The following is a 144179-nucleotide window of genomic DNA, read 5'->3' on the forward strand; positions in this document are numbered from 1 at the left end:
TGTATATGAGTGCGTCCAGCCAGACTCTGTGTCTGGAAAGAGTCCTCCAGTAATTTTCTTGTTTTGCATTTCACTTGAAATGTACTCCACTATTCCGTACAGCTATACTTCATGGAAAGCTGTTGTCGGAAATCAAACAGTGTAGGGATGAGGATATCATTTTCGTCCACGAAGGAACGAATTCTACTCAGTATAAAAGGTTCAGTGATTAGAGAAAGTAACGGACTAATTGACCTTGCTTATAGACGAATTGACCTATAAGAGTTTGGCGAAGTTTGCGGTTTCTTTGGTTTTAGTATCGGTGTAACCATTGCAGGTTTCCAGAAGTTTGGAGAATATCTACGCTCATGATTACGTTTTCATTATCTTGGTTAACATGAAAATTGACTCGAGGGGAAGTTTCTGGAGCATCTTATTACTGATTCTCTCTATCCGGGGTTTTTTCTTGATCAGAAAATTCATAATAATAGCCAAATACCTCTGACAGTCTAGAGTACTGTGACTGGGAATGCAGGATATTGTGAGGTGAAAGTAAAACCTGCATGTTCTCTTCTAGTGCCATAAATATCGTTTGTGCAAAACTGAGATTCCATATGCTGTGCCAAAAGATTGCTTTCTTAGTTTCCGTATAGCGGATCCTTTGGAGGCCTGTAAGATGCTGACTGGAGTTCTTGAATTCATTTATTGTGAGACGCTTTCCATAAAGTATTGCTATTAACTGAAAGAGAAGCAGCATAATTAGACCTGTCGAGTTATGGGTTTTTTTTTTTTTTTTTTTTTTTTGTATTTTGATTTTTAGGTCGTATTATGTAGTCGATTCATTACGGCTTTATCCTTTTATTTTTTTAGCTCATTGATATTCTCTTCAAGATGCACTACACTTTTTGATGATATGCATGAGCTCAGGGGTGTGTCTGGTTTTCTTCTTGCTGCATTTTTCGTCGACAGAGATACTATCATCCGAGAAATTTTTAGCTAAGTTTTCAATATCATCTTCCAGTTGTATCGTTGAAAGGGTGTACGGAGTGTTTTTGGAGCTTTGAAGTATTGCAGCAAGTAAGTGATAAAGGCTCTTTTGTCTGGTGTGATATAGCAGTTGATAAATTTTTTATATCTTGTTGGTATATTTGTTTACAAAATTTTAAGCTACCTGAAACGTTTCTAAACTCTGACAATGCGTTGTAAGCATCGCACATTTTACATTCATTGAATAAAATAATAAATAATATTCATAACAACAAGGCTAACACTGAAGACGTTCCACTCAATAAGCTTTTGAAGCATTCTAGCATAATTTATGCTGACGTTTCATTTCAATAAAACGTTTCATTTCAGCATATCAAATATGACATGGTGGATCACCAGTCACACTTCGCTCCTGTATCATATTTCATGCGGTGAGCCCACGGTAAGAAACTGCAGTGTATCATAATACGCTGGGAGCGAAGAGGTTAATTTTAATTTTAATAAATCAAATAAATTAATTTTGATCTTAAAAATATTTTTAGCAGAATCTTTCAAAATTTTTGGCAACATTCCGTAACGCCAACCTACATTTATCATCAATTCATTTTGGCAATCAGAGTCATTGCTAAAAACATTACATTGTCTTGTTCCTGTGATTGTAAACTCTTGAGGAACAGGCGATCAATGGTGTTTGGTTTAATTTTATCTGAAATTTTCCTATCTAATATAGGATGTGAAGCATAAATTGCGTTTGAATACAATGTTAAATTTATAATAAATATTGTACTCATTGCAATTTGAAATTCTGTGGTTAAATGCACACAGAGTATGCTATAAATATTTTTTTTTCAACTCTCCCCCTTTTTTCATTTATATGTATTTTTACTCGCGTTACAAACAGCGAGCAAATCTCAGTATCATTTCGAAATAGTAACACTAGTTAAAGAAGACCTCTTATAGATACGAATGAGACACATTTGTGATTATTTTTCAGATTAGCAATATAACTGAAATACAATTCAACCAACAAATGCTGTTATTGTTGCTTCCTCCTTGATTCCTTTTTTATTTTTTCCTCCATTTAAATTACGTATTTCCCGCAAAATGAAGCAAAATGATTCTGTCCTTTTTCATTTTCCTAGACGTATTTTCGCTTTCCTAGACACACCTTTGTAATATCTCTGAGATAAATGAACATTAGTTTAAAATTGAATTTAAAATGCGGCATCATGTGGTCTCTTTTTGTTTCACTTTACTGAGGATAGATGGCGGTACAGGCACTTCATTGATTCGTCATTATCGGAGAATTCTCAATTTAGATTTCTGGAGAATTACTTAAACTACATATTGTTTCAATAATTTTTGTTTCCACACTTATAATTTTATTAATATAGCTTAACTTTATAAATTTTATTAACTATCGTAATTTACTAATATCTAAATTTTACTAATTAACATAATTTATATCTTATCGTATTATAAAGTTTGTTCAAAATTTTCATTATGTATACGATAAAAGTGTTCATTAATTTTATTTTATTTCATAATTTATTAGTCCAAAGGGATTTGAATCCCGAAGGACTATTAGTTTCGTTTTGGCATTTTGCGTCGGACGGATAAATGTCGGTTCACTTTTCAAACTGTTGCCACAAAATGTTAGAGTCCTGCATTATATTTGAAGAAATTAAATAATGAAAAATCTGCATAAATGTATGTATATTTTTCGTATTGTGATAAAACAACGGTACATAGAGTCATCGAATTTTGAATAACGTAATCCTCCAACGAATATGAGCATGTGGAAGACCAAATTTGAAATTTGAAATTTGTTTTATGATCGATTTCCTATTTTTTAAAACTTTGACGAATTTTTGATTAACAAACTCAAGGATTTCAAAGCGAGCAATGGCAACGTTGTGCAGAAAAAACATTTTTATCTCCAGCGCGTGAGTCTCTGTATCGGAAATTCTAAAGATATGCTCGTTTTAAAACTATTTTGCGATATTGCTGTTGCACTGGATCTTATGGTTTAAGTGCGAGGAACATGATATTTAATAAAGAAAGGTAACACACAAAATGTTAAAAAAACGCCCCTTTGGACGTAATTTAAAATCTGAAACATTTCAGATTTTTTTTTTTTTTTTTTTTTAAATTTATTATTCTAATTTTTTATTTAAATGTGTGAAGTTATTTTACTGTGTAAATGAAAATCGCTGTATGCGCTCTATTTTAAACTGGTAGTTTGAGTTTACAAACATCAGAAGCCTATTAATGCTTTCATTTAGTGATATTCATTCACTACGAATAAAGATTAGAAACTGTTGCCAGTCAATGAAACGTAATTTTTTCGTTTATCGAGCCGCTTCATAAGGTGCTTCCCCACCCTGGACAATTCGGCCCCTATAAAAGACAAAAACTTTCATAAAGGTGCCCAGCATAACGATGTGCTCCCACTTGTATGAGTTTAAATTTCGGATTCAGCTATCGTAATTTAATAATAAAGCAAGAGAGGATATGAATCTGCGTCACCTTTTTGAAAAATGGAGACTTTGCGAAAGACCGCCGTCATCTCAACGAAAAACATTGGGGTGGCATAAAAGTTTTATTTCCAACGTACGAGACCGTCGGAAATTCTAAAGATGTGCTGTTTTTAAATATTTTTAGCCCAAATGCTTTCGAAACGTGCGTGTGTGTGTGTAAATATAAAAAACGCTCCTTTCGTGTAATAAAAAATCTGAAAGCTTTCAGATTTATTTATTTATTTATTTTTAAATTACTGTAATGTTACTGCATACATTTTTCTGTAGACTTTTCTTATTCTTAAAAATGAAATAATTTATTTGTTTATTTGTTTTGTTTTTCTTACAACTGCTATTAAAATCCCTCCTCTCCCGGGAAAGTGTATTACGTCTTTTTTAACTGTTGAAAAATTGTTTTGGGTCCAAACGTTTTCCTTGAATGGCCCTGTTTTCTAAAAGCACAGATATCAAACACTGAATGGACTTCTCAAAATATGGATAAGACCGAGCAGTACGCTGTAAAAAAATTTTTATTGGGGAATAAGGAGGTATTTGAATATTTTCTTTCGTTTTGCAATTATCTGTATTTATACAAAATAGGAATGTGTTTATTATTATTAATTGCTTGAATTATTTTCTGATAGTTAATCATACTTATTTACTGTGAATCCGCTATAACATTATTTTTTATTTTCTCACTCATAGATGCTAAAAATATCTATGAGCCAGAGGTTAGAACAGATGCTAAAAAGATCGGAATACACAAGATCAGAGAAAATATTAAATGGGGAAGTGAAACATTCCATTATTTTATTATTTTTTTTAATCGATATGTAAACTAATAGCGAAAGAAAATCAGATAGAATATTTAGACTACTAAATTTAACACATAAAATACTGAATATTTGACAGAATATTCAATATTTAATTTAAGAAATTTTATTAAGTTTACGATCTATATTCATACTCCATCTGAAAAAGAAAGATGTAGAGTCTGTTAGGTTTGTCGAAGCAATAGAAGTGAAAAGGTGCGATGCCTTAGCTGCGACTCGCATTCCAAAACTACCAGTTTCTAGACGGATGTGCGTTCCAGTTATACCAAGAAGGCAAATACCATAGAATAATTATTATTAAAGAACTATATAGCCCATTAACTCCTCACGTGTAATTGAAATGCTTGAATTCCTTAATCTGATTCACTACATTCAAAATAAAAACGTCGGCACCCTTATACTAGTGTAGCGTTTTCCATAAAGTGCGGGCACTCTTATGCAAAAGTCAATTTTATAACGCCGATGAATATTTATTTTACCTCTTTCATAATTAATTAATCAGTAGCGCTAGCAAAATCCAATATCTTGTATTTGCTGTGGGGGAGAGGGGAAAAGAAGGAGATAAAAGAAAATCTGAAGGGATTTAGATTTGAACGTCTCACCAGAGGGTTAGTTAAGTGTTTTTGTGCTCTGGCTGAGCTTGCAGTTTATCTGTCTGCTCTTGGAGCCCATTAACGGCCGAGCGGTAAACAATGGCAGTTCCTGCCTGAGTTCAGCTCCAGGCGAACGGACTGGCTGCATGGTATTCATAGTTTTCCCCATGTGAACCATGTGTACTAGCCAGTTTCCCTTCGAAAGTCCTCCACGAAACATCTCTCCCTTTTGGCAAATAGCCATAGCGTGTTCTGCCATAATCGACTAAACCGAAACTATCGGCTGTTGGACTTACTGCTACTAAGACATTTTTTTAAAAATTTTATTACTCAACATCACTTTTTTTCACTTGCCTTACATAAAATTCAACAACAAAATTACAAAAGTTTTAAAAGCAACATAAGTTTGAGCTCCCTGTGAAGTTTCAAGTGTTGTCATTAAATTCCTTTTTTCAGTCTTTTCTCATTTCATCATATCAATATTCAGTGTCCTTAGTAAGATGAATTACTCAATTTCCTTTGTTTTTTAATTAATGACTTTTTGGTGTGTTTGGTGCTTTATTTAATTATGGCAAAGCACACTAGGGCTATCTGCCTAAGAGGAGGGACGCCTTCGTGGAGGACTTTCTAAGGGAAACTGGCTCGTATACACGTTACACATGGGGAAAACCACGAAAACGCCCATGCAGCCAGCCCGTTTGCGGGATTCGAACCTCGGACCGAACTACCAGTGTTCAGCGACTTTACCCCTCGGCCGCTGGTGGGCTTAATAACTTTTTGTCTTTTCACTTCTGCATATTATGCATCATTTTTTTCATACTTACGCGACATAAAATTCCGTAGTAAAATCACAACTAAGAATTCCTGATAGAAAGTTTAAGCGTTACTATACTTTTTTTTTTTTTTTTTTTTTATTCTGCAAAAGTAGTACATAGCAATAACATTTGGTAGAACACACTTTTAGATGAAAAATGATAAGGAAAAGTAAGGATTGAAATTAATAACACCTTTGGTGCTAGAACAAAGAAGAGCTTAACGAATTCTTGTCGATTTTATTAGGAACTGTAATTAATTAATAGGGATAGAGATAAGACCAAATTAATGCAATTAAATTATTTGTATGCAGTAATCAAGTGCATAAACCTAAAATGGGAAATTGAAAAATTTATTTGCCTTCAAACGTAGAAAAACCATTTTTATGGGCCCTGTGCGATTTTCTTAAAATTTAATTTTGAAATTATTTAAAAACTTTTATCTTGTTCATTATAAATCATAGTGTAATAAATCTAATTTTAATTGAAAAAGAAAGTTTAGGAAGCAGGACACTGAAATTACACCAACTGGGCTTATTAATGCATTATTTTTATAATGACTATTTTTGGCGAATACTTACTAAAAAAACAAAATAAAGCGCCTGGATTTAGCTTTGATCTTGAGCATCTTTTTGTTACCATGGAAACGCAGAAGACAGCGCCCTCTGCAATAAATGTCAAAGCAACGCCGGTTGCATGGGGGGGGGGGGGGAATCGTCAAAGGAATGTTGAAACTGCAGCGAGGTCTTATATATATGTATATATATGTGCTATTTATTTCTGTTGGCGTCCTTAATTGGTTTGAAGTATTCTTCAATTCGATCTTTTATTTTGCTGAGGAATTTTTATCGGTGCGAAAGATTTTTATGGAAAGATGGATTAGAGATTTCATGTTTTCTTGGAGGAAAAGTGTCGCAATCCCACTTTTGATTTTTATTATTTGAACGTAAAAATGGTGGAACGTTGCAGGACTGCAGAATTTCCTTACCTTAATAATAATGTTGCAGTTATTTATTTCAAAGCGTCTTTATTATATGGCATATATTTCGCTGGTTATCTTTTAAACAAATGAAAGAATAGGAAATTTTAGTAGCGAAATTAAAAAGTATTTTAGCCAGTCTCGGAACAGGATTTTTTTTTTTTTTTTTTTTAATGTGTTGTTTAACTTTTCATTCGAGTCTCTTGCCATTCGGAAAAACGTAGTATATTATTGTCTCATATTTAACTATCTATTATTAATTAACAAACTAAGCTATTTAAAAGAAATAGCTGAGGTAGATTAGAATATTATTTTAGTTACTTTTGAACCTGATTTAAATAAAAATGTATCTAACTCATGATACACCTAATTAAAATTTTAAATACTTTTTATAGAATGACATTAAATAATTTTTCACTTTGTAAATGCAGATGATTTATAAGGTTCTCATGTTAGTCTAAATGCATATTCATCTAATATCCTGTAAATGTTTCGCTATTTCACCTGGTTCATTCTTATCGATAATCTCTTCTGATAAACCGCATTAAACTTTAAAAGAGCCCTTCCGGGTGATTGTTAAAATCTGAATCCTTTGAAATTTTATAATTAGCTCAAAGAAGCGTTAACTCAGAAGGGCTATTAGTCTCGAAACGGAATTTTCCTTTGAATCACTGTAAAAGGCTTAATCACTTTTCAAATTGATGCCCCCAAATATTATCGCTCTGTACTATTTTAAAAGAAGTTAAATAAAGGAGAATGTGCATGAATGTAGGTATGTTTCTTGTATCGTGAAAACACGATGGTGCCTACATCAATCAAATTTTGAATAACGTAATCCTCCGCCCGAATCTATTTTCCATTTTGAAAACCTTAAACGAATTTTTGATTAACAAACCCAATTATTTCGAACTTCCGTAGAGTGGCAACACTCTACGGAATTACACATTTTTATCTCCAGTTTTTATCTCCAAGATTCTAAAGATACGTTGGAAACTCTAAAGATATGTTGCTTTTAAGTATTTTTGGATTTTGCTGTTGAATTGAATTTTGTGTGGTTTAAGTGCGATTGTTTGTTTAAAAAATATTTTCATTATTTATTTACTCTTTTTTCAATTTTTAAAAATTTTATCATTAATTCCAAAGGTGCTGTTAGTATCAAACCTCACTTTTTTGTCAGTATCAAGTTCAAAATTTTATCGCCATGTGTTATTTTTAAATATATGATACAGGGAGAATAAAAAAAAGTTATGGCAGCCTTTAAATACTTTATCTAGAATTCAAAAAGTGTCCTACATAAAATATTTTGAACTTTCACGCTCTAGTTTGGTGCCATTTTGTAAAGCGTAGGATAGTTAATTTTCCTTTTAAATTTAACCCACCTGTTGTTAAATAACAAAATAAGCGATTTAAAAGTAATAAATCCAGTTCTTAATCTCTTTTATTAATTATCAGTTGGACCCGTGAAATGACGCGGATTTATTAAAAATATTATATATACAGGTTATTTCAGTAAATCGGTTACAGACTTTCAGGAGTGATAGAGTACACCTAAACGATGGAAAAACACACAGCAATGCACGGTCGGAAACGCTTTCTTGGCGGCGCGGTAGTGACGACATAAAACACAAGAAAAGAAGGACGCGAACAAGGTGAAAATATACGTTTATTTTGCTCAGTAAACAACGAAACCAAGAAAAAATAACAAAAACAGACGATCTTCATCAAAGAAGGTGTTCGAAATTACGTTCGAAACGTATCCTCGATATGGGATCGGCGGCGGGTGGTCCGGTGCATTGCCCAGTAGGATCGCCAGACCTAACTTGCATTGACTACTTCCTCTAGGAGGTGCTTCAGGACATCAGGGTACGAAACCCTCGTTTTAGAAGTCTTGATGAACTTGCTGCGCGCATCGTGGTTGCTGCTGGGGAAGTCTGGGACATGTCCGGTATTTTCCAGAATACTGTTGGGCGCCAAAAAATCATAAGAAATTTTATGTTGAAATATATTTTAATCGCCAAAGAGAGCGTAAATCTTTCATGATGTATACTTCTTGTGCTTGGATCTGGCAGCGCCAGTTGAATAAACTTGGAAGTTTCAAACCTGATTCGAATGTTCATTTACCTTGGTGAAATTTTGTGCGATTTGAATTAAATAATGTTTCTTGAACCAGGATAACATGAAATATTTTCGGTTCTATTATATTATTTTACAGTCAGATCTTCTTCCCTATACCGGAGATGTGAGGCCTGCATCTGGGTTCGCGGTCATCATTTCGAACACTTTCTTTAATGAAGCTCGTTGTCTATTTTTGTTCCTCATTTTTTATTTTTGTTCTAAGAAGGATAATAATCCTGTTTCCTGATAATGTTCATGTTCTTCTTTTCTTATGTTTTGTGTTGTCACGACCGCACCAAGAAAGCCTTTTCGATCATACATTGCTATGTGATTTTCCATCGTCTAGGTGTACTCTGTCTCTTCTGAAAGTTTGTAACCGATCTGCTGAAACACCCTGCATATATATATGTATCTATAAGTAACTATTCTAAGCGGTTGGCCTCATCAGCAATTAGTATTATGAAATGAAGAACGAACGACAAAATTGATTCATCGCAAAAGTGAGATTCGAGAATTATAGCTCCTCTGGGCTGGAAAAATGAATGGCAACAATTGACATTGTATCGGTATTGCAATTCTAAAGGTATGCTGATTTTAAACTTTTATGATTTTGCTGTGGTGTAAGTGCGAAGAAAATGATGGTTAGTAATAAAGTTAAAAAGACAAAAAAAAAGTTGTGTCATCATTAGTAAGTCTATAGATGATGAACTTGCTAAATGATGAACTGTGAGTTCAACGAGAGCATAAAATTTCTTAACAGTCCCCCTGGTGCGACGTGAAACTGTAAATACTCTCAGACGTTCTTAGTTTTTCGTTCACCAAGCCAGATTTTACTTTTAGAATAGTTAGATTTCGGATGTAATAAATAAAAATAAAGCCCAGGATCCTGAAATTTACCTTTGGATCTGGCAATACTTATACCCTAGTGTAGTCAAAAACTTCAAAAAATCTGACGTTGCTGCTCAGTACTCGTATTCGCGATTGCAGAACTTTGAGAATGATTTTATCTGCTGCGATTGTTAACGAATGCAGACAACACCCACATAATTAAGCTGGGCTATGAAATCCCTCCCCGCCCCCACATTCAAGCTATTTTTCGGTCCGATGCAAATGACATGCGAATGACGATGCGATCACGTGAGGCTTTTGTTTGCACACACATTCGTCGTCATGGAGAGTCGAGACCCTCACGTTGACCGACGACTTGAAAATTCCATGGAATTCTATTGATTTAGCAGATACTGGAAAGCCTGAGACATATGTTTGTTTTTGCCTCGACGCTTTAAGCTCATTTAATCAATCGCTTGGAACAAATGATGCGTCTTGTAGGCCCATTGCTTTGCTTTAACGAATGTACTTTGAGTAATGTTGCTATTCTCAAAAATAGAAAGTAGTGGGCAGTTGATAACTGACAACGTTTTTAATTAAAATAACTATTTGCATGGCCAGCTGCCTAAAAGAGTTATTAGAAAAAGAAAACTATATAAAATGATTATAATGAGTTCAGTTAGTGTCATTTTACATGTCCAGCTAGTTATTAATAATAACAGAGATGAAAACTGCGATTATTACTTTTAAATAGCTTAGCTTATTAATCAATAACAGACAGATAAAACTTGAAAAAAAATAAAATTATTTACTCTTGTGCTTTACGTTTGTGCAAGATAAACTTTGTCAAACAGTAGCTAAGAACTGGCGAAAGAAAGATAAAAATATTTTATTTCGGGCAACAGCAACATATTTATTTTAAATCTCTGACTTTGTTGACCAGTTTTGAAAGACAAATATCTCATGGGGGCATGAAGCTAGGAGAAGCTTTTCCGAGAAGAAACTTCCCCTTCTCCAACATTGGAAGGTTTCTAACCGAAACATGTTTCACTGAAACCAATCTCCCGGTTAGCTACGCCAGATATTTTGCAATCAAGACGAAGATATTTCATTGAAAACTGTTTCCATCGTAACTTTTTTTTTTTTTCAAATAATCGGTTTTCAAATAAGTCAATCAATCAGATATCCCCAAAAATGAAAATTCGCGCATATGTTTCTTTCGACTCGCTGGTTGAGAGTAGGTAGCAGATGTGTTAACGGTTTTATGCTTTACCCGAAGGGCAACATTTTGCTTTAAAATCTTTGAATTTGTTAATCAAAACTTCATTAATTAATTCAGTAATTTAAATTAGTTAAGAACTGCAGAGTTCCTTAACTGATTAATTAATAATTAATGTTTTAAATAATTATCTCCCGTTTGAAATATTAAACTATGAATGATCGCTATGCAGTTTTCATAAATGTTTAAAAACATTTTCTTTATTTTAATCATCTTAATTACTATACACACACATTTATATACATATATATACACTAACATATTCTTCATTATTTAATATTACAAATTTGTCGCCAGTTTATGTTTCCACAAAATCTGATTCTTAGAATTCGGAATCCTTCCATCTTCTGGTTATGCATGCGCATATATTTCTCTTTAAGGGAACAAACATATAGTGCGCTTTAAGGACACAAACGGTCATATAGAAATTTTTTTCCATATTTTGAAATTTATGGTAAAGCTTTTGGTTGTATCGTAGTTTAAAAAGTAATTATTGATATAATTTAAAACTAAATTATTATTAAGCTACTTCTTTAAAACTTTAAATTATTTTTTTTAATTTGTTGCTACATTTTTTTAATACTGATATTATTTGATCCCATTCCTGATGGAAAACGAGAAAATTTATCTAATTCCTACTAGTTACTTTTAATACTTTTTAAAGTATAAATGTTAAGTCTAGGCATAGTTTTATGAATATTATACTAATAAACATGTGCTAGAGTATGAAATCTCTGTCTCAATTATAAAACAAAATATTATTTTTTGTAAAACACTGATAAAACTTTTAAACTACTGAAGATATAGCCTTGAAATTTTTCCTATATATATAAAATAATTGGAGTTAATATTTAAATCAATGCTAAATCGATAGTTTGGTCTGTTTTTGGTACCGTGGCCCATTAAAGAAAACTTACGTATACAGTGTGTCCATAAAGTCCCTGAACAAATTTAATAGTTTTTTGTTTGGGAATGGAACAACTTATATCTTTGGTACTGGTCAAATATTCATAAGCAAGATTCAAAGTTTTTGTGACAAGTGACACAAATTATATAACCTCGATATGTGCAGCACTGGTTTTTCTAGCTGACGTTACTCTAACTATTGGCAATTACACTTAATCAATGCATCGAGGTAATCTCCTGCTGTTATTGTTTGTTCGTGGAAGAAAAATAATCCAAAATCTTGTCATGAAGCTTCCCATCCCAAACATTTACTTTCGAGCTTTCTCGCTTCAACTCCCATGAGACTTGCATTCCAAAATCCTCACATTATGCGTATATGAAACCAAAAGAAACCCTTAAAAGAAAAAAATCAATATACGTGCAATAACACCACAAAACTTTACAGCACACTATCTCTTGCAGTGTGTCCACAATAGTAGAGAAATGTTGGTCAGGGGCTCTGTGGACACCCCGTAGAATTCTTTTTTATTTTGCGTATCATACAAACAAATGTATAAATATTTCCGCTTATGAGATTCGTAAGAATATTTTTCACTACATAATCTGATTTTGATTTTATTATGAAAAAAACCGTCGATTACAAATTTTTTATCGACTTTTCTACATTTAAATGTTTTGGACCCGTTTATGACAATTTTCACTTTTTTTCCGTTATGTGTACAAGAAATCAGGCGGTACTTCTCAGTCTTTATCTTAATTTTAAATTGAAGAACTTTATTTAAAATCACCTTCGTAGGAAAACATATTTATACGAACAGGCTTTTTTACTGCTTAGGAATGAAATCACAATCTGCATTGTAGTATAAAAGAGGTAAAGTTATAGTTCACAATAAAATAAGCAAAAGAAAAAGAATAACACCTGTTTGGCCAGTCACATGCTCTGTCATTTTAGTTTCACTAATCAGAAACGTTTCGAGAGTACGATGTTCCGTCTTAATTTACTAAGATATTCCTCGCGATGTGCATTTAAGACTCCTTGCATGCTCACATATATCAAATTCCTTATTTCACATATTTTGACAAAATTTCAATATTGCAATATTTTATTGCTTTCTTAGAATTTTTACATCATTCATAATAATTTATACACATAAAGATTTCCTCTTTATTATAAACATATATACAAGTCTGTGTCGTATTTTTCATTCCGCCATTTTAGCGTACGTTATGAAAAGCTTCCTGCATGGTTAAAAGACAATGAAATCTCCAGGTATTTGTAAATGTGGATTAAACCGCTGAATATTAGTAGTTCAGTCTAATGTCGAAACATGGTAAGTTGCCTGACTGCTTGGACGTTTTCAATATGAATACGAATTATTTTTGCATAAAAGGCATCCCTAGCCTTGTCACAAGAATCTAAAGACCACATCTAATTCGTTTAGCCCACAGTTTCATTGGACGTGAAGTTCGATGCTTTTCTCTTAATTCTAAAAAAATAGCAATCATATGCTTGAGTTGGAGAAGGTTTACTGTGGCCACAAAAATTTCGGTTTAAAAAATATCGACCCTGTTAATGAGCGTTTTTGATTGGAAAATGATAATTTACAAGGAATTTATCACAAGGGATATCAGCGAACTCCCTATTTTCTAAAGACGTTTAAACATACTTCTGAAGAGCTCATTAGCCCTAAATATTGCTCGACCGAATAACTTATTTCTGTTGTATGACGCACGACGATGCATTATTATACAATTCCATTATAGGCAAGTAAAAGAAAATGCCACAATTCTCAGCTTTCGCGCCTTTAGCACATTTGGCACCTGCAGACTATTACATTGTCTTTCAAGTAGGTATCATCTCAGAAAATCATTATTTTAAAAGTACAGTAGGATATGGGATCACAAAATATTGTGTTCACTAAAGCCTTTCTGAAGAATAGAACTTCGCATGACAAAGTCTCGAATTACGAACTCTCAAGTCGACAATAAATGGTTTTCAAAGCGTGAAGTAATTTGCGACACACAAGCAACACTCAGAGACTCCTTGAAACATCATTTTAATATTTTTGTTGCTTAACTCTTATTAACAAAGCCTGACAGCGAGTGACCTATGGGACCATGAATTCGACCTGTAACAAATCATGCCAAATTTTACTGTATATCCATATTGAGAAATTTAAAACAGACGGACTTTAGTTTGTTATATATAATATTGTGCTTTTAAGAAAACCTAAGGGCATAGAAACTACCAATGAGTACATAAAGCAGTTACCATAAAAATGAACTCAGTCAGAAGAAAATTGTAACAACTTCAAAGGCAGCATCAACCAAAAGGCGATTGTTAGAGAAAATGTTGTCAGAGAAAGAGGAAGGAAGAAAAGATAAATTAAGTCTTTGATCCGCAATAGTTATGTAAAATAGCTTAAGATGCAGATTTTAACCATCCTCATAATGCATTAGCAAGCAACAGCGTAAGCAGTTTCAGTAACAATACCATAGCGACTGTTACCTGATGTTTCACAGAAAGGGCTAACAATAACAATAACTTCTCTTAGTCATCACATTTAAAACATTTGCTCTCCTTCGTACCACTACAGTCAAATAAAATCAAATTTTCATTTGTTTTATCTGTTTACTATTGCATTTACGTTTTTAGACTTAGATTTAATTACTTTTATTAATGCTCTATTGTGAATTTATGCATAAAGTAATGTTATAAATTTTAAATAAACATTCCATATGTATTCCAGAAACAGATTTACCTATTTTACATTAATTCCTAAGAAGAAAAAGATTCGTTTTACGAGTATTTTGCATGACGAACAACCTTCAAGAACGAATTAAATTCAAGAACCTGGTTTCACTATATTGAACACACATGTTTCCAAAGATAAGTTCTAAGAAGGAATCAAGCAGCTATATGAAACTGGCAAGCATTCTATAGACTTAAAAGGAATGCATAGTGAAGGCTAGGAAGAGAAAAAATGGCTTTTTGACACTTTCGCTTTTGTACATAAAACTTTGTAAAACCGCTGCGTATTCTTAAACAAAAGAAACGAAAGCCGACATCTAAGTAAGTCTGTTGATTGCTGTTCCAGATATTTGAATCTGAGTAACTATATTTTCCTGATATATTAAGTCCCAATTTTATAATTGCTTATATCCAGAAATTCAGATAATTTAAATTCTGGATGTTTGAATTCTGGCTAATTTAAATTCGGTATATCTCAATCCAAAATAAAGCGTTTCTGATATCTGCAATCCAAATAACTGGATTTCTAGATATCTGGATAATTTAAATTCATGATTTCATATGGTGGGTGTGCAACTTGGATAAAATGTTCCTGACATTTTGGATTTAGGATAAATGGAGTTTTTGAATATTTAATCCGTTGGACATCTGTAAAGAAGTTCTGAATACTTGGAGTTTATATAATGGAGCTGTAGATATCTGTAGTTGGAAATCCTATTTTGGTACAGAATTCCTGATGTCTCTAACGGTAATTATTGAATTTTTAGTTCCTGACAATTCTATCATTCATTAAAATTTTCAGAAATGTGGCATATTGACGCAACGAGGAATATATATATATATATATATATATATATATATAATGTTGTATGAACTTAAATCCATTTAGTGCTAATACAAGTTATTATTACTTGCGCAATTGCTGCAAAGTTAGTTAATAATAATTTATTTCCTAAACAGTATTGATTAATTGATTATATTATCTCCTAAGTTTAATTAAAGTAGAATTATTTTAAAAGTGTGCATCCATACTGGTAAGTTATATTTTGAAAGATGTTTTGAAGTAATTTGAAAGCAAAATGTTAATAATGTTTTAACGGGGACTGGAGTTAAATCATCACGAAGAATAATATTACAATTGTAAAAGTAAAAATTAAAACATGTAATTATTGTCATTGATCGGAAATTAGTTGACTTTCCAAGGGGAACAAACCAACTCCCGTTCAATGATCAATAATTGATAAAAATACGTAAATATGAAAGTGTTTCGTCTTTACTCGAGTTATAAGTTAAAGCCAAACCGGCAATTCTAGTCAGGCCAAATATTTCCGCGAATAGTTGTTACTCAAAGAACTTATTCTCATGAAGCATTTTAGTCAATTCAATTTGGAGTAAAAATCAATTACTGTAGAGAAATCCTGTAAAACTCGAGTAACCGTCCCCGACACTATCATCTTTATGTATTTGAGTACTATATTATTTGTAGAAATTAAACATTGGAAATTGTCATTATGAAATCGAAATCAAAGTAAAGTTGAAATAAACATAGAAGATTATAAAAAAGATAAATAATGCAAACTTTGTAAAAACAAATCAAAGAGAACATAAAAATAATATAAAAATAATATAAAAATAAAATAGAAAATAATATAAATAAGATCAGTGAATGTACATGAAGATATAAAGGCCAGAAAGGTATTAAGTAACTTACATTCTTTCTAGTGGGGGAGTTGGCAATGTGTTCTCTTCGTGTCTGACTCAGAAGTGTAGGGTGTCCGAAAATTCTTAGCGGCAGTAGGGGCTTTGAATTATATCAGTCGGTAAGACTTGGGTGAAGAAATTTATGGTAGTGGGTGGGACTTGGAATTCTTGAGGGATGTATTTTGTGGAGTTCTTATCTGAGAGAGACCGTCTATTAAGATTTTTTTAAAAATACTAGTGAATGGAAATTAATTAATTTCTGGCTAATTGTCGTGTCGCAATGATTATATATACAAATACAAACGCGGCAATTTTCATATGCTTGCACGAGAAATAAATCTGTAATTCACGTCACATTAAACAATAGCTAGAAACTAAAAACCTCGTCCTTCATTAGTAAACTGAACCATAAAGCTTCGTTAAACTCAAGCAAGGTTAAAATCTGAAGCACGTAGGAAAGCTTTGTTTTCATGGCACTTATCAAAGGTTATTTCCCAAGTTGTGGAACTCATGAAAAACCTAAACGTTATGGTTCAAAAGCATTTAAATATGAACCGGAAGCAAAGAGTGATTAAAAACGTGGTATGCTATATACCTGCAAACATTCAAACTAATACTCTCTTTTGCACTGCTATAAATGTTTCTCGGTGTTCTGCAAGGATATTTCCCCCATTTTTAAATAAAATGTTTTGTTGGTTTCACATTCATTCTCGGACCACCGTGGAAGACACCGGGTGTTAAAGATGGATTATACTGGGAATGTGTCAGAGCAAGTCTATACATGTTTATACATGACAAACATTTAACAAACATTGTTCTCCGTAAAACTTTTCTATCTGAAATTCTTCGCCAAACTCTTAAAGATAGTCCTTTGTTTTACCAATCGAGGTACTTCCTGCATATGTATAACACCCTTTCTAGTAGCTCACTAAAACGTACTTCCTGCTTGCTTATTATTCTGATTAAGAATCAGCCACGACTGACAATATCGAACTTCCATTGCAATGCAAGTAATACGAGAGACGGCCAAAATAATATCATTATCTTTGCATGAGAGATCACTGAGTAAATTATCCTATTATCCTAGCCATCTTTAAATGTCCTGATTTATGAGTTAGGTAAAGATAGTTTCTGTTATGATAAACTTAGAATAGTGTTGCATACCTTCTTTCTATATGGTTCTGTTTCCTAAAATTTTCTAGATGAGATTGAAATACAGCTTGGCAAAAGTCATACTATTGTTCCCTGGTCACAAGTAACTGGTCACTTGCTGGTATCATGATCAGCAAGAAATGACTCACGCATGACCCATGACCGTCCATGGCTCTTCCATTACAAGAACTGAAGTTAAAAACGTTCTCTAGTGAATGTAATACCTTACAGTTTTGCGCGCTCTTTCCTCTGTATATCGTGTCTTTATAACTGGTAAATTTTTATTAATATTTCGGTGTAGTTTTCAAAACGAGATCATTGATATTCTTATTGAGGCTCTTATTGGATTCTGGTGAACCTTCAGATTTCATCTCTTCCAACAGTTCAATTTCATCCTTAATAATATCATCTTCTACCTTCTGTGGTTCTTCCAAATTCGTCGAATCCACTCTCACTTCGGTTATACTATCATCTTTCTCCTCTGCGTGTACACTGGGCGTCCTCTGTTGTTCTTCAGCCTCCTTGATGGGATCCATTCGCGTTGGTAGTGATGTCATCTCGATGGAAGATGTTTTCGTGGCTTCTTGGGCCCTGGCGGGGACAACGTTGTGGCTCTTGTCGTTGTTGTTACTGTAGTAATTATTCATTCCGTAGTCTATTTTGGTCTGCGTGGAGTTGTTGAAGGACTTAATGGATACTTGGCCGTTAGCGACAGCTTTGAGGGCATTGGTCTCTTTGACCTGCAAGGGATGGATTTTCTTTTTGGACTTTTTGAAGCACTTGGTACAGGGGCAACGTATGACCAAGAATCGTAACCCATCTGCGATGCACTCGCAGCACGTCCTACTGATGCAGAATGTGCAGAAAAAAAGCCTTAGAACACAGAAGAGCATTCCGATTCCCACTAAGGAGGGCCCGATCCCGGCCATCGTGGCCTGAATAGCGGGATGCTTGAACTGGCAGTAGAAACTTATAAGTGTCAGTATGGCTCCAAAACAGGCTAAGACTAGGCCAATGATGACCAGGACGTCGGGTCCAAAGTATTCTTGGTGTTCTCGGAAACTCATATTTGCCTCTGGAGCATTCGGATCCCCTGAAAATGAAAGAAGCAGAAATTAGAAAATAATACAATTGTAAGTTTCTTAAACTATAATTAAAGATTTGTTCTTCTTTGTGAAAGTCAGAGAGTTTCTGAGAAACTTTCTGTAAGCACCAACTGCCTTAAAGAGGAAAAGTAATAACAGAGTTCACACTAAAAATAAGCATTTAGCTTCTTTGACTTACTTTGATCAAATTCAGTGCTTTTTCTGATCAAACGTAATGAAACTAGTTAGCAAATTAAGTATGAGTAAGATGATAATTTTACTCATTTAAGTACAAAATACAATGAAATATGTTAAAATGTCTAATGTATTTTACTCGTTATTGTGAAGCAAATGGAAGATATACATATAGTATCCACACCGCTGTAGGTAGAAGTTTGTATGGGAATATTAGCTAGACAAAATTCAGGCTGCCAAAGAAATTTATGACAGTTTATCATTTCTAATAAATATTACTCTTTTCGAATTTCAAAGCAGAATTAGTAGACTTAATATTATACTACAATGAAGAGTATTTAATTCATATACAATCTATTATTCATACACGATAGTGGATAAAAAATAATGGCAACTTGATAGCTCCAGAACGACTTTATTGCTGTGATTACAAACACTTAAGATCCATTACTATAATCGCCTGCCGTGTAAACTACCAGCTGAAAATTTCTATAACTCTATAACCATCACCACATCCACTTCTGAGGTGTTCCCCAACGGCCAACCTAAAGCGCGGAAAACCTCTTTATTATTGCAGTGGATCTCTTGCAATGGTTCTGTCCTTTTGGCGAAAAGATCATAGGTACGTCAACTTATATTCCACCACTATAGAGAATGTTTCCGTACCAACCATCGCCATCGTCTCAGGTGCTCTCCTATTATGACACAGTGCATTGTTATGTATGGGTTATGATCAGATTCGTGACTAAAAGATTGGCTTCACTTTCCCCTGAGTATTGACGCTGGTGATGTGTTAGGCGACGAATCTAATCATCCTTCATAACAATGCCAAGTGTCATAAAACGAGAGCTGTTATAGATCTCTCGCGTCGGCGGCGATGGGAGGTACTGAAATTCAGGATGTTCTTACTCGATATAATTCCGTACGGCTATGAAGAAATTGCTAGGGATCCGTTATAGTAGAGAAGAAGTTATCTATAATTTGAGGCCATCACTGTGCATCATCTACAGAGGTGGATTTCCTGATGCTATATTGACCTTCCCGTAATTTGGCAAAAGGAGTCGAAACGGTAGAAATGCAAATTAATGTTTCCATTATTTTTTCCAATCCTTCTAATTGTTCATTACAATCTACAACCACAAATTATAAGATAATTTTTTAATTACTGCATATGCTTTGCCGTAATATATTAATCCAGTGTCCAATCTAAATCAGACTATTTAGTTTTGAAAAGGTAATCAGTTTCTGAAGACAAAGGTGATAGACAAATTGTGCTTCTAAATGGAAAGGTGAATAGTGAATCTGAAAAACGAAATTGTGGTTTAATGAAATAGAACTTTTTACGACGTGAGCAAAGTATTTTTTTAAGAAAAATAAGCATTATTATAATTCTTCGTTTGATTTATAAGGTCATCCCATATATAATATCGGTTATTCAATTAGATTTTGAAGAAATAACCAGATGGCTAAGAATTTAATCAACTGTATCTTTACATATGGATAAATAACATCCTTCCAACACTATAATAGGTTTCTAATGATATTTTAAACGCATCAGTCGGGTTTTTTTAAAAGGTCTTGAAATTGCGTTTCAATTATCTCATATAAATTGTATTCTCTTACACCTATGGAATTTTTCAAGCTTAAAACCACTAGTCAAAATATAAGTAATTTTCTTCTTGCTCATTGCATCACTTCTTCCTCATCGTGAGTAATTGATATCACCCCCGTCTATAAATAGGAAGATCCAGATTTCGAGAGAATTATGTTGCTTTTTCATGTTTCCCTAATGCATCGATAAATGTCTAATGTCTTTACACCCGCAATTTTAGAAAATATTTTTTCACATGCATGAAGTTCGGATCTTCACACTTTCGCTTAGATTACTGTTAGTAATTTTATGTGTAAACCATTTGCTAAGCTTACACACAATTCCAAGTGCTTTCAAATAATGTTGTACCGTTGGTAAATGAATCTATTCTGCCAACTCTTCAACAATTGCATAGGGATGTCTATCAATTACTACAATCAATCTATCAATTACACATCATTGAGAAAACGGACAATATTCCCAAACCGGCTTGCATCCTTCGAACTGTGGTCAAATTTACAGATCCATCGTGCGGCCCTAGTGATTATATTTTATTTTAATTTTATTAACAGTTTTAATTTTGAGAACTTCTTTCCTATCAAATTTTTAACTTCAACTTACGACTTCCGGCCAGAACATAGTTTTAGAATCACGTATGAATACTTAATGAGGAAGAGCGGTATTTAGCCGCGAAGTTCTACTTGATGAGTGAGAGAGAATCAGAGTTTCTGATTTGCGCGCGTCTGCCTTTTTGGCTGCTCTCTCTAAGCTGTTATTACGCTCGGCCGTGTTCAGGCCCTCGATAGCTTTGTAGACAACTAGAGTTAAGGGGTCAACTCGGTTAGAATCTTGATAGCTCCGGCTATATCTCTTTAGATTAGTTTTAGTTCTTTATATCTTAAGTTCAAAGCCCGAGTGTTCGGCTTTATTGTAAAGCTCCAAGACGGAGTTTTGTTAATTTTTATCTGAATAATAAAGGGTTATTTTACCCTTTGTGCTTGTTGTTTCATCTACACGAACTCAAGCGATTATTCGCTTATCAGTTCTAAAGATTTGTCACTTTATACAGTAACTGAGAAATACACTAGTGAGAATCTTACAACAGGAAAACCAGATTATAACGACTTGGAAAAGAAGGCTCAAACAACACAACACAATTTTTAAGCTGAGTTTGTTGCCCTAAAAGCTGCACTTGCCTATGCATTGGTTAATGAGTATTTCAATATATATATATGTAAAATATAAAATATGAAAGGCAATCATTAACAAAATTACTGACTAAATTCTCATAGGACATTAAATTTCTACTTTCAAATACAACCTCTTTGCCATCTGTATTGACGCCTGCCGTATTTCGCATTGCTAAAGATCTTTCAAAATAATTACACAGGATTAAAACAGTGGAACCAAATTTATAAACACCATTGCAACTAACTAGGCACTCTCTCTTGCCGCCTACAGTTGCTTGCTAAAGGACGTTTTCTTCGATTAGCCGCATTCTTCCATTGTTCTAAAATTTAACTGCGTATATAAAATAGAAGTGCACGTTTAGCACCCCTGTTGTTGTACCATTTAAGAAAAATTGTGTCTCTAAAGAATTTTCCTGTTCAAACATAAAAACGTGATGTTTTAATAATTAAGTTAGTTGTGTTTCGTAAAAATTCCAGTTATCTACGCAGCAGTTTTTCTTGGCTCAGGTCAAAAAGTGAATTGGTGTCTTCTCTGCTAAATTTTTTAATCGTACCCATCTAAGTCATCACATCTTTTAGTCGGCACGACGTCAAGATTGTGCAAGCCTTTCCACATGTGCCACCAGAAAATATTTCCATTTGCAAAAGTTGAAAGATAAAGTCAATCTTTCCTGTGTTCCCAGAAAGTTACTAACGCAAATTGCGGCTAAACTTGGGGCGTTGAAAGATAGTTAATTTCTTCCTATGCTTCCATGACGTCAGCGAATAAGTTGAGTACGTTAACAAGGAAACTAGGCCAAGGTCAGGCCTTAAAACTCTGTTGCCCGAGGTAGCGAAGTGGGTGAAACTCTTCGTTCCAAAATGTGGCGTGAAAATGCTTTTCCAGTTACAGTGGAAGGAGATGTGCGCTTTGCTTTATAAGTTAACATTACCAAATGTTTGTGATTTAAGTGTGTGTCTGCAAGACTTTCATTCCTTCAAAGTGCCGGTATGTTTGCCATTATATTCTTGTAAGTTGAATATCATGCAATGTGATTGTAATCGAATATAAAAAGTGCAAAAGTGATAATCTCTTTACAAAAATCATGTAATGCAAAGTCTAATGTAAAAGTGTGCGGCATCGAAAAGGAAAGAAGTTAAAGCTAACGTCAAGAATTTTGTTCAAAATTATTTTGATTCTGCCGTTTTGAAAAAAATATAAAAATTATCGTTCAAAACATTTTTTTCATGATTTATTGATAATAATATCTTGTTTCTAACAATTTTAAGATAAAGACAGTAATATTAGTATTTCGTGATTTATTTAGTATAATGTTTTAATCTTATTTTTATAACTGAATTTTTATAAAATTATATATGCAAACCCGTTCTCAAAATAGAATGGTCCAACCGAAATCTGAAATTGATGCTGTATCTAAAGATGAGTTTACATCCCCATCATTTGACGCCGCAAAAGACGCGACAAATATTTGACATTTTCTGAAAAACTACATTGTTTAAACCTTACTGAAAAAATCGAATTGGCTTTATTTTCCGATTTCCTTAAAAGTGATCATTTTATATTCTATATTCACAAATCTGTCGAGATATATAGTTCTAAATTTTTAAAAGAGAAATTTCTAACGTATTTTCTACTTCAGAACATATTAAATTTGATGAAATTTGATTATTGTTGTCTCCGTCACTTGCCATTCATTCAAAAACATTGATATGTATTTTAGCCTAAAACGTAAAATCAGGCTCTGAATTGAGTTTAAGTATCAGATTCTTATTGATTTCCTCCCCCAGGGTTTGCCACAGCAAAAACGTATGTTGTTATCAGTTCAAAACATAATTTCATTTCAAAATTGGAATTCCCTAACAAGAAAACTTTTCCCAACTTCAAGCTCATCCGAAGAACTAGAAAGCACCAGTAATGTACTTAGTCTTCTGCTCCTAGGCAAAATGTTCGTCCATATTTTTACTATCCAATATATCCTATTCCCCGACCATTCTACCCTAGTTCTAATTTGTCTCAAAATTCGATCTGGAGAAATGTTCAGCCACCAGCATTTAAATTTCCCAATTCTCAGTATCCCGCCTTAAATTATTATCAGTCTCCATCATATTAAAATCAAACTTCACATAAAAAATGAGAACATTTCAGGTTAAATATGAAGTTAAAGGATAGTATTTTTCTTGCTTTTATTGATGCAGGTAGTCAAGTTAAATGTAATTTCTGAAAATACTTTTAAGTTGTGTTGATAATTCTGAAAGGACTGAAAATGAAACATCATACTTATTGTCATTATATGGAGGTCCTTCTGTCGCTAAATTAATTGCGTTGTCATGAAAAATTGGAAGAAAAGTAGAAATATGTTATTTTACTTGGTATATTCTCGTTTGAATTATATGTTACTCTCTTCATCATGTGTTTCGTTGTTTAAATTGCAGCTGAACTTTACTGATGTGCGTCCGTTTAAAAGAAATATAAGTAAAAATGTATGTCTAAATAGTCTTTTGATAATAATCTCTTATATTTATATGAAAATACTGAAACTGGAAACGATTATGCTATTCATGTTGAAAATAATAAGCTTGAATTGGAAGACAAGTTAATTGTCAGGAGGGCCATCTGGCCTATATGCTAACCGCCCCAGCGAATCGGCTACCCTGCCGTCGGTGGAAAGAAATGAAAAAAAGTCATGAATTACTTTTAAGTTTCACGTTTTAGGCTAGACTCTACATTTGCTTCATTTTGAATGTTTGTCTGTTGACCCATTAAGCTAGCGGAAATTTTGCTCAAGTTAAATTTTCAGTTTGTATAACCATCAGGTCGATGTGTTAACAAATAGTTTCATTTTAAACGTTTACATTAGTTGTGATAAAGCAAGGTCGTTTGATAGACCACTAAAGTTAGTCTAGGTAATTTAAATATTACGGCATACACGAATAAATCTAAGACAGCAAAACCCTTACAGATCTTCGAGAATGGCTAGTTTTGATATAAGTGGGAACTTATGTAAATTTTGTGAGGACACGTTTTACACAAATTAGAACAAATTCTTTGTAAGTGTTAAATCATTACTGCTAATTAAATTTCAACGCTGTACCTAGCACTTGGCAAAATAGATATAAAAAGTCACTTTTAAATTCAGCCTTATCTCATGTACTATTCATACTCACCCACGTGGCAGTCAGAGTTGCTACTGATTGAGTGGTTATAAGGGTACCTTCTTCTGCCGGGAGGGATAAGGTGTCTGCTGCTGGACGTGTAGTGGTTGCCCAAACCCGTCGGCAAGATGGACACCTCCGAAGACGTGTTGAGGCGGGACAACATGATCACAGCCCACATAAGACCGGCAGATGATAGTCGTTGTCAAGTCCTTTTGTCTAACAATACCTCCAAATGGAGATTTTAGGTTTTCGTTGTATGTTTTGAGGAAAATCTGGTCATCCTCCGAAGGAGATGATCGTTTTGATGTACCTGTGGCATGCTTTTGCTATCGTTTGATATGACAGGAAAACTTATCATTAGTCTGAAGTGCTGGTTGTATTTTGAAGTATTAGGCATAATTACCGTCATTTCTTTCTAAGTGCCAGTCATATTTATTACCATTTCGGAGCGGAAGTCAGATTTATTATCATTATTTTGAAGATCATATTATATTCATTATTATCATTCTTAAGTATCCAACATAATGATTATTATCATCATCTCGATGTACCAGTAGTAATTATAATACTATTTCGAAGTTCCAATCAGGTCATAGTTATACTTATTATCGTTTCGAAAGGTCAGATATATTTATTATTGCTGTTTAAATTCTGGTTATATTTATTTTATGAGTTACGCTTATAATTATCTTTTAGAATTGCCAGTCATGTCTGCTTTTGTTTCGAATTACTAAACATTGTTAGTATCATTTTGAAGTACCACTCACATTTATTATTACACTTTCAAAGCACAGATTGCACCTCCTGCTGTTATTCCAAAATGTTCGTGCCTGGTGTATCATTTCAAAGTGCCAGTGGTATGTATTGTTAAACCTTTTCAAGTTTCTTCAGGTTTTAACAGTATTGATTATTATCAGCTTGGTTTGCCAGTCAGTATTTGTGGATATTTGGTTGATCAAACTCTTCTGAGTATAATAGATTATTTGAAAGTGTTGTTTACTCTTTATACGTTCTTTCTGCTCAGTATCTATGTGTATTACATGAATTCTGTTCAGTGGAGTTGACAAAGATTTCATTTCAGAAGCAGACGCACACATTCCGTTAGAGAATAATCAGCAATCAATAATCTTTGCGGAATTTTGCTTATGTATTCTGTGCAGTATCTGGATCCTTCTCGAATTCTACTTCTTTAATTTCTCCTATGCCAATTCCTGGTGATATTTATTATTAAGTTATTAAGGCCTTCTAATCTCACTAATACTCAAATCTTATTGAAATTCTATCTTTCTGATATGAGTTCTTGCAATCTTTCAAGTTTCCTTCTAATCTTTACTGTTATCGAATGCTTTCTTTCTAATTCTAAAGATTATAGAATTCTGTCCCTCTAATCACTTCTGCATTTACCATCTTGCTGAAATTCTGACCATTTAATCTTTTACTTTTTTTCTTTTGGTGGAATTTTATTCTTCTAATCCCTTCGATATTTTTTATCACGATACATTCTGCTGCCAACAGAAATCTTGGCCTTCTAATTGATCCTATTATTGGATGCTATCTATTATAACTGATAACTGGTTTTCATTCGTCTTTGCTAATCTCTTCGCTATTAAATCTTGTTGGAATTCTAAATTTTGAACTCATGATTTATTGGTCTCGTGATATTGAAGACTTTAATCTGTTTGCCTTATATTCTTTTCCCGACATCTGTCCCTGGTAGAAAAATTTTATCCTTCTTTTAACCCCGATATCTAGCGTTACTGGAATTCACACTTTCTGTTTTGTCAGGTTTGTGGTTCTGGTAGTACTTTATCCTTGCTGTATGCCTGATATTCGGTCTTTTATAAAATTTTACTTCTTTTAGTATGCTTATTTTCAACTCTGGTACAATGTTAACCTTCTGTTAAGTTCTAGATTTGTTCTTTGTGGAATTTTAATTTTCTTGTTTTGCGATTTCTGAATTTGATATGCGTTTCTCTTTTTATTTATCCAGTATCTAGTCTATGGCCTCAAGCTCTCTCATATCTGGTCTTGGAAGAATTATATTTCTCTATTATATACGAAACCCGCAGGAAATTCTGTGCTCGTAGTTTATCAGATATCTGAATTTAATGCACTTCTAGCTTTCTAATCTAACAGAAACTTGGCCTACAGTATTATGTTGCGCTCTCAAATAATCTTGTTATTTCGTACAGTGTTATAGCAGACCTGTTTGACAGACTTCAATCTTGAAAAATGTTTCAATGAATGCTGTACGTTTTAAAATCACCGCTTACTATATCGTTTCTTTGCTTGGTAATGATCATCGCTTAATAGAATATCACATGTTCAGGACGATTCATGCGTCGAAATTAGTACCTTCAGTTATGGATCCTGCCAAACGTGGAATCACCAGAATGTATATTATCACTAAGAAGTGCTATCTACCTTTCAAAAACATCCAAAAGAAGTCTTTGAAATCCTCAAGAAGTCATATTTTGCTAAAAGTTTTAATATTCCAACTTGACAAAAGGAAGAAATTCTTTGACGAGGAGGTGGGAGCACAGAACCTGTAATTAAAATGAAATTTAAAATCAGCATTTATATACTCAATGCATTAATCAAATTAAGCATTGCATTATGAATTTTTGTAAGGTTAGAAACGTTCTCATGAGATTTCTTCGTCATTACGTTATGTAACATTGTGTCATGTTGTGCAGTGATTAGAGATTTTTGAAGATGGCAATGTGAACAACGAACTACGCCGTTACCAGGATTCGAATGGATATATGGATCTTCCGATTGCTATCCTGACGTGCTATCAATTAGACTATCAGAGCATACAAAAGAGGACACGATAATTCCTTACAGTGTTGTGGCTTTTATCGTTTAAGTTTTACGAACAATTAGTTTTATATTAATTTCTTTATGCCTTGGCTGGTCACGTTACTCGCGCAAACTAGAAATTCATGAAAACTTAAGGCAAGCAGAGTAGATTAAAAGCTCGGTAGAAATCGTGCGTTGCATTACCACTTACTGTAGAAAAATCCGCTAACAGAGCGTGAGGTTAGACGGCTGAATGTTAGCTGAGTTGGATATTAAAAATTTTAAGAAAAATAACATGCTGAAGAACAAATGTCAAAAGTATTATAGCAACAAGAATCAAAGCAAGTTGTTCAAATTTTCAGGACGATAGTTTCGATTATTAGATAAAACGTTTTTCTTTAGTTGCAAGAATGAAAATGCGGAGGGAGAAGCATCTGCATGCTCGTTAACAATAAATAAATATTCGAGAAAATTCCAGCCAAAGTATAGGGAACAAAACCATGGGAACCATCACTTGACAGAAAGCGAAAGTAACTACGAAATAACTCCTTTAAAAGCTGAAGGTAAAAATGTATTAGAAGTGGAATCATTACTAGAACTGAATGACTTTTATGAATACGAAATGCTTTTAGGAAGTTTGATTGGCCAAAAGATTTTTTTAAATAATTTTGGCTCCAGAAATATGAAAACTTTTGACCGGCAATATTGCAAAATGGGAGATTTAAATTTCCTTTTTTAATATATATGCTTTTTAAATATATATGCATACATATTTCATGCTCCTTTGTGCTACGCGAAATTTCAAGCCTCAATTTAATTTTAATTAATGCATATTAGATCCCGTTATAATGTCGTAACTTGTGTAATAATTAACTAATTTAAATGTTCTTCAGGCACTATAGACTGCCAAAAGAGTCATCGCTCCGTCTAACGTAAATAAAAAGAGGCTTATGGAGATTACACTGTCACAATTTAAAATTTTTATTAATGTTTTAACTGAAAAGGAGGCACAACTTGTGCGTACAATTCAAATCCGCCATCTTTTAAATAACATAAAAACGAAAATACTATCTAAAATGTACTCGTAGCTCTGAACTGCACAACTCATGCTTAACTAAGCTTTGGTTCGAAGCTTGTAATGGCACGATTTAGCTTTGGTTAGCAAAATGGCTAATACCGAAATATTAGCGTTGGACGAATGTAATTACAAACTGCGACTATCGCTGCCAAACATTCGATTCAAACATTCAAAACATTTGCCTTAAGTAATCCTAATTCGTTCCCGTTCTGTTGAGGACAAACGAAAAGAAGAAGTTATGTTAAAATCCAAGTCATATAAAGGTATTCATTTACATAAAATATCTTAAATAACATAAGCATATTCCTCCTAAGGGTTTTTACTTCTGCAGATAAAGAAGTAGATAATATTTTTAACCTTTGAAACCACAGTTCGGTAAATTTACGTTGACTTTTCTTGCTGAAAGCTTGATTCTTTAACAGAAATTAGAAAGCTGTTTTTGCGTCCCACACAAACGGCGTTGTAAATCTGAATCGGCATTTGTTATATAATCACATCGTAACTGTAACGTAGCAGTCAACAGCTGTAACTGATGGTCGACGAGAAGTTGCTTTATTTATTTTTGTCACAACTTTAAATTGTACTACCGAAAGTTGTGGGTAATAAAATTTGAGCTAGATTTTACCTTGAGTTTTATCTTGTGTATTCACAAGTAAGCATCAGCTGAGGAGATAACTTGTCAAGCATTATTAGAGTTAACTGATAATCGTTAGGTTCGATAAAAAGCAGTTCTTAGTTTAACTCCTTAGAAGTTGTAACGTTACCATGCATTTAGAATGCACGATCTCTTACACAACGATGAGCAAGTATTTGACCCCTTGGACCATAATTTCGTTGATCACCTGCGAGCAACTGAGCTGGTGGGCAATGATGGTCTTCAGTTTAATTTATATTTTAATAATTTATCCAGATGTTTTCATTTGCCTCACAAAGCGACCATGAGCCGCTAGGTCTCAATGCCGAAGTGTCTTGCATTAGTCACCGATGAATTGAGGTTAAATAATTTATCTAAATTTATTGACTTGCCTTACACTGTGACCGTGAACCAGTAAATTACTGGGGATCAAACGGCCTTGATTAGTCGCCGGTGGGAGAATTATAGTTTATTTTAACAGTCTATTTAAATGTTCTGTATCACAGCACGCTCTTTGCGTCAATTTGTGGGCCATAAGTTACCATATCCGTTAACGTTTATATATTCATTAATTTTTATTTAAATAATCTATCTTGTTAGAAAGTACCGTATTTCCCCCTGCGTGGTGTCATAGTGTAAATGGTTAGCATATCCATATTGCAATTGAAGCTTCCGTGGTTCTAATCCCTGCGAGAACACAACTGATTATTATATCTCCTAAATAGAAATACTTGATGGCTGACGGTAGTATTTATCTGACGCCCAGGTACAGTGGTTAGCGACGTAAACCGCTGATTTGGCTCCCGATTCAGGCATATTTATTATATTTGTGCGGGATTGCCAACTCATCAGATGTCAACCATTATCTACCAAGCCACAGCCTTGAGGCTAGTTCAACAAATCAGGTGGTATTTATTAAATCAAGTAAACACAACTTAAACCATATACATATATTAAAGCCTAAACAAGACGTAAATGACACCATGAAATGTACGAATACTAAATATAAATACAAAAGGATGTGCAGAACAATACGCAGAATATACTTAGGTTACCATGTAATGCAAATACTAAATAGGCATATATAATATCCAGAATATATAAATACACAAACACTGTTGCTACTAATTACAAATACAAATACAGAAAAAAGAATTCAACTTTATTTTCGTACACTAGGCATAATGCAAAGGCTACCTTATAATACAAATGCTACATAAGCATACATAATATTCAAGGTAAATAAATACATACGCATTGTTATTACTAATTACAAATAAAAATGCTAAATTCAAATACAGAAAAAGAAATTCATCTCCATGTTTTTTCGTATCTAGCCATATTTTTCAGCAAATTCATCTATTAGAGTTTTCAACTTCTGCCGAGCAACCCTTTTATGTTTCAGTTTCTGAAACCATTGTGTCCATAAGCTTGTGCTTGGTTGAAAAGGAACCTCATGTTAGAAAGCTAAACCCTCAAGAGAACGCATAGTGGTCTGGATTACCCCCCTTCTCACACTCGCAGTTTCTGTCTTCTCTGAAGCCAAAGCGTTTGAGATAATCAGGAAAAAGCCCATGTCCGGGATAAATTGTGACAGAAAATTGTTCATTGAATGCGGTTCCAGTGACAGTTTGGAAAGAAACTTATAGACCCGACGCCCTGACTTGGTCTGGCCCCATTGCCTTTACCATTTAAAGACTAATTTTTGAAAAGTCTCCCTCTTCAGAAATGTGATAGGATTTAATGTTGAAACTTCTGTTAGTGAGCTGGAGTTCGCCGTTTCTCTGGCAGCGGTGTTCACTTACCCATTGCCTGTAATCACTGGGTGAGTAAGAATCGATCTAAGAATGGGTCTTCGTGAGCTTGGCATTCATAACAGAATGCCTCGAATGCTCTATACTATTGGATTCCTTGAACTTGTTGGATTCCTGCGATTATTGCTGCTACGTTCAAGACAGAATCGGTGTAAATGTGCTTGGACACGTTAGTATGTTTTCTCATGCATAATAGTGCAACTCTAATGGCAGTTAAATCACTTGAGAAATGAAGTTTTCAAACCTAATTTTCTTCTCTATGCATGTGTCACGTCACCATCTACGTGAGAGCAAAATGCGCTTCCAATTCCTTCTGGTCTTTTAGAGCCACCAGTGCTGACACCTTCTAATCCACTTATTTGCAGTGCAGAGGTGAATAGTCTCGGCAAGCTTGTTTTAGCTGGATAGCTAAGGATATGAGGTTTATGCTGCTCATAAACTGTATGAACATAGACTTTCCCCTAAAGACTCTTCGTTCGTCGCAAGCGGGAAACATTTACTATAGCCACTTTTTTTTCAACTAATCAATCTAGTGGAGGCAAGCCTTCCATAATTTGCAAGGCTTCTTTTCGAAGTAGTAGGATATGCCCTGCATATAGATCATAAGAAGCTGTTGTCTCTGTAATGCGTGTAATTCCTTTAGTCATGTGGGCTGTGAGAGTATTACCCCGGATTTTTTCTGCATATAAAACTATTAGCTCCGCTACTACCTTGCACCATAGGCTCAGTGGGTTTCTCGGAATTCTTCATCTCACTGAATTTTTGAATCACATGCTACTGATAAGGGTATTAATCCTCAGCTTCAGTGAGGAGATATGAGGCTGCCAAGAAAGTTTGTTATCCAGAACTACTCCTATGCACTTGAGTTTCTTGACTCATTTAACTAAATAGTCCAGGAGGAGACATGGATTCCTGCGCAGCGGAGGTTCACGACCTATATGTGTCTGTGTCTTGGGGACCGAACGCTGTAGCTTTTATGCACTTGTCCATTTAGCAAATACTCAAAGGCACTCTTGCCTTCGTCTTTTCAGGTTGCTACGCCTGCCACAGTGAGTATAAAATCACCTGTGTAGGTAATGAACGTAATTCCCTCTTTGTTATTGAACAGGCCAAAGAGAGTGTTGGTCACGATGTTCCAGAGGATCGATCCGAGACAGGATCCCTAAAGACACCTTGTGTTGAGTTTCTTCAGAAATTTTCCTCTTCCCAGGGTAATTTTCACTTGTCTTCTCTCTAAATAGTTACGCAATAGATGGCGAATGAACGTCAGGCATTTGAGAGAATACAGATATTTAGTGATGCCAGCCCATCACAGCGAGTCAAAGGTTCTCTTAAAGTTAAGGGCAATGACTGCTGTGTGCCTTATTTCTGATCTGGAGATGTGAATTATATCGAAACGTTTTTAAAGTGCATGCTCAGTTAAATGACCATCTTTGAGCCCAAACTATTGCTGGTGCATTCCACTGGCATTGTTAAAACAATACAGGAATCTGCTAAGTACCACATCCTACAATTGCTTTCTCAGTGCCGACGGAAGACACACTAGCCTATAAGAGATCAGATTGAGGTCTTTATCTTTTTTCAAGAACAGTGCCAGCCCCACTGCCTTGGTACTTGTGTGGAAATGCCGAAGACGTCAGCATGGGATGAGGTAAGCCATGATAAGCTGTGGAACCTTCTGTTGGATGACTTAGATCAGAACGTTGTCAACTCCATCCAGACCTGGGTGGAGCCTTTTGAAGACAAAAGCATTGACTATTCTGTTTATTTTGACTTTACAAGGAAGTGGTTCTGTGTTCTAATGATGTCGTAAATGATTAGCATCAAAATATTATCATACGCCATGCTGAATCTCCAAATCATTTTCTGGATCATCCTCAGGAAAGCTTCAGAAAGTTGAATAATATCGCCGCTACACCCTTTAAAAATCGAAGAGTTTGTTAATAAAATTTTTATTTAAATTCTTAAAAAATATAAAAGAACTAAAAAACCAAATTCGAAATTCAAATTCGGGGTTAGAAGTGCACTTGTTCGGATGGATGATTACGGTGACTTAAAAATTTAGTGTTTCTAAGTGCCATAATATTTCCACAATGCGCGGGACATACATGCATGTAGTCAGACAGAGTCTTCATTATTTAGTAACACAGGTGAATAATCTGTATGTATTTATGTATATATGTATGTATGTTCCTCGCATTGTGGAACCTAGAGCCACAAATTTTGATTCGAAAACTGAATTTTGTACTTCGAATTTCTTTTTATTTTTTATTTTATGTTTTTCCATGAATTAAGTGAAGTTTCGATTAGCAAATTGGGCGATTTAAAAGCAGTGTATTGCCATTTCGCAAAGCGTAAGTCATTTGTCTTTCAAATTTAACCATGAACTCAGCGATTTAAAAGAAATGTGTTACTGTCTGAAATAAAATAATTTTACCTTCCATGAGCCAGCGGGCTGCCATACGGATAAGCACAAGCTATTTAATTTTTTTTAATTAAATAAAAACAGGAATATATGTGTATTGTTGCTTTTTAAAAGATAAGATTTTAGCGTTAATTTCTTAAAGCTAAAATGTATACATTAATTTTGAGATAAAAAAGAGAGTACATGTAGCATAAAAGTTTAACATGAATGTCTTTGACTCAACAGCTGGATTTTTAGTTAAAAGTTTCGCACACCACATTACAGTTTGTTAGAGTCAATTCACTTGCTGATTGGAAAATAGCACATGGATTGAATACACAACGCATTAGAAGAAACGGAGTATAGAAGATTAACGCATCCAGCTAGCAATTAGGAGATTAAAACACAATAACACGCCGAACAAATACTAATTCAGAAGACAAACAACAAAAATCAGCGTTATATTTTAAAATATATTTTTGAATATATTTTTGAAATATATTTTTCATATAAATATATTTCAAATATATTTTTGAAAATATAACGCTGATTTTTGTTGTTTGACTTCTGAATGAATTAGGAGATTATTTGTTCAAATACCGGAGAGAGTACAGGAGATTTCTCACGCTTCTTGCTACACAGAAAATGAATAAATATAATAACTATAATAATAATAATATATTTATAAACATAATACCTATAATAATAATAATAATAATATATTTATAAACATAATAATTATAATAATAAATATCTCTATAATAATGACTAGACGAAAGTGTGTTGGAATGCAACACATCCATGTCTGGATTTAGTCGACTAGGTCTCATGCCTCTCCTCACTCACACATCCCGCCACGCATGCTGACGTGGTGCAAGCAGTTAGCACATCCAGCAAGAATGTGGAAGGTCCGGTGTTTGAATCCCAGTGAAGGTACAGTTAATTTTTTATGTTTCCTGCTCCGAAAGGCTTAAATAAGTTCTACAACATTATGTTTAATTTTATTTTAATAATCTATCTAACTAACGTAAATTTAATGATATATAATTAATAATATGACACTATTCCGTTAAAGAGTTAGTTAGTTAAAAATACGCCACTTTGGGGGGGGGCACCGATTGTTGCCAAGTATAAAATTATGAATTAATAATAGAGTTCAAAAGGCTAAACAAATTACTTCTATAAAAAGTAATTTTTTTAATTTCAGTCAACTGCAGCACTTTCACACATATTAAGCTGTTTGTTACACCATTTCACGGTTGTAAACTCCTCTGCCCAAGAACGCATAAATCTAACAGCAATGAACGACATTCTGGAACCGCTGAATTAATATCCACCACAAAGGCCCTTCTTTTCTTAAAGAAAGTATTCTTAAAGAAAGTAAATTCTTCTTTTTAATTTTTTAATCTAGAGTATTCTACACATAAATAAGAAATAACAAAACAAACGAAATTTAATCTAAACAAGTGGCATAAAGAATATTCTACACATATAAATAAAAAATAATAAAACAAAAGGAACAAAATAAAACAAAAGGAAATATAAACAGGTGGCATAAAATTACAAGTATCATTCAATATTATGGAAAAAATTTCTGTTTTTGAATATAACCGACACTACATAAATTCTTTCGAAACAGAAAAACAAAAACGACAATTTTTTTATAGTTATATTTCGATAGATATTGATATTTCGATGATCCTGTATTTCGGTACTTCTTTATTATAGCGGCTCCCGAGATTGAATCGCCAATCAACCGAGATTAGCCAAAATCTGGCTGCGTGTTCTTATACTTAGCCACGTTATCGCATATTAGCACCGGCTGCGTGTTCTTACACCTGGCCACGTAATCGTATATAGCACCGTGTTGTATGTTTTCACTGCAGCGTTGTTCTTATATTATTCATTTTTGATGAAGTTTTCGAATTTGCATTGTTTATTCAGAAATATATTCATTGCATTTTTTGTGAATATACATTAACAATCTTTAATTCACCAAGTATTGAGGTGGATGCTAGATCATTTTTTCAAGAAAGACTTCTTTTACCTGACAAGCGAGTATGCGAAAATGGCCCCAACATGAAACTTTCGGAAACCAATTGGATGTGTAACGTTAAAAATTGCAAAAAAGAAGGGCCTTTGTGGTGGATATTAATTCAGCGGTTCCAGAATGTCGTTCATTGCTGTTAGATTTATGCGTTCTTGGGCAGAGGAGTTTACAACCGTGAAATGGTGTAACAAACAGCTTAATATGTGTGAAAGTGCTGCAGTTGACTGAAACAATTACATGCGATAGAATAATAATAATAAGTATAAGGAAAAAGACTCTTAAAAATATTTTTAGGAAACGACATGTGAGTATTTTTTTTTTTATTATTATATATTGTGATGTTCATTTTTACATTCGCGCTTCGCCGCCCAGGCGGTACAGGGGTTAGAAGAGTCTACTGCAATACCGAAGAGCGGAGTTCGAATCCCTGAGAGCCCACCAGCGGCCGAGCGGTGGTAAAGTCGCTGAACACTGGTAGTTCGGTCCGAGGTTCGAATCCCGCGAACGGGCTGGCTGCATGGGTGTTTTCGTGGTTTTCCCCATGTGTAACGTGTATACGAGCCAGTTTCCCTTAGAACGTCCTCCACGAAGGCATCCCTCCCCTTAGGCAGATAGCCCTAGAGTGCTTTGCCATAATTAAATACACACAAATACACACGAATCCCTGAGAAGCCATGGTTGTAACTGTCCGTTCTTTCATAGGAAGCAATGGTGGTCCACCTCTTACCTGCTTGCATAATAAAGTAACTACCGCTGTTGTAAAGAAAGAAATAGAGGGCGCTGCTTGGCAGTAGCGCAATGCATGTAAGTAGAAACGAAATGTCGTTTGATTAGGCAACATGATTTCTGTGAAGGTAGTCCACCTAACAATAGGACAGTTGTAAATATGTAACTATAACGAATAATAAATAGCATTAGAAAACTGAACCACCGGATGTTTTGTGATTGTTCTACGGGCCGCCATGGATAAATGCAGGTTCGTCACAGTGGTGCATCTTACGGAAATGTTTGGATTTGTTAAAGTGAACTTCACGAGGAAGGATGTGTCCAGACCATGCCCTAGGTAAGAGCATGATTATTATTAAATTTTGAACGTGTTTGATTTGAATTTTGATAATTTGCAGTCTTGGGTACATTTGTGTATTAACGCGAAATAATGGCAGAACTAGATAGATTAAAACGAAAGAGAACCGCATTGAGAACGGTAGTATCTAAACTACTAAAGAAAGTCGAGGATAGCTTAGCAAAGAAAGATACAAATGAATTATGCGAAGTGCATGAATTATTAATAGAAAAGAAAAGTAATTTGAAAGAATTAGACGAGGCAATTCATTCCGTAATTGAGATAGATTCTCTAGAAGCGGATGTAGTTAGTTCTGAGGAATATCAGGAAAAATGTTCTCGAGCTATTAAACGAATTAATCGAATGTTGGAAGAGGATAAAATAAGTATTAAAGATCCTGAACAAAACTTGGTTAGACTGCAAAATGTGCAAAGTATGGTAAAACTTCCAAAACTAATTTTAGAGAAATATTCAGGTGATCCTGAAAAATTTACGGAGTTTTGGAACAGTTACGAAAGCACTATAGACAAAAACGAAAGTCTTAGTAAGATAGAAAAATTCGCATACTTGAAAACATTACTTACAGGTGCCGCGAGTAATGTAGTATCTTCATTAGAATTAAATGCAAAAAATTACGATGAGAGTATAAAATCTTTAAAGGATAGATTCGGAAAAAAAAGAAATAATAATTAGTCAATTCACGAACAAACTGTTAAATTTAGAACCAGTAAGGAATTCAAATAATATTAAAGCTTTACGTAGGTTATATGATGAAATCGAAATTGCAGTTCGGAATTTGGAAGCGCAAGGAGTTACGAAAGGTTCATTTGGTCAGTTATTAATACCTGTGTTGTTAAAAGCTATTCCAGAAGAGTTCGTTCTGGAATTTAATCGAAGGAAAAACCCAAATGAAGAAATTAATGTATCTGACTTGTTGGACTTCATAAAGCGAGAAATTGAATGTCGTGAAGCGTCGAGTTTATTGACGCGAGATAAAAGAAATACCTTGCCTCCACGTTTCGAACATGCTAAGTCTGATTATAAAAAAAATCATAGAAATGTACCTACGGCTGCCAGTTTCAATGCTGTTGATAATCGTGCATGCATCTTCTGCGAAAAGTCCCATAATTCATTTTCTTGTGATAAAAGCATTAAAGAAAAATTGTGTAAGTTACGTACTGAAAATAGATGCTTTATTTGTTTTCGAAAATATCACATTTGGAAATCGTGCAGAAATAAAACTAACTGCTTAAAATTCGGGTTTAAGTCGCATCATGAGTCACTATGTACGAGTAGTTCAAATCGTAACAAAGCGCGAACGGCTTCAAATCAAAACATAAAAGAATTGTGCGAAAGCTCGCGAGACAATTCAGTAGATGAAACACAAAACTCTCCGAAAGAACACACGCTTTCTGTTGTTCCTTGTGATAAATCATTGAATAAAAATGCTTTATTGCAAACCTGTTCAGTGTTAGCTCATTATGACGGAAAGTCAGAGTTAACTAATTTAATTTTCGATTGTGGTGCTACACGAAGTTTTGTTCATATTAGTGTAGTTAAGAAATTAAACTTAAAATTTGTTGGAGAAGAAACATTGTCTATTTATTCTTTCGGAATGAAATACGCAGTACCTAAAACATATAAGGTTGTCGAATTCTGTGTTTCGGATGCGAAGCAAAAGAACAAAATAAAAATCAGCTGTCTCGTCACTGACGCCATTACGGCTGCGCATATGACCACGCCGTCAAAACAAACACTAAAAATGATGTATGAGTGCGGATTGCGAATTGATTGTTTATGTAAAAGAAGCGTTGGAATTCTAATAGGTGTGGATTATTACTGGAAGATGGTAAGGGGGGAAAAGATTCAATTAGGAAAGGAAATTTATGCGATTTCTACTATGTTTGGATGGGTCCCAGTTGGCCTTCAAGATAAAGAGAGCGAAATAGTATCTCAAAACACGGCAATAGTAAACCTTTCTTCTTGCGTAACTGATTCATTGAGATCGTTATGGACTTTAGATTTGATGGGCCTTACCGATGACTCAGCGATTTCTAACGAGGTGAGAGAAATGATTCAAAGCTTTGAAAAGGAAATACGGGTAGAAGGTAATAGGTACTATGTCAGTGTATTTTGGAAATCGGAAGCAGGGCAATTAGAAAATAATTTCGGAGTAGCATTAAGACGATTTGAAAGTCTTAAAAATAGACTTATTAGAAATCCTGAGATTTATCAGCAGAATAAATCCGTAATTGAAGAGCAAATGAAGGAGGGTATAGTTGAGAAGTGTTCACAGGAAATAACGGAGGCATCGTATTTTATGCCGCACAGGGAAATAATAAAACCTAAGGAAACCACAAGTTGTAGGATTGTTTACGACGCGAGCTCTTCTAGAACTAAAGGTGTAAAGTCCTTAAATGATTTTTTAGACATTGGACCTAGTTTGATCCCCGTGGTTTTGGACATAATTTTAAAATTTCGGAAATATGAAATTGCTTTCAGCGGAGATTTAGCTAAGGCCTTTTTAATGATAGGAATCTTAGAAAAGGATAGGGAATATTTAAAATTTCTTTGGTTCGGGAATAGTGAGGAAAAATATAAAGTTTTAAGGTTTAAACGTCTTCCATTCGGACTTTGCTGTAGTCCAGCAATTTTAGCGATGACGATAAAATTCCACATTAAAAAATATAAAAGCACAAATCCAGAAAGTTATGAAATGTTAGATTCCTCGTTATATGTAGACGATTTATACTACGGTGCAGACACTATTGAAGATGCATGTCGATTATCCTCAGACGCGGTTAAGATTTTTAAAGACGCTGAGATGAATTTGAGAAAATTAAGGTCAAATTCCGAGGAACTTAATTCCTGGTGGAATGGAAAAGGTTATAACATAGAACAAGCTAAAGAGTCAAAATTTTTGGGCATGATCTGGAACTCTGAAGCAGATAAGATCAAGTTGAATTGCGAATTTTTAGGAAATTTATCCCATGACAGTGCTGAGGTGACAAAAAGGACTATTCTCCAAAGGGTGGCCAGAGTTTACGATCCAATTGGTGTGTTTCAACCCTTTGTGATGAAAATGAAAATTCTGTTACAAAAAATTTGGACATTAGGTGTGGACTGGGATGATACCCTTCCATTAGAAATAGTTAAGGACTGGAGTCGCTGGCAAGCTGAATTAAAGGTGTTGGAGGAGTTTTCTCTTCCGAGAAAATATTTTGGTAGTAGTGAAAAATCTAATGTTAGCCTTCATGTATTTGCTGACGCTAGCCCTAAAGCGTACGGCGCAGCAGCATACTTTAGATACCTTGATTCAGAAAACATTATTTGCACCAGTTTCATTACCGCAAAGGGTCGCGTAGCTCCACTCAAGACTATGACTTTACCTCGTTTGGAGTTGATGGCTGCTTTAGTAGCCGCCAAATTGTCTATGTATTTGACAAAGCTGTTTCCTGAACTGTGTCATCAAAAGTTTCTTTGGAGTGATAGCCAAATAACTATCTACTGGATAAAGGGATGTGCAAGAAACTGGAAACCCTTTGTATCAAACCGAGTTTCTGATATTCAGTCACTCACGGATCCTGAATGCTGGTTTCACTGCAGTGGGAGTGAAAACCCTGCTGACCTTTTATCTCGAGGAGAAAATGCCTTTAATCTTGTGAGAAGTTCCCTTTGGTTACAGGGACCTAACTGGCTGTCTCAACCTGAAAGTGTTTGGCCAGTAAATCAACAGACCAACATCGACGAGGAGAGCGTTCAGAACGAAGCAAGGGTGCAAACATCTCTTCATGTTTCTGTTCAAGACGTAGAATCTTCGGCATTACTACAGTTAACGCGATTCAGCAGGCTGCTGAAGGTGTATCGAATTACGGCTTATGTTATGCGGTTTACCAACAATATAAAACGAAATTCAGTGAAAGTCAAAGGTCCATTAAGCTCTGTTGAGATTTCACGAGCTGAGCTCTATTGGGTAAAAGTTACACAGTGAAAATACTTTGCGAAAGAGATTCTAGATCTATCAAGTGGAAAATGCTTAGAAAAGACATCGTCGATTTATTCACTTAACCCAGAATTGGATACCCATGGTCTTCTGCGTTTAAAGGGCAGACTTCAATTCTCAGACTTTTCTTTCGAAGAAAAACACCCATGGCTGTTACCTTATAAAGATAGATACAGTGAACTAGTAATTTTTGAGTCTCATAACAAATTGTTTCATGCTGGAGTCGAAGCTACCTTAGCCGATATTAGAGAAAAGTTTTGGATCATAAAAGGACGCCAATTCGTCAAGTTCACGTTAAGTAAGTGCTTTTTGTGTAAACGATACAAGGTGCGTGCCGGTACACAGGAAACCGCTCCTTTACCACCTGATCGTGTTCTTCAATCATCTCCATTTTCTGTAACAGGGCTGGATTATGCTGATCCCTTTTTTACAAAGGACAGCAAGAATAAACATTATCTGCTTTTGTTTACATGTGCTACAACTCGAGCTTTACATCTAGAACTTGTCCCTTCTATGAGCGTGGAGAATTTCATGCTTGCGTTTCGCAGGTTTATTTCTCGTCGTGGATTGTGCTCAACGATATATTCTGACAATGCCAAGACATTCAAATGTGCTGATCTCGAGTTGCGAAAAATTTGGAAGTGTATTCAACATCCATCTGTACAAAATTTGTTTTCTTCCCACGGTATAACATGGAAGTTTATTGTGGAAAAAGGAGCATGGTGGGGAGGGTTCTGGGAAAGGCATTTTAGAACGATCAAAACTTGTTTAAGGAAAATAGTTGGACGTTCTAGTCTCTCTTTGAATGAGCTAGAAACAGTCTTCGTAGAAATCGGGGCCATAATTAATTCAAGACCCATAACGTATGTCTACAATGACCCTTCAGAACCCTCACCGCTAACTCCTGCTCATTTCTTAATTGGTAAACGTTTACTTTCTCTTCCAGTTACAAGAGTGTGCAGAGAAGACTTGATTGGGTCTAGACATTCCTTGATCAGAAGGTATAAACATCAACAAACCTTGTTAAACCACTTTTGGAATAGGTGGAGGAAGGATTACTTGCTTTCTTTAAGATCTGTGAATTTATGTCCACCTACTAAAGTGTCTGGTCAGTTTAATGTTAATGATGTAGTCCTTGTACATGACGACCGTTCACCTAGGAATTTGTGGACACTAGGTAAGATAATAGAAACTTATCCTGTCAGAGATGGTCAGGTTCGCTCGTGTCTCATTAAAACTCAAACAGGTAATCTAAAGAGACCAGTACAATTGCTGTACAACCTTGAAGTGCATAATTAGTAGTAAAGAGTTACAGTGTAATAATCTAATTTGTTGTTTGCACATATGTCATCTTCTGAATATCTTTATTGATTGTTGTTAAATGTAGTTTAGTTTATATAATTCTTGCGAATTTTGATTTAGTATAATGTTTCTTATTTAGTAATTACTTTATAAGTTGATTTAACGTGTTTAAACATTACTTAATTGTTATTTGTAATTTGATGTAGTTTATAGAGTATTCAAATGTTGTGTTTAATTTAGAAATTATGGTTTATTTTGTATTCGGTTTGTGTGAACTTAAAGAGTTCACAGGTGGGGAGTGTTGTAAAGAAAGAAGTAGAGGACGCTGCTTGGCAGTAGCGCAATGCATGTAAGTAGAAACGAAATGTCGTTTGATTAGGCAACATGATTTCTGTGAAGGTAGTCCACCTAACAATAGGACAGTTGTAAATATGTAAATATAACGAATAATAAATAGCATTAGAAAACTGAACCACCGGATGTTTTGTGATTGCTCTACGGGCCGCCATGGATAAATAATGCAGGTTCGTCACAACCGCTTCTGGCCTTAGTAGTTGCCAACGCCTATGATGACTTGTGCCCGCCATTGGGAATAAAAATAAATAAACATTCGCGCTTCACGAGCTTGCCGAATTATAGCTGAGTTCTTAGCACAAATTTAAAATTGCCAAATATGGTTGGAGGCTTCTATGACAAAGAAGTACCTATATTTCGATGGAAGCGTAAGATTAATTTATATACACTCAATTAATTTATTATTGCGATTTTAACAATTTATTCTTAATATATTGTTGTTATTGTCGTCCAAAAGGAAGGTCAGATAAGGCCGAAAGTATCTAAAATAGCCCTAGCGACGTCGACGGTCCTCGAAGAATATAGGATTTGGCACTCCCGGGGGGAGGAACAAAATTAATTCTGAAGAACCTGGGCAGTATAAGCAGGACAGTCAAAGATGCGTACTGGAGAAAGTTGTGTACCAGGACAGTCAGGGCAGTAATAATAACTTCGCTGACCAACAGGGGATATTTTCATTCTTTTAAAGTGTTTTGTTCTCAGTCTGGCTATGGTTAGATGAAATAGTTCGGTTGCAATTTAGCTCGGAAATAGAAGGTTTCATAACTTGTTGGGAGATGAGCCTTCGGCTGTCTATTGCATCGGCAAGGGTTAAACTGTTGGAATGCTGAGTGTCATTTGGGGTTTCTTTGGCGAGGTAGTCAGCCTGCTCATTCCCAGAAATATCGACGGGCGCTGAAATCCACTGTAGGGTGCAGATTTTTGGGACAGTTATTAATTATGGTTATGAGCACGACAATGTCCTAGGCAACTTGAGAGTTTCCCCTCTAGATCGTCTGAAGTGCAGATTTAGAATCTCTTAATAAATTGTTTACCAGTATTCGCTCATTCCAGATTATAGACAGTTAGGTTGCTGTAAATAGAAACATTTTTTACTCCACCAGTTTAAGACCGCTGAAGTCTGACCCAGGTTCGATTCCAGGCGAAAGATCTGGTTTCATTGCTAGTTTTCGTGGTTTCTCCATATTTTTCATGTGAATACTAGGTAATTTCCCTTAGAAAACTGGCCCACCAGCGGTCGAGCGGTAAAGTCGCTGAACACTGGTAGTTCGGTCCGAGGTCCGAATCCCGCGAACGGGCTAGCTGCATGGGTGGTTTCGTGGTTTTCGGCATGTGTAACGTGTATACGAGCCAGTTTCCCTTAGAAAGTCCTCCACGAAGGCATCCATCCCCCTTAGGCAGATAGCCCTAGTGTGCTTTGCCATAATTAAATACACCACACCCTTAGAAAACTTTCCATGAAGACATCCCCTCCCTTAGGCAGATAACCTCGTATACTTTACTCTGTTCAAATAACATAATCTAAAAATAATACCATGACATCTGCTTTCATTGCTGTTGTGTTATGTATTTTTTCTCGTTTTGCATTTTCCGTAGGAGTTTTGCTTTGTTTGTTTGTTTGTGGTAGTCATTTTTCCATATTTTCGCAATAAACAAAATTTAGTTAAAACATATTTCTATATGGCCATTTTTTATGTAATTCGACTTAAAAACATTTTCATTTTGAAGAAATAAAAACTGGCCACATTTTAACGACAATCAGTACTAAATCTAAATCAATGTAGGTCTGATTTTAAACATCAGATTCGCGTGCTTTACTTTCATGCTTTTTCTTTTATGTTATCACTAACAAAGCTGAGAGGCCACAACCTCCGTTTACTGCGCAGCTTGTAGCCACGGCGACGTCCTGCTTTTAAACTGGGCACACTGCGACACAAGTCTCATGTATTTAACTCATTCATATTCATAAAGGTCTCGGTAAAGTTTAAAATCGCTTTTGAAGTTCTCGATTTCATTTTTTAATGCCGTGGGCGTCTACGGAAGCAGTGAAAATTCTTAGTCTCCTTCCGTTTTACAAAGAACCTCCCACAACAATAATTCCGTGGTAGAGAAATTAGCTATATCGGAGTTTCAATTCACAGGATAGGGAGTGGAAGTGGTTATTAGCATTACAAACATCAGAACTTTTTTACTATAGGAAGACTAGTCTCAAATAATGTTCTCTAGAAATTATATATATTGGTATTTCGCGTATTTTCAGTAAAAAGCATAATTTTCATCGTCATTTCATTTCGATTAATTTTTTCTAAACATAAAAACCATCTCCTTAGGTTAATTATTTCTTTAAATGAAAGACGAAATAAAATGATACACGTTAAAAATTTCCTATTGTAAATTTATGTCAATATTAAATTCATTTGATTGCACTGTTATTTTTCTGTATTGTTGCAGTATTGTGCGTTATTTTACTTTGTTATTCGTATATTTTTTGCTTTTATGTTAATAATTTTAGGTTTTAGTTTAGCGTAATTTAATTTATGGCTACATATTTTCTATAAAGTTCTTATTTCTTGTATAGAACTGTAGATTTTGTGATTATGAATTCAGCAAATTTTTAAAACATGAAAATATCTCAATTAGAACACGATATAGAGGCATTAAAACGCTCCTCACAGACGTTAACGACTATTTTTCTCGCTGAGTTGGCAACATTTGATCATTTGTCGCTAAATACACCACTTTTTGAAAATCCATTTATATAGCTCTAGCAGGGATTTTTCTCGAATTTTCTGTAAGCCCATGTAGCATCACACAAACACGGCTTAAAGAAGCAAAAAAAGTCAGTTGCTAGTAATTTCTTGAGTGCTTCGAAGAAAGCGCTAATCAAATCTTTTGTTAAATTGGGTACTGGAGTTCACTCTGTGATTTTTATGAGAAACGTACGGCATTTCTTGTTTGTTAAGGAGAATTTGTCTTATATAAATGTTTCTCATTGAGTTATTTACCGCTAATTATTTTACTGCGTGTGATGATGACTTACGTGAAAACCTCGAATCGCGAATTTAATTCATTCCCAGAGGCCTTTCTTCAACCGATATATTCGCAAAATGAAACAGTTTTTTGTCATTTGAGTTAACGTAAAAATGAATTAATCCACTCCTGGACCACAGACGATAGCTTATTTAAAATTTTTAAGAGTAACTAACGCATAAGTTCACAATACAAAACCAGAAAAAATCCTTAAAGAAGAGTTTGGAAGAAGTACATTTTCTTTGACTCTTAGCGCCGTTTGACCTTATATGAGATTGATTGGGCTTCCGTTTCACCCAAAATTCGTCTAAGGCGGTTTATCGCTGTCTTTGTTTTAAAATGTTTCTGAAATGAAATATGGAATTGCTATTTAAAATGCTTGATATAGCTTGCTATTTCTTCATCAGGTTGATATAGCTTGCTATTTCTTGCTCCTGTAAAGCAGTGGTATTTAAACTACAGATCGCTACCCCATCTTACGTAGTGAAATTTATAGTGGAAACGCAAGGTGGATAAAAATCCTAAAAATTCTGATTTCATAATATATAACTAAGGTTCGATGCTGTGGTTTGAGTCGCAAAATATACTACGAATACGTGAGGTTAGGAGAGACAAATTACTTGAAAAAGGACCAGGTACATCTTCTCTTTCTCCGAAAATATTTCTTCCTACATTCGTCGTTTGTTTGTTGTTGCTCCTGAAACTTTTCCAGTTCTTTTTTAATGAGCTGACTTTTATGGTCCTCTAATAACTCCTTCACGTTTCTATTAACTTCTAATTTCATGTTTTGCTTAAAAACTAACACCATAATTAAAAAATCTGATGTGCACACTACATGACTTCCTTGAACGGAATATTAAATTGTACTCATTTTTTCCTGCATTTCATTCAAGCTTACTTCCTCGAATTTCATTATAGATATATTTCTCATTCAATTAATTCAGTTCTCCCTTCGCGAAAAGACGAAAATACATAAAACCTCAAAATATCTTTATTAAAAATTGGAAAAAAATAAAACACCAAATACAGTTAAAACAATGTTTACAATGAAAATTAGAGTATGTACGCAAAAATAAGCAGTTCTTCCAGCTGGCAATAAATTTGATTTTTCGGCGCAGAAACTGATTTAGTTCACTATTCTGCTATGTTTCAAATGTAAAGAAATATAGTTCCTGTGGGGAAAAATTAGGCTTAGCCTCACTTAAACAACTTTTAAATTGTTGATAATTTTACAACTATTGCATGCAGATTGATTAAAAAGGCATTAAAACCTTAACCAGTAGATAAGAACAACATTATTCAATCACTTCTAAAACAAAAAAATGCATAATTTACGAACATATAAAAATAAAAAAACTGAGCTGACGGAACCGAGTAACAGAGTGCGCATATATATATATATTTGGTGCCGCCGATTGCATCCAAGAAGGGAGGTGCACAACTACATGTTATATCAATTTTATACACAAAACTTCAACCTTCTGAGGCTACTCATACTTGCGTAATGCGAAATACATACATACGTACGTACGCACCAAAAGAAATCTCTCCTGAATCCATTTTAAATCCTTTTTTTGCAACCCGTTTTGGAAGAGAGTCCTTTATTCAATCCTTACGTGCAGATGTCACGCAAAAAACATCGTTAAATTGCATTCTATAATGGATATTTTCGTTGAAATATGGTACCCTAAATTTTTCGCGGTAAAATGCAGGAAACAGTTTATCTTAAAGTAGAATATTCGATCACAAGCTCCTTTCATCACGAACATTTTATATGAACAGAAAACGCCTCGGATAACGAGAGATGTCCCGAGTTATGAACACTCAAGTCTGTAAAAAATGATTTTCAGAGTTATCTTGAGGTAACTTATGATACAGAATTATTACTAAGAGACTTCTAGAAATATCATTTTGTAACTTTCCATTGTTTAGGTCTTATTAAAGCCTAGTAGTAAGTGATTTCTAGTAGTAAGTTATAGGACCAGGAATTAGGGCCCGACTTTGCAGAAAGCAGAGATTTTTGAGGGCTTTGACACTGAAGATTAATTTTTACTTCGTACGGAAGTAAAAACTTAATAATTAATATTAAGTAAAACTTAATTTTATAATTCGTTTGGCGGACGGAAAACAGTCCTTTATTCTGTCCTTACGTACAGATGGCACGCAAGAACATCGTTAAATTGCATGCGATGGTCAAAATGGATATTTTCGTTGAAATATGATATCCGAAATTTTTCGTGATTACAATACTTCCTTTACTTCTTACAAGGAAGTAAAAACAATTATATTGATTTATATTTTTCACAATAATCTGCATGTAAATTCTTGTCAGGCAATCTTTTAACATCAGAAAAATTTTTCTACACGCTACTTTCTTTTTAGATAACATCGAACGCAAATATTTCTCTCCTTAACATGCGCCCTGACTTTGACTCTTGCTTTTAATAATAAATATCTCAGTCAATTTTTGTAGTACGGGAGTCAAATGCTTTATTTCATTTTTACCCGTATAAAATTTTCCTAAAAATAAGGACAGACGGAATACATAAAAATTAGATTTCATAATATTTAAAACTGATTTCTCTAAATTTAAAATGGCAAAACATGATTCTTTCCATTATTTTTAAAACATTTTGCAGCTGGAAGCATATGTCTACGACCAATGGTTGCGAAAGTAAACCCACACATGAGGACTTTGTGGGCACGTGTATAGTAAATATCCAGTCGTGTCTGCCACGATTTCAGGAGTTTTAGAAGTCATGTATATGCTCACGACTTAAAACATTATACTGATATTCACTTACCATTTATATATAACTATTCACAGCTGTTACATTAATATTTTTATAGCATTTACTGCTCGTTGTGCCGGATATTTCTGGTTGCTGAGCTTAATGATTCTTCCAGAGTTAGAAATGTTTACAGAAAAATAATTTATTGCGCAGAAATACTCATTACTTCGACGTTAGATGTCCCAAGGTAACCCAAGATAAAAAAATAACCCCATGTAGTAATTAGTTTCGTGCTTTCTGGCCAGTGCAGTTCAGATAACTCCGAAGAAAATGTGATTCAGGGTTTATTAATCAATATCCATACTAGGTGAGTAAAGGTTACAGATGTCAAGTAGTCGATGAAATATTGTAGCAAAAACAGCTCCAGTGTTTATTACTGACGAAAATTCGTTACGTGTAAAGCATTTTTTAATTCTGTTTTCATTACATTTACATATTAATCAGTATATAACCGTGCCCAAAAATCCTTTATTTTGTTGCAGTTATATGATTGATCGTACACATATACATCTAATTGCAGACATGTTTTAAATGACATTAATATTCGTATTTTAGCATTTTTAACTTAAGAAACACTTTTATAAAAACTACGAAGTCTAATATTTCATCTGGTCTTCTGGTTCCTATGCTTACATTTAGGAAAACTCTTCATTCGTTACAAAATGTTTAACAAAAAACGTTTGACTTCTGTGCCACAAAAGTCAACAGACATATTTAATTTTAAAATTTGCAGTATCTGAAGTCGTTTTCAGTTTGCCTTCTTGGTCGGCTAATAAGCAAATTAGAATAATTCGAGGTTCTTTCTACCCCTTAAATACCATTAAATAATTTATTATGATTTACTTACATGTAATATTCGACCCTCAAGCGGTCGAGGAGTAAAGTCATTGAATACTCGTAGCTCGGTGAAGTCCGAATACTCGCGAACAGGTTGCATGAGCGTTTTCGTGGTTTTTCCCATGTGTAACGTGTATGCGAGCCAGTTCCCTTAGAAAGTCCTCCACGAAGGCATGCCTCCCCTTAGGCAAATAGCCCTAGAAGCTTGGCCATAATCACATAAACCAAACTAAAGTATATAGCATTCTTTAATTTACGATTTTGTTAAGGTTCGTATGCGAAAGAATTTTTAAACAAGTAATTTACAATTTTCCAAATGCTAAAAATGTATTATACGAGATATTTCAACTATAGAATCGTAATCCAATAATCACACTGTAAATTCATTGACCAGGAACATTTTTTATCTTTTAATTCGTGCAAATAATATTACGATTTGGCTGTCTCCTATTACTGAAGCCTGACTGCGTTATCCAGAACATGATTTCTCTAAAATTCTGTGATTTATAGCTTTATTTTTAACATTTGCAACCTTCAATATTTTTCACGACAAAATGCAAAAAAATACTCGTCACTTAAACTTTTAACATGAGAAACCCTTTTTTCTAAACTGATATTTTATTTTTAACTGCGTACAAATTAAAACACGTAGGTCTTCAGTTTGTGTCGTATGAGAATAAAGCCTTTTGTTTATTTTTTTTCTATAACGAGCTTACAGTTTCATTAAATATAAACGTAGAGAAAAAAGAACGTATAAAGCCTGAGACTTCAAAATTTTCATAAATCTTAATGCTTAGATTAAAGAAAGCCAAAGATATTTGAGTCATTTAAAACGTTTTGGTAATGGGAAGCATATCATTATTAAAATCCAATAATTTCGTTTCTGATTCTTTAGAGTTTCTTATCCATGCTTTTTTGCTATGAATTGGAGGAAATATTCTTTCAGATTTTTCAGATCTTCAGATCATCTTTCAGATGTTTCTTCATAGCAAATGAAATTTCATTAGCCATAGGATTAATATTGTATTCTTTTTACCCTTCTGTTAGCTTCATAAAAGAATTTCCTGCTTTCACACGATGTGTCCACAAACTGCCCTCCTTTACTGCTCTTCATATTTTCTTCCACTTTAAATGCATATACATTGTTACCTTGCAAATAAAGATTTAAACTAATTAAGCCACCCAACCCGGATAGAGTTTAGCAACGCGCTTCGGGTTCGTGTTCCTGAGAAGCCATGGATGTTTGTAAATAAGGTATCTGCGGCATGGGGGGGCACTTTAAATATGTGGCGAGCCGAAAGTCCTTTCGAGATATTGGTGGTAGAAGAAGAGGGGGGAGACCGTCAGACCCGTCGCCTTGGGGTGCTCTCCACTAAAATTGGGGGTGGAAATGGGCAAAATCGTACCTGTCGTACTAATGGTGCTCAAGGCTCTTGCCAACAACAGGCGCAGTCTTGCACTCCTTGTCACGATGAATTTCGTGGGCTTGTTCTGATTTTACTGTCAGAGAAGTGAGATAAGTCACAACAACAGCAAATTAATGTTAAAAAAATTTAAAGGTAAGATAATTTCATCAACGAAATTAACATCGCCAAAATTATCTTTAAATTCAAAATTGTAGCCTTAGCCATGGGGATATTGGTTTAAAAATATTAAATCTTCTTTACTCGTTTCCAAAAGTCTCTCCAAAATATTCCCTCCGGATAATACCATCTGGATCTCTCCATACTTAAACAAATAGCATACTTATATAACTCCATACTTATACAAAGTAAAAGAAGATGCTCATATTGACTGGCCACCTTGCATAATGTACTGAACAGCCTAGAATTTAAGGGACGATATTTTACGAAATTTATAAATTTTATACACTCTTGAGTAGCAGTTTTCAAAAGCAATGGCATTTTCTTATGGCCAAAGCTTTTCTGTGGATGCTGCAACGCAACCATAAACTTTCCACGGTCATGACATTTATTTTTGGGAAAAGGCTTGCTGGGAAGCCTGCCATTGTGAGAATATCATCGCATTTTTTTCAATGTTATTTCGACTGATGTAAGTATCAATTAAGTTAATTTTTTTCTTGCTGTTCGTGTATTTAATAGTTTACAAAACAGAATCTTCAGTAGATGAATTCTCAAAATGATATCTCACAAAACACATTAAATGACACTGCACTAAATTGTCATTGCGTGATATATTTGTACTTTAGTCGACTTGAAGAGAAATAATTCCACTGTTTTAAGCGAACTACACCAGTTTCCCCGATATTAACTGCTATTTCCGAAATCCTTCTCTTCGATGTGTTATTGGAGAGAGGCAACATATTTATCTGGCTTTGTTGCTTTTTAATCACATACACGAGATGCCAACTTTTGCATTTCAGGAACTATTAGCTTACTGCAATTTTATTAGTATTCACAAATTTCAGCAATTAATGGGAATATTTCATAAGAAGCGGCTACTAGATTTTCAGATAAAAGCCCCTGAGTAAAAATTTGAATACATAGTTTGTTTACTACCTTTTTTTGACATAGTTTGTTTCCTTTCTTCTTGTTTATAAAGAAAGCTATCGATTTATTATTAAAGTTCGGATGTTTTAATTCCAAATGCCGCTTCAATTTTGAAAGTCATTGGATAAGGCCTATAACAAATAACACTCAGTGGTTTTTTCGTTAGCAGCTTTCATGAAATCAAATTTTACATAATCGTCGGAATTAGTGGCGAGTCCAGAATGTTTTCTTCTTTTCTGTACGTGTAATGGACAACACTCCGTGCGGCTGTTTGTTTGTGCCATTTTCAAAAGTTTCTTGGTTCATATGTACTTCTTATGATAGAAGCAAGAAGTTCATAATAAGCTTGGTTGAACGTCGTTTGATGTTTATTGTTAGTGTGTTAAAATTGTTCCTGCACCGGTCAATAAATGTATGGATATTATCATGTCCTCACATCGGTTATTAAGTGACCGGTAATAGTGATTGTTTACCGGTTAAAACTGATACAGTGTTTTTGCTGTTTTTTTAACTATTTATCCATTCATATTTAGATGTGATATATGGCAATTCCTAGTAAATGAGTACAAAAATTGTACACAGTATCTGAACTAATAACTAACAAATAATCACTGAGAGTGTGAATAAATCTGTTGTTGTCACTCAAAGTTGACACGAATACGATAGTAGACCTTAGCAATGTTTTCCTTGCCAAGTCTAAACTCGATCTGTCTCATACAAAAACACTGCTTGAGGCTGCAGTCGTACTTGAGTTAATTTTAGTGAAATTTTGGGGAGCCGTAGAGAAATTTCCACACCATCTATTGAGAAAGGATAATATAATTTTATATTATAATTTAATATTCGAAGTAGAAATAGAAATCGACGAGATACCAGAATTTCACCATTGGTCCTACAGGTACAGTTCCGCCGCATTAAATGAGCAGTTTTGAGGAAGAAATCCAAGGTCCAAGAGTCTTGCACTCCTCTTCTTTTACCACAGCCTCTCGAGAGGACTTCTGACTGGTCGTGTACTTTGAGTTCCTTGTTGTGCAATATGTAAGGTTAGAAGTCTATCTGCGACGCGGCGTTTTGCTTTCGTGATCCAGTACTGCGTTAAGACCCGGCATTTGGAAAACAGTGGAGTAGAAAACGTATAAGGTACTTTTCCCGCTTTTCCTAGCCTGCCTTCGTGGTGTAGTGGCTCTGCATGCTGGGCCGGTATTCCCGAGGTCCGCGGTTCGATTCCCGGCGAAGGCGTTGCTAATTTTCAATCTCTCTTGCTCCCAAAAATTCCTAATGTATCTGCAAACGAAACACTTATTAGCACAGATAAACAACGAGCGTATAACGAACGGGGGAGAACTTAGACAGCTACGACTGTATTAAAGCGCCTGCAGGAGAATGAACAGCTGAACATAAAAAATTATCGGAATAGTTGAAATTTTGTCAGAGAATATAATAGAAACTGAACCCAATATTGAATGTAGCCTTAGAGTTTGCAGGATTAAATCTTTCTATAGGAAACTGACTCGTATTCATGTTATACATGAGGAAAACTGTGAACACCAACCATGCAACTATCATGTAGAATACAAACCTTACTCTCAGCATTTAGTGGCCTTAAACCCTTGGACACTATAATTGCTGTCATTCGCGAACGATAAACAATGCAGTTCGCTGCTATAAACAAATGCATGTGAAGAAACTTCAAAGAAGGGAAGTGTACAGATATAAGTATTGTAACTTTTAGAGAATAAAAAATGAATTGTCAAGAATATGCATTTTTTAAAATTATAATATTTCTAATAAAGATACTTAAAGTTATTTATCTTGTTTTATTTATTGAAGAAAAGGGAGGGAAAAATTATTTTATGTATCAGTTGTCATTTTGGTATATATTTAGTTCATCTATTAGTTAGTTTGGAACAGACCAGAATACTGATGGAATATGCGAGGTATTATTTCCTGCATATTATAACCCTGACTATGTTGTAAGCATATTTTGTCTTGCCTATACTGAGTATATAAAAAAGTACAAACACAACAAAATAACTCTTCAATATAAAAAGCTCATTGTGGTAGTTGTCTCTACTTACAATAGTGTAACTATGCTCTATAGTAACGAAAGCAACCACAGCACCCATGCATGAAACGAGATGTTACGTATATCAGTAACTCGAACTAAGATTCTGAAATGCAGATCACTCGATATCTAATCTCGATATCTGGCATAAATACAACGCTAATAATATCGTAAAACGTAAAATTAGGGCAAGGAGCATGAAAAATCATTAATCTCCTCGCTGGGATTCGAATTCCGGATCTGTCGATTGATAGCGGGATGTATACTCGATTACACGATGAACGCAAGCGGTAACGATGAAGTAAATTCCTTAAAAGTGAATGTAGTGAGGCACAAAACCATGACTCTCACATTTTTTGGATAACGGGGTATGCATATTTCACTTCGGAAAAAGCGTAAATGTAGCCTTCGAACCACTACTTTGTTAAACTCGCCATTTTGAATAAAAACAAAACTTTCAAGCTACAGACGATAATTTTGACTTTTAAAAACATAGTACAATTGCAATTACTTCTTTTGCAGCAAATTTTTTATTACCGCTTACCAAAATCGTCTAAAAAATGTGCGAACAGCCTCTGTAAAGACACTGGCATTAAAATTATTAAATATTTATGTGAAATCATACTAGCTATACACAGACGCATTAAAAAACGACGTTTAAGTTAGACGTCTAGTCGGTAAGCTAGACGTCTAGTCAGACTCCAGCTGGTTATTTTGTTCGATAACAGCATTCTCCGTACAGGAGAGGCAACATGTTTGTCTAATCGTTCTCATTCTATTTCGGTTACTGTCATCATGCTGTTTGTCATCTTAAAGAAACAGGGAACATTATAAGTTGTCCCCGTCCGAATAGGTTTATATTTGCCGATGGGCACATACAGACAACAGACATCCTGACCCATGCGCTAGATCATCAACACTGCAGTGTGAGTGATATCAATTCATACGTACAGTGCAATACTAAGACAAATGTTTCTGCTACAATGGCTGTTCACACATTTTAGACGATGTATATTTTATTCACAAAACTAAATTACATAAAATTCTTGTGTTTTAAATGTTCTATTTAACATCCCTTATTCTAAACTATCTTTTGACACCGCAATGTCCGCGATAATAATGCCTTTTGAAGTGGCAGAAGAGATATTCTATCCCATTCCTCCCGAACAGCTTTCCGGAGTCCTGTTAGGTTTGGGGACAACGTTTGGATAATGCAGGTTTTAAAAGTCCGAAAGCACAAAATTCCGTAGGTGACACATCGGGAGATCTAGTAGGGATATCAATGAAGTGTATGGCCTTGATACGAGTTTTTTGTTCCATTTCTTTTAGGAAATTTACCGTGGATTTGGGTGTGTGACTGCTAACTTTATCCTGATGGAGTCTCACAGATTGAGGCACTGTGGGTAAAGCGATGGTATTTCATTCAGACAAATTGGCGATAAAATATGTTCCTGATAGTATTTGGAGTTAATCTTGACATTTTGTTGCCCTCTCTTTATTTTTAACTTGCCATTATAAGAAAAACCAGCAACAATCATGAATCCCTTAGAAAAACTTTCTTTCGATTCTTTGAACCATATACTTAAATGTTTTTCTCCCCTTTTATGATAATAAATAGCTCTTCTTTTTTGTTACAATCATTTAAATACACCCATCTTCATCTATTGTGACAATTGTTTTCCATTTTTCTTTGGATAAGTGTTTCTCATATAGAATTCTGCAGCGTGTCCTGCGTTGAGTGATATGCTTTGGAAGAAGACGATGCACATTGCGTTTTTTCGATTTCTTAAGATTTAAATCAACGTTTATCATTTTGTTTACAGTGGACACCGAGCATTTTAATGATTTTGTAACTGTCCTTTGACTAGGGGGATTTTCTTTTAACATTAAACAACGTACCTTTGCAATAGTAGAAGATGTCCGTTTTTTCCTTGGATACTTGTTTGGAATTTTTGTCCCACTTGAGGCTCCAATTTGACGTTTTTTTCTTTTCTTGTTGATGATATTACCTATCGACGCTTTAGATATCACAAAACCATGACTCTCACATTTTTTGGATAACGGGGTATGCATATTTCACTTCGGAAAGAGCGTAAATGTAGCCTTCGAACCACTGCTTTGTTAAACTCGCCATTTTGAATAAAAACAAAACTTTCAAGCTAAAGACGATAATTTTGACTTTTAAAAACATAGTACAATTGCAATTACTTCTTTTGCAGCAATTTTTTTATTACCGCTTACCAAAATCGTCTAAAAAATGTGCGAACACCCTCTGTAAAGACACTGGCATTAAAATCATTAAATATTTATGTGAAATCATACTAGCTATACACAGACGCATTAAAAAAAGACGTTTAAGTTAAAAATGCGTGTGCAGGATGCAGTAAAATCATTGTGCATTTTTTCTCTTTTTTTTGTGATCGCTATTTTAGGCAACTGGCGACAAAGCGGTTAGTCATATGCAAAACTTAAATAATTTTTTGTCACTTTAAAATATTCACCCCTGAAGAGCAATGTTTACCCTTGTACAGCCCTATTTAAGTTGCCAAGTATAAAGTAAGCATTTTTATTCTGAGATTTAATAAGAGGATTTTATGTGGAGAACTTAGAAAGAAATCTGACAGAAGTCAAAAAACAGAATTATCAGACTATTACATTTTTCGATACGAAAGTTAGGAAAAATAAACTTCGCTCTTCTCGGGATTCTCGATTTTCCGGTTGCCAGCTGAAGGTGCTAACAATTTACTCCACGAACGTGAGAATGTCATAATTCCTTACATTCTTTCCCACTTAAAGGGAAACTGATATATACGATACCCATTTGATTAAACCCAAGTGGTGAGAAACAGACATCTACTTCCAGCGAATTTTCACGTTTTAATTCAGGCATACTACAGAGACTATCAACTTTTTCAGAGCAGGATGCGCATAAAAGTATGGTGCTTTATTTTAATAAATAAAAGTCATTCTTAATACCCCGTATTACGTAATTTAAATAATTTTTTCTTAACCTTTAAAATGTTTGTCATTTTTTTGTTTCTTTTTAAGATTTAATTTTTGAATGATAAATTCATTTCGACAGTTTTAAGGTATATTCTGAAATTTTCAGATGAGAAAATTAAGATGAAAACATTTTTAAGGGAGCGCTAGTACCTTTGTACCAAAAAAATTTAAAAACCAAGACTTCTTTGTAGTTTTTTGAATGGCCTCGTTAATTTTAAAATAAGAAAAGGTATTTTTCTGAGTGGCAAAATTAGCTGAAAATTTAGTCTATAAAGTCTTTTAATGACTGTCAGCATAACTTGCAAGGGAAAAAATATACATATAATTCTTAATAACAGCGTTAAATGTGAAAAAAAATGTTTTTCAAACATTCTCTAAACGAGAATCTTAGAAATATCGAAACAGTTTACCACAATTTTTGTAAGCAGTAACATTTGTGAAATTTCTCAGTATGATTTACAGAATAAATAAAAAATCTTCGCTAGGTGTCTCGATGCTTCGAAAATTTTAGCACACGAAATCAGAATTCAAGCCCACTTTTTTAATGACTTCCCGTAACGTTAAAAATGGGAACGCCATTGTCCCCATTTCGGATGAGGACAAACTCCAAAAAAAAAAAAAAGAAAGAAAAAAATTGCTGAAGACCACACCCAAGGTGCTCTCCTCAAGTTAATCGTTAATTTCCAATCTGACATTTAGAGTTCTTGAAAGAGTAAACCAGGCATTTAATTCTTTGTCCTTTCTGTTGTTGCCATTTAGCCAGAAAGAAATATCGTTTCTTTATTTTTAATGAGTCATTTTGAAACAATTTACCCATCCTGCTTGGTTCTTTGAGAAGACGATACAGATCTTCTACAAGGGCACACCCAAATGTTTTCATCGTTTAATGTTTCATAAAAGTTGCCAGCTAAACCAGAATTTTCATATACGAACTTTAATCAATTAACTTAAAGTGAATTTTATTAAATAATGATAAATGATAATAGTATTTTTTCAATGATTAATTTATTTCTAAGTAATAGAGCTGTATTAATACAAAAAATCGTTCTCACTTTATGGAAATGATTTTCTTTTTAAATTTCGGCATTTGTATTTTGACACAAAGATTTGGTTTTTCAATATAATCTTCTGCTACTTTTTTTGTTTTGACTGGAATGTAGAATACGAAATTTATTCTGAAAAATGGCTTCTGAAATTGACAGATGGCTCGGAAGGTTACGTAAATTTACTTTCCGAAGAAAAATATTTCTATCAACAAATTTTAAATCGGTGTAAAAATCGAAATTATTGCATTTCAAAGAAAGTATTTTTAATATAATAAATCTGAAAGGGAGAAACATCTAACTGACAATAAAAATGAAAACATTAGCCGCAAACCAGCATTCTAAGACTATTTGAACGCAGGAAATTATCAAAAGAGTGAAGTCTGCTATCCTGACAGTAAATCTATCGATTCAAAGATTCATTACATCGGAATTAAAAACGTCTTCTGGCACTCATGCAGATGGAATCATTCATACAGATTTAAATTTTTTTTAAAGTACGTAAACTTTAAAACCTAATCTTCTTTTGCCAAAGCATATTACAAAAAGAATAGCAAATTGCAGAAAAGTATATAAAAAACACCTAGTTACCGATAAATGGAAATGTATGGTAATACTCGATGAAACTTGGATATATTTAAGTAACTGCTATAAAAAAGTTTAATTTTCTATTGCTGAACTGACAAAAATGATCGTACAAAATGGCTTCCCCAACGTACATAAAAGTTCTCAGTGGGATTCATGATAGTTGCAGAATATTGTTACAAATTCAAAAAAGTCTTAAATAAGGCTGAAAGTAATTCACTGTGCTATCATCAGAGATAGAACCTGTTTTTGAAGAAGAAATTCCAGCCTTATTTTGATCAGACATTAACAAAGTTGACGTTTATAGACACAGCCTCCAGTCCTACGTGCCGCTTATTTAGCGGAAATAATGGAAAACAGGAATCAAATGCATTCCATTTACAAATCGCCTTAAGAAACACGTTTTTAATGAATAAAAATTAACTATCAAAATCATTTCCGTAAAGGGTGAATGGCCTTCTGTATTAACTAATATACAGTTATGTTTATTAGTTTAATACGCAGAAACCTTGTGTTTTTCAGAGAAATCAACAGAGGCCTTGTTCGTGATTCCAACCACAGATCTTCCAATGATATCTGGACGTGTTAACTTCTGCATATGAAACCTGGTAAGGGGAATTGGGATAATTTATTATATTTTTCGCCTCTAAATGGAACGTTCACACAAGCTTTTTGCAAGGTACAAGAATCATAAGCTAATCTTCGTTGCTAGTCAACCACAACTTGCTACGTCGCCGAAACTGGTGTAAGGATTTTGTGCAATAAATGTTCTAACTTTTGTACTTTATGCTTTATAAGAACCGAAAAATCGTAGCAAAGTACACAAAATGACATTCGGTGAGTATTTGCCTGAGTCGCTACACATTCACGCATATGCAACTTTACCTTCCTGTCTAGCTACGGCTTAAACCCTGTTCAACAGGTGTGAATGGCGTTAAAGCTTTTTACGCTTAAGGACTCGAATAATGGCGAATATCGTGCGAATGCTCTCTTAACAGCGACAAAGAAGATGTACGAGATCCAGTCGATCTAATACAAGTGGCGAAGAAATATCGTCCACGACATTTTACTTCGGGTTTCAATGCAGAGACCATTAAGATTTTCGAATCCAGGAAGCATGAAAAATCAACTGTGCCATCGCTGGGATTCGAACTCCGGACCATCTGACTGCTAGCCGGACGTTCTGACAGTCACACTACTAGAACACGCATGGGAAAAGGCAAAATAGTTCTTTGATAGTTACTTATACATATTTTGATATCTATTTTACTATGTGTGATATTGAAAACTGTTCTCTTGGTCATAGAAAATTAAAGGAATTAAAAGTTAAATTTAACTGGGAAGCATGTATCTTAAGTTAATTGTATGGAGTATGTTAATGTATTATCTTATGCTGTGTTATGTATGGAGTATCTTATATGTTATGTATGGAATATCTTACGTTAATTAACCAGTTATTATTATTTCGATCTCTACTATAACTTTTCCCTCCATTCCTCATCAGAATGCAAATTAGTTAGTTAGTTGAGTATTTAAGCTGACGGCAAGTGCTTCTGGCTTTTAGCACTACATTGTTAGTTTCTGACGACGCTATTAGTTGTAATTATTAAGCTTTACCATCTCTCGCCTCCGACACTTTAAACTGACACACCGGCAAATTATTGAGCCAGGTTCTAACTTCGTATTTAATTGTGTAGTCTCAGACTACCGTTCAGCATTTAAATTATTGGCTGATCTCATTTTAATCTGTATTTCCACAATCTCTAGTTATTGTAATACAAAGTCGTGCTGTGATATTCCAAGTTCGGTTTAAATAAAATGTCGCTTCATAAGATTGTTTATCTCAGGCATAGAAATAATTCGCTTCATATCTGTTAGGGTTACAGGACTAAAGTAGAATTAACAGATCAAGTGTAACTCTATACATGTGGATTAACATGTGAATTACACATACACCTATACATGTCCATACATGTCTATACATACATGTCTATACATGTCTGTAAGTATCTATCTATACATGTGAATTAACAGATCAAGTGTAACTCTATACATGTGTAGTGTAACTCTGTACAAGTGTTCTCTATACAAGTGTAACTCTATACTCTACACATTTGTACTCTATACATTTGTCGAATAATTCGAGCCATCTCAAATTCGTAGCTATCGTAGTTTTTGTGATATTGATATATGATTAGATAATATGAACAATAATTTATGACTGCTAAGTGAAAGCTTTATTCTTTTAAATAAATGCATGTAAAATTTTTAAAAAAAGTTAAGATAAAATTCTGTCTTTTATTTGTAGTAGCCCATTAGGTCTTCTAAATAATGTGGTTACTTTTCCTTACTATCGTCAAAATAGTAACATACTGAGACTAAATATCACGAAGCTGCGTCATTACAAAATTAATTCCTATCACGTGATTCTTACATAAAGCTCATAAGGCAGACTCTTACTTAAGGCTTCAGCCTACAATAATGTTAAAATTTGCGAACTAAACCTTTTAGCAACCAAAATCAAAGCGAAATCTAACTGGAAGTGACTTATTGTTAACAATTAAGTCTCTACCTATTAATTAAAGTCTCCATCTTGGGAATTTCGCTTTTCTTCTCTGCTTTCTGATCTGGAAGCTTGATATCCTTCCCCGCTCTCCTTCTCTTTAAATTTGTGCCAAACTTGTAATATGTAGTAATGTAACTAACTATTCGAGAACATGCGCATGTCTTGTGCTAGTTTAGCTGCGTCTGTATTGAAAAATATCGACACATTACCAGGAATAAAAAAAAAATTTTACTTGGCCAAGATTGCAGCTTTCATTTTATAACCGGCTCTCATCGTTAGCATCTACATTATCATCAAAAATTAATTCATTGTATAAAAACTAGTTGAATTATTCGGCATTGACAAGGCTTGAAAAGACTTCATTTAGGGGGAGGAGCGTAGTTTTTTCGGAATCGTGGGTAGACTGTAATTTTCGTCTTTTTTTGGTTATATGCAAAATTTTACTAAGCTCGAATGAAACTGTAGATTTTATTTAAATAGAAAACAAACAATACTTTTATCACAATGCTTGAGGGTACTCAGTATTTTTCATTTCTCTGTCCGAAGCGTAAACAAACAAACTATCCGACTCTTGAGCAAGCCACCTGCATAGCCAGGTCGTGGCAGAAAGTGATTGTCCCTCTGCCTTGTTGATATTCATAGGAAATGCAATCCAGATGGGAAACTGCAATGGCTTAAAATCGGAAAATCGGAGGAGAATGAATACATCGTCAGCTGCGACATTCCGCGTGATGATCGTGGCCACTATGCGCGGCTGTTGCATAGTTTCGGGTGGGTCGATGTTACGTTATAGTATGATAGAGGATTCTTTAAGTGAGCTTGTATGGAGGTGTTCTTGGGGGTTTAACAGCATTTAAAAATTCTGTCGAATAATACATAACTTCCTGTGTATCCTTTACTGAATCAGTAAACAAAAAGGTGACAGAGTACCCGATATCTACGTACTATAAATTAGTAGCTATCCATTTATGGATTATTTGAAGAGATGAGTTTCAGTTTTGTCTTTTTTCGGAAACGAGCTTTCGGAAAATCATCTTCCACTTTGGTCGATTTCTTCTCGGGAAAAATTGATCAAGAAACTAAAAATATATTCGTTAAAAACTGATAGAGAAAGCATGTTCAGAGAAGTTCTACATTATTCTAAGGAGATAACTAGCATAGAATCATCCAATGATTTTAGTAAGAACTGAATATAGCCCTATTTAAAGGTTAAGGTTTAGGAAGAAAATGCAAAAATGGCGACGTGAACAAACTATCAGACTCTTGAGCAAGACTCTTGAAGCTAAGATGAGTGACGTAGTTTCAAAATTTAAACTGATAGGAAATATTAATATTTATCTTTTGTAGAAAAAATATAAATTCTTTGCTTAGCATTTATGATTTCCATTGATAGTGAAAACGCAACAGCAGCGAGGTGAACCTAAGGTGGGTGACGTGTACTCAAGATGAATGTTGTGAACCCAACGTTCTAATATATAAGATGAATGTTGTGAGCGCAACGTTCTGATATATAAGTCTTGAGTTTAGACCCTTTCGGATGATTTCTCGAAATCTTATATAGAGGTTGATCTTCCTCTGGTTCTGGAGGTCAAGTGTGCAGAATTTCATCAAGATGAGAACTAAACAGTATACTTTCTATGAGTTACACACACAGAAACAAACTATAAGCTATTTCTCCCGCCTTCTTAGCATACCTTCGTGGTGTAGTGGTCAACACATTCGATGCGAATTCGAGAGGCCCGTGGTTCGAATCCAGTCAAAGGCGTTGCTCATTTTTTATCTCTCCTGCTTTCAAAATATCTAATGTCGCTACAGTGGCGCCCGAACTAAAAGTGTGGTGAACGATAATTCTCCACACCCAGGATTTAGCGATTGGTTTCCCTAAAGCCCAAGTCGCCCTTTAAAAGGGGGAGTATATAAGGCATTTCTCCCACCATCTTAGCATGCCTTCGTGGTGTAGTGGTCAGCACGCTGGGCGCGTATCCCATAGATCCGTGGTTTGATTGCCGACGAAGGCTTTGCTCGTTTTTCATCTCTTCAAAATACCTAATGTCTCTACAAAACATATACTCTTCTTTATGTGCATAGATTCCTCTTACGTCGTTTAAAATTTAGTTACAGAGTAGTTATCTTCTGTGATATACATACGCTGAGATTTGTAAGGATTATTTTAACTAATGTGTTATTTCTTAATTTGAATCTTTCCTGCACTTTTCTGTCAACTCCACCAGAAAAATGCAGATGGTACTTGTTAAAGAAATGTTTAAAATTCCTCGCTTAGACGAGCACGCTAGTAATCCAGACAATATCGTATTTCCTTCAAGTGCATTTTCTTTAATCATCTCCATTAAATTTTTGACATTTCTATCGGATTATTGCTCAAGGAAACATTCTTTTGCCTTCCTGCAAATTCTCTCAATAGCCATTGTTTCGGCAAAATTCTTCTTTTGCATGACGAATAGATTGTTGTGAATCTCGAGGATTTTTTGCAATTTTAGTTTTGCACCAAGTTTATCTTCTAAGTGTTTGATCAAAAACAAGAAATAAGCTCTTCTCATGCAGCTGTTTCAATCAATCGGTGTGTTTTCAGCTATATTTAACTGTTTATTGAAAAATCCTGTAGAAGCTGGCTCTGCAACCTTATAGTACATGATACGTTGTTGCTTGTTTCAGCCCATAGTTTTACGCATTACTACTAACACTCTTAACGAAGTTGCAATAGAAAAGCCATGCGTACGGAACTCTAAATGAAGATTGTTTTCTTCTTCTTTTATTATTGTTATTATTATTATGATTTATTACATATATATGAAGGATTTAAGAGATTAGAGATTCGAAAGATTCATAGGATTCGAACTCAAAAAGTTTGGGATTCGTTATATCTTTTACTTAAATCTTATAAAATGTTACAACAATGGTGTAGTATGCTATCTACCGCTTTTAGTTATTTATTTATTTTTTAAATAGTTCAACTCAGATTGGGTGTTGTTTTAAACAACTCTTTTTGCCATCATTCTACCGTACGTTCAAATAAGAATTTACTGACTCTTATATTTTATGGAGCTAGTATTACTGAATTATGAAATTATGAAGCCATTGAAATTTAAACTAGGTAAAGTGAATTAAGAGGCATGCCACTGCGTTACATAATGATTTTATACTAATACCCCTACTTTCGTCGTTTCGTTTTGGCAGCCTTATTTTTATAACCGAACTTAATGTAATGTAACGTTAATGTATCAAAACTAATATGGCAGTAAAATATCATAGCATTTAGTGTGCGCGATGACGAGATTGTGCAGTTCTCTTTTCAATTTTTAAACGAAACTTTTAAGCGAAATCACACCAAATGTATATGCGAAGAAAAACAATAATTCGTGTAATAGAAATTTCTTGATTCAATAATAATAGTTTTATAAAATAAAATATACGATAGCTTTCGAACGTGCGATAACATGGGAATAAAAAGAAATGTTTAAAACAACAGCCAAGTAAAAGCGGTATAGATTGCGTACTATATGAATACCAAAGTTGCTTCTGAGATAAGCAAAAATATTCTATTTCTGATCCAACATTCGAAAGATTTAAGAACGTTTTAGGGCCTGTTAAATTTGAAGTTAAACCTTGTAAAAATCTACTTATCAATCTGGCAAAAATTGCCTATTCATGATTCAAGTTTAGAGAAATTTGAGAAAAATTTTAATTCGTTAAAGTCTATAGATAAATTTCTCATATTGACAAAAACGATCTGTTCTTGATTTAAGATGCGAAAAATTTGAGAATCTTTTAGCATCTGTCTTGCCTGTAGTTAAATCTTATAAATATTGATTTCTCAGAATTACGTACAGTAGCTCCCATTTACTTTCGGACAGTTGTAATTTTCAGTTTTACTCACAAATATTATGTATTAAATATTAACGAAATAACGTTATTTGTCTTTTATGTGTATTATTGATCACCTTGCGGAGTCATTAGCTATTGAAACAAGAAACATGAAACATGAAAAATCAACGATGCCCTCACCATGATTCGATCTTTGAACTTTCCCGCTACTATCCGGATGTTATTCCATTTATATAAGAATAAAAAAACTTAGCTCGCCGACCCGAGTGACGGAGTGTGTATATATGTATATATACACATATATTTATATATTTTTTATGCAGCCGATTGCAACCAAAAAGGGAGATGCACATCTATATGTTATAGCAGTCCCATATACAAAATTTCAATGACCTGAGGCTACTCGTTTGTGAGTTATGCAAGGTGCATACATACGTACGTACAGACGTCACAAAAAGTCTCTTCTAAATCCATTTCACAGTCCGTTTCGGGAAAACGATCCTTTATTCTGTCGGTACGCACAGATGTAACGCAAACCCATCGTGTGGCATCGAGAGCGGTCAAAATGGGTACTTTCGTTGAAATATGACACCCGAAATTTTTCGCAGTTACAATACTTCCTTTACTTCTTACAAGGAAGTAAAAGGTTCCCTTACCGAGATTCGAAATTCGGATCTCCTAACTGGCAGCTGAATGTGCTTTCAGTTACACCACGAAGGTCGAAGATAAGAAAAATTTCCTTATAATCTTATTTAAAACCTAATTGTTTTGAATGAAGTTATTCAAAACATTTTTTCGTAAATAATAATACTAATAATAATAATAAATGAAAACAAAAAAGAAAAAAGTACGAAAAGAAGAAAATAGTCTTATTTATTCAAGATGTTCTAAATACGAAGTCACGTAAGTATTTGCACACTTGAATACACAGTTTTTATTTTAAAAAACATGAAAATGAAGGGTCATTCGTTAGATATGCTTTAGCTTAAGTCTTTTCATGCGTTTTTGGCATATATTCAACTAATTTTTTCGTGTAAGAATGTTTTATTCTGTTCCATTCCTCCGTAAGAAGTGCTTTTTGTAGAGCTTTCGGAGAAATGTCATGTTCCCTTGTTCTTTTTTCAAACACACTGTTCACCAGTTAGACGAGATTTAAGTCCGAAGAATGTGAAGTCGTTTTCATCACTTCAGCACTAATAACCTTAAATGAACATCTAAGGCAGTATACTAATATTTAGTATGGTTATGCTGATAAAACTCGAATGTATTTTGCGTTCAATGTTTTGCAGGTGCTTCAAGACTTTTACTAAGAATATTTATACTGGTACATGTTATCTTTTGCAAAAACTAAATTTTCTACCCCCAAGGAGGGAAGCATTCCCAAACCATCATACTTCCACCCTCATGCTTAGCAGTAGACAGTAAACTTTTTTGAATTCAGTTCTTCATTCTTACGCCACGCAGTAATTCGTCTATGCAGCGCAAATACATTAAATTTTGACTTGTCGCAAATACAGCATCGTTCTAATGTAATAAATCTTTGCTTACCATGGATTTTGTGAACACCAGACATATTTGTTTTCTTCTTTTGTCGACGAAGAATTTCCTTCTTGTTGATCACCCATTTTAGTTGGTCTTGTAGTGTTGAGCTCATTCCGAGCTTGTAGTGTAGTTCAAACTTCAGTGCAATTTAAACGGTTTCTCGAAATTTCCACCGTTTTATAATATAAAAGACACTTAAACGTTTTTACGTCAAAGTCTTTTTATTATTTCGAATATTGTTTCTATATTTAAAATGATGAATATGTAAATCTTTAACATACCTGTTCGTTATTTTGAAGCGTCTTGCCGAGTTCATTTCAGATTTTGAACTGTTAATATATTTTCGTAAACAAGTTATAAGGTATTTTCTACATGCCTTCGAAGTGTAACTCTAGCACACTCGGCGCGTATTAGGTATATTACTAAAAGGTGGTGGATGCTGATTCTTCACCACCAGGATTTTGTGACCGTGTCTCCTCATCCCCGGTCGCCCTTTAAAAGGGGGTATCTTCTCCCGTCTTTCTGCATGCCTTCGTGGTGTGCCTGTAGCATACTTGGGGGTGTATTCAAGAGCCCCAGGTTCATTCCCGGCAAGAGCATTGCTGATTTTTCACGTCTCCAGTATCCAAATAACCTAATGACTGTACAAAGTAATAATTTTCAAATACAGATGTTTCAACTAAAATAAAATATTATAACAAGAAACTGTCGAAACATTTCAACAAAACTTTCGAGCGTACAAATTATTATGGGAGTTATTGATTAACAATCTTTAAATAAATTATTTTATTACTATGAATATTAAAATAATATTTATTTTGTAACAAACAAAACTCAGTATAAGAGGAAAATAACATATCATAAAAATGTTTTTGAAACCTATATTTAAATATTTAATACAAGATCTACTCAGATATATTTAAAAGAAAACAAGAATCCAAAACCAGATGTGAGCTGTTGCATTCTTGGATCAAGTTTCGAAAGCTTTGAGAATAATTTAGAACTTACCTTCGAGAAAACTTGGAATACGTTTTATCTATAGTTAAACTTTATAGAGATATAAATTTTGTAAATCCAAGTTCTTAGTCTCTAGTTTTATATTTGCTGTATAAATATTGAACTACTCTAGTATTCTCAGCCCACAAAGAGTAAATATTCTCTTAAAAATTTTAATATTTGTAACTTCAAACCGAAAGGACACATAAATACTTTTGTTGCTTTTAAGCTAGGAAGCTAAGTTACAGGACGAAACGAGAATTTGTTAATATTCTTATTTTTCATTTGAAATTTTTGATGCTTTATGTTGCTACTTCTAGAATTGCTCTATCGAGGTAAAAACTATATATGTCTTTCTGTCCTCAGTCCATTCTTCTCTATTACTAAATAATGAAGAATCAGTATGTACGTATGTACATATGCCTGTATGTTCATCGTACTGTAAAGAAGTGGGGGCACTTAGAGCAAACAAAATTTATTTATTTCACACCTTGTGCAAATTTAATCATATTTTCGTTAAAATGTCAGTGATAGCATGTGCCAGTATATTACTATTCGGCCAAACGTAACATATTTATCTTCAAAATCTAATTTTTCAGATACTGATTGATAAACTAAGCGATTTGAAAGCAATAACTACAGTCCTTAATAACTTTTTTAATTTTGGCCGAGACTGTGCTAATAATTTGTCATGGCATTCTTCATTATTCATTATATTGTAGCGAAAATTGCTCTTTTCGACCGAGCTCCTCATAGCCTAGCGGAGAAGGCGCAGGACTCGAAACCCGTCAACGGCAAGATGCATTAAATTAACATTAACAATTAAAATGCAAGTGATATTTTACTTGATACTCTGAACAGATTTTCGTAGAAAATCATATTATGATATAATCTATAAATTCTCAAGTTTGATGTTTAAACTTTCTTTATGAGTATATGATCTATAGACATTCATAATTGAGAACAGCGTATTTGGTTTTGACTATGTATAATAAACTGGATGTGGTACTTGGAACTCTTAAAACATTTTCGTAGAAAAATATAGAATGGCTACAATAAGAATTTATCCTAAAATAATGCAGCTCATATTAAGGCTATTTCTATTATATGCGGCAAGTTATTTATTTGTGGCGAGCTGTAGAATATATTGGTTTATAAAACAGAATTTCATTTCCAGAACCTTAAAACTCTTGTAATGCAAACATATTACCAAACAATGCACGTGTTGTTGCATTGTTGATGATGAAGTAGCGCAAGAGCAAATATAAAATTCTAAAATACCTATTGCTTTTACTGATCCAGGAAGGCATGAGAATCATTATTCAGCTGTCGTTCCAAAACCTAACGTGTATCGTTTAGTTACACATAAATATCGCTGGGATATACATGAAGATCAAAATGAATTTGGATTAGTTGATGATATAGAAACAACGTAGAAGAAAATTATGCATGTATTAGTTTCAAAATATTTATTTTAAATTTATTATAAGCACTTAATTTTCTTCAATTAAAAGACACCTAAATTGTATGCTCTTCAACTGTCCACTAAAATAAAAGTTTTAATGAAACGTAATAAAAATTAAAATATTCGAATGTTTTGATATAAATTAATACATGGCCATTTGCAACTAATAAAATCTAATCCAAAATTTTGTATTACAGATTTTTCTCTTTATTGGAACAATAAAATAGATTTCGTTTGCAAACGATCAACCGGAAGTGACACTTTATTTAAAGCTCGTTGCTATTTAAAATATGTAATTGGCGGGATGTCACGTGGTGGCCCCATCAAATTTTTTTATTTCATATTTTTTAATCAAAATCATTATATATTATTTTCCTTTTTATAATAACTACTTAAGCGGGCTAAACACTAGTATTTTAAACATTACATCAATATTTGGGGGCACCCTGAACGTAGAGATCCAGGACATTTGCTCTTGTGTAAATCAAATCCTGCAGTCCATAAATGCTCCAAATTAATAATAATAGAAGGTGAATTGTTAAGGCAGCTAAAGTTAGCCAGCTCTAGGCATTTATGAAGAAACGAAAGCCAAAGTGGTACTTCTATGGGCCATCAAAGTTGCTCATGATACCCGGCTATTTTTAGAACGCCCCCCCCCCGCGCCCTTTCATCTCTGCGAGAAGCATCAACTACTCTAGCGCCGCGCGATTGCCTTTTATTCTTATTTTCGCAGTCACGGAGGTTCTAAATGTGTTTCTTCCACAATTCCATTTTCTGTTTTCCATCAGTCACCTTCTTTCTTTTTTTATTTTTAGGTTTTTTATTCGTTTCACTCAGGGTTCTCTTTTTTTTTTTTTTTTTTTTTTTTTTTACGTGGAGCGCTTTTTTAGTTTGCTTTGCATCGGGTTTGGATTTGAGTGCATCTCTTCGGTTGTTTCCTGATTTGGATTTTCTTCTTTCTCTTTTTTTCTGAAGCCCCTTTGCTTTGGGTTGATATGTGGATCCCATTTGGACATAATCCAGAAACGTGGGATTGTTTCCCATGACCAGTTTGGAATTTTTGTTTCGAAAAGTCGAATTTATTTTGTACGGACCCTAGCTATCATACATATTAGTTCTGTCTCCGTGTAGACAGCCAGGGAACTTACTTATTGCTCTGATCTAGTCTTCCAGTAAAATAGCAAACCTACCAACTTACACAGCTCGTGTAGTAACAGAGGACTTGACTGCCTGCAGGATTAACGAAATATAAAAGCTGAACTAAAACTGAAGTATTTAAGCTATGAGATTTTAGAAGACAAATTGCGCTTATAAATTTTGGTTAAGGATCCCGGCTCACGCTAATAAGCACAAGCTAAAGCCAATTGAAGTAAATTTAAAAGTTTAGAGAAAATCGTATCGAGGCGGTCAGCGGTCACTGTCAAAAGCGCTCTCATAAACTTTGTAAGGTATTTCCACCCTTCTTTCAAGTATGTCTTCGTAGTATAACGGTATCACACTCGGCGCATATTCTAAAGGTCCAGGTTCGAGTCCCAGAAGTGCTTTGCTCATTTTTCATGTCTTCTGCTTTAAAATAACCTAATGACTCTACAACTTCGAGAACTGTGTTCTTAAACACATTAATTAATTTGTAACCTTGTGAAAGCCGACGAAAGTAGAAGCAATAGTACAGACAAAATAATAAGATAACTGGTTAATAAGCACAAAACCCTTCAACCTCTTAGTAAGGTTTGTTGTAGGGCAATTTAGAATAAATTATTAGGTTATCAGAAAAGTTATCAAGTTTTTTTCTTTTCTTTTTTTAATAAAAAGTCTATAAAATATATATCTTCTATCGTTAGTTTACGCCTCCTCGATATGGAGATGTGCTGGAAAACAAATGTGTATAAAATACACACTGTCAAATAAAGTCCATCAAAAACAACTCTTTAATGAAAGAGCGTCGCTTACATATCAATGTAAAAATCAAAACCATCAAAAATTTCATTTTTAAAACCACTCATAATTTTTATTTCAGTATTTAAACATCATCACAACACTATACTTTGAATTCAAAATCATGAACCGCGATCCCAAAAGGACGCGTACTTAGCTCACGCTTCTTTTGTAATAATTAGCATGTATCTTAAGATGCCATTTCACACTCACAAAAAGTATTTGCGCACGTTCCCCTGCTAATTATTGTACCTACTCTCGTTATAATGAAACCGAGATAAGGTCTCTACTTCCCAGAACTTCAACTATATCTTGATAGCAATTGAAAATTAAATTAAATGTTACATTTTGTTCAATTGCAGTATTCTAAGAACTGATTATACGTAACTCCACTTGCAAAATCAATTAAAGATTTTGTATTTCGCGAAGTAGCAACACTTGTCGTCACCAAAGAACGATATGAGAATGGAATGTAGCGTGACATCCGTAACAATCGAAAGTTGTGGAGAACGTCCTTAATATTAAAAAAGGGGGGAAGAGTAAAACACAAAACTTTCTTTGTTGAGGTGCATAATATATGGCGTTCTAAACATGTCCTATTTAACAAAGCTGAAAATGCTCTTAAAATTGTGGGCTGGGACATTCTTAAGTACGTTTAATAATGAGTAACATTACAAAACTGTCAGCTTAATTTGTATCTTTGCAACACAAACTGAAAACATCATGCGCATAAAAGCAACTAAAAGATTAAGCTTGAAGTCAACTGACAAAATTAATAAAATTTTTATTTCTCTCGCTTGCGACCAAATAATGCAATAATGAGCGTTTTTTTAATTGTGGTTAGCGGAGCACAAATGGTTCCCGAAGACTGCATTTGTGAACCTCCTAAATTTCCAAAAAATAAAAATAAAAATTCAAATTAGCTGCGTTTACAGCTGAAAATCTCAAAGTTTGAAACTTACCTATAAAAATTATCTATCACTTCCCCCCCATGACTGAGGTTTTATGAAATTTATTATCAGTTACTTTACAAGGTATTATTTCTCCCGCCTTGTTCGCATGCCTTCGTGGTGTGGTGGTCTGCACGCTGGGCGCTTATTCCAGAGATCCGTGGTTCTATTCTCGGCTAAAGCGTTGCTCATTTTTCATCTATTCTGCTTCGAACAAAATCCTAATGTCTCTACAACTTTATCTATTGACTTTTCGCACTAGTCTTAGTAAAAAAGATGGAGTTAAAGCACTATGATTGGGGTGCTTCTCCCCACCCCGCTGGCCTCGTTACCAATGAAAACGGAATCTAGTGAACTATACAACTGTACTTTAAAAGTTGTGATTTTGTTTGCTTCCAATGTATGAACGAGAAAGGGTTTTCATCACCAACACAAATGAAAACAAAGTACTGAAATTGACTTGTTGTATGTTCCGATCCCAGACTTAAGCTTACAGAACAACTGGTAAGATACAGAACAACTGATAAGAATCGGTAGGCTCATATCCCTCATTAATATGAGTACCAACACTTATTTAATTTTTACTTAATTAGATCATCCAAATTCTAATAATCTTGAAGTATTAAAAGAAAATACGAATTTTCTCCTATCAACTAAATTGATTAATATTGATACAAAATTAAATTGTAGGGTTTATATTTATTTTAACTAACATTTATTTTAAGCTATCTTTCCTGTCAAGCCTTTACTTTCCCCTAGAATTGCCAATGCCAGAGTATGTAAATCGTAGTAGAACGCGCAGAGTATTCAAATTTTAGCAGAAGTAATTGAGTTTAAATAGAAGGGAAGCGAGATTGTAAGTGTGCTTCTTGAATGACGAGCGTGAAGTTTGCTTGGTAGAAAGTTTAAGAACCGCGCGTTTCGGCCTGTGTGCCTATTTCGACAGTTCGTTGAATCTTTCAAATTCTTAATCAGAAAGTTTGCTGAATCGCAGCTACATCTTAGAACGCGGTTAAGTTAGTTACGATTATAGAGCCTCGTAGGTAGTGACTTTTATTTATTCATCCTGTCATTTATTTTTAGTTGCATTTTTGTCTATTTTGTTCAACCGCCGGGTCGGCGTAGTTTGTGAGCGTCAAATGAACGCAACTGTGATTTCCAAAGTGAAATAAAAAGGGAGTTAAACCCTTCTTAAGAGTCTGTGTAATTTCCAGTTCATAGCAGTTACTACTACTGTTGCTGACAAGTTGGGGCCTCCCAACATCATAAAATGAATTTTAATTAATTATATTTTAAAAGTATAAGTATAGTGGTAGTAAAATATGCTAACAAAAATTTGCCTTCGAAGGGGATAAAATTAACCAGATCTTTCTATTTTTTGAAAGTGGTCTCCACTTGAAAAACGTTTGAGAAATGCAGCAGTAATAGCTGTAATAGTAACAGGAATTAGAGCCATCCTGTCGGGCTATTAGGGTATGGTTTATGCCTAGTATTCAACTGATGCAACGGATTCAGATAATCAACGTTGTTGCAATAAGAGTTATTTCATTTGAACAAAGCATTGAAGTAAAAACGCTCAGAATAAACCAAAAGACATAATAAGTTTATTCTCCAACATGACAGTGCAATGCTCCCCTACATACAGTGATAACAATGCTCCCCTACCCGTTAGAATACCAATCAAAAAAACGCTAGATACACTTCGTTGGGATATGTTATATGCCTGTTCTAAAGTAGCAGATTATAGTTGGATGTATTATACAACATAAGGTTATTTTATTCTACATCAATTATTTATACTGCTAGCCGCTTGCGCTGCCAACTCCTAAAGTATTTATAATAAGAAAGTACAAATATATAATGATTTATAATTGATGTAAAGAATTGCGTTTGTTGATTTTAAATTTCATAATTTGTTGATCCATAACAGACTGTTTAAATTCCAAATAAAGATTAAATATATTTTTTAAATATATTTTCTTTTTCCGAATGACAACACGGTGGTACTTGGACGATTGAAATATTTTATTTCGGGTAGTGGCAACATATTTCTGTGAAACTGCTGAGTTTTCTGATTTAATTTGAAGCATAAATATCTTTCGCTTTGGTGAGTGGTGGTAACATATTTCTTTTAAATTTCGGAATTTTCTGATTTAAAACAAAACTATTTTACGCTTTGGCGATGCATTACTTTTAAATCGTCAATTTTATTAACCAAAATATGGAATAAATTAAAACCAAGTTATAAATTCAGTGATTCGAGGTACATGTGCTTTTTTTTTTTTTTTTTTTTTTTTTTTTTAAGAACTACTTATGTTCAAAATTTATTCGCTGTAGGTACTGAAGAATTTTCATAATTCTAGGAACGTGCATACATACATACGTAGAGATTCATCGCTATTTAAAAATATATATCATCAGAAAAAAGCGAACATTTACTTTATAAAGAAATGCAGTTATTGCTTTTAAATCACTTTATTTCAAAAATAGGAAAATAAGTTTAAAATCTTACGCTTTGTTAGATGACAACGCTCAGAAACTCAGAATTTTCCAAGCTGCGGGCAATATAAACTTATGATTTTATCTTTCTTTCAGTAACAGCACTTCCCAGCACACCCCTTCTGCATTAATAATAAATACACAGTAGCGTAACAGTCCAAATATTTTGGAAAGATTCCAATAAGAGCGTTTATAGCATCGAAACTAAAAACGTCAATTATTGCGATACAAAAACAAATTAATCTAGTACGAAATCACATCAAAAGTAATGTAAACCTTTTATTACCAGCCCCCAATTTATCGCGGCAGTAATGTCGGGGCTAAATAACGGCGAAGGCGTCTACCGGTTGATCCAAAATCAAATCCGATAACAATTAAAAAAGAACACAAGAAAGAGGAATAAACCAAATACAGGTTAGCCTGAAAAACAACTATTAACAATTTATTTGTATTTTCGAGGCGTTTAATTTCGAGAACAAGTTCATTTGATTTCCTACATCAAATGAGCATTCTAAACAAAAACTCAGAAATTCAATGGTTTGTATTTCTTTTGTATTTTTATAGTGAGAAACAGTCGAGTCTAATAACGTTCATTATTTTTAAAGTTATTATTGCTAAAAGAACATTTAATTGCTAAGCACGTATTCAGTTAATTTTTGTATGTACATGGTGTTCCAAAATCAAAAGTTTCATTTTGTTTTTTATTCCTTTTCAGAATTCTTAAATAATGAATACGAAAGACGGACCCTATTGTGATATCCTGTCTCAGAGGAGTGCAACTGAATAAAGTAAGACACAAATTTGAATGATAATTCAATTAACCTTGGATCTATAGACAAAGCGATTCGTAAACTTGTGAACAAATTTTAAAAAACTGGATCTTCACGTCACGAGATAAGAAGAGGACGACCAGTATAAACCCTAATAAAACTGAACGAAATCCACAGTATTTGGAAATACATAAAATTAGGTACATAAAATTTTTATAATTTTTTTAAATTATTGTTGTTTCTTAAGAATCTCTCTTTATTGCAATTAAAACTGAGTCGCAAAAATAAATATTTTCTTCTAATCTACTAAAATAAGTAGTTAATTCTCGAGCATAAAATACATTTTTGGAACACTTTGTACAAGCATAAATAACATTAAGTGCATAACTAATGCATTTAAACTTCAAAAAACTGAGTTCTTTTAAATAGCGTCCGTTTTCACAAAAAATAGATACTTACTTTTAGGACACCCTGTACATTCAAGAGTATGTGTTATGAAATTATACGTACTGCTGTGGGTAAAAACAATTCCTAAACACCGAGACATTGTTTGCTATCACTGCCGTTATCCAAACACATTTTCTTTTCCTTTTTGCATTTCCCGTAGAATTTTGTTTTAACCTGAAGTTTAGTGATTGTTATTTTTTTCGTCGTTCAGAAATGAACTATCTTCATTTCTAGACAACACCCGGTTAATCCGGAAGACCATTAATCCATTTCAGTTAATGGGAGTTAACTGTAACCGGATTTGAAATCACGTCAAAAAGGGAAAGAAGGAAAAGAAAAGGAAAAGATATAAAGCAGATACAGATAATAAAGTGCTTTTGTGTTAAACAAAATCTGTTGAATTTTGTTAATAAGACGTTATTCAACTGAAATTAAAAGTTTAGAACAATATTAATAATAGTAAGGAAGGGAAGTTGACGTACTTTTCCAGTTAATATCTCAAGATATAAATCCCACACGCACAAGATCACGTGTCCATTCACATTGCACTCTAAGTCTCAAAATGCTATCTTGTTTTGAAAACTGTCTATCGTCTGTTCCATTTAGCATTTTCGTACCCGGGGCCTGTCCTTCTCGTCACGTGACTTTGTTTGGAAGGTCCGTTCCCTTGGTGACGTTCGAACTTGTTGATCGAACGCGGCCGTGTGTGTGTGGTGAATGCTTACCTTCCCCCAACTGGCCCTTTCCTCCCCTTTTCTGACATAAGTACCAGCTGTTGCAGTTTTTGGAATTAATGGAAAGAACATTCTAATAAGGAACTGTTCGATGTTTGGTTTGATTCCCCAATGCGCTGAAGGTTAAAGAGAGTTATTATTCGAGATCTGTTGGGTGGCTTTTCGCCTTGCGCGCTGAAGTTACAAAAGCAATGTCATTTTGCACTTTTTATTTCTTTTCTTTATGTTTCTAGTAAATTTCACAATACCTGAGCTATTAAAAATCTCAAACTTTTGGGGAACAAAGGAAAAATTACTCTCATAAATCATCATCAGCGTAAAACAAACTTGACAACGGAAAATAAAAAGAGGAAACAAAAATTTGGGGAATGACAGCAATAACAGCGGAAGATGTCATAACACTCAGTAGTCTTTTTTTTTTCACTAAAAGTACGCTATTGAATTGTAGATAATCTGCTTTTCCTGCATGACTTTCAATTAATTGACGTTGTTCAAGGTCTCTTGCAAATATTGTTCTTTAATGCCATACTTGTTTGTTCTTTCGCAATTCACAGCGCGTTCTTTTCCTTTCCAATTCTGATTTAATTTAAGAAAACAAAAGAGTTAACTCTTCGTATTAATAGTAATATTCTCTTAACTCTTCAGCATATGCACCCTTCTCTGTGACATTATCACTCGCATCGAGTCAACCTGAGCCTAATTTTTATGCTACCTTCTCATATACGTCAGTCAAGATATAGGTATTGTAAACAAAACTAAATTATAGTTAAGCAGGCTATTTGAATGCTTTCTTAAGCATCAGGATGTATTATTTGTTTTAAAAGTCATTTTTGAAAGCGAAAACCTGATTTTAGCTTTTTTTTTATTTTTTATTTTGTATCCGTTTTTTCAACATTCATTCGTTTTCTACCATTCTGAAACATTTAAACTGTAGACTTATTAGGTTAATTAGAAGCAGAAGAGATGAAAAATATGCAACCGCCTTCGCCGAGAATCGAACCACGGACCTCTGGAATACCGGCCCAGCGTGCTACCGCTACACCACGAAGGCACGCTAGGGAAGTGGGAGAAATACCTTATAAAACATTAAATGATATTTATTCTGTAGGAAAGTATTTAAATAAAAATAAAATGAACATTGTGAATAATGTTTATATTGGAAGATAAGAGTAAAAAAGGCTTAAACTTTTACTACTGAGCATACATATTCATTTGGCAGATTTATTCATTTTTTTTTGGTTATGCTCAAAATACTTTTTATTTATTCACCGAAATAATTTTTATCACTATTTTTTGTAAAACAATTCCAGCATTCAATGAATGGACGGGTTTTCCACAATTATTTATCGCATTCTTCACAAACAAATGACGTCTTTCGGTCAGATTTCTTCGGACAATCTTCTCATCTACGATGAGCCGAAGATTTCTTCGGAGTTTCGCAGGTCCGTCATCTGGTAAATTTAGAATACTTTTAGAGTTAGTTGTAATACACTGTGGTATATCTGTGTTCTCTGATCAAAAAGATGCTCCTTTACTAAATTAATAGCGAGCTCCTTCAAATAATTTCGTTGTGAAAAATGACTGATTTCATTGTTGAATTTACAGATAGTATAAGAATTTCTCAGTGCAGAACATTTTATACAATTTTTCGAGGTTTGCTCTTGATGTATTGGCGAAACTGGCATTTTCCGCGAAACAGTAATAGTTTTTAATCAGTAGTACAATGCCCAAAAATGCTATACACTTTTTGAAATACTAACGAATATGCTTTTGAAAATTATTAAAAACCTTTCTTATTGGAGTTTATCTATTAAATTCTTTTCTCGCTTGACACACGATTGTGCACATCCTGTACACCGCTTGACACACGATTGTGCACATCCTGTACACGATCTCTGCATCGATTCTTTTCTCGCTTGACACACGACTGTGCACATCCTGTACACGATCACAGTCGTGTGTCAAGCGAGAAAAGAATCGATGCAGAACGTTGGCACACGTAGTGGGTAAAACTGACCCTGATTCGCTACCCCACATAGAAAAAAAAAAAAACCTGTCTTTAAAATTTCTGTTCCTAGGAATCCCTGTTATTAGGCTAACCAATAAAATACCAGAAGTGCAACTTTCGAAAAATTCCTAAAATACCTAGAAAAAATAGGAAACATCGAATCAAAAATACTCTGTGCATGTGCTCACGAGTTAATGCAAATTTTTTCTTCTTTTTGTTGAGTTTTCAAAACTAAATTTCATTTAAATATAAAAGTCGCCTCCAGTATTATAGTGGTAAATCACGACTTGTACATTTTTTTTTTTTTTTCCGACTGCTTTAATTTCCAGTATTTTGCTCCTACAGTTTATGTTCCTCTCAGGCCCACAAATGGAATAAACAGTCCTCTGTTTACATGCCTCACGAAGTAGCTCTCTATTTAACAGCCCTAGTTTCACTTTTCAGCCGATTCGAGCTCCTAGGGTTAGATTTCTAGCTCCCCGTTTTAGCACTTCCAAAGTTAGAGTTTTTCCCTCAGCTCGTTTTTGCAAGCTTTTTTCCGTGTAATGTTTGTTTTCTGGTTCCAGTCCAATAATTGCAAGGAAACGGTTTTACGGTGGGAGTTTCCTAAGCCTTGCACTCATACGATTGACGCGGATTAAGATCGACACCAGAATACCGCAGACGCTAGTTACCACCGTATTATCGACATTATTTGATATTAGTTGATAGCATACGACCAGTATGATGAAAAGAAATTCCGATAGTACTGCAATCTGAAAACTTTCAGATTTCTTCCATTTTTTCTAATTTTCGTTTATTCTGTAAAAAGTGTGTATGTGTGTGTGTGTATTTAATTATGGCAAAGCACAGTAGAGCTATCTGCCTAAGGGGAGGGATGCCTTCGTGGAGGACTTTCTAAGGGAAACTGGCTCGTATACACGTTACACATGGGGAAAACCACGAAAACACCCATGTAGCCAGCCCGTTCGCGGGATTCGAACCTCGGACCGAACTACCAGTGTTCAGCGACTTTACCGCTCGGCCGCTGGTATTCTGTAAAAAGAAACATTTATTTGTAAGAATTATTTTTAAGGAGTAACACAAAATATGCCCCGAGACAAAAATGTCGAGGGTAGAGAGAGCAGAGGAAAAGGAGGAATGAAGAGTAGAGGAAGAGAGTTTATGTTTATTTGAACTTATTAGCCTATACCACGAATTAATTCGCAATTAATAATTTAAAACATTTATAACAAAGCATTAAATTTTAAAGTTCCAACATTATTCTTTTGTAAAAGTAAAGTCTGCAGGTTGCTTAGAAATATGAATTTCTGGAAGTAAAAAGAGAATTTTCTTCCAGTGTCAAATTTATATTTATCAGCACATTATCTCTTTTATTTAATTTTTCCAGCAAGTATATTTTTTCTTCCGTTTCATCAGAATATGTAAATGTAGTGAGTTTAAATAAACAGCGAGAATTCAAATTTAAGAGAGAGGTGTAGCAATATTAGATATACCATATTAAAGATTTCTGCCTCGAAATAATGAATTTGTTTCGGCTGAAATTACGTTTGAAATTAAAGGATAACGGAACCAGGTTATTAGGCATTAAATTTAAACGTCCTTTCGACACTCAAGAAATGGTTAAGTTGATTTTTTTAATATTTTATTTTTTACAATTTCAAGACAAACTCCAAATAACACTTTCAGTTCTTTCAAATTGTTCTAGTGTTCTGGCATTGAAATTTTTAAAAATGTACCCTATTTTAAAATCCCGGTAAGTATCTGCCTCTACTCCATTGCTGGCTTTTAGAGGCGGGTGTAGCACAGAGGGTGTATGAATATTTTTAAAATGATTTCGATAAGAATTTTAAAAACGTAATTGCTTTGAAATAAAAATTTCTACAACAGCTTATTGTCTGAAATGAGAAATAACATTTTCTTCTTTTAAATTTATTCTTCTTTTAAAATGACGCATGTAAACTAGCTGTTGATTGAAGGATTAGTCTGAGCTTTCCGAAGAGAAATATCCCTATTCCGTACTTCAGAACCCTTGGGAAATGCATCTGTAGACAGTCAACCTCCGTTCATACTAGCGGGACTTTAAGCCCACGAAACGTGAGCGAACTTGATGTCCTCTTAATGGCTTTTTAATGGAATTACTTTCATATAGCAATAGAACAGCCGCTTCTTACGGCATTAACAGAACTCAAAAGTTAAGCTTAACTTAAGCAATTAAAGTATAAAGACACTCGGCAAAGTTTCACTATAAGTTTGGGTTCAGCAGTAAAGTAGTATAATGACGCAAAGAGGCGCGTGCCTTGGGCCACGCTTTGCTTAGGGTGGCAAAATCCCTATCGCTGAATAAAGGAGACTAGAGTAGATCCAACTTCGCTGAATTAAGGAGACTAGAGTAGATCCAACTTCGCAAAAAAATGAAGCTGAACCATTACTCTCCATAAATACTTGTATTTCAACAACACGTGCACAAGTTCTTACATATCTAAAAGCATTTTGGATTCTCGAATTTCATTCTTTTTCGGTGTATATTGCCTTAGATAGCAACTGTCAGATCAGCAACTGTCAACTTTCCAAAAAGAATAGAAACAAATATAAGTACCTTTCTTACCAAAAGTAAAGAGACACAACGAACTTATATCGTGACAGATATGTGTCAGCATCGGCGTTTTCTTTTTTAAATTCTTTAATTGGTTACATGACAACATATCGTCGTCCACTGATACTGGTGATAACTGATCATTTATCATATCGAAACTTTATTGCAGTTTTTCAGTTAACACATTCATTATTGATTTATTTAATAAATCGAATATTAAACATCATTAATCGAAATTAACAAATGGTGGAATGGCCATCCAATTATTTTATTGTTAGATAATAAACCTGTAGAGATATTAGGTATTTTTTGGAAGCAGGAGATGTGAAAAATGGCCAACGCCTTCGCCGGGAATTGAACCATGGACCTCTGGGATACGCGCCTAGCATGCAGAACACTATATCACGAAGACACGCTAAGAAGACGGAAGAAATACCTTATAAATTTAACAAGCATTATAATCTGTCAGTTTGTGATATAGAAAATCTAAATGTTAGCATTAATAATGAATAACAATAATAACAAGGATCAGGTTATAATAACAGTGATTTAATTCTCATTATAGCATCTAAACATGAAAAGGGTAAAAGAAAGTGTGGTTTCATATAGAAATCAAAGAAAAGCCAAGGAAGGTAATAATTTAAAAAATAAAGCGATTATCCTAAAATACGTGAAAGTTCCTATTTCCAAAACGTCAGAATCCACGCTCGGTGTAAATTCTTCTGATACTGTTGCTTCTGAAAACCATATCCTGTTGTAGAGGCGAAGATTGTTGCACCAAATCCAATTCCAACTACGTTTACTATGGTGGAATCTATATTATGGCATGTTCGACTACAATTCTAGACAGTTCTGAGACTGAGGAGGATAACGCATTCGCCCTGCCTTAGTACAAGGATAATTTTGGAAAAAGGCCTAATGATGAAAGCATGATATTACTACTAGTGTATCAAGATATGGAAGTTATACGACATAAAAACACTAATTCGCTAAAATATTAACAATGTCACAATTGAATACGAACCTTACTAAAATGAAAGGAGCACGAGGTGGCTAACGCTAGAATGGTTTTGCAAAGCATTAGCAAAGTTTTGTGTACTTGGATGGCTTTTTCTCCTTCTAAAGCATCATTAGCCTGCTTTTGTTATCTTTTATTTGGTAACATTGTAGAGGCATCAGGTATTTTTTGGAAGCAGTAAAGATAAAAAATTAGCAACACCTTCGCTAGGAATCGATCTGCGGACCTCTGGAATATGTGCCCAGCGCGCAGACCACCACACCACGAAGGCATGCCAAGAAGGTGAGAGAAATACCTTATATTATACTTCTCCTTTTAAAGGGCAATTTCGGCAACTCAGGGGAACTGTAGTTTTTAGGGGACCCAATCGCCAAATCCTGAGCGTGGAGAATCATCATCCACCAGCCTTTTAGTTCGGGCGCCACTGTACACACATTAGGTATTTTTTGGAAGCAGGGAAGATGAAAAATGAGCAACGCCTTCGCCGGGAATCGAACCACGGACATCTGGAATACGCGCCTAGCGTGCAGATCACCACACCACGAAGGTATGCTAGGAAGGCGGGAGAAATACCTTATACCATAACCACACCGAATAAATCAATGTTTTACTCATCTGAAGTATTTAATAAATCGCAGAAACTAGATTCCAAAGTAGCCAGTCACGAATCAAGTGCTCAACATAACCAAAATTTTGCAAACGGAAGGAGTTGGAAACCAGACTTCAAAAAAGACAGACTATTGATAAAGCAGAGCAATAGATTTTGGCAAAAGAAACAAAATTCCTGGCGAAACAGAATTTGACTTTTCATGTCCACAAAGAGGACAGTACCAGTGAGAATACGATTCAGTACTCCTGAAGCACCTTTTGAGATCGAAAATGGGTAAAAAACTTTCAGTAACGTATATGTCACCTGAAATCCAAAATGAGTTCATTGCAGATCTAGGAGATAAAGTACCGCAGAAAGTTACGGAGTTATGGTTTCTGAGCCATCAAATTATCTTTCAAGTAAAAAAGGCTAAACACTGTTCCATTATATTCGATACCACTCCAGATATTTCACATAAATAACAAACAAATTGCACGATTCGTAAAGACTGAAAATCAGAAAGTGAAGGAATTTTTCATAGATTTATATTAAAATAAAACTAAAATGCTGAAGACATTTCTGATATATTTTTAAGTAAGTTAGAAGCTGATGGTATTGATGCAATGAATGGACTGCAGAGTTCAGGCATGGGATAGTGCTGCTGCCATGGCTGGACAACCAGGTCAGTGCCAGACCCGGTGCAACCAGTGAGCTGCACAAGGCGGCAGAATTTAGGGCAGCAAAATTTTTAGAATTTAGAGAAGCACCGAGAAACAAAATTAAGAAATGGCAAAATTTTTAGACTTTAAGGAGTCACCTGGCAGCGGAATTAAGCGCTCAAGAGAGAGAATGTACAAGACGGCAAAATGTCGGCCCTGAAGATAAAAATTCTCAAAGACATCCCAAAGTCGAATTTGTACCTTGGTCAAAAACTTCGTTAAGTAAACCTGATTTATTTATATGCTGCTTCAAATTAAATGAATTCCGTAACTTTCTGCGGTACCTTAGAGCGTTGTTATGTAGTCTTTTCTAAGCCTACACACCGCTGGGAAGTTTTAATTGTTACTATACAGAAGACATTTAAAAGAATTCAGGATACACGATTGGAGCGTAAAAGCTGGAACAGTGGATGTGACATGGAACCGTCATAGGGTTATTTTGGCAACTCAAGGGAAACTGACAAAGTCAGACGACAGCTTAAACACTCGGACAGAGGTGAGAATTTGCTAGTCGCAATGCAATCTTTTCCTTTTGTGCGTTTTTGGGCCTCTGGAAACATTTATTGCATGAGGTTATTGATGCCCAAAATTATTTACAAACAGAGGGACTGAAAGTGCATCAGTGTACTCAAAACGTAACTGCTTTGAAAACGCTACTCGCAGGGAAACGAGAGGGATTGGAAGAGAATGCTTTGAGTTATACTGAAGTTTGTATAAAGATCTTGTCATGGAACCTCCCACACGAATAACGAGGAAGCAAATTTTTGACGACGAAAGTAACGGTATAGGCTTGTCCCACGAAAGAGAGTTTTCGTTAGTTGTTTTTTCGTTTGCTGTTGTTCGTAACTGTAGAAATTTATGAAGTTCATCACCTACGGAATTTGGCGAACAAATTTGCCTTTCTGACGTTAGCCAAACTACTGTCATAGTTTGTTGACTATGACAAATTCAGTTTAGAGCAGCGGTTCTCATCCTTTTGACAAACAAAAATTGAAAAACTTTAGTACCACCACTACATTTTACAATGATTATTTTTCAATGTGTCAATAGAAATATTAAAAAACCATATTTTACCATTTTAGCAACTTATTGACTATATTAAATGTACACACATAAAAAATATTAGATTAAAAATTGGTTACCATTTTAATTATACAAATTTTAGTTATAATACCTTAATTCTAAAATTTAGTGTGAAATTTGGGCCTGTTTAAGATAGATCAATTTCTTTATGTCCGCTTATTTTACTTAACTGTAACTGTAAATTAAGATCCAATCTTAATTTTGTTTTGTATTTCTTTTTCATATAAAGCGTGGAAGGAAATCCTTGTTCACACAAATAGGTTGTGCAAAAAGACAATAAAAACTTAACGGCTTTATTTGAAAAGCCTTTATTTTTTTTTATTTTTTTTGGGAGGGGGGGGTTAGTTAAAAGTTAAGTGTGTTATTTGTACAATAGAGTTCTATCACAGGAAATTACTATCAATTGTTCTTTTTCTTTACGACATTTTTTAATTTAATAGTTAAAATACTTTGTATCTTTGCATATCACCTATTTTTTCTTGCGTACCACCAGTGGTACGCGTACTACCGGATGAGAACCCCTGATTTAGAGCACACACCTTATGCCATTGACAAAAAAAAGTTCGAGTTTGAATACGTGCGGCTAAGGAATTCTGTTGCAACCACGAGTAATTAAAATGAATTAATGAATTTAAGCTCAACTGATTTATTAAAATTTATTATGCAATTTACGCCGGAGGTTATCCTGCCTAATAAAATAATATTGCTTAAAATATTCCTCAAAATTTTCATAGGTAATGTCGACTGTGAGAAAAGCTTCTCTAAACTGAAGTTAATCAAAAATTATTTGCGATCTACAACCAGTACACTGAGGTTGACTAATCTGGTTACCTTGGCTATTGAGCAAGAAATGACCAATACAATTGATACTGATAGTAGTATTAAAGATTTTAATGCGAAGAAAATTAGGAAAGTAAAATTTTAGATTAAGAAAATAATTCTATTTTTATTTCTAATATAAGATAAATTCTATTTTTATTTCTAATATATTTATTTTACGCATTATTTCTTTTCAATAAAGATTAGGTAAATTATTACTTATTTTTAATTATATTAATATCTATAAATAAATAAATATCTATATATATATATATATATGTATATTTAACTTTCATTTTGAAAGTTGATACGTGAAATGATTTTCTTCAGTGAAAAAAATACGTTTGTCATATTGCAACAGTCATAGGCTTTCGAATAATATTCATTGTCATTTTCGATTGATAAGAAATTTTCTTAAAGCAGTAATACTGTTTTTAGATAATGATTTTTAATTTTGGTTTTTAGTTCGTAGGAATTTTAAATTTTGGAGTTTGAATCTTTCCTTCATCAACTCTCCTAGAAAAGCACAGAAATGAGTTCAAATAATGAGCGAGTGTCCATGTTTAGGACAGCAAATTATAAGGTATTGTCTCCCTCCTTTCTGCATGCTTTCGTATTGTAACGGTAGCACACTCCGCGCGTATTCGAGAGGTCCGGGTTCGAGTCCGGCGAGGGCATTGCTCATTTTTTGCATTTCCTAATTCAAAAATCCTAATGATTCTGTAGTAGCGACCGAACTAAAAGGTGGTGGATGATGATTCTTCCCTACCTGACTTTGGCGATTGGGTACCCTAATCCTACGTCAGCCTTTAAAAGGGGAAGTATGTAAGGTATTTTCTCCTCCTTTCTGTATGCCTTCTTGGTGGGACGGTAGTATGCTCGGCGCGTATTCCAGAGGTCCAGGTGTTAGAGTCTCGGCATTGCTCATTTTTCACGTCTCCTGTATCAAAATAACCTAATGACTCTACAAATTTAGCAGCTGCATCCGACTGTGCTTCTGTTCTTTTATTTCTGCCTGACTTGAGCGTTACGAGAAATTACGTTAGGAATCGCAAGTTTGAGGAGCGAGATGGTTAGGTTTTAAACTAAAGCACTGACTTCGCCATACTTTGTATTATTGTTTTCTTCACAGTTTTAAAGTAGAGAAGTATTTTGTCTGCCCAGTTCTCAAAGCAGAAATTCATTCTATTAATGTTTTAGTTTGAGTAACTTTGAGCTGAATTGCAAATCAAGCTCCTAGGGTAATTTCGAGCTGAAGTGCAAATAAGGCTTCTAGTTGTTTTTACGTTGTGGTAATTACTTAGTAGTATGGGATTTGAACAAGGCCAACTGAATCTACAGCCCTGCTTCACCGATTTGTGACCTTATAAGGTATTTCTCCTGCTTTCTTGGCATGCCTCGTGGTGTGGTGGTCTGTACGCTGGGCGCCTTGAGCACAGCCTCTCTCTAAAGTGTTGGAAGTAGAAATATGGACGAAGAAGCGCGATTCAGGTTTGATTTATTCGACTGTGAAAACGGACTCGAGGGCTATCCGCCTAAGATGGAAAATGAAAACGAAGATGAAAAATGGCTTCCCAAAGTGCTTTTTAAGGGAAACTAGCTCGTACACAATACACATGAAGAAAATCACGAAAACACCCACGCAGCCAGGCTATTCGCTGGGATTCGAACCCGGAACTGAAATACTAGTGTTCAGCGATTTTACTACTCGGCCGCTGGTGGGCTTTCTTCTTTGCAACATTTGCTCCAGCATAAAGGAAATGAACCAAGTTTCAGACAAATACTGGTTTGGTTTGGTTTGCTTTATTTAATTATGGCAAAGTACACTAGGGCTATCTGCCTAAGGCGAGGAATGCCTTCGTGAAGGACTTTCTAAGCGAAACTCGCTCGTATACACGTTACACATGGAGAAAACCACAAAAACGCCCATGCAGCCAACCCGTTCGCGGGATTCGAACCTCAGACCGAACTACCAGTGTTCAGCGACCGCTCGGCCGCTGGTGGGCCTCTCAGACAAATACTGAAGATTTGGAAACATTCTGTGCATTTACTTCCAAATTTCATATCAAATAAAACCAAGACCACGAGCATGGTTGGATTTAAGGTTTTAAATAGCATTATTAATTTCTGAACTTGTGAAAAGAAGGACCTTGATTAGCAGCATGAGCTTTGAGCTAAAATTACAATCAGCCTGGACTTAAGTGCAGATATGTTTGTTTGCATAGGTCTAGTAGGCTTTACATACGCAGTCTTACATACTTACATAAATCCTACATACGTAGAGTAGGATTATTATTTTGTTGAAACCTACGTCTAGCAGCAAGAAAGTAAAGTAAAAAAAAGTCTTTTTCTTTTCTGGAAACTTTTTTTTTTGTCATTACCTTTCTTTAAATTATTATTTTTCACCTTACAGTAATTATTCAGCAATACATCAGCAAAAAATTAAGCATAGCTTTCCAACAAATTACGCAAACAAATTTTGCAACAAATCATGATTTGCCACACTTACAAATAGTTTCATCATCCGAAACAATGCTATTTTCAACTTTCACTGTTATCAGACTTATTAATAAAGAACGCTGATTATTTGATGACATAGATAATTTCTCGTATATTTCAGCATTTCATATCAGCATTGTGAATATTTTTTAATACAGAAGTACTTATTAAGGGTCCAAATTCTGTAGGCCAAATAAACCTTCTCGATCCACAACATCTAAGTAAGCAAAATCTAGTCCTGCTTCACCAATCTGTGATAACGCAACAGGTAGCTGATTGTTTTCACAGTAGACGCAGGCGACTGTTTTATTTACGTAGCAAGTAGCGTGTTTTATTTCAAACACAAAAGTCAAGTGAAATTGTAAGATCTATATCTTCTTTTCCACACAAACTAAACTACATCCAACAATTGAACCTGGCGAATTCTCGCACAGAGATGAAGTAAATACCAGCACAAAAGAAGGGGGAAAATAACCCGTTATTATTTCCAACTAATAACAGAGAGGCACGTACTTCGTGCTTTACAATAACACCGACAATTTGAGGTAGAACTTAAATGTTATAACATAAATCGGTTCTAGAAAGTCTAGATAGAATAGTGCTGGATTAGCACGTCAAGTTACGGCTAAACTTAGGTTGACTAAACAACCCTAACAGGCGTGACAATTATTCGAAATGACTAAGAGGCGTATTAGCGTAACAGCAAGATCAGTCAACGAAACTTGCGCTGGCTACCGAAAACACACTTTGAATAAATTTCAACATTCACCCGTTTAAATATTCACTTCACTTCACTTTAAATTTACATCCTGGAGAGGAAATGCGAGGGGAAGTTGAGGATTTCAGGAAGGATAACAAAAGTTTGAATATTTACGTTAGTTAAACTAAAGGAAACCCTACAAAAATTAATGTTTACACCTAATATTTTGAAGTTTATGTTTAATAACTTACTATATTATTATTTGATGTTATTTAAAATTTGTTCTGCCGATTTACTAAACGGAAGATAAAATAACGGAAAATAAATAAAATTGTAAATTTAGCAAAACTTATTTAAATAAAATGAAGTTTATCTGTAATTTTATATGCAACAGAAATTTGACTTAATGGCAGAGCTTAAATTGCGCCGCCGCCCAGCTCCGATACTTCTTAGGTTGAGGAATAAATTCTAATTCTAGCCGGAGCGAACCGGAGCCCTAAATAAGAAGGCTCCGGCACTACTTTTATGTAATTGAAAAACAATCTCAATAGAAATCTGATCGAAAATTTTATTTTTAGAAATAAAATTAAATAAATTATTAATTAAATAATAATTATCAATTGAATAATAATTAATACAAATTAATTATTAATACGTATTAAATAATTATTAATTAGTTTGATATTCATTAACTATTTAATTTTGTAATTATTAATTATTTTAATAGTGATTTTATTCCTCTTTCCTGGTGGTCTTCCATAGGGCGCCAACACTTCTATTTTTAGAAGTTAAGTCCCGCTTAATGGAAAATATATGCACAAATTAATTGCAAAAAAATATGCAGCATATATGTTAATATCAATGAAAATATGACATTCACAAATAACCAAACACCAGATATTTATTATTTCCTAATAAAAGGGAAAAAATATATTAAACTCCCAGACTGATTTGTAGAGCTTAAATCATTTGTAGTGCTTAAATATTTAAAAAAACATATATAGTATTTCACAACAAATTTAATATCAGCACATTAATGTTAATGAAATTTTACTTTATCATTAGGTTTTTGTATACAGTACTATTGAAATAAAATGAGCTATTTCTTTTCTTTATTCTCATAAAGAATTTTCAACACTCAATCCGAGATTCTAAGATGCTTTTTAATTACAAATACGCAAGTGAACATTTAGTGAAATACATGAGAAAAACAGTTTCATTCTAAAGATATTTTAAAGCAAGACCATTATACTATAAATCTTATAGCATGGATCTCCAAAAATATATTATGAAGTTCTCTAAAAGCAAAGCGGGGTCATAACTATACAGTCATTAACAGTGAACATCTTACGCTACATTTATTTAATGACATTTACGCTACATTTATTTACGCTACATTTATTTAATTTATTTAATGAGAAGAGTAAATCATGTATTAGTATTAAGCAATAAAAAATCCTGCGAGTCATTACAGTATTGTAAGGTAATAATTTCCAAGTTATGCGTCATGAGTTCATATCAGCAATAAGTTTGTCATTCGAATTTTTTGTATTAATGCCAAAACAAATTTAATATTGTAGCCTCTGACGTGAGGTACACAAAAATAAACTTGATTTAGCAAGTTTTTGTGACGCAATGATATTAAAATATATCATCTATATTACTTTGTATGCCAACATGGATATTGTTTCCAGAGACTTATTCTTAATTTTAAAATTGCATAAAAATTCTCCATAATTCCAAAATTATTTAAGTAAATTAAGGATTTTTCTTTTTCTTAAAATTTTTCTGTCATTAATTTCCTTTAAATTATTATTTTTCACCTTACAGTAATTATTTAGCAATATATTGGCAAAACATTTAGCACAGCTTTCCAACAAATCACGCAAACAAATATTACAATAAATCACGGTTTGCCACACTTACAAATAGTTTCATTATTTCAAATAGTGCGCTACTCTGTGAACAGTCTCTTTAATAAAGAGCATTGATTATTTCAATACATATATAATTTCTCTGCATTTCAGATATTAGAATTGTAAATATTTTGAATGCAGAGGTATTTATCAATAGCACAAATTCTATAGACCAAAATAAACTATCTCGATCAACAACATCTTTGTATGCAAAATCTTCCTAATACTGAACAATTAATTGTCGAGCATTAATTTTTTCCTGCAGATATTACAGTTTATACGCTTCAATATAGATCAAAAACATATCCCTTTCTCTAAAATAATAACATAGTTTATTTTTGCAAATCATCAACAAATTCATTATCGATAAGACGCTCATATTCAAAATCTTCAATATCATGTATAAGTAAAATGTTGTAAAATAAATTAACCTTTCTCAGAAGATTACATTTTAAGCAAATTAATTCATTTTAATTTCCCTTCTGACTCTATAAACTGCGCTAATGATACCTGGTAATTACAGCCACTCATTTGTTGAAATTGAACGAAACATCCCCCAAGGTTATCCGCCTTGAAAGTTCATTCATTGTTCCAATCGCATGGAGAAGTAACCTGGGTTTATTTTGACAGTTTCCCAATTTGCGACTTAAGTTTTAGTTACTGGGGAAAAAATCCTTCCATGATAAAAGCCATCAGTAAAACTGTTGATAAATATTCCAGGCTTTTATCTTCTGTAGTCCTTAATGGATTACGTAGATAGTATGTGTTCAAATTGTAAAGCCTTTTCAGAGTGTTTTACATTCACTTTTTTCCACCATAAAATTAGGGACTGCTGTGTTATCAGGACAGGATTCAGCAATGTATTTTTGTATGCATGTATGGATGTATGTGTTCATGTATGGTTGCATATATGTAAGAGCGGATATATGTGGTATGCATAGACACATGTATACACATACATGCATACATGCACGCATACATTCCTACATTTCTGAATCCGGTCCCGATAACAGAAGAGTACTTAAAATTATATTAATAAAGTGTTTAGTGCCTAAAACATCTGTCCCTAACCAGTTCTATTATTTTGCGACACAGTTTGCACAGCATCTAAGGTTTTCTCATCAGCAAGTTTAATAGCAGTCCTTACATTCTGTTTCTCTATAAAGGAAGGAAGTAAAATTTTTCTTAAAAATGTTTCTTAAAAATGTTCATTTTTCAAATGATGGCATAAAAAAGGCTTCATTGGAATCGGTAAAAGTTTACATTTGGGTGTCCCTTGATATTTTTGACGATTTTTATTATGTCAAGAATGACATCAAAAAGCAATGTTTCCAACATAGCTATCACCCAAAATAAAGCTGATAATATATGTTATAAAAGCAACAAATTTACTTACCTCGTGCGTTCATGACTATGTCTTATCATCAGCATCGGTTGACTGCTGCACATTCTTAATGCAAATCATGTAGTCCCGCAACTGATTCTCTTTTTCCTGATGCTGGTATTTGCCGGCACCACATAAACTCCGTAAAGTAGGAATACAAACTGTCATTCGAAGATTGCCGAAGACTTCGCTTGCGAAACCCCGTACTTAATATGACGCTAAATGTCCTCAATGGTGTTGGTATGATCGACCAGTTTCGAACGTCTTTCTCGAGACAGACCCACTCATAGCCCGCCAATTAATCCTTAAGCTCGACCAGACGCGTATCTTTCGTACAAACGTGACCTTGATGGCGAAAACTAATGAAATCTTCATTCATACACCAATCAGTTTCTTATCCTTTCGCTCTAAATCACAAAAAAACGACTATTTATACCAAACATACTTCTTTGGGAAAATGATGATTAATAAGAACCACCCAGCTGGCGAATACCGTAAACAAATTAGAGGCAATCAAAATTCTAATAATTCAAAAATGCAGTGAAAATTTAAAATAAATGTTACTACAAAATCACGCAGCCCTCAGTCACTAAACTAAGAAGTTCGGTCAGATTAAACTTTAAAAAAAAATTGTCACATAACAAAAAAAATTGCCTGCCATAATACTGGGTTCTTGGTTACCAGAAGACTGGTAATAGCTTCGATATTTAGCGCCAAACCAAAGGGCACCCTTTTCTACATAAAACCAAAAGGGTATACAAATCTTTCTGAGTAACCAATTGTTTCTCACAGATTTGAATAAATGGACTATATCAGACAATATAAATATAGGAAGATTTTGAATTGCTGGTTTTTCAAATGAAGATTTTTAATGTACCACCACAAATCATTTCAGATGTATTCCTGTTAATTCTATTATTGTCCGTTATTAGAGTTATAATTCAACAGCCACAAGAGTGCTCATGATCAGTTACTTGTTTCGTAAACATTAATAGTTGATGTGACGATAAGTTCTTAACACGAAATGAAACATTGTTACAAATATCTCTGCTTTACGGTAATATGGAATTTATTATGGATTATTATAGAGGTCTGCAGAGTTGTTGCCTCCATCTGAGAGTTATCTGAGAAACTTAAAACTCGATCACTTTTATATAAAATTTGTAATTTTATATGTATTTCTTCTAATAATAAGCTCACAAGCTTTATATAATCATTTAAAATTTCACATTTTTTCTTTAAATAAATCCAGTGACTTGTTTATAAACACAGAATCTACTCGGCCAGTTTTCAAAGTTAACATTCTTAAATATGAAGGATGAGATAATATGAAACTTTTAATGTTGCGTATAATTTTCTAGCAATTACAATAAAATATATCATGCTCAAACAAGAAATTTTGTACTATAGGAAGGCTGCTTCATTTGAATTAAGTGAATTTGTTCATATGAAAATTTAAATTTCTCATAATCTGGTTTATTTTCTGCTTGTGTATATTTCAACAGTAGTTTTGATATTTTATCTAATTTTAAACTGTGGTCATCATGATCATCAGAAAGAGAAAAACCATCTAAAGAATTAATCATTGTTTCAAGTTAGGCCACCTATCACATAGTAATTCTTGTCCAAATATCTACTTGAACTTTTTAACAGGAATTTCATTTTCTTTGGAGAAAAAAATTCTGTGTTTGAATCATCCAATATTTTTAAAGATACAAGAACTTTTGGACAGTTTACAAATTCTAATTTCGATAATCAAAAGATCTTACCTTTTGTTATGAATGTCCATGGAAAGGCAAGATACTTTTTTTAAAACCATATGCAGTACAAAGTCTGTAATTTTATAAAAATGAAGCTTGAACTTTGGATTATGTCAAAAAGAGTTTCCATTTCTGGAGCTGCCAAAGGATTTACAAAGCGAAAGGATTTACAAAGGATTTACAAAGCCAAAGGATTTACAAAGCGAAAGCATGTTTCTATGTCCATAAAAAAAAGTGGAACTGCTGCAAAAAAATGGATAAAGGCATATCCGTCTCAAAATAATGCGAGGAGTATGACATTGGAAAGTGAACTGTATATGACATTAGCAAAAAGATAAATGAACTTTTTGAATTTTCTGTGGATTCCGACACCCCACTTGCAATGAATAGCAGAAAAGGGTTCGTTATACTAAAAGTGACGATCATGGCAAAGTGATGATTGAATGGGTCAGACAGTGTCGCAGCGAGGGCGTGCCATTGACGGGTCCAATGCTAATGGCCCAAGCAAAAATATTTCATGAAGAAATAAACACTGAGTACACATATTACAGGTTGGTTAACCAAATTTAAAAATCACCATGGTATAAGGCAAAAATTTCAGGTGAAAAGGCTTCAGCTGATATTGAAGCTTCTAAACAATTTGCAGATGAATTCATTGAACTCATTACTAGTGAACAATTATCTAGAACAAATTTACAACGCTGTTGAAACTGATCTTTTCTGGCAATATGTACCGCGAAATACCTTGGCAACCTCTACAGAAAAGGCTTCAACTGGTGTCAAAGATTCCAAAGCAAGACTAACAATTTTAGCGTGCGCAAATGCTGCAGGAACGCACAAGTACAAACTTTTCGTAATCAGAAAACATGCACGACCTCCAGCATTAAAAGGAGTAAAGATTTTCCCCGTTATATATTGCGCAAATAAAAGAGCATGGATGACACAAGCGTTGATGAATGATTGGTTTGAAAATCATTTTATACCCGAGGCTCGGCGACATTCGAATTCTGTTGGTTTACCTGATGACTCAAAAATAGTCCTGATTGTTGGCAATTGTTCAGCGCATACTTCACTTAAAATTTTAGTGAAAGATAATGTATCCGCATTATTCTTCCCTCCAAATTTTATGTCTATCATTCAGCCTATGGATGTAGCATTTTTAAAATCTATGTTAAATTTCTTTAACCGTTAATTGATTACCGCAAGACTATTCAAGACCGCAAGACTATTCAAGACTTTTTGAAATTTTTTAGCATAAATTCTGCTGTGTGGAGCATCGCAAGATCGTGGGAGGATGTGTCTCCAGATACGTTAAAAAATGCTTGGCATAATTTATGGCCAGCTACGATATTTCATGGTGAGGACGATAAAGATGATAGCCGCGAATTTGAAGGTATTCGAACATCGCAAACTGAAGGTGAAATTTTCCAGTTATTGGATTTTGTAAAGAAATGTGGAGAAGCGGTAATAAATGAAGATGATAAAACAGAAGTTTTTCATTGCGACGACAAAGCCCCAATCACCAATCAATTAACGGACGGCGAAATCTGTAGTATGGTTCTAGATCCAGAAAATACCGCTTCCGATAGTGAAGAAAGTGACAGAGAGGCTATTGAAAACGAAAAAATTTCGATTGACAAGTTAGTCGGCATTCTTGACACAGCAATTACAGGACTTAAACAGTCGAACTTTGTAACTGAACAAGAAATTTTGTCTGTTTATAGAATTAAAGAGAAAGTATTAGCTCAAAAAAACGAAGCAACTTAAACAACTTACATTGAAAGAAATGTTTAATAAAGTAAAGAAATAAATATGAAGCTTTTTTTGTAAATTTTGATACCCTTTAGATCATAATTGCTCTTTATTTCATAAATTACGGTTTCGGATTTTTAATTGCATAATTTCTGCATTCCATCTTATCAGATTTAAATTGATGATCTAAAATCCGGAAAATACCCTAATCCGGTGTCGCCGAAGTCCCGACGAGTCCGGATTACGGACTTTGTACTGTATTTGGTTTTCGAAGTCGGTAATAGCATTATTTTTTTCCATTGCTCAAACTATTTATCACAAAAAGCATCAATTTCAGCTTCTCTTTCTTCCGGTGTTTTACTTTCTGTGGGAAGTTTCTTTAATATATTGCTTTTGAAATATCGTAAGTTTCTTTTTTTAAAGTTGGCTAAGGTCGTGGAACTACTAACAGCGTTCCATCATCGCGAACAGCTTTATTTTCTCGAATCATAAATTCTTCCTCGAAATGTTTAATGCACACATTACTGTTCAGTAATTTACAAAATATGCAGAATCTTCTCGGCTTATGCTTTTCACCCATTTCTGAAAAAGTACAAGATCCGAAAGAAATTTTAAAATGGACACACGTTTACAAATACCTTCATTAGTTGTTCGGCATTTAGGTACACTACGCTTTCTCGGCATTCTTAAACACACATTTTTCAAATAAATTTGAGTTCACAATATAACATTTTACCTTAGTAAGGTAAAGTATAAAATACTTCAGAACAAAAAAACACAAGCAGAGCTGTAGCTAGGGTTCTCAGCGCACGGGGGCAACTGAAGATCTCGCCCCCCCCTCTGTTTGCCACGAGTTGAAAACATTTAATTTTAGAAACAGTTTGGTGCTCATTGGAAGCTGCGCCTGGGGACAAATGTCCCCCCTTGCCCCGCTTTAGCTACGCCCCTGAACACAAGTAACAAATATCTCATAAACATTAGTCCTACGGTAAAGCAAGCTTTACTTACAAAAATTCCAGCCTATGACCGTGAGGTCAGATTATGTGATCATTAGATTGGAGCAAGTTTATAGACATCTAGTTGGCCTTGATTCAAGGCTCCTCTATAGAAGCCTTAGCCTTGATTCAAAGCACTGCTATGACTTAATATTTATGAGAGCTTATTATTTTTATTTAAGAAAGTGGTAATTGTGTTCTATTTATAAACTAAAGCTTCAGTTTCTTGTATGGCTGTAGCCCTTTCATCTTCTGTTTAAATATCATCAAAATTGGAAAGTAAAGATAGGTTGATAACTGGTTCTGCAGAGTTCGAAAGTTAGACAAGTTTTTATTTTCTCTAAATGATAAAATTTCTCGGATGCTCCACTGTTTCAGGTTTCTGGTCATTTTCTCAGCTATAAATAAAATTCGTTATTCGATTCTTAAAAATTCCACCTCTGATTTTAATTCCTACGAAATTTATAACATATCATCTGTGAGGCTTGGCATATATTGTCGAAACTAATCGTGAGCTCAAATTCACCATCAGAAAACAAAATCTTATGGTTGAAGAAAATAAAGGAAAATATCTTCGATAGCTCATCGTAGTTGGAGACTCAGCAAAAACTATCCATAAAGCTCCTCTAGTTATCAATTGGATTTCCTTTAAACTTTACTCATTTGCAGACTTTATCTGGTTTATTTAATGACATTAATTTCAATCCAGTCCTAACTTTTTTAGAATTTTAATTCTAATATCTTAATATTTCACATTTTATTACTCATTTTCTCGAGAAATGATTCTACGTTCGTTTTCGCTTTGCTCAATTTGTTGCTTTCAGTATACTAAAATGATTATCGTTCCTCCTAAAATTTCTGCAAACTATATTTTATTCTTGAAGTAGAGTTCTGTTCATCTTTGAAACTAGCACACAAACACAATAATTCAAATCTACCAGAGTCGTAGCTAGGGTTTTCAGCGCCCAGGGACAACTGAAGATTTCGCGCCCCCTACTGCTTGCCAAGGATGGAAAACATTTAATTCTAAAATGTCGTAACATCAGTTTGGCGCCCCTTGGATTCTGCGCCCGGGAACAGATGCCCCCTTGCCCCCCCCCTCTAGCTACGCCCCTGAAATCTACGCTAAACTAAGATTGTTTCTTCACCTAATTTTGAATTTTGCACTGAAGTGACTCCGCTCTTATTTAAATTTTTCGTCGTTAATCATTATATAAATTCCTACTGTACTGCTAATGTCTTTCTAAAAAACAGTTAACATGATTTCGATAAAGAAACCATAACTACGTTTTTTGTTAATCTGGAGGTAGAAAGAAAGTGCTTAGGAGATTTCCGGCTTTACTCCCATGGACACGATCAGTAATAGTTTTTGACTGATTGCTCAAAATAAGAATGGCAACGTTGAATTTCAATATCCAAACATGGCGCTTACGGACTCGAAATTAAGTGGGAATGGTTTTCTGCTGCCTTAGTATTTGATGGTCGTGCTCTAGCAATTGTAGTTTTCAAGTGTGATTGATTTTGTTGAAAAAAATGAGTTGTGCATTACTGAGGTAATTATTTTTGTGAAACCTATTCTGAGGCATTTTACGCCAATAATTCAGTATGAATTTACACCCATACAGTGCTAATTATCGAATACTTGTCTGGATGTTATTACAATATATATGTTACTTTTATTAGGTATTTGATATTTAAAATTCAATTTTGAATTTTTTATTTTTCAGTTTGTAGCATTTAGATCTCGAGCCGTATCCATAGCCAATTCTGCTTTTGCTACCTGTTGTAGATTTCTGGGAATAAAATAAAATACTGATAGTTATGTAAATAAAACTTAATTTTAAACTTCTTAATCATGTTTTGCAATATTACTGTATTTTTTTGTGTAAGTAGCATAGAATAAATTCCTCGGTGAAAATCAATTTAAATTTGTTTTTAGTAAAGTGAACGTATTAAGTTTTTAGTTGTTGCACAAAAAATAAATAATTAATCAAGAGAATTTTAACTTAAGGTATTACTGAGCTGAGCAGCAATTAAGGAAGAAAGCTTAAATCATCTGTGTTAACGCAAAAATGAACAAATATGATGTTTTGCAATATTTGTAGAGTTTAAGTTATTTTGTAATACTTCTAGAGTTACATATAAATCTCTGTAGTTAGTGTAAATAAAGCCAGGTTTTACTAAACAACAAATTATACTAAAAAGCCGAACTATATTTCAAAAAGTAATTAGTTTCAATTCAGTTAACATTTTTCTTATTAAATAGAACAGCAGGCAAACCAGATATTGGGCTGTATTTCTTCTGTTGGCCAGGTACATGCTTCCTTATCTATACAAGTGAGAAAAGAAAGAAATGCTATTTCACATATATGATCCGAAGTGATCTGTGAAATTATTGTTAATCTGCCTTAACACGCAATACCTTTCTGTTTCAGGTAAAATTAAATGGATAAAGCGCAGAATCGCTCATTTATTTGTTTGGCGCTTTTTACAAGAGTAAGAATTGAATTTTTGTCAATATTTTTTTACTTTTTAAGTGAAAATAGGTCAAGGTGTACATGGATAAAGTCAAGGAAGTGCGCAATGCCATTTTTGTGCAATTCTGGTATAATTTTTTTAAGTGAAAATGGTCGATGTGTACAAGGATATCGAATATGTGCAATTCTTAAATACGTGCCAAGCAGTGGGTGATTCTGCACTTCTCCAATTAAATAATGAGGTTAAATTTTGTTTATTAACTAATCCATAAACACAATTATTATCATTTTTTAATTGTCTCAAGATTAATGGTAAATTATTAAATATTGGGGTTATCTAAAGCAGAGCATACAACTTCTTTCTGTTCAGTTAAAATTATACAGAGATGTTATTTATGTATGTAAAATAATAAAGTAATAACAGTAGTTTTATTTAGTTTTTGTGCTTGATTTGTAACAACTATATAGGAATTGACCCAAAATTGTCTAGTAGCCATGTCTATGATGGTTTACATTTTAGCAGCGTACTGTGGTTCCAGGTGATTTTGGTCATCTTAGAAAGGTACTGAATAATACTGTAGTTAGTTTATGACTTCTAAAATATAAGAAATCCTCAAAAAATTGCCTGTTTGAAAATTTGTGGAGAAATGTTTGTTTTGGGAAGTATCGCTGTATATAACAAACAACTTTTCTTTGATATTTTTTGGCTGGAACTGTGAATTTTTTCTTCTTTTAAAACCTTTAAAAATATGTATATTAAAATTATCAATTATTGCTAAAATATACTGAATATTAAGGTTTAAGTGTTACCTGCTAGTTGTTGTTTTTATCACTATAAGTATTTAATAAAGCTCACAATATGTTATATATTTCAATAACTTTTAATTACATACAAGAATTAACACAATATAAGTACTTAAATAAGTAAAGGTATATTTAAGGGTGCCCCTTGGATTATCACAAAATTGTTGTTTCATTAATCACCAAGCTGTTGTTTCATTTATGGTAATCTGAGTAGTTGAATGCTATGGAAGCCCTATTATGACATGATTTATTGTGTGATTGCCATGAATTTGACTGATGGGAAAATATTTGTTGTATGTCAGTTAGGAAATACGTCGTGAAGTGACTGCTGGTGGAAAAGTGGGAGCTTTATGGTATAGAACAAGAGGGCGGAAGGTGTTTTTGTTTTTAATTGGTTGAGGACAAAAGAAAGGAAACTGTTATGTTGGATGTAATTCAGCGGACTTATAAGTGTCCTGTTTGTACAAAGGAAAATTATGTTTGAACGTAAAGATCTTTCAGATGGGTTTATCAGAAAGGCTCTAATACTCACCATATAAAGTGTTCCATTAGAAAGGAAACATGTTTTGAGGAAAGTTTTCAATGTCGTTAATCAATTTTGTATGCCACGGACTGAAGACACTGAAATTTCTAAAGAAGGTAAGTGGATATTTCCTTTGTGTAGTGCTTAGATGGTACAAGATGAGTTTCCTTTTTTATGTTATTTTATTGTTTGATTTAAAATATAGTTTATTGAAATTATATATTTTTTGTTTGGTTGTAGTGTAAAATTAGGTGCTCCTTTCACTTTTTAAGTGAAAATAGATTGATATGTACATGGACAATTCAAGGGAGTGCACAATGTCGTGATTATGCAATTTTCTGATGTTTCTTTAAGTGAAAACAGGTCGATGTGTATCACCAATTTTCTCCAAGGGGCACCCGTAAATATATTTTTATCAAAATTTTAAATAAGTAAAAAATTTTTCTTTCCGTAAATTTATAAATATCTGGTGTATGTCACTTATCCTTTTAAAAATCCCTATAAGAGCAGAGATTATTTAAATAAAACAAAGCACATGAGGGCTATCTGCTTGGAGGAGGGGGAGTGTTATTTTTGTTGTATTAATTATTCATTGATGACTTTTAAGGAAAACTGGTTCATATTCACATTACACATGAAGAGAACCAACACAATCACCTGGGATCGAACTCCCAGTATTCAATGACCTTGAGTACTAGTGGATCAGTGCCTGTAAGGAAATTGTTCTCTAGTCTTGGGATAAATAGAAAGAGGGACTATTATTGGCTATATAAGAAGACTATTTTAGATGGATAACATAAAAAATATTTGTGAACCTGTTGGGAACCGTACAGTCCTTAGAACAGAACTTTTCCATTACCTCTTTCATGTATATTTGTTTTGCTTTATTATGTTGTAAAATATCTGCCTTGTGCTTTTTAAATTTTGTTTTCTGATTTAGCTTTGTAAATGTATATTTGACAGGGTAGAGGATGTCTGATGTGGACCGCGAGAGACTCGCGGTGCCTCCAGCTCATAGTGTTTTCTCTCAACATACTAACACCGGTAGTTATAGTGGCACGAGCATTGCTGGCACTTCTGCTGCACCTCCGTTTGCACCACGTCCCCATTATGGGCAACAAGTTCGGCAGCAGCATCAACAAAGATTGCACAGCACTGCTGCTTCTAGTCGAAGTGGAGCAACTTCTGCCCATACAGATCGCATTCCACCATCAGCAGTTTCAGGAGCATCATCTGCTTCCTCTACAGAATGCAATATCCACGAAGTTTGCTACTATTTCCAACAAGCAATTTTTATATTGGCCATCATGACAGGAGTTGCGCTCGTCATAGCGGGCGCTGTCATGCATGTTCAAAATGGAGAGCTTCTGGTGCTTGTGTACATAGGTGTCCTTCTTGGTGCTGTCAACACTGTGTTACTGACAATACAGTGCTGTGTCCGGCGCAAACAAAAGAAACGTTCAAGGGCATACCGTGCCACTCGTCCTCCTCAGGGACCTCCTTCATCTGCGCCTTCTAGTGCTGTTGTTCGTTATGATCCTCTCAGTAATCCTCTGCTTTCAACCACTCAGACTGTACCTTCTGCTGAAGTCCAACAGTATCATTATAAGCACTACCACATACATTCGCAGAATGTAGCACAAACTCCTTTTCAAGATTTCCCAGTGCAACAAGGGGTTTTTGCACAATCGCCTACTGAATCTTCTCAGACTCGCTTTCATCATGGGGTGCCATACCATAGGTCAGGATCAATGGTTATGCATCATAGACATGCCAAAGGAATGTATCAAAAGTCTCCTCCACTGGGACAAGTGCACAGACCTCTCCTCAATACATTAGGACCCCAAAAAGCAAATGTAAGGTAAATATTTATTATTTTTGACAGTAATTTTTAATATTTTATACTCAAGTAATTGTGATGATAAATGAGAAGCAGAGATGGTCTGTAGGATAGATGCACATGGAACCATCAGATCAAAACTGATGGACCCTAAGCGGATAATCCAGTCCTATGTCTGCAATGTGTAATTGAGTTTATTACCAGAAACTGCCCAAGCCAAGTACATTTTCAGATTTTTTTGTGTACTGGTAGTCCAGTGAGAAGTATTTTTGAGAAACAGGCCATTATCCATTTGGGATTAATTAACCTAAAGGGGGATCTTATCTTGGTTAAATCAGGACTTCATTTTTGAAATAGAAATACCAGAACCTTGTGAAAGGCCCTCAAGAACAATGAAAAGTATCAGTCAACATAATAAATTAAATTAATGATGAATAGTTAATAAAGTATCGGATCTTGAATTATCAGAAAGTACTAAAATATTATATTTTGATTGTAATAAAAGTGAAAGGTTGTGGTAGACATGGAAAATGATAAAAGGAGGAATACACTGGCTACCAATAAGTATTTGGACACTTATGCAAATGATGATATCTGCGGTCCTAAGGTACATCGCGGACTCCGCCGGTATATATCGTGTAGGAAACAGCATCGGCTTTAGTAGCATGCAAGATGCCTCGCAGTTCGGAGTTTCTGATTTCGAGAAAGGTATAATTATTGGGTATCACAAATGTGGCCGATCCTTAAGGGACAACATATCTAGCGATCTGAAGTACCCAAAATCGACAGTGGCCTATATGATTAAGAACTGGAAGGTGAGTGGTGATTGTCGGAATGTGTCCCGAGTTGACAGACCAACGAAACTGGGAGATAGAGACCGACGAGTGATGTCCAGAGAAATTCGGAAGAACTGCACCCAACCGTTGGTCCTCATCCGCGAGGAGTTTCAACAGGCATCCGGGAGTATTGTTTCAATGAATACCATCCGTAAGGAAGCACATCTGCTTGGTTTTCATGGTCTGCTGCTGCCCATGAGCCTTTGATCACAAAGTCCAACCGCACTGCTCGGTTAATGTGGTGCCAAGCACATTGAAATTGGACCGTAGATCAGTGGAAACAGGTTCTTTGGAGTGACGAATCAAGATTCACCCTTTACCATTCGGATGGCAGGGTCTGAGTCTGGCGTCTACTTGGAGAACGTCTCGTGCCAGAATGCATTGTGCCAACAGTCAAGTTCGGCAGAGGTGGAATTATGGTCTGGGGGTGTTTTTCCTGGTATGGGCTCGTACCCTTGGTCCCCATTCATGGTAAGCTCAACTCCGATGCGTACTGCACTATTTTGGATGACAATATGCTTCCTATGATGTGGCAGTTTTACGGGTTGGACCCCTGTTACTTTCAAGACGACAATGCCAGTTGTCATGTTTCGACGTTAACCAAGGCTTGGTATGGTGCCAATGGAGTTCATAGAATGGACTGGCCTGCCCAGAGTCCAGACCTGAACCCTATCGAGAACCTCTGGGACGAATTCCATCGCTGAATTCAGGGATGCACTACTCATTCAAAATCGGTGAAGAAACTTTTATGTCTTCTCCAAGCCAAGTGGAAGAAAATACCACTAGCTGTCATACAAAGACTTGTGGAAAGTATGCCCCGGAGGGTCCACGCTGTAATTACCTCTCGTGGAGGCTCTACCAACTATTGATTTTGAATAAAGTTAGTTTTTCTTTTCTATCACAGGTGTCCAAATACTTATTGGTAGTCAGTGTATAACAGAATAATAATGGAACTACAGAATTTATTTTTAAATAATGGAGAATAGAAAATTGTTATACATTCTTTGAAAGTGAACGATTTTTGTGTCCCATTTAATGATTTATCTTTAGAGATGACGTAAATTTGAGTATCAATTAATATGTTACAAAAGTATTGTACAAAGTTTGAAATCTGAATGTCCAATACCCAGAATGATAAAAAGTCCAAACCTCTGAATCAATTGCAACTTTTTTTTTTAGCCCTATTACCTCCCCCCTACAGAGGGACTATTAATTTTGTTTTGGAATTGTGTGTCGAAAACTTTAAATGTGGATTTCACTTTTCAGATTGTTGCCATCGAATATCCCCCTGTATTATATTTAAAGAAATTAAATGTTGAAGAATCTTCTAAATGTATGTATGTTTCTCCCATTGTGTTAAAAAAGGGTACCTAGACACATCAAATTTTGAATAATGTAATCCTCCACTGAATATGGGCATCTGGGAGCCCTAAATTGGAATTTGTTTTATTGATTTTATATTTTGTAAAACTTTAACAAGTTTTTTTTTAACAAACTCAAGGATTTCAAAGCGAGCAGTGGCAACATTGTACAGAAAAAACATTTTTATCTTCAGGGCGTGAGACTGCGTATTAGAAATTCTAAAGATATGCTTATTTTAAAATTTTTTCATATTGCTGTGGAATTGAATTTTATGGTTTAAGTGCAAAGAATATGATATTTAATAAATAAAGGTAATGCACAATTTATTAAAGCCCAAAAGGCTTTAATTCAGAAAGGCTATTAATTTTGCTTCGGCATTTTTTGTCGAAAACTTTAAATATCCATTTCACTTTTCACATTGTTGCCACCAAATATTATCACCGTGTGTTATATTTAAAGAAATTAAATAATCCAGAATCTGTATAAATGTATGTATGTTTCTCACATTGTGTTAAAACAACAGCACTAGATCCATCGAATTATGAATAACATAATCCTCCAATGAATATGGGAATCTAGAAGCCCTAATTTGGAATTTGTTTTAATATCTATTTCATATTGTGACAAACATTAAAGAATTGGAATGTTTTATTAACAAAGTCACCGATTTCAAAGCGAGCAATGACAACACAGTACGGGGAGGGGGGGATATTTTTATCTCCAGCACGTGAAATTGTGTATTGGAAATTCTAAAGATATGCTTTTTAAAATGTTTTATGATATTGCTGTTGAATTGAATTTTATGGTTTAAGTCCGAAGAACATGATATTTAATAAGTAAAGGTAACACGCAAAACATTAAAAAATTCCCCTTTGGGTGTGATATAAAGTCTGAAAGCTTTCGTTTTATATATATATATATATATATATATATATATATAAGAAATTTTTTTAATACCTACCACTTGCATTGATTTTGACATTTTTCATCGTAAAAAATGTGGAGAGTGCCAAATCTTAATTTCACTTGAACTCCGATGCCAACCTAGTGAACCGTTATTTAGTATTTTTGGTTTCCACACTGTATGACTACGAACACATTGCAGCTTGAGGAGCTGATGTAGCTGAACCAGTTGACAGAACTTAGGAGATGTAAAATTTTTAGAATTTGGAGATGTACCAAGTAAAAAAATTTAGATCCAGCAGAATTTCAAACCCAGAGAGACTGCACCGGACTGCAAAGTAGCTAGCACTGATCCTGGATATGTTAGAATTTATTAATTGTTGGACTCAGAGAAGCCTTAAGCATATGCTTGAAATAGTTGTAAGTATAATAAATAACTAAACTAATATAATTCAGGCTTAACATCATCAATATGCAGTAGAAACAAGCTGGAATTTAGCAGAACAGTTCTTTAGTCACCAGTTTTATGATAATGTTGCCAACAGTGTGTAGTGGACACTAGCTAAGCTTTACAAAAAATAAGGTGATCGATAGTGAACAAGTGAGAGTAAATGTTGTAACCGAAAACGTTTCAGTTGTTAAGTGAGAATTTCTTGATGCAGCAGTTGCAGAACTTGAACAATTTGAACATTGTAATTAAACAAGAAATTATATCTATTTATAAAATTAAAGAGAAACTATCAACACAAAAAAATGAAGCAAATTAAACAGGTTATTCTGACAGAAAAATGTGTACGTAAAATAAAAGAAAGATTCTGTGTGTGTCTTTCGTTCTTGCTGCGCGTAAGCTAATAGACCCACGGATACGAAATTTGGTACATAGGTGCATCTAAACAAGAGCCAGTGCACCTCGAAATGATTTTTTCGAAATTCGAATTAGAATTTTTTTTTAATTTTATGTTATGTGACGAAATCGCATCATTTTGGGACATAATGGGCTATAGGAAAGCAAGATTTTATTCTATATACTCCATTTTCACATCATCATGAAATGTAAGCGCTTAGCTATTTTACGAGCTTAAAATAAAATTTGTGTTTCAATAAATCAAGTAAGTACGAATTAATTTAACAAAGGGAGCTTAACACATTTTCAACGGGGTTTTTTTCTAAAAAAGTTTATTTTTAAAAATGTACAGTTAATTTTTCTTTGATTTTTGGACACGTTAATCTTTCATCCTTGCGACTGCTTTTACAAAAAGAATTTTGGAAAAATCATAATATTTTGTATTTTTAAAAAATGTTTTAAATGAAGCTTCCGAGTACACTTCTCGCATCTCGGATCTTCAAAAATGTGATTTTGGCAACAATTTTCCTGTCTTATTGTTGTTGATAGATTTTTGATGAAATCTCATTTTGAATAGTTTCATTCTTTTAGAAATATGCGTTTGGCAACAATTTTTCATCCTATTTCTTACCTCACTGTTTTTAAGAGAATGGCATATTTCATTGTCATTTTTATATATATGTAATACATTTTTTTAAATAAAGTTCTGCAGAGTAAAATTCCATGCAGAATTTTATGTTTTTTGAGTTGCTTTCATGTTATATTTTTGCTTAGTTCACTGTTTGTAAGATATTGAAAAGTTTTGCATGATTTTTTTTTTTTAACAGAAAATTTGTTAATTTTTTATTAGGATAATTAATATTTGTATTAAGGGATATAGCTTATTTCATTGCAATTTTTTTCTCTTAAAAAATATAAGATAAAATATCATTAATTATACTTTACTTTTCAGAATTTTTTGTTTTTTGTATTACAGTACTTTTATGTTATTTATTGCTCATTTCCACTGTCTTTAAGATATTAAAAAATTTTGAGTGATTTTTTTGGGAAACAAAGTTCTTAACCTCCTTTATACCATTTGAGTTCTTAAGATTTTGCAAAGGGAAGTTGGTTAATTTATTTATTAGGATAATTAATATTTGTATGAAGGGATATTGCTCATTTCATTGTAATTTTGTTATACGTAATAACTTTTTTGGTACTTGTGTATTATCGCAACCAGGTTGGCACGATTTGTAAGTTTGAGTAAAAAAGTATGAATAGAAAGAAAATGTACATTTATTAATTACAGATAATTTTTAATACAGTTTTTTATATTATTTTGTTTTAAAATATAAAATAGCAATTAAACCCTTCCTGTTTCGAATTTAAATAAGTTGCAGAATTATTTTTCCGGAGGAAATCTTTTGGCTATTGCTTTTAGCACTGATTGAAAACCATCTTCGCCATTAACAGCTTGAGCTTAGCGCCATATAAATTCGATAAGGTATGAGTCAAGATGATGACGGGCTGTTCCTCTCTGTTTTTTGTTGTGCCAAATTTAATTGAGGTTAACTCTTTACACCAACAATAAATGAAGCACACCACTGTCACAAATGAAATTCGGCTACCTTCAAACCAATTTCCGGTTCTCACACCCAAATATTGATTGCACTCTTCGACGTTACATTTCCAGAAGATTTGCTTTCCAAAATATACAGTTTCATTTTATGAGTACGTTCGTTCGGTATAATTCCATATCCCTGCAACAATTCACTTGCATCTTTTTCACTCGCAGGCAGATCCCAAATACCCATAGTTAAAGTATTTCAGGGCATTTAATCTAACCAGTGAGAAAAATAATTTCTTTACAAAAAACTACGTATAACACGGGGGGTTGCCGTAAGTAGGGTCGCCAAATTTGGCGATTTATGCGAATTTTAGCCTGGTTGCGTTAATACATAAGTACCACTTTTTTTTATGAACTTGTTCTGCAGAGTAAAATTCTACACAGTTTTTAAATTTAACGTTTGGTGTTCCCTTCAGCCATTTTTTCGGTACATTGAAAAGCCAGATGAAGGCTGGCAGCAAAGCTGCTAGCATTTAATTAAAGCAAGCAAATTAATATTGAGTTTTTTTTTTTTTTTTTTTTTTTTTTGTAAATTTTGATTCCTTTTAGGTCATGAATGCTTCATTATTTCATAAAGCACTATTTTGTATTTATAATTTCTACATATCATCTTACTAGATTTAAACTGATGATCTGTGACAAGTCCAAATTTCAGACTTTTTCCTGAAGTATAAAATACCTTCCTCCCCTTTCACCTGTAATTTTCTTATTTATAGTTTAGTACAGTACAAAGTCCAAAATTCGGACGTATTGGGACTTCGGTGATTCTGGATTTGGGATTTTTCCGGATATTAAATCATCAGTTTAAATCTAGTTAGATGGCATGTAAAAATTATAAAATTAAAAATATGAAATAGTGGTTTATGAAATAATGAAGTATTTATGATCTAAAGGGTATCAAAATTTACTTTATTAAAAATTTCTTCCCCCCCCTCCTTCTTCTCTTTTTTTTTTTTTTTTTTTTTTTTAATATTTTCTCTTTAATTCTGTAGGCAGACATAATCTCTTTTTCAGTTACATTGTTGAAGGTCCTGTAACTGCTGAGCCGAGAATTCCTACTAACTTCTCAATCAAAATTTTTTCATTTTCAGTAACTTCTCTGTCACTTTCTTTACTATCAGTAGCAGTATTTTCTGGATATAGAACCATACTACAGATTTCGCCATTTATTGATTGATGATTGAGAAGCATTGTCATCACAATGAAAAACTTCTTTTATATCATCATTTATTACTACTTCTCCACATTTCTTTAAAAAATCCGTTAATTGAAAAATTTCACCTTTGTTTTCAATATCCAAAAACCTTCAAAACTCGCGGCTGTCATCATCAAATTTAGCTATTGTTCACTATACATATTTGGTTATGCATCATAAGCTTGGCGACTAACAACAAGTTGTTCCGTTAAATTTTATCTTGCTGCTATCGCGCACTGAGACAACCCTAAATTGTATTAGTTTAGTTATATATTGTATTTTTTTCTTGCAAATGCTTAAGGCTTATCAGAGTTCTGAATAAATTCCAACATATACTTAAACCTTATTTAGGGCCGGTGCTAGATATTTTATCACCTGATGCAGTCTTTGTCTAAATTCTACGACTTGGTGCAGCCATATGAGCCCTGGTGCTGGATTTGTGTTTATGTGAATGACAAATCATCAAATAGCCCTAAATGTAATCTTTGAGTCTACGAGTATCATCAACAAACTCTTTTTTAGCAAATGGAAAGAAATTTTTGGTAAATTTTTCCTCCTCAACATTTTTTAGCACATTCAGCTTAAATCTGTAATCATCGCCAAGCATAGTGTCAACATAAAAGGTTACCATACTCATTTATAATTCAATTACTAACATAAAAACATTGTTTAGGCATCATTACATGAGTCATTACTCAAGTTGTCATGCTTTCATAAACGTGCAGTGATGAAAGGAAAGTATATTAAATAATGATTTGCGAGGTTTGCGTCAAGTCAATGATGTATCTATGTGGAATGTTTCAGTTTGAGATGTGTGCCAAGCAGTTACGCAGCAACAGAGCCAAAGTACTGATCTTACAAATTTATGCTGAAATGATTGTTTTTCAATAGCAAGATATTTTATTTAATGTCGAAGTGAAATTAAAAATTGGAACTCTCCAGATGTTTTATTATGTGCGGAGGAGATATCAAATGCACATGCATAAAGCCTATGAGAAAAAACGTTGGTGGTTTTGAGGACTGGATTTTAGATCATTCGGGATTTCGGACTTTGTACTTTACACTTTCTATGGAGAAATGAAAAGATAAGCATTATTTTATTATATTATTTAAAACTGATCTACTTTACTATTTTAGGTAGTAATTAGAATGTGGAAAAAATTATACTTCTCAGTTATTCTGGATCACGTTTTCTTGGCAGTAATTTTTATGGAATCAGAACTTTTAATTCAAACAAAATCAGTGTCATTTTGGTAACCCTAGTATATTTCTTTATTTATTTATTTTTATTTTTATTTTTTTTTTTTTTTTTTTTTTTTGTCTGTGAAAGGAACATTCTCTGCAATAATCATTTGCATTTTGTCTGTTCTGATTTTCATTACCTTATTTGAATGCATTAATTTAACTCGCTACTTTTTCTTCAGTTTAGCAACTATGCATTTAATTAAAAATGGCAGGCAAATACAGTATACAGAATTTGCCTTAAACAGAACTTGAAATTGTAACTGTAGATGAACAGATAAGTTACCAAAATGCCACAGTTATTGCAAAATAAATAAATTCTCAATGCCACTAAATTAAGCAGAAGAATGTGTGCCAGATTATTCATCAAATGTAAAACAAATATTAATTTCTTTATGTCTTTAGTGGTATTCAAGAATTCTTTTCAATTTTGATTTTGACTTACTGAACCCATAGAACAGTTGCATGGATCTCCTAGGTACAGTGGAACTCAGTTTGAAAATCACTGTTTTATTTGTTCCAGATCTGAAATGTGTCCCCAAGAGCCGACTGCACCTCCTCCAAGTTACGAAGACCTACTGCGTACTGGCCGCCTGACACAAGATGGCACGACAGTTCATTTGATCTGAAGTTCATTCCAGCAGGTTCTGTTTTTCATAAACATATCAGAATCATTCCCTGATAAGCTCAGATTGTACATGTTATAGCTTTTTATTATTATTATTGTAGGTAATGTATTATAATTTTAAGTCATTGTGAATGTTCCAGTGTATTTTTTAAACTATCATCATGACCTTGTATATTTCTAAAGTGGACAAGTATTGTGCTTGATGTTTAATCATTCATAAGATACTTTTTTGTGGTAATTTTAAAATATGCCCAATTCTGTTTTTCCACAATAGCTATCTCTTAAAAAACTGTGCAAAGGTATTAGTTTGCAATAAATTTGATTTAGAAGTGAAAATAATTGCATTAAAAGATTAGATCCAACTGAATTGGAAATAAAAATCCTTAATTAATTCTTAACTTCGCTTTTAACCAGCTTGATTTTAAATCATTTTTATTACTTGAATTCAGTTTTCTGACAATAGAAATTTTTGCCTCTTAATTTGGAATTTTTGCAAGATTTGTGTACTGGTGACCAATGAAAAAGTCCACAATGGTGTACTAACTAATTCTTTTCTGTAATAATTGAGGACAGTACAGATGATTTTACATTCTGTAGCTTAAATAAACATTTGTTACTTAGCTTGAAGCCATTTTGGATATTGAACTAAAATGAATTGGAAACCAAAATTGTAGTTTTTAATTTTTGCGATTTGTGTGCATTTTTTCAGGGTAATCTCTTAGCTGTAATCGGAAGTGTACAAATTGAATACAAAATATATTTTTTTACAGACTTCTAAATGTATGCATACATACATAATTATTAAGGAAAATGTCTGTAATTCAAGAATGTAAAAATATTAGTAAAGACATGACTTACATGTTATGCATATTAAATTTTATTCATTCTCACTTTCTGGCATGTCATTTTATGCAGTTCCCCATCTTTTACATTAGCAACTATTTTTATCAGTTCTACATTCAATCAGCAGCTTAAATTTACTTTCTAAATGTATTTGATCTAACAAATTAATACTTTCAAGTAAGACTTTTTTTTTATTACTGCATTAAAAATAACATATATATTTTATGGTGCTGCACAACTTTAACTAAAAATAATATATATATTGTATAATGTATATATACAATTCCACTCTACTATAACTAGAAGCTCTTAGAGCTATAGACCTTTCTTTAAAGTATGGTAAATCAAATCAGATGGAGGTTTAAAGTAAACCTTTTTTTTATTTACTTGACTTCCTGACAGTTATACAAACTATCCAATCATATGAAACCTGCTACTGATGAGTAAACATTGTAAAAATGTTCCAGTCAAATTTAAATGGTAAATATAAGCAACTTGTGCTATTGGCTGAGGTCTTCTGAATTTCACAAAGCAACTGCAGCTAGTGAAGCTGCTCAGTAATGTAATTTTCATCCTTGTGGGTGAAAGTACAGCAAAATGGTAAGCTAGCCAGTAAATAATGTAAAACCTTAAGTGTGATTTATATACTTTTGTGACATTTTGTTAATGAAATGCACATCTTCATTAAACAATCCTTATTTTGATTTTTCTTCCTAAGAGATATGACCTGTTTTTCAAGTGAAATTATGTATCCAAACAAATTTAATACTGAAAGAATCTTCAGAATTGTCTTGAATAACTTCTGCTTCTTTATTACTAATACTTTTGTCACTTCTAAAATTGATCCAGTCATGATCATCATCTCATCTCTCTGCCTCCATTATGAATTAAAATAATTCTGCCTGGACACTCCTAGAATAAAAAATCTCGCTTTTAAGTTTCAAAAAAATGTATATGAACATTGGGCAGTAATATATGAGTATTTATATAACATCAAGTATGCATGTAAAATATACTTAAATAACCTGTATAAAAAGAACAAAATGTTAAAGCAAAATCGAAAAATTTCTGGAATGAACAGTAAACATTCTTGCATGTGTACAGTTACAAGCTGAGGAAACAAGTAGTTACTGTATGGCTATTTTTATGATAAGCTCTCCCATAAAAATACTGAAAATATTTTGGGATCTTTGTACTCTAATTCTCAATAGGGTTAAAGTAGAAATTTGATAAACCAGTAAGCCTCCAATTCTCTAACAAACTGTGGTACAATTTGCATGAGAATTAAAAACTATAGAAAAATGTAACTTTAAAGTTGTACAGTCAAAAGTCGTTAATTCGGACACCCATAATCCGGACCTCAAAGCTACAAACTTTCTGCGCATGCGTTGCGTTCACGCATGCGCACAGGCGTTTAGGAGTGCACGTAAGACCCTTACGGCCGCAAATATGTTTGTGTGCATGCGCGTGTAATGTGTAACAGAGGTAAGCTAAAATTATCTAATTCAGTTAATGTTGCAGATTGCGTTGTTCCTTAATCTACGAATTGGATCCGGCTTATTAGTTTTTGCAGACTGTTAGAGCAATTTCATAAAAGTAAGCTTGAACTTTCGATTATGTCAAATAGAATTTCCGATATATATTTACTAATATGTAATTTGTATCTACAAAGCGAAAGTATGTTTTGAAATCCGAAATCTGTTTATCAATTTCACGTGGGGGATTGGAAGTTGATCTGTCAGCACTATCCTTATCTTCAGGGCAGATGTTTTTATTTTATTTGGCTTATAATTCCTTACTAAGTGTAGTAATTCATCTCGATGTACTCCGTCTTTGATATGATTTAAATCAAGTTCCTCCTCATTATAATTCGCTTCTGATAGTGAAGAAAGTGACCCAGAGGTTATTGAAAACGAAAACATTTCGATTGACAAATTAGTCGGTATTCTCAACACAGCAATTATAGGACTTGAACAGCGGAACTTTGTAACTAAACAAGAAATTATGTCTGTTTAATAGAATTAAAGAGAAAGTATTATCACATGAAACGAAGCAACTTACATTGAAAGAAATGTTTAATAAAGTAAACAAATAAATATTAAGCTTCTTCTTTTTGTAAATTTTGATACCCTTTAGATCATAATTGTTCTTTATTTCATAAATTACAGTTTCATATTTTTAATTTTGTAATTTCTGCATGCCATCTTACAAGATTTAAACTGATGATCGATGATCCGGAATCACCGAAGTCCCAACGAGTCCGGATTAACGACTTTTGACTGTATATACATTTTGAGACTTGGTGATAAAATTAAATGAAGATTAAACAAAGGTGGATTAATAAGATAACTCAGTGCAACAATGAGCAGTAAAGTTAACAAAATATATCAACTCATAAAATTAATCAAAATTTTATTCTACTTAATGTTTGAGGTAAGAGCATTGTTAAACATTAATACAGTAGAACTCCAGTTATCCGAATGATTTGGGACCAAACCATATTCGGATAATTGGATTTTTTCTGACGAAAGGATCTATGTACACTGTAATTACTGTATGTTGGAAATGGGAGAAAATAACTTTTTTTTTTTTAAGTGGTTTTACTTAATTAAAATTAAAAGGCAACACTTTTATGTACGTAGTATATGGCATACTGTACAGTATTTATAAGTGCTAAGATTAATAGCTTGCTTAACATCTCTGTCAAAGTAAGCTGTTTGATAGTGTGCCTGCACTTAAAATTTCTTAGCCTTACTTTTAAGAATGAACAAATAAGCTTCTAAGCTGAGATCTTAGCTTTTTCACAAAAAAATCAGACCTGAAATTGGGTTTCCCATAGAACTTTGCTCCAAAAACCACTTGAAACAACATCATCTAAATTTTTGTTTATTGCTGCATTGATTTTCTTGAAGAACTTACAGCTTCGTTTTTAAACAGTGACCACAAAGTTTAAAAGTGTAGGTTTGCTCCCTTTAATGTCTGAAATCATTGATTGTCCAACATTATGTTTCTCTCTTAATTTTTTTCCCTTAAACTCTGAAAGCGATTCAGATAATTGGAGTTGCACTGTAATAGATTGTACCAAATTTAATGCTAAAAAATGCATATCCATCTGATGCCATTAAGTGCACTACACCAGAAGGAGAAAAATTTGGTCTCTCTCATGTTGCATAAGGACAAGAGGGAAAAGATTTTTATTTTTGCCTTTGACCTTGTAAGATCAGTCAAGTGGATTTACACCAATCATATTATTTTCCCTTTGCCTTTTCTATTATAAGATAGAAGTTGAAATTTTTAGACTTTTTAGAGTTAAAAAAAAAAAAAAAAGTGTGTGTTGGGGGAGGGGATTTTTAAAGAAAAAATACATAAGAATTTTAGCAGTAGATTTGATTGTAAATGGGAATTCTAACTCTTTTACCCTTTTGTAAATATTTTTTTTTAAATTGCATTCGTGTGGACTTTTTTTATGGAAAAGAGCTGTTCATTTTATTAAGTAAAATAAAAATAAATTGCGTAAAAACAGAAGGGAATTTTGCAATGCTGTTTTTAAGTCAAAAATCTCAAAAAATAGAATTGGGTGTATTTGCAAATGTTGATAAAAAAGTTTGTTGTACATCTTGGTCAGTATTGTTACTAAGTGGAAAATAGTCTATGTCATGTGAAAAAAAGCTATATAGCTAGATATTCCTTCTAGTTCATTTTATACAAAAAGACGATTAACAACCAGTTTCTAAAGCTTATGAAAGTGTCATTTGTATCTTGTTAAGTAATACAGTTCATCAGTTGCCAAAAATGTTTATATTTTCATCCTATCATTTCACTTTTAGTTTGGCACATGGAGTCTTTGGAACCCAAAATATTTTTAGTTTTCTTGTGTGCTGAGTGAAAGAATTTTTTCTAGAAATGATGAAAAATTAAATTTTAAATGTATCTAAATTTAAGTCAAATATTGTAATTTTATTTTGTGAATCTTATTTTTTCTTACTAAATCAGTCAGCCATAAAAGTTTCAAAACCCCAGCAGGGCTAATTACTATTTCACCTACATCAGATGAAGTGAAGGATTATTGTTTCTGGAAGCTTTTAAAACTGGTTAAATGCTTATAGTTAAACCTCTACAACTAAACAAAATGATTTAAGCAAAAATCTCAGTTTATATGAGGTCATCAAAACAAAAACTTCAGTTTTCTTTTGAAAGGAATGGACTTACCAAATTTAAAACAGAAGAGGGAGAGAGAAAGGACTTACAAATGAATGTTAGATTAAAGCTTAAAAATGAACTCTATTTTTACAATAAAGGACAAATATTTTCAAAATTTTGCTAGCAATGTGATGGTAACAATTGCCAAAAAGAAGTTCTTAGCCTGCACTGATTAAAATAAGATGGGGGTCATAAAATCTGATCATTATTGGAAAAAAAATTGTCATTTGTTTAGTGGTTTATTAGGTTAAGTTATGCTTGTAAAAATATTAGGTTATTTTGAGGCAGGAGATAGGAAAAATGAGCAGTGCCCTCTCTATGGCACGAACCTGGACCTCTTGAATACGTGGTCAAGTGTACTGCCATTACACCATGAATACGTGGTCAAGTGTACTGCCATTACACCATGAAAGAATGCTGGAAGGAGGAAGAAAATACCTTATATGATCATATAACTCACAAAAGTGATTTATTTAGTGAAAAGAAGTGAATTATTATTTTATGAAAGCAATATAATATACAATTAAGTTGTATAATTAAAAGTGATAAGTAGCGAAAATCTTTTTGCTGTTGATAAAGATGGATCTATGTGTGATCACCTTTGAAATCAGTAGAGTTTTATTTGAATCTGTACCAATCTAAGGTTGCTGTTTTTAACCTAATTTTAAATTTTATAATTTAAGTTTCACTTCCAATTAAATTAAAAGTGATTTATTTAATGAAAACTTTTAATGCAAAATTTGGTACCTTTGTATTAGCTGAGCACAAAAAATAAATCATTGATGTGATTTATAAGCTCTCAGATTAACTATTTTAAAAACAAATGTAATGTTGCTAATTTAATAACTCGTATCATCCCCCCTTTTTAATGTAGCATCTTATGAGCCCAAATTTTTATCGAATCAGCATCATTTAGTTGTTAGTTAATCATCATCCAAAAGAACCTTTATGAGTTTCTTTTGGACTGTGTGAGATACTAAGGATAAAAGTTAGCTTGAATAAAAAAGATGTTTATCAGAAATTTGCTCTTTGAATTTTCAAATTGTTGAAATTTTATGAAAAGGTAAAGTATTTATTGTTAATATTCTCTACAATAGTGATATTAAAGAAAACCTGTTCTTCATGCAATCACTATACCATCTGCTGTCTTTATTTTATGTTATGATTACATATGCAATTAGCTATAATATACTTTTGAATTGCACAATTTCAGTCACTATAAAGTGCTGTTTGGAAATATGTCATCAGTAATGAATTTTTGCATTACAGATTTTTCATATATTTATTTGAGGCATTTGTTAAATATATATATATATATATATACACTGTAAAAAATAAACTTTGAAGACATTTCTATTATAATATTTTCATGTTAAAAATATGGCTAGCTTGTATTTTCATTATTTTTGTGTACCAATGATGAGAGGGAAAAACAGCATTGAACACTAATTTCTTTTAGAGCTACTGCATACAGTTTTATTTGTGATATTTTTCCTTGTATTGTGTAAATACAAACTCTTAGTTTCATTTAGGAAAACTTCTTTATAAAGCTGTTTAGACCTTACTTTATCATAATGAATTGCAGGAAGCTTCTGCGTGGCAAAGTTCCTGAGAAAAGAAAACCTTGTTTTTAAAATTAAGAAATCATATAAATAGGATTAGATTCCATATGCTAATAAAAGTACACTATTTTGTCTTCATATACTGTATTAACTCGGAAGATAAGACCCCCCCCAGAATATAATACCCACCTTTCATTCTGGGATTGATTGTAGAGGAAAATATATAAGTGGATAATTATTTTGTCTTGCAGTAGCTCTCAAATCTTTGTCACCCCCTTCCTTTAGAATTTCCTGTAAATAATAACATGATAAACTTCGTCTCAAAAACATTTTTTGTGATGCATTGTTGCCTGCTCATTCTGAAATGTCATTTATCAAAGTGCCTGATTGTAAGGCGCAACCAAATTTTGTAGCCCCCTCCCAAATGGGGTCTTATTTGCAAGTAAATACAGTATATTTTAGAAGTATGTTTATCAGAAATATCAATCATTGATAATGTAATACTCAGTAGAACTGTGTAAAGAATTTGCACAGAAATATTTTAATGTTTATTATGTTCAGTCTGTCATAATGTTACTTCTGTCCTCCTTGTTTGTATAGAGTTATATACTTGATATATGGCATGAATTATTAGCAGGTTAAACTGAATTTTGGAATAAGGTCATCAAACTTGTGCATTTATATTTCTGGTGTGAAAGGAGTTAATAGAAGAGAATATACAAAAGTATAAACTATAAAAAGAGTGCTTTCTGGTTAACAGGATGGCAGTAAAATATTAAATACCAGGTATGGCAACCTGTTTCTTTAACCTTCTGGGTAGCTGTTCAGTGAACTGAAAATTATATCCAAATAGGGCATTCTGTTTCACTTCATGCATAGTTCACCAGTGGCAGCACTGTGAATAAGTAGTCAGAAATTATTTCCCAAATGTGGTAACCTGTTTATTTCACTTCACGAGCAACTATCTAGTGACAGCATTACAAACAAGTATTAAAAAAAAGTATGTGCTAAACATGGTAACCTGTTTATTAAACTTCATGAGAAAATGTGTAGTGGTGGCACTGCAAATAAGCAGAAAGAATTGAACATTGATCCAGTAATTTTTCTTTGGACATTTTCAGGTTTTATGTTCGGTCGAATTGGGCCCCTGTGTATACACACAATTCCTTTTTGTTTCCAGTATCAAGAGCTTGCATTGTATAATTGTCAGTTGTAACTATGAATGAAATTCTCTGTAACAACAATTACTTATTTGTAAACTGCTTTTTTTATTATTATGATTATTTTTGGTTTCGATAAAAGAGCCATTCTTTTTATGAAGTTGTATGTATCATTAGGGTGTCTATTCCTGTCTCTATTTAGATGTAGGGCTAACATTTATGTTTGGCTGCAAGTAGCATCCCAGTAACTGGAAAGCACCTTAAAAATTTACTGAATTAAAAACAAAAAATTATACTTTGGTGGTTGAATGAATCTTAAAATCTTTTTATATCATATAACTTTTAATTTTTATCAGCCTTCATAAGTGCATACTTTATTAAACTGAATTTGTTAATATATAAAATCTCCTCAAATTTGAATTGCTGTTTTTGTTTTCAAAGGAAGTGATATAAATTTAATGCCATATTTTTTTATTTTTTTTTTTTTTTTTTATTTTTCCTCAGATTTGATTTATTTTAGTCTCAGAAATTCTGCAGATGCATTTTTCATGCTAACTTACAAACTTTAATCATCATTTATTATACAGATATGAATTAAACTAAAGAAATATAATAGTTTAATATTCATTTTATGTTGAATTCATTAAAACGCTAGTCTTTTAGTGCAATCACTTTAGTAGAATGCGCCAAACTGTGGCGACCATGTGCAGTGCAGTTCCTTAGTTTAACAAGCTTTATCACTATTTTCATGTGCATTCTTTTTTATTGTATTCCAGGTTTATAATGGTTTTTCATAGATAAATCATGATATTTTTCGTCTTTAACTCAATTTTAAAATATGTGGAAGTTATCTGCAATATATCATTAAGTTATTTTTAATAGGGCAAAACATAGGAGGCTGTCTTCCGAAGGAGTGGATGGCTTTATTAAAAAATTTCTGAGGGAAACTGGCTCTTGCTCACATTATGCATGGAGAAACCAACCATGCAGCTGCCCTGTTTGCTTGTGATCGAACATACGTTAAACTCCCACTATTCAGCAGTCTTGCAGTGGAAGGAGATGCTGTAAAATTTCTGCAGGAATACTGTAGTTTGCAAGGATGTTAGAATAGGAGGAGAGATGATTCGCAGTTTCTTCCACTATCTGAAAATAAAACCTACCTAGCAAGTGGCAGCCATGTTTGTGAACTTAAAGTGCTGCTTTATGCCAATAAAACATACATATTTCTACAGTATTCTATCAATGTGTTTTCCCTATAAATATATATTGAATTTATAATGAAATCCCTTGCTTTTGTTAAATTTTTGTTTTTTCAAGATGATATCTATAATTTACAATGTACAGAAAATTATCAAGAAATAGTGCAGGATCTAAATGCATATATATAATATTAAAGCCTTGAAAATGATGTTTCTGCATATTTCAAGGATTTGTTTGGTTTTATTAGGTACCTGTTAGGTGTACTTTCCAATTATTGCTTTAAAAACAGATTTTTTTTTAATTCTAAATATCATAATATATCAATGAATCATATTATATAAAATTGTTTTAGGAATAGGGAAGAAAGTTATTTTAATATGCTTAATAGGTTGTTGTTGCTTTGGGTTGTAATATGCTGAAACAGAAAGTCACATATTTTTTATTGACAATGTTATTTAAATAGCTCATTATCCAAGCTAATTCATATTTATGAAGCTCGATTAAAGAAATTACCTTGAATTAAGCTGAATTGCAGAAATATATTTACGTAAATTTTTGGATATGTCTATTCTAACATATTCAGTTATGGTAAATATTTTACTTGTTTTTATCACTAGAAATTTATAAGCTTATGCAAACAATTTTTAACAACACAACAGTTTATCTTGATCAAATGCACAAATTATATTCATAACCAGGGCTGTGGAGTCTGTAGAGAAAATGGCCAACTCTGACTCCTTGAATTTTAAAGATTTTTTGATGTAGCAAATTATTTATATTAATTAGCATTTATTATGAAATGGAAAAACTAGCATTAGTTATTTCTAAAAAACGGTATAACTTCGGCAAGATCTTCTGATTTGTATATTTTCATTTTTATATCTAAAGGCTCTTTGTTCTTAATTTTCATTCGCTTTGCCTTAGCCTTTTCAACATCATCCAAAAATATTTCTCAAAATCTAATTCATCACTGGAAGAGGATGATAGAGACTTAATTGCAATGTCTGCAGTCTGACTGTCCTGATTCGAATTCTCCAATTGTTCTGAGAATAACTCGATTCTTAATGAAAGTTCATAGATGGCTTTCGTTGCCTTTTTAATTTGTTCGTCATCCAAGAAAATTCAGTGTTTCGAATCAACATATATTGAACCCAGGAAGATCTCATTGTCTAACAAACTAGCTTCTCTTTTCTTCATTGAAGAAATAAATTATTCCTTAAAATAAACCCTCCATTTCAGAAAGAACAAACATCACATTCTTCTATTCTCACCTCCTGTCAGTTCTTTAGATTGCAGCTTTTTTGTTGCTATATACGATATAGAAAGAAGAGTTTCCAATTCTGCAAGATCATTCCACAGTCTTTCTGTTAGTGAGACATTAGGGTTATCTACATTTCTAAAAAAGTTCTTAATTCTAACAACCTCTTTATCATCAAATATGTACTTCTTTATGGTATTGCATGATCACTAATTGCTCCTTTTCTTGCTCACTTCCTAAGAATGGCATCAATTTTGGTAGTTATAGCTGCTTACCTAAATTTACCAGTGAGATTTGTAACTAAATGAATCAGTTTAATCACTAATGGCAAATATCACATCCATCCTCCTCCATTATATTTATTTATTAATGTATATAGTCCATAAATAAAAGTAATAACTCAGCTTGTCATTAATTTTTTTTAATTCATTTTAATTTCATTTCATATTCAAACTGTCCAACAAAAACTGGAGTTGGAGTCGACCTGTTTTTAGCGAGTCCAGCTCCAAGTCCTTTTAGCCCAAAATCTGCCTGACTCCACAGCCCTGTTCATAACAGTTCACAATACATTAAAAGGAATAATAATTAATACACAAAGAAAAAGTTACTTTATTTGACTCTTTTACCATTTATAAAAATAGCAATCTTGCATTTCGTGTAAATTATGAAAAAAATTCTTTAAAATGATCAAATAGCATAAGTTTAAATCCTACCATACACAGGTAAGGAGCATACATGGTAAGGAACAAAGATTCCAGTCACAAGCAGAAACAGGAAAATGTACTTATTATAATTTGATTATTATGACATCCCCTTTTTTTTTCATACATGAGGGAAAAATACTTGATACCAAGATTACTTTTTCAGCTTACTACTAAATTACATATAAAATTAATACTTAAGCAGGAAAAGTAACCCCAGGAATCTTTTTAGAAGTTCTATTTGTTTATCTGTATGCAATACAACATCCCATGCCTCAAAATTTAAAAAAAAAAGTTGCAGTGACAAGTTTCTTTGCATTAGTCATACTGGTTAGACAAATATGGCCACTGAGAATTCACTTTTTGAGTTGAACCCTTCTTCTGTCTAATATAGCCTCCTTGGCAGTAAAATCATTAAAAATAACTATTGCCTTGAATTCTTAAAGAGATTGCTGCAAAATTTCCAATAAAACAAAAAAAACACAAATCTACATGTATGTAGATTTATTGATTGATTTTTTTTCAAATGAGTCATTCTTCTCCCCTCCCCCAAACTGTAAGAAAATGGTTGTGTTAAGTATCAAATTAAGTGTAATAAAATTGTCTCATTAAAAAAAAAAAAAGGTATTACAGGGAAATTTTATTTCTGTCAAAAATGTTACTGAACTCCAAACTTAGAAATTAAAAATCCCAAACTTTTACAATATTAATATATATATAATTTGATTGGGAAGAGTTATAATTTTTTTTAATTTATGTTAGAAATAAGATAAAATAAGCCCCGTTCACATGCAACGCTCCTTCGCATCACACAGCTGCCGTTAGCAAGAGGAGAAAAAAGAGACATGAAAGAGTTTCATCTTTAGGACCTGTTCAGAAGACCGCCGTCTTCCGTCCCTTTACACCTACACGCTTTTGATTTTTAGAGGATTAAATTTTTTTCGAATTTAAAGTTGAAGTGATTTTTTGCAAATATTACCAAATAAACTGAAAATCTCAGAATATTATAGTTTGCACCATAACACACTGTGGAGGGGAAAACATTAAATGAAATTTTTAGCGTAATTTTTTCAAAAACTATTTTGGGAGAATTTTTGAAAATCGTTCATATTTTTAGACTTTTTGACGCCCATTAATTTTAAAATTTCGTATGTAAAAATATATCGGTTACAAACTTGCGACATTTTCACGGCTTATAAAACAAACTTTTTGCATTTAAAAAAAAAATGATAAAGGAAATTAATTGGATGATTTTTTTACTTTTTTAAAAGATATGCAATGAAACAGAATGGGAAATATTGTTTTTTCTTGGGCATCAATTCGAAACATGGGTTTCAAAGTAATATTGTCATTATACCACACTAATTTTATGACATTATTTATAAGTTGTTATTGTTGCCAGTTGTTAGTTCAGCGTGAAATTGGAGATATTTCTGAGTTAACTTTCTCTTAAGATTCGCTTTGTATTCTGTTGTGTTTAACGTTCTTATTAGATTGAAGCATAACTACTGATTATACATAGTGATATTCTAAACACTTGTATGAGTATTTCTGTGGAAAATTCCAGAACTTTGAAGTGTTTCTGTTGATAAAATAAATTTAATTACGCTATCATCGGATTTGAGTGCAATGACAATTATTTACGAACTATTATCAATCTATTACAAACCCATACGCACGCAACAATACTATAATTAATTAATGTATTAAAATTGTTTTGAACATATTTTACAAAACAAAAACAGATAAAGAAAAATTTTGCTTGTGTTTTATGATTTTTTGCAATTTTTCTGGCCACATAAGGTTTTAAAAAAGGGTTTGTAATTTATGTTTATATTTACCAATTGAATAAATAGCACTGTGTTTGATTTATATATATATATGCATGTATTGAAATTCAGTAGTAAAATTTTAAAGATTTGAAATGATTAAATGTCTATTTAGACAGTTTGTATTCTTTAAACTGCGAATGTAAACTGGGAAACCTTTTGCATTTTTTTCGATAAATCCTTTTACTTAAAGCCCTAAAACATATACAGGTATGGACTAAATTATTTATTATTTTTACTGCTTATTTAAAATTACATACTTTATAGAAACAAGGATGGGTTTTGTAACATACTGAAAAGAAAAATTATTTGAAATGAAAATGTGACTGAGATCATATTTGTTTTAAAGATTTTAGATAAAAGTGTATTTTTTATTTTTTTCTCAGAAATTAATTCATTAATAGCAACATCATTCCTTGAAGTTGTTAAGAAAACTCTAATAAATACAATTAAAAAACTGGGGGGGAGACATTGAAAATTGTAGGAGGAGAAAGACATTTTAATTGTAAAATTTTTGAATTAAAAAAAAATTACTAGCAAAAACTTTTTTTTTCACCTTAAAATTATTTTGTCTCACAAAACCATTTAATAATATTGATAAAAAGTAAATGAAAATGCTTAAACTTTTTTTTAAAAAATCATTCAAAAGGTACCGAGTCCCTTGTCGCATTGAAGCCGATATGCACTCGTCTTAACTTTAGTTTTAATTTGAACGATATTCTTACAATACCAGATAACCATCATATAACCTAGTCTATAATTTCCGTATCTTAGACAGTTCTATCTAATTTTTGGATAGACATCTATCAGCGTGACTATTTCGCTGACAGTCTAGTGAGCAGTAACTAAAATTAAGTGAACCGCACAATCGTGCAGTATAGTACGGGAAATCTCCCCATTTGCATTGCTCCTGAGAGGTAAGGAACATTCAACCAAGTTCTACCTCCAATTCGGCAAGGCAATTAATGCTTGTTCCCATGTGAATGGGACAAGTTGGAAGAACCGGTTTTCTCTACCGGTCGAATCTGCTCTTGTGAACGGGGTTATAGTGATGGAATTTTGGGGGTAGAAGTACGAGATGAGTATTTTCATTCATTATTTTATATAATAATCTGTTATTAATTGCTGTATTCTCTTACTGTAAACTGGTCTATCACGGTATCAAAACCAGCTTTATCAGTTTAATTGCATTTCTTTTAAACACTTACTGCATTTAATTAATTCATTTTTGAACTTATAATATTTCATTTGACATGTGTATATTTTGCCTGTAATTTTCTTAAAAAATTTACTGTAATGCATTTATGATATCTTATACGTACAAAAATAAAATTCATACAGGTGCTCTTTACCTTATAAACAAGTCTGGTACTGGACAACCATTTGCATCATGAATTTATAAAATGTTATTAGGTTCGCTGAACATATCTCCTAATGATATTCCTGAGAAAAGAGCTGTAAATATTATCAAATACACAGTTGAAAATATTAAAACAATTAAATAATGCATGTTAAATACAATACATTTTAAATAAATAATTACTTTACTATGGAGTTTATACTTCGTAAAGCCACCTTGAGGCTTGTGTGGATGAGGTGAAGATGAGAATTGTAGGTTTTTACATGGATGGGGTTGAAAGAATGTATAACTAATCGACAAGTAAAGAGAGCATATGTGATGAGGAAATTGTTTAAGAGGTGGAAGAAGTTGTCATGCTAGATGGAGCAGCAATACCGATTTCTGAATTGTCTAAACTTATCTGATCATGTTTTCATTCTTTCCATCGTAAAGGAGAAGATAGCACTGTGTAACATTATGCACAGCAGACTTCACTTTAGCAAGCCTCTTAGAATTATCTTGGTTTTCAAAAAGGCCTTGTAACTTAAAAACTGCTAGTCATTAACATGTTGACTGCCCAACACAAGATAACTTGTATTAGTGCTCTCCTTCAGGACGCGCAATACAAGTTATCTCGAAGTTTCTTGACTTGCCACTTTTACACCACTACGAGTTACGTACTCGCTTAGCACTTGTTTTAGCATTACCGAGGCGACAACTCAGAGCATGTTTATAAGAATTGACTTGTAGTGGGCTTCTGCGAAGAGCTTTGTCTAACAAAAGCCAACTACGAGATAATTCGTAGGCCCCTTTTTTCTGCCAAAAAAAAAAAAATCATCCTATAAAATTTTTAATGATTGTTACAAGTCATAATTAGTATTTTTAATAATATAATATGATTAAATTGATTTGGCTTCTAAGACTGGAATTCGAAAAGTGCCGTGGTAGTCAACGTGTTAATTTTGTATTGGATTTTTTTAGGAGGTGCAGGCTCTACTTCCTCCTCACTCTTTTGCTCTTGAAGATGTATTAAGGTTTGTTGATTGCACCTTTGACATGATCAAGTGGTCAGGTTTTGTTATTAAAAATTATTCCGATCATCAATTGATTCATACTATTTGAAAAAGTGACATTTGCTATTTTCCCCACCCTTTTTTTAAGTCTTTATAGTGATTTTTATTTCAAATAAAGTGGCTTTCAAGTTTAAAGTAGCTAAAGTTTTTCTTACACTGTTTTTATCAGCATTTAATTTTCTATTTTAAACAACCACTTTTATATTATATATTTTCTTTTCAACTTCAAACAAATTTCCATCTTTGAGAACAGGTTTGTTTGTACCTGTAAAATTTCATAAAGTGTGTAGCATCTGTATTTTTTTATTTTATACAATACAAAATCTGTAATCCGGATTAGGGGTTTTTTCAGATTATAGATCATCAATTTAAATCTGGTAAGATGGCATGCAGAAATTATACAACTAAAAATATGAAACTGTAATTTATGAAATAAAGAGTGATTATGATATAAAGGGTATAAATGTTACAAGAAGAATGCTTAATATTTATTTGTTTACTTTATTAAACATTTCTTTCAACGCATGCATGCGTAAAGTTTGTGGCTTTGAGGTCAGGATTATAGATCGTTACGGACTTTGTACTGTATTATACTATTTTGTTAGCAGTTCATTAAAATAAACAATATATGGAATCATACCCAAAATCATGAGTTCCTTACATCTGTGTTTATGAATGGTGTTGATGAGGGGTTTTACATATCTGTCAGCTACTAGAACCAAGAAGCACTTGTCATCGTAGCAAATCCACCTATAAAACTGTGGCAAATACTCTACCTACATTGTTCTTTTGTTTTAAAAAGAAAGCTTCATTAATCTCCATGATTCAATGAAGTCATCTTATTTTATTGATTATATTAGGAATTCAGATATATTGAATTAATTGTTTGTGTATATTAATAAAAATCTAAGACTAAAATGCACCAATTTCTGTTTTCACATCAAGGCCTCGATAATCGAGAAAGTACCAAAATAAATAAACCAAGAATATATTTACTAATAAATTTAACCATTGTTGTCACTAAAATAATAATTGTTTAATTATTTTTACTTTCTTGTTAATTTTAAATACCAGCAATGCAACGTTTTACATTATTATTGATTCATAGCTCTGCTTGTCCAGAAAGAATGCTCAGGCTCAGCATCACACTGCCTTTTTAATTCTCCTATTGTGGTTTGCCTTGTGTAATGTTAATAGTTTTTTATCAAGTTATATAAAGCTTAAAATCTATGTAACAATTATTAATAGATAATTCTTATGACAAATGTTTAAGAATTTTCGACAGTTTATGTAAAACTGAAGATCTAAAAGTAAATACATAATTTGTTTTTCACTATTTATATGAAAATCATAAATTTTATGTCTTCATTTTGATGTGTACAATTTGTTCTTTTTTATGTTAATTTCCATGTATTTATTTATTGTTTATTGTGCTCTTAATGTACTTCTTAAATATATATAATAACTTGTTTATGGCAGCTTTCAGCACATTTTAAGATGATTGTTATCATTTTTAATATATATATAAATTAAAATTGTTGGTAGCTTAAAAAACAATTAAATGGGTTATTCAAAATGCTTAAGTGATCTTGTAAAAGCTGAAATAATTTTGAAAAATTACAAATTTCCAAGTTTTTATATTAAACAAAAGTCTCATTAGAATTCTAACTGTAATTACAATGGAGGAAAAATAATTTTTTTATAATGTAATGGAATTGCATTTCTTTTTCTTTTATAAAATTTTACTTGGAAATATAAAACATTTAATATTGAGGCTACTTGTAAAATAATTATTTACTTTGTGTTTTTTTAATCCATCCTTAATTTTATACATGAAATTCAGTTTTGTTATTATTTTAACGTAAATTTAATTATTATTTTCTGTCACACAAAATTTTCCATGAAGATTGTAGCTATCTATAAATTTACCTTTCACCCTTGCCAGTGATATAATTTTAACATATACAAATCTTTAATCACTATTATACATTTATTTTGTGTGTATAATATTTATAGTTTAAGAATTTTTGTTGAGGATATTCTGATGAGTTTATAAGTAAATGTAAATTTTATGTTCATCTGTTGAAGTATAAATAAAGTATGAAAGTCTTTTATGTATGAAACAAAATGCTTTAAAATTGTAGTAAAATGTCAATTTTGAATTTAATTTGAATGTTTATAAAAATCTGAATCCCCCCACCCCATTCATGTTGAATAGTAGACTATGCATGGAATTGCTGTGAAAGTGTGTTGAGAACATTGGAAACTTTAAATGAATATTTGAAAATATGAAATTTTGTGGGGAAAAAAACAAATACTTAGATGTATCTTGTTGCTTTTACTAGTGAGTACTGTATATTTCAACTTTCCATGACTAAGTTTATAAATTTTAATGTTAAAAATAATTTTCTTGTGCTGTATTTAATGAATGTAGACAGATAGATAATTGAGTTTGATTTATATTTTAATTGAAATAAGTAAAATTCAAAAACATGTTTGTAAGAAATATTGATGAAATCATATACATAATATGAATGATTTGTGGACTTAATTTTTGTTCCTTTGCTTTTGAAATATAATAGTGATTCTATTGCTGTGAGAAATGCATTGTCTCAAATTGTTTCTGTGATTTATAAATGTTATGTAAATATGTATATTTAGCATTGTTATTTTCTGTGCATTTGTTTGTTGCTTATAAGTAGGGTATTGAAGTGCATATTAGTATAGTCCAAGCTTAGAGTTATAAAATAATATTAACTAGTCAAAAGTCATATGAATATTATTTATGTATTTTATCTGCTACTTCAAATCATTCACTAAAAAGTAATTCTTTATGTGGATTGAATAGCTAATATAAGAGGTAGTTATGAGATGAATGCAAGGAAGTTATTAATGTGGTTTTATTAGGTAGAGATTGTAAAATAAAATTAGTACCTTTCAGAACTTAAATTTTTATTCATTTATATTTAGCAGTCCACGTGTTTTAACAGCATTTAAATGTTTTAATAATGTGCCTCTGGCTCTGCCTTTGAAAAAAAGAGCGAAGAAATATTGTGTGTAGCATTTCCTTATAATTGACAAGTAAACTGCTGTTTGATTATTATAGTCTGTCGTTCCTTTAACCCTTTTCAAACAACTTTTAAGTAATAAAAAATGCAACTTAAGGAGTAGATTATTTTAGTATTTACATACAAAAGTTGCACACTGTATTTAAACTTTTTTTTTATTAAAGTGTTCTAATAAACTTCTATCACAAAAGAATGTATCTTATTGTAGGGAATGCAAAGTTTGCAAGTCCCAATACTTCGGATATTCTCCTTATTAGAACATGGCAATATCAAAAGTGTAAAAACAGGGATTTTTTATTCTTACTGTGCATAATTAGCATAGTTATTATAGTTAAGTATTATGTAGTAGGAAACAATCTTTAACAAAATGCCACTTGACACATTTAGAAGAGACTAAAACCTTCCCATTTTTCTTTGTTTTTGTATTGATCTGTGTAAAGTATATGTTTAATACATGTGTTTTTATATTGATGCAATACTATAGTGTTTTATCATCTTGCCACTGCACCAAATGAAAAAAAAAGAGTACTTCTTATTTTTCCATCAATTGGGAAAGTTGCAGTCATTCCTTCAGACATATACCAATGTTTTTGGCAGAATTTTGAAGGAACAGATGGCATTTTATTTAATTAAATAATCACAAATCACTGTACATTTAATTATATAGTCTACAGATACAAGTTAGTGATATAACATGTAAAAAAAATAAATGAATATGAACTCGAACTTTGTGGTTATCTGACAAACAATTTCCTTGAAATTTGCTCTAATCATTCCAGCAGCCCAAAATCCCTTTTGGCATTTAAAATAACAATTGAAAATTTACCTCTTTTGTGAACCCTGAATCCTGTAAATTCACTTAAGTACCAGTTTCAAGTTTGTTGTGGTGTTTTTTATTGTGGCATTTTGACAGATTTCAGTCTTTTGGTATTTTGATTATGATAGCAGGATCGCATGATTTAAATTTTTTTTTCCATTGCTTACTGTTCTGTAGAAGGTAGGTTCTAATTTTTAACCATTTTCTTAAAATACAAATGGAATAACAGTTAACTTATATCTTTCTTTGCAAAAACAAATCTGGCTTTGCATAAAATTGAAGTGAAGATCTTATGAATGTGTTATAATGTCATGCTTATTCATTATTAGTGTTATATCACACTAGTGAGATGTTTTGTTTATCAAAATGTTTGACTGAAAAATAAGTGTAAAAAATTTTTAAAAAGTTTATTGATGTAATGTATTGATGTTTATTGATGTAATTATTTGCCCAGTCTATCCGTCCCCGACAATTTTCTTTAGATACCTAGTCCAAGACACTTTATTGAAAATGTTACTATGTTACTACAAAGGCGAAGCCCCCAGCTTTCCTGTCCGATGATTCAGCCGCAAAGCTTTTAGAGGCCAGTTCAACAAAACTGAACTGGAAAAAAAATAATAAACAGTTGAACATGTAATAAAAGGACACAAAGAAAAGAAAACAGATACACATCATTCGCAAGTCTACTCCAGCCAAGTATCTCTCTACGATGAAAATTTTTCATTATTTCCCTGGAATACAGCAGCATTTTAAAGTTATACATATAGTCCTTAAGATCTCTTGGAAATTCGATTTTTCATTTTATCTCTAATACTAGCAGTTAGGCCACCGGTTTCAACGAGTGAACATTATCACCTCTTACTCTACATAGCGATCAAAGATTGTTTTCCTGCAAGGCAAATCTATTCAAGTATATGGGAAAATGTCCCATGTCCCATTAAAACCTGACTCAGATCTATATCAGTACAGCAATTTCTTCCTTTATAAATCTGTAAAGTAGACATATAATTTTTCTTTTTGTCTGAGGATTCCAATTGTTTTTCCATTTTTCATATATACTATTTTGTAAAATTCCAAGTCTTTCTTCTAGAGCCCTGCAGTTTAATTTCTTTACAGTTGCCAAGTGTGGCTTCTTTTGCCAATGCATCAGCCCTCTCATTACCATAGAAACCTACATGTGCTTTAAACCAATGTATCTTAATATATTTTGTATGTAGATTTTTATATTTCATTATAATATTCACAATAAGTTTATTATCAAACCCAAGTCCAGAAAGTGATTGCACGAGCGATAGAGCATCAGAAAATATATGGACACATTGACCACCAGATAATTTACTTTCGATCCAGGTCAAAGTCTCTAGTATTGCATATAATTCAGCATGGTACACCGTATTCTTGAAATTTAATAAAAAAATTTTGTGGTCAGTCTCAAGTCCATAATAATACACTACAAATACACAACCAACATTTCCTCCGAGGCCCTAACCATCAGTACAAATATAATCATTTACACTACATAATAATAGATCATTTATTTCAAATTTATCTGCAGGGTGAATCAATTCAAGACATTCTTCAAAGGCATCACTTGTAATTCTATATCAGCATAGACTCCAACTACTATGGATTCTCCGTAGTTTCTACGGAAATTCATGAAAAACTACGAGCTACGAAAAGTATGGAAAAAACTACGGATTTTACAGAAACAAGAGCAGGAGAACCAGTACGCAAAACGGAACGAACTAATTCATCCGATGATTGGCTGAATACTCGTGTTATCATATATCACGTGTTGAGTGCGTTCCTAGTTTTGAAGAATTAGCCAATCGTAGATCAGTAACTCCAACCGTTAACGACTTATCAATAGTTCCACCCAATTGTCTGTCTCCCAGGTTCCTCGCTGATGCGTGTTTAGGCTGCATTGTGTAGTTTACGGCGAGAGCTTAGCGTGTGTCTTGTGAACTGTGAATCAGGTGAAAGATTTTTAATCATAATGCTGCCTCGAACGAAGAAGCCAAAATTATCAAAGCAGAAGTTTAAAGATTCATATTCTTCAGAATTTCCATGCATTAAAGCGCCCGAAATTTCTGTGAATCACGCACACTGCAGTGTATGCAACAAAGACTTCTCAGTTGCTCATGGCGGAAAAGATGACTGTAAACGGCATGTGTTTTCTCAAAAGCATATAGAACTTGGCACCGTAAAATCTAAAGAAATAACAAATTTCTTAATAAAAGATGATGAAACAGATCCTATAAAAGCCGAATGCTATTTTGTTCGTTTTTTAATTGAACATAATCTACCGCTTTCTGTTTCGGATCATTCCAAAGAGCTTTTTAAAGCAATGTTTCCGGATTCTGCCTTAGCAAAAAAATTTAGCTGCGGTCATACCAAAACTGCTGCTATTGTGAAAATGCTTGCAGAAAATACTGTTGCTGATATTATAAAATCAGTGTGCAGTACATCATTTTCTCTAAGTACTGATGGAAGTAATGATAACGATAACAAACTGTACCCATTGGTTATAACATACTACAGTAAAGAAAAGGGAGTGATAATTACTTCATTGATTTCTATTTTAGAATATACGAATAATACAGGAGAAGGTATTTTTAATTGTATAAATGAAAACTTTAAAAACAAAGGTTTAGAATGGAAAAATTGCTTATCATTTTCTTCAGATAATGCTAGTAATATGGAAAGTTTAAAGGTGTAGCATCATTTATCAAAATGCATCAACCAAGTATAATCACCCGAGGTTGTCCGTGCCACCTCTTGCATATAGCTGCAAAAAAAGCTACTGAAAAATTAATTGGCTCAGAAATTGAAATGTTGATAATAGATATATATTTTTACTTGGAGAAAACTTCGAAACGGAAGCATAGCTTCAAAGTTGCTCAACAAATTTTGGGACAGAATGCAAAATCTCATAAAATTTTGAAATATTGCAGTACGAGATGGTTATCTCTTTTAGAATCTATAACAAGGATTTTGGAACAGTGGGATGCTGTGATAAATTTTTTTGGAGATAAACCAGATAACAGTGAGAATGAAGGAAAGAGATTGCAAAACATTAAAAAAATTTTACAGTCACCGACCACCAAATTGTACTTGTTATTTTTGAAAAATACTTTGCCTTTGTTTATAACAGTAAATATTAATTTGCAACAACAAGCTCCTTATATACATAAATTGAGAAGAGAACGTTTTGAACTTTTAATGAATTTATTTGTTAGATTCGTAAAACCATCAGTAATTTCTAAAGAAAATGAAGATGTTACTCTAACGTCTATTCCATTTCAGAAGTATAGTAAACAAAAAGAAAATGAAAATTTAGTGATTGGTGCGGAAACAAGACTATATTTAAAAAATGCCAAGTTGAATGAAAGTGAAGTGAAATCATTTTTCAATTCTGTGCGAGCTTTTTTCGTAACTGCATGTTCATATATAATTGATAAATTTCCACTGAGTGATCCATTTCTAAAACATGCTGAAGTTGCTGACATCAACTTGAGAACTGAAGTCTCATTTTCATCTGTTCTTTACTTTATAACGTTGCGCGCCTCTAACTAGCACGCAACCAAGAGGTGACTGTGAAAGCTTGTATAAACCACAGAGTCTTATAAAGGGTTTAAGTTCCTTTTTATTCAACGTAATAAATTACAATGGCGTCCTCTTGACGCTTACAGACTGTGCCCACTAGACAGTCAAATAAAAATAAGAACCTGAAAAGAAAATAAAGACAAGATTCTAACTACGAGGCTCTCTAAAATAACTAACTCACCGCGTTTTACAATACCGCTGCTAATTCAGCAGACTTGAAGCTCACTGGAACAATTGCAACTACTTCCCGCCAAGCACATAGGCCGCAACGCTAAGTTCTTCAATTCTCGATTTCTACCTCCGCGCTCGCTAAGTAAGAATAACTCTCTCACCGAACTCGTTTCCTTCTATTTAAATCATAATACTTCCGCTGATAATTTGAATCCTTGCGCGTTCTACTCAAATTTACATATTCTGGCATTGGCAGTTCCAGGGGAAAGTAAGGCTTGACAGGAAAGATAGTTTAAACTTAAAATAAATATAAACCCTACATTTGCCGCTGCCAGAATTTGGAAAACTTGGAAGCAGGTCCTACGAACGACCTGTTGTAAGTTTATCTAATTCTGAACTAACTGGCGAAAGCCTCGTTTACACAAAAAAAATCTTATGTAACAATTATATATTAAAATTCTGTTAGTCGTTACAAAGCTTTCTTCTTACAGCAACTTTTCCTGGACTTCATCAATCAATCTTGGTCTTTCCTTCCAGCATCTGGAAGGAATAAGTATCAGTATCTACATACATTATAATTTACACTTTCTTGACACAATAAATTTTTGTTTTTAACGTTTCGTTTTTCTTAGTTATTTCTTACTTCACATTCATTCAATTTTTCAAGCATTAATTTAACTTTACCCTGGCTCTCCACCGTGTGTGGTGTCAAACGGGAATATTCGTGTTTTAGTCTTACAACACTTCCCCTAACCACCATGATTTGTTAGAATTCAACAACCAAATAGACACACCTTACTCGACATTCTACAACTCAATGAGCTACTTTAATATTCTTAAAAATTCAAATGTAGGTGGAGAACCCTACAAAACACATTCATTCTAACTTCCCCCTCATTCATCTTTAAACATGCAGGCTTTCGCTCTAAAGCATGACTTTATCTACAATTTACTACTTAAATTTTGACTTCATTGCTTTTAAGCATTCACTTTTAGTATCTACAATTTTATGCTTCTAGACTAAATTCTACTTTTATATAACATTCAAGTATTTACATACATTTACAAAAGTTTAATACATATGCTTTTTACAATTTACCATAAAATGAATAAGAAAAAATAAATTTTTATTTTACTCATTCTTCGCCAAGCTGGCGGCACTGAAACTAAAATTCTTGTTAGTACAAGAATACAAAGTTATTTTTATCTCCGGCCAAATTTTGGCTTTAACATAACAGAATTAGTCTTTCGACCAACAGAAAATGCTTGTTTTTAGCTTTTACACTTAAAGAAAATAATACTTTTGCCTTAGCTAAATAAAGTAAAACAAAACTAAGTCCCAACCAAGACATATTGACTTTCGTCAAAACATAGAACTTCGTACTTATGCATAACATTTCGGAACAAAAGAGAAAAAAAATTTATAGAAGGTTTTAACTTATCTTTGAGTTTTCGATGCTTGAAATTCCGTCATCCGTTTTTGGCAAAATTGATCCCAAGTTAGAGGTTTCATGGATGTCAATCTTCTCCTTATTGATCTCCGAGTGTCGTCCCCGTTGCTTTTTCTTTTGCGTCCTCTACATGATGGCCTCTTGACGGAGTAATCATCTGGTTGTTGGCCTTTGCGTTTCTGCCTGGGACGGCTGGTCTTGACGTCCTCCGGTCTGGAGTCCTTGAATTTCTTCTGTTCGTCGTATTTTTGTGCCTCCTGTTGGCGTTTCAGTTTCCGGAACGGCGGCCTTGCTGGCACCTGACTCTGTGGCCGTGTGCGCGTTCTCCTTGATGTGTAATTTCTCCTCCCATCTTTTGTAGGTGGTGTTTTCGTCTTTACCACGGTTTCTTTACCCGGTTCATCTGTATTTTTGTTTTTCTTAAACGCCGGAGTTTGAAAATCCTTTTTTCTTTTTGATACCGACGTCCGGGTTGTAGAAGTGCTAGGTCTCTCTTCAGTTCTCCGTTTCTTGGGTGGTAGAATAGTTGTTGCAGTCTCTGGCCCTTCTATTTCGTTTAGACTTGAGTCCTGCAAGAAACTTTTAAGGATTTCAAAATCATTTGGATTATAGTATTTTTTCACCTGGTCGGGACTTGCTTTACAGATTTCCCCTCTCTCGTTTTTAAGATATAAGACTACTCCTTTGATTTCCTGAATTACATAGGGGCCTTCAAACTTTGGAGCTAGCTTTGCCATAAAATTGTCTGGGGCACTTGATAAAGAAAATTTCCGTTGCAATACTTTATCCCCAACTTTAAAATCTGCTTCACGGCGTTTTCTATCATAATATAACTTCTGTCTATTTCTTGCCGTATCCGAGGTTTTAAGCGCCTGATCAATCAACTTTTGCACGTCTTGTTGTCTTAATTCCTGCTCTCTTTGTTGCACAAAGAATAATTTATCTAAAGGCGTAATTAACTTTCTGCCTAAAAATAATTCTGCTGGAGTTTTTCCCGTAGTATCATGATGTGCCGTTCTTAAAGCATAAGCTAATTCATTTATGTAGGCATCCCAGCACTTGTGATGTGTGCTAACGTAACTGCGAATTATTTTTACAATGTTTTTATTAACTCTTTCTGCTATGTTAGCCTGTGGTCTATACGGAACCATTTTGATATGGCGTATATCAAGTCCATTGCATATGTTTTCAAATATTTGACTAATGAATTGTTTTCCGTTATCGCTAATGACTTTTATCGGTGCACCGTATTTTAAAATGTATCTGTATAAGAATGCATCTGCGACTGTTTTGGCTGACGCGCGTTTAAGTGGAACAATTTCTATCCATTTTGAAAAATGATCTACTATTACTAAAAGAAAACGATTTTTATTTAACTCGCTCTGCGGGAAGGGACCAAGGAGATCTATGCCTAAAATTTCATTCGGATATGTAGCGCGAATGCTATTTAAGTACCCGGCCGGCCTGTAATTAATATCATTTATTAACTGACATTGATTGCAGGACCTGACATACGCCGTTACTATTTTGTATAATTGCGGGAAATATACCGCCTCGCGTACCCTTTTTATAGTCTTTCTGACCCCGAGGTGGCCCGCTGTTTTTTTTTTCGTGCAACTCCTTCAAAATGCTTAATCGAAGCGAGGCTAGGATGACTGGCTTATACTCAAGATTTTCGTTTGTTGTTTTCGTATAGAATAATAAATTATCTATTATTTCATAGTTTTTTGCTCTATTTCTTATCGCATCGATATCTGTATGCTCAAAGCTTTCGGGGTCTTTCAAATAAGCATAGATATTTCCAAATTCAGGATCAGCTTTCAGTTCAGTAATAACCGTATCTCTAGAATCTAAAATTTTTGAAGTCAACACAGCGCATTTGAGTTCATTTCCTTCGCCGTCCAGTTTTATACGAGAAAGTGCGTCAGCTACATTGTTTTCCTTACCCGGTTTATATTTTATTGTGATATTATATTCTTGGAGTTTTAAAGCCCATCTTATTAACCTGGGCGTTAGAGTTTTCCCCCAGTAAAGTCTACCAACAGCCGCATGAACCGAAAAGACTGTTACTGGCGATTTGCCGAAATAAACTCGAAATTTGTGTACAGCCATTAATGCGGCTAATGTTTCTCTTTCTGTAGCTGTATAATTCCTTTGTGTCTGATTCAATGTTTTACTAAAAAATGCCAGCGGATGGTTATTTTGCATAAGAACCGCACCCACCGCATAGTCTGATGCATCTGCCGCAATTTCCAGGTTTTCGTCCCCCTCAGGGAATTTTAAAACAGGGGCATTAATAAGCGCTTCTTTTAATCTTTCAAAAGCTGTGTTCGCTTCCGCTGTCCACGTAAATTTACTCTTTTTTCTTTTGATTACTAAGAGTGGTTCAACAATATTAGCGAAATCTTTTATGAAAAGTCGATAGTAAGAACATAATCCAAGGAAAGACGAAGGTTTCTTGGCGGTGGGAAATTCTTAATAGCTTTTATTTTTGAATCTTGCGTTTCTATACCCTTTTGCGAAATTTTATAACCGAGATATTTAAGTTCTTTAGTTGCGAACTTGCATTTTGAGGCGTTAATTGTAAGACCGGCCTCTTTTAATAATTTAAAAACTTGTTCGAGGTCATTAATGTGTTGTTCCAACGTACTACTCGTTATAATTATATCATCTAGATAAATTAAAGTTGATTTTCCTAGGACAAGCTTTAGAACAATGTCCATAGCTCTCTGGAATGTTGATGGGGCCCCACACAACCCAAAGGGCATGCGTAAAAATGCATAAGTGCCCGATTTTGTTATAAACGCGGTTTTGTGTATATCTTCAGGTCTCATAGCTATTTGATAGTAGCCAGACTTTAAGTCCAAAGTAGACATATATCTTGTCGATTTGATCTGTCTAATGATCTCGTCTATAACCGGCAAAGGGTAAACTGGAAATTTAGTAATGCTATTTAGTTTTCTGTAATCGATAGCAAACCTCCAAGCCCTTTTATCCGAAGGAGGAAACTCGTTCTTTTTCCTACATAGTACGACTGGACTCGCGTACTCACTATTTATGGGCGTTATTATTTTATTCTTTAACATCTCCTTAATATGTTCTTCGATGATTAAGTCTTTTTGTTTATCATAGCGATACGGTTTAGTCCTACAAGGTTTTTCGGCATTTAATTGAATCTTGTGAGTCACGATCTGACAGTTTCCCGGTTTTTCTGAAAACAAATGAGAAAAATTACTCACCACTTGCTGTATTGCTTTACTTTCCTGGTCATTCAAATGGCTAAGGTCCAATTCAGGTGTCTCCACCGGTTCCACCACCCTCTGGTCCATCTCCAACACCACGGAACTATCTTGAAAATTTAATTTGGCCCTCGCGGCCCTTAAAAAGTCCATACCTAAAATAAGAGAGTGTTGCAGGTGTTTCACCACAAAAATTAATACTTTGAGATTTAACTCTTTTACCTGTACGTTTAATGATACTTTCCCGATGCAGTGACATGTTTTTCCTTGCGCCGCTATAATTTCCGTATTTCTGGTTTTAAAGAGTCGTATCCTATAAAAATTCTTTTTGAAGAACTTTTCACTCATGAAATTTCCTTCTGCTCCTGTATCGATGAGGGCTTCTACTGGTACCTCGCCAACCAGGACTTGTATAATTGGTAGCTGTGAGTTTTTTACGATGACTGTATTTAAATGTCTATTTGAGGGTTTTTTTAAAACTTCCGGGGTCTGGACCCTCCCTTTCACAGGCCCCTCTAGTCGTTTAAAGCTTTCCTTTCAATCTGTGTCTTCTGGGTACGCGGATGCTTATTTTCAAATTTTCTTTTTGGGCCTTGACCTTCGAGTTTCGATGCGTTAGCTTGATAGTTCTTTCCCCCATATGAGCGATTTCCATTTCTGGTTTCCTCCTTCCTTCTGGTACTTTGAGAATATGTTTCCCCTCTCGCTCTTTCCGCTATTCTGCGATTTTGAAATTTCACCGCCAATTCGAAAAGTTCCTGCAATGTGGTTGGGTTTCTAATTTCAAAGTAGTCTTGAACAGCGGGTAACAATCTTGGTAATATTATTTCAATAATCTCCGCATCGGGTTTCTTGCCATACAGCATATCCGTTAGCTTGATTTTTCGTAAAATAAATTCCGTCAATTGTGCTGTATCCCGTTGATAGAAACTATATAGCTCGGCTTCCAGCCGTGCGCGATCTTTCACTATGGGGAAGGCCTTTACTAACGATTTTTTGAAATTTTCAAATGTATACGTCGGGCTTCCAAATTCACCTAGAAGAAATTTGCCTATATTTTTCCACCATAGCGCGGCCTGTCCTCTTAGTGCTGATGTGGCAATAGCAACTTTTTGTCTTTCAGGCACAGGATAGAGCTGAAAGTGGTTTTCTATACCTTCTAAAAATACGGACACCGAATTTTTTCCTTTGAAATAGACGTTTGGCTTGATTGATGCTCTCAAAGTCTGGACCAGGTATCCAAATCCTTCTAACTGCGTTGTCATTTCTTGGTGTTGTCCAGCGGCTTCCATCCAGTTTTCGGCCATTTCAGTTCGATAAGTGTTCGGGCGCCAATATAAAGTTGCGCGCCTCTAACTAGCACGCAACCAAGAGGTGACTGTGAAAGCTTGTATAAACCACAGAGTCTTATAAAGGGTTTAAGTCCCTTTTTATTCAACGTAATAAATTACAATGGCGTCCTCTTGACGCTTACAGACTGTGCCCACTAGGCAGTCAAATAAAAATAAGAACCTGAAAGAAAATAAAGACAAGATTCTAACTACGAGGCTCTCTAAAATAACTAACTCACCGCGTTTTACAATACCGCTGCTAATTCAGCAGACTTGAAGCTCACTGGAACAATTGCAACTACTTCCCGCCAAGCACATAGGCCGCAACGCGGGGTTCTTCAATTCTCGATTTCTACCTCCGCGCTCGCTAAGTAAGAATAACTCTCTCACCGAACTCGTTTCCTTCTATTTAAATCATAATACTTCCGCTGATAATTTGAATCCTTGCGCGTTCTACTCAAATTTACATATTCTGGCATTGGCAGTTCCAGGGGAAAGTAAGGCTTGACAGGAAAGATAGTTTAAACTTAAAATAAGTGTTAGTTAAAATAAATATAAACCCTACAACTTGATGAATACTTTTCCATCCATTATTGATGAAAAATGTCTTAATCAAGTAGAAATTGAATTTTGCATGTATCAAGTAGATGATTTGAAAGAATTTGTAGATTTGTGTATTGATATAGCATGGGGAGAAATTGCCAAATTAAAAAATATGAATGTGTGTATTAAATACAAAGTATTGCCTTCTGTAATGCTTGCTGTCTTAATAATACCTCATTCAAATGCAGCTTGCGAAAGAATTTTTTCTATTGTTAAAAAAAATCAGACGGAATTTCGACCAAATTTAGGTCTTAAAACTCTTGAAGCAGTTTTGATTGAAAAAATAAATATGCAGGCAAATGAAGAACTGTGTTATAAAAAAACATTCTCAAAATCAGAACTTAAGCTTGCTAAGCATGCTACATATAAATCTTTGCATTCATAAATTATGCGTATTTTGTTTAATACTTATATGTATCATTCTTGGTTATTTAAATTTTATTTCCCTGTAGAAATCATATCCAGAATAAAGATATGATTTATAGCTTCTGATTTTTTCTATGATTAGTAGTGATTTGAAGTACTTTTTATTAGTGAATGCTTGAGGAGTTAAAAGAAAATTTCTAATTAAATGTGCATATAATTTACAAGGTATATTTTTAATTATTCAGTTTTATATGTATATGCATTTTAAATGTAATAAAATTGATTACAATTAATTATTAATTTAAAATTAATGAATGGTTAATTACAACATACGCTACGCGCACATTTTCAAAGTTGTAAAAATGTCGTTCGCGCGTTGACTACTGACAAGGTTTGCTGAAGGTTGGAGTCTATGTATCAGAGATGTTTGATATAGAATTACAAGTGTTTAAGTGATTAGAAAGTGTGCGGTATGTGCATTATGCAAGCGTATATGGCAAATAAAAGTTGGTGTGAAGAAATATGTGAATGGCTGGATTCTTGTTTTTATTCCACATATTTTTCTGTAGGTATTTTCATTAAAAAAATTTTATTGGATTTTACACATTCAAAAATATTTTGGGTTTACTAAATATTTATGAATTTCAGTTCTTTTAATCTTACCACACATAATTGACGTCTTTTTGAAGACCAAATATTGTTCATGGTTGTTCCCCCTTCCCTAAGGCTGACTAATGTAGTGATGAACTAGATAGACAGCCACTCTCGTTTAAAATTCTCGGATGCAATTACTAATCTTGGACTTCTGGTAACCATACTGAGAATTGTTACAGCTATTATTTAAGCGTTAATAACTGTGCTATGAAGCTAAATAAATTGCAATGGGAAAAAACGGAATTTGCTTGATTGGTATGTGTGTGGTTAAATTATTGTAGCATCTCTAGTTACAACAAAACCTTAGTTCATGAATGTAATTCATCCCTAATGGCCATTTGTCTTGCAGATTTTTCTTAAATTTGAATCGCTGTATCTCTGCTACCTCACTAAAATTTTGTACAGTGTGATTTGTTTTTAGATTTTAAAATATTTCTGAAGGGAGGCATGGCATTGTCATTAAAAATGCTGTGACTTGCATATTTCATCATGGTGATTATTCTCAGAAACTTTGCTCCTTATACATTTCCAGTTTTGTGGCTTAGAGAATTAGAATTATCTTCTCTTCCTTCATCTTCCTCTAAACACATTTTTATCTCCTGCCAACATATGTATATAGGTATGGGAGGTGATGTTTTCAGTCCAAAAATTCAATAATGAGTTTTCAGTGAAGAATGAATTAGGGTACTCCAAAACATGTTTTTACTATTTTTAGAATAATGTACGAGCTTGCGATTTTTTTCATCCATAATAATGGTATATGAAACTTTTAAAAATTTTCCATACTTAAGCTTTTTACATTCATAAAAAGAATATTTTATGTAAAATTGGGCAACTCGAAATAGTATTTTGCTTGAAGCACATTGCAAAATATAATCCAAAACATTTTTTAGTATTTAAGTCTTTTTATGCGAATGGAAATAGCATATTAGATTTCGTCAAAGTTTGAGAAACCAAATGCAATGTGATACTTTACTTGAAGCTCTGAACGGACTTTTCTTTAAAAAAAAGTATATATGGGATAGTCTGAAACTTCTCAGATCTGGTATTTGAAATAGATGTGTGATTGAGAACATTTATAAGCATGTGATCTTGTGATCATACTAAATTCAACAATAATAAGCTTATTATGAAGACGAGTTTTCATTGTCAAACAACTCAATATACAAGGTGTTCGAAAAGTTCGGTGAATTTTACCATAAAAAAAAGGAAACAAGCAAAATAGCTTTACTGGCCTTCAAAGTATTCCCCATTAGCAACAATACACTTTTGACATCGGGTGTACAATTGTTGAAAACTCTGCAAACGCTTCTTTTGGTATGGCTCGAAGCACCGTTTTCACACGTTGTTGGATCTCAGTAATGTCGGAAAAGCGTTGGCCTTTCAGAACTCCTTTGAGGCGGGGAAACAGGAAGAAGTCCGCTGGAGCCAGATCTGGAGGGTGATCCAAAACTGGAACCTGGTTCCTGTCGAGGAATTGGGTTACACGGATCGCAGTGTGCGGCCGGGCGTATTCATGGAGCAGATTCTACTGTCCATTCCGGTACTGTGGCCGAATCCGGCGCATGCGTAACAGCAGCCGTTTCAAAACCCTCTCGTAGTATTCCGCATTAACGGTTGTAGCCGCGGGTACAAATTCACGATGGATCAAACCCTTACTGTCGAAAAAGACGATCAACAACGTCTTGATCGTGGATTGTGTCAAACGACTTTTTTTAGGAAGGGGTGACGACGTTGAACACCATGCCATGGATTGCCGCTTGGTCTCCGGATCGTATTGATAGCACCACGGCTCGTCCCCTGTAATTATTGTTTCCAAGAATTGCGGATTCCCGTCACACATGTCGATAAAATCTCCAGAGGTTTCCATCCGGTATTGCTTTTGCTCGTCTGACAGCGAGTGCGATACAAACCGCAAACCGGTCGCATATCTTACGTTTATGCAAATGTTTGTGCACAATTGTGCTCACACTGTCTAGACCTATCTGCAATTCGCCATCTATCATTCTTAAAGATAATCGTCGATCTGCCGCAAGCATCCGTCGAACTCGTTACACATTGTCTGGAGTTGTGCTTGTAATAGGGCGCCCCGACCTCGGCTCATCTTTGACGTCCTCCTTTCCGTCTGTAAAGCGTTTAAACCACTCATAAACACACTTTTTACTCACTCCTTCCTAACCGTAAACTTTCACTAACATGTCATGTGTCTCCGTTGCCGTTTTGCCTAACTTGAAGCAAAACTTTATGCGTTGCTCCATGTCACACTGACAATCTTTCTCACACTGACTGTGTTAAACTGCTCATAGCGTGCGCTTCCTCTTATCTGTCGTAAAATGGCCGTTAGATGGCTCTAGTAGATATTTCTTTCACTGCGTCTGCGTGAGTGCAAGATCCTAACCGGTGCGGTTTTTTTAATTATGAGACCAATCACCGAACTTTTCGAACACACCTTGTATCAGCCTCGTTTTTGTGTTGAATCACTTTTCAAATAAAAGGATGCTGCCACCAAATGTTATTACTATATATTTTTAACACAATAATATACACTGCTGGCCACCGTAAATGCAACACCCTGAAGGAAGCACGAAAATAACATGAAATTTACAACATGCATTAGCGGAGGTGAGAAATGCAAATGATTAGAATTTCAGCACAGACGCACATCACGCGTGCCTGTGGCGCCACTTCAAAGCGCTATTTAAGGCTTGGAGTTTTCGACGATTTCAAGTTCGGCAATTGTGGTTTTTTTCAAAAAAAAAACCATCAATTATGCTTCTTAGTAAACAGCGATCATCGTTTGATCAAGTATCCGAGTTCAACAGAGGAAGGGATAGTGGCCTACCGAGAGTGGGGATTATCTTTCAAGGAAATCGGTAGTTGTGTTGGACGAAACCAAAAAACTGTAATGCGGATATGTGACTGTTGGATGCAGGAGGGTACGACGGACCGACGTGTTCGATCGCATCCACCTCAGTGCACCACTTCACGTGATGGACAGGAAGGAATATTGTGCGCATGGCAGTGACACGGATCGCTCTGTCTGCGCGTACCATTCGACTCAGCAGAGTGGTCTGTCCGCAAGACGTCCATTGCTTCGTCTACCCTTGACGCAGAACCACAGACGTCTCCGCCACCAATGGTGCGATGAAAGAAGGATGTGGACGGCAGAATGGAATGAAATTGTCTTTACTGACGAGTTACGCTTCTGTCTGCAACATCACGATGGTCGGATTCGAGTTTGGAGACAGGATGCTGAACAGCTGCGTTATGCACCGCCACACTGGTCCTGCACCGGGTATTAATTGGATATCACTTCTCGCACTCCTCTACTACGCACTGCTGGTACTTTAAACAGCCAGCGCTACATCTCCGAGGTGTTGGAGCCATCTGTCCTTCTTTACCTTCAGGGCTTGCCCACAGCCATATTTCAACAGGATAATGCGCAACCACACGTGGCACGCATTGTCCAAGGATTCTTCGTCAATCGCCAGATAGAATTGCTTCCCTGGCCGGCTCGCTCTCCGGATCTTTCGCCGAAAGAAAACATGTCGTCCATGGTTGCTGGACGATTGACCCAGATTACATCCCAAGCTGCTACACCAGATCAACTTTGGCAACGTGTGGAAGCTGCTTGGTCTGCTGTACCCCAAGAACACATCTTTGAATCAATGCCGAGGTGTGTGGCAGCGGAAATCTCCAACAATGGCGGCTACTCTGGCTACTGATTCTGGAAGGAACCACACTTCACAGAAGTCTATAAATTTAATCATTTCATACTTGGTCAACATGTTATCTACTAAATAAATTTTGTTGCGATATCTCTTGTCTTTCTTGGTGTT

General features: G+C 33.7%; 2 protein-coding genes across 5 annotated transcripts; one reads left to right on the forward strand and one right to left on the reverse strand.

Annotated features, from left to right (window-relative positions):
- Window positions 1-10253: 10253 nt before the first annotated feature.
- LOC118184021 (uncharacterized) lies at window positions 10254-75614 on the reverse strand. The gene is made up of 3 exons (XM_035353653.2): window positions 75517-75614; window positions 24662-27198; window positions 10254-18528 (listed from the first exon to the last, which is right to left on the reverse strand). Exons 2-3 carry the CDS (start codon window positions 24828-24830, stop codon window positions 17720-17722), a joined length of 978 nt encoding a protein of 325 aa, XP_035209544.1. The 5' UTR covers window positions 24831-27198; window positions 75517-75614; the 3' UTR covers window positions 10254-17719.
- A 21398-nt stretch (window positions 75615-97012) lies between these two features.
- On the forward strand, window positions 97013-128134 carry LOC118184015 (uncharacterized). Of its 4 annotated transcripts, none has more exons than XR_004757338.2 (4): window positions 97013-97159; window positions 100374-101271; window positions 109765-109970; window positions 118517-128134. XR_004757338.2 is itself a non-coding variant. In XM_035353646.2 (4 exons), the coding sequence occupies exons 2-3, from the start codon at window positions 100382-100384 to the stop codon at window positions 109868-109870; spliced, it is 996 nt and encodes a 331-aa protein (XP_035209537.1). In that variant the 5' UTR covers window positions 97013-97159; window positions 100374-100381; the 3' UTR covers window positions 109871-109885; window positions 118517-128134. The 4 variants fall into 4 exon arrangements, 3 of the variants coding, with proteins under 3 accessions (XP_035209537.1, XP_035209536.1, XP_035209538.1); XM_035353646.2 differs by having other exon boundaries at window positions 109765-109885; XM_035353645.2 differs by having other exon boundaries at window positions 109765-128134.
- The last annotated feature ends 16045 nt before the right edge of the window (window positions 128135-144179 follow it).

Source organism: Stegodyphus dumicola, chromosome 1, assembly GCF_044657685.1.
Source record: "Stegodyphus dumicola isolate Sdum_Otavi_A_Nest chromosome 1, ASM4465768v1".
Taxonomy (NCBI): Eukaryota; Metazoa; Arthropoda; class Arachnida; order Araneae; family Eresidae; genus Stegodyphus; species Stegodyphus dumicola.

Bases quoted from the DNA above. Each gene is read 5' to 3' on its own strand.
- LOC118184015 (XM_035353645.2), top strand. From the start codon at position 100,382: ATGTCTGATGTGGACCGCGAGAGACTCGCGGTGCCTCCAGCTCATAGT. The intron at 101,272-109,764 runs GTAAATATTTAT...TATTTGTTCCAG, and splicing joins CCCCAAAAAGCAAATGTAAG to ATCTGAAATGTGTCCCCAAG.
- LOC118184021 (XM_035353653.2), bottom strand. From the start codon at position 24,830: ATGTGGGCTGTGATCATGTTGTCCCGCCTCAACACGTCTTCGGAGGTG. The intron at 18,529-24,661 runs GTGAGTATGAAT...TTTCATTTTCAG, and splicing joins CAACTCTGACTGCCACGTGG to GGGATCCGAATGCTCCAGAG.